Source organism: Melanerpes formicivorus, unplaced genomic scaffold (assembly GCF_026170545.1).
Source record: "Melanerpes formicivorus ecotype bairdi unplaced genomic scaffold, bMelFor1.0.p_v2 SCAF_34, whole genome shotgun sequence".
In the NCBI taxonomy this organism is placed as follows: Eukaryota; Metazoa; Chordata; class Aves; order Piciformes; family Picidae; genus Melanerpes; species Melanerpes formicivorus.
The window spans coordinates 7,378,785-7,512,299 of record NW_027142386.1 but is presented as its reverse complement, the minus strand read 5'-3'; the positions used below and the strand labels follow the sequence as shown (position 1 = coordinate 7,512,299).

At 61.7% G+C, this 133,515-nt stretch overlaps 6 protein-coding genes across 13 annotated transcripts; 1 reads left to right on the top strand and 5 right to left on the bottom strand.

The window, feature by feature from the left end:
• Nucleotides 1-23,259: 23,259 nt before the first annotated feature.
• Nucleotides 23,260-30,731, bottom strand: IDO2 (indoleamine 2,3-dioxygenase 2). Its single transcript, XM_068156763.1, has 10 exons — nucleotides 30,517-30,731; nucleotides 29,744-29,839; nucleotides 28,855-28,974; nucleotides 28,529-28,647; nucleotides 28,173-28,187; nucleotides 27,525-27,624; nucleotides 27,215-27,332; nucleotides 26,799-26,850; nucleotides 24,794-24,942; nucleotides 23,260-24,198 (listed from the first exon to the last, which is right to left on the bottom strand). The coding sequence occupies exons 1-10, from the start codon at nucleotides 30,616-30,618 to the stop codon at nucleotides 23,828-23,830; spliced, it is 1,242 nt and encodes a 413-aa protein (XP_068012864.1). The 5' UTR covers nucleotides 30,619-30,731; the 3' UTR covers nucleotides 23,260-23,827.
• Nucleotides 30,732-32,133: 1,402 nt separating this feature from the next.
• Nucleotides 32,134-44,435, bottom strand: LOC137450029 (disintegrin and metalloproteinase domain-containing protein 32-like). The gene is made up of 20 exons (XM_068156161.1): nucleotides 44,424-44,435; nucleotides 42,863-42,955; nucleotides 42,212-42,273; nucleotides 41,530-41,608; nucleotides 41,333-41,409; nucleotides 41,044-41,236; nucleotides 40,627-40,692; nucleotides 40,312-40,383; nucleotides 39,326-39,492; nucleotides 38,623-38,704; nucleotides 38,337-38,473; nucleotides 35,474-35,657; nucleotides 34,861-34,950; nucleotides 34,245-34,443; nucleotides 33,929-34,037; nucleotides 33,468-33,651; nucleotides 32,815-32,895; nucleotides 32,601-32,712; nucleotides 32,358-32,490; nucleotides 32,134-32,221 (listed from the first exon to the last, which is right to left on the bottom strand). The coding sequence occupies exons 1-20, from the start codon at nucleotides 44,433-44,435 to the stop codon at nucleotides 32,134-32,136; spliced, it is 2,220 nt and encodes a 739-aa protein (XP_068012262.1).
• Nucleotides 42,833-74,014, bottom strand: ADAM9 (ADAM metallopeptidase domain 9). The gene is made up of 22 exons (XM_068156762.1): nucleotides 73,867-74,014; nucleotides 67,368-67,465; nucleotides 65,602-65,666; nucleotides 64,472-64,550; nucleotides 63,458-63,534; nucleotides 62,552-62,741; nucleotides 61,604-61,669; nucleotides 61,166-61,237; nucleotides 60,190-60,359; nucleotides 57,555-57,636; nucleotides 56,645-56,778; nucleotides 54,901-55,072; nucleotides 54,703-54,795; nucleotides 54,023-54,218; nucleotides 52,710-52,815; nucleotides 52,264-52,447; nucleotides 50,917-50,997; nucleotides 50,357-50,462; nucleotides 47,917-48,055; nucleotides 47,089-47,191; nucleotides 46,114-46,304; nucleotides 42,833-45,265 (listed from the first exon to the last, which is right to left on the bottom strand). Exons 1-22 carry the CDS (start codon nucleotides 73,967-73,969, stop codon nucleotides 45,151-45,153), a joined length of 2,622 nt encoding a protein of 873 aa, XP_068012863.1. The 5' UTR covers nucleotides 73,970-74,014; the 3' UTR covers nucleotides 42,833-45,150.
• A 4,197-nt stretch (nucleotides 74,015-78,211) lies between these two features.
• On the top strand, nucleotides 78,212-79,724 carry TM2D2 (TM2 domain containing 2). Its single transcript, XM_068156189.1, has 4 exons — nucleotides 78,212-78,439; nucleotides 78,518-78,605; nucleotides 78,720-78,835; nucleotides 78,988-79,724. Exons 1-4 carry the CDS (start codon nucleotides 78,234-78,236, stop codon nucleotides 79,199-79,201), a joined length of 624 nt encoding a protein of 207 aa, XP_068012290.1. The 5' UTR covers nucleotides 78,212-78,233; the 3' UTR covers nucleotides 79,202-79,724.
• Nucleotides 79,725-81,580: 1,856 nt separating this feature from the next.
• PLEKHA2 (pleckstrin homology domain containing A2) lies at nucleotides 81,581-102,486 on the bottom strand. 5 transcript variants are annotated; one of them, XM_068156758.1, is made up of 12 exons: nucleotides 102,439-102,486; nucleotides 97,002-97,165; nucleotides 96,380-96,436; nucleotides 92,379-92,427; nucleotides 91,374-91,471; nucleotides 89,536-89,682; nucleotides 86,872-87,018; nucleotides 86,684-86,752; nucleotides 86,463-86,533; nucleotides 85,639-85,702; nucleotides 84,722-84,799; nucleotides 81,581-84,330 (listed from the first exon to the last, which is right to left on the bottom strand). In XM_068156758.1, exons 2-12 carry the CDS (start codon nucleotides 97,140-97,142, stop codon nucleotides 84,007-84,009), a joined length of 1,245 nt encoding a protein of 414 aa, XP_068012859.1. In that variant the 5' UTR covers nucleotides 97,143-97,165; nucleotides 102,439-102,486; the 3' UTR covers nucleotides 81,581-84,006. The 5 variants fall into 5 exon arrangements, with proteins under 5 accessions (XP_068012859.1, XP_068012860.1, XP_068012857.1 ...); XM_068156759.1 differs by lacking the exon at nucleotides 102,439-102,486 and adding an exon at nucleotides 101,474-101,573; XM_068156756.1 differs by lacking the exon at nucleotides 102,439-102,486 and adding an exon at nucleotides 101,275-101,355.
• A 4,006-nt stretch (nucleotides 102,487-106,492) lies between these two features.
• TACC1 (transforming acidic coiled-coil containing protein 1) lies at nucleotides 106,493-133,140 on the bottom strand. Of its 4 annotated transcripts, XM_068156755.1 has the most exons (14): nucleotides 127,520-127,744; nucleotides 126,601-126,716; nucleotides 119,756-120,824; nucleotides 118,282-118,317; nucleotides 116,608-116,668; nucleotides 115,873-116,071; nucleotides 115,260-115,318; nucleotides 112,878-113,006; nucleotides 112,619-112,695; nucleotides 112,243-112,286; nucleotides 111,977-112,137; nucleotides 111,385-111,491; nucleotides 110,230-110,350; nucleotides 106,493-109,395 (listed from the first exon to the last, which is right to left on the bottom strand). In XM_068156755.1, the coding sequence occupies exons 1-14, from the start codon at nucleotides 127,657-127,659 to the stop codon at nucleotides 109,327-109,329; spliced, it is 2,388 nt and encodes a 795-aa protein (XP_068012856.1). In that variant the 5' UTR covers nucleotides 127,660-127,744; the 3' UTR covers nucleotides 106,493-109,326. The 4 variants fall into 4 exon arrangements, with proteins under 4 accessions (XP_068012856.1, XP_068012854.1, XP_068012853.1 ...); XM_068156753.1 differs by lacking the exons at nucleotides 118,282-118,317; nucleotides 127,520-127,744 and adding an exon at nucleotides 133,046-133,140; XM_068156752.1 differs by lacking the exon at nucleotides 118,282-118,317.
• Nucleotides 133,141-133,515: the final 375 nt, after the last annotated feature.

The following is a 133,515-nucleotide window of genomic DNA, read 5'->3' as shown; positions in this document are numbered from 1 at the left end:
GAACACCTGCCATGACCTCCTGTCTGCAGGGAAGGAGCCCTGCTTTTGCTGCCCCCGGTTGCAAGCGCGGGCCGCGCCTCGCTCCCCGCCGCAGGCTGGCACGGCTCGGCGGGCGCTCGGAGCTGCTGCAGGTATTTGCAGAGCCACGGGCTGGGGGGAATAAATTAGCAATATTTGTGGAAGACACAGAGCTCAGAAAAGGATCTGCCATGGAAACCGAGGCTCAGGCTGATGCTTTAGGAGGAAGACATCAGGGAGCTGCCAAGATGAAGCATGCCTTTGCTTGTGAGCTCATCCTGCACCCAGCAGTAACAAATGGCTTTGCCCCTTCAAGCTTCTCTGCCCACTTTGTATAAATTTAGTTGCACTCAGCTCTGCCTGAGAGCTGGAGCAGGGCTCATCTGCCTTTTCCCAGGCATTTTGCTTTAGATCACTCTTTTAATGCCTCCTTCCCAGCAATCCCTCAGAACAATTATTCATGGCTTGGACTGGAGCAAAACTTCAGAGGAGAAGTTGATTTCTGTCGTGGCTCTCCTGCTGTTATTGGTTAATTGCTTGGGGAAACACAAATGCTGTGTCCCACCCACCACTGGCAGCATTCATTTCTATCCAGCACATCCCAGCCTGCACTCTGCTTCTCACCATGGGATGGAATCAGAGCCTCCAGCTGCAGGGACTCTGCTCTTGGGGGGACAGGCCCAGTTCTGGGGTGTGGGGACCCTTCTGAGGCACCTGCTAGTGCTGCTTGCTGAGCACCCCACAGGCAGAGAAGCATGGAATGGCTTGGGTTGGAAGGGACCTGTAAAGAGCAGGGACATCTGCAGCTAGAGCAGGCTGCTCAGGGCCCCAAACAACCTGACCTGGAATGGTTCCAACATCTCAACCCAGGTTGTGGCCACTAAAGTTTCGGAGATGAAGCACTTAGGATTTGTTCTAAGCTAAACCAAGCCTCTTGGCATCAGAGCAAACAGTCCCCAGAGGGAAGGACTGGGGAAGATGGAGGAAAGGACTGGGGAGGGATGGAGGGGAGGACTGGGGAGGGATGGAGGGAAGAGCTGGGGAAGGATGGAGGGAAGGATTGGGGAGGCATGGAGGGAAGAGCTGGGGAAGGATGGAGGGAAGGATTGGGGAGGCATGGAGGGAAGAGCTGGGGAAGATGGAGGGAAGGATTGGGGAGGGATGGAGAGAAAGACTGGGGAGGGCTGGAGGGAAGGGCTGGGGAAGGATGGAGGGAAGGATTGGGGAGGCATGGAGGGAAGAGCTGGGGAAGATGGAGGGAAGGACTGGGGAGGGATGGAGAGAAAGACTGGTGAGGGCTGCAGGGAAGGGCTGGGGAGAGCTGGTGACTGGGCAGCCAGGACTGTGTTCTGCTGACAAGGCCAAGCCTGTTTAAACAGACTCAGAGGCATCTCTGGCTGAGTGGATCCCACCTGCCCTCTTGTAGGGGAGAGGCAAGTGAAGCAGGGAAGAGGGGGAAGCCCCCAGCCCTGAGAGCAGGAGGTGGAGGGGAGGCCAGGCTGCCTTCCACAGCAGGGGCGGCTGGAGGAGCTGCTTGTCCTGCGAACCCTGGCCGGGAAGGCGGTCGGCATTTGTGTAGCCATCCAAAAGCTCTCCAAAGAAGGTCATCTGGGATGCCTTTGCATTTTGCTGGGGCATGTTTTGCATAGCTTTCCTTTCACTAGCCTGCCTCAGCCTGCAAGCCTTGGAGCTCCCCTTGGCGCTGGGAGAAGCAGCGGTGGCCCAGGAGAGCATCAGTGCTGCAGAGACCTTCCAGCCAGATGGGAAGTACTCAGCGACTGGGACTTGGGAAGGGCACCCAGCAGGCTTTGGAGCAGGAGAGGAAAGTTAAATGGTTGCCTTAAGTGTGCATGTATATGTGTGTGTGTGTGTGTGTGCTTTGTCTTGAGCTTGTTCAGTGGAACAACTAAGAATGGGGAATGTCCAGGAGCCTGAGGGCCTCTTCCCAGCCTTTCCCTCCCTACGTGGGCTTGACCTCTGGCTCACTCACAGCCTCTGAGTCTCCATCTGGAGCATCCCTGCCCTTCTCTGGTGCCAAAAACACACAAAGAATGCTGCTCCTTGAGTTTGCTCTTTGCTGGGAACTGTATCCAAGGTGGAGTGCTGTGCAGCAGGCACAGCTGCAGGGTGGCTGGAAGGTCAAAGAGGAACCAGCTCATCGCTCCTGCTGGGATCCACATTCCTGGGCAGCTGCCAGACACCCAGGTCGTGCCCTGCCTCTCCAACCTGCCCCCAGCCTCTTTCCCTGGAGCACAGGCTCCACCTGGGCTCTTCTGTTTGGGTGGTGGTTTTGGGGGGGTGCTGGGGTGGTGGTTTCCTCAGCAGAGCACCTGGGAGCACTTGTCCCAGGCCTCACGGCAGGATGTGGTGCCCTTTGCCTGCGAAGCACGAGAGCCTGGCTCGGCCATGTGTGGTTCCCTGGGACTTGTCCTGTGCTCCCCAGCTCAGCTCTGCAGTGCAGGGGGAAGTGTTTGCTCTGCTGCACCTCGGTTACTGGGAAGGCATTTCTCAGACAGCCCTGCTCCCAGCTTCTTGCCTGCTCCTGGCTTTCAGGCAAAGCCAGCAAATTCCAACTGGAAAGTCTTTAATGGGGGAGGGAAGCACTGAGTCTGTTCAGTGCTTTTCTTTATCCTGCCTGTGAAAGCTAAATTAGAGAACAGAGCCACAGAATTCCTTGGGTTGGAAAAGGCCTCTAAAAGCATCCAGTCCAACCAGCAACCCAACCCCACCATGGCCACCAAACCATGGCCCCAAGTGCCATGGCCACAGGTTTCTTGAACCCGTCCAGGCATGGGGACTCCACCACCTCCCTGGGCAGCCTCTGCCAGTCCCTGACCACTCTGGCAGCAAAGAATTTTTTCCCAACATCCAACCCTACCTACCCTGGCATAATTTCAGGTCTTTTCTCTCCTTCTGTCACCTGATCCTAAGTAAAAGAGACCAACCCCCACCTCACTCCCACCTCCTTTCAGGGAGCTGTAGAGAGCAATGAGGTTTCCCTTCTGCCTCCTCTCTTCCAGAGTAAACCACCTCCAGTTCCCTCAGCTGCTCCTCCCCAGCCCTGTTCTCCAGACCCTTCCCCAGCTTCATCACCTTTCTCTAGACCTGCTCCAGCACAGGACTCCTGTCCCCACTCAGGCTCCACATCCCCAGCCCCTGTGAGCAGAACCATCTGGCGCAGAGGTGACCATGTGCTCAGCTCAGCTTTGCTCGCCCTGGGGCTGCTCCCAGAGGGTTCTGCCTGTTAGAAGTGCCAGAAGTTTGTGTTTCTGTTCTGTTTCTCACTGGGCATGATTTACTCCCTGTGACTGGCTATCCATTATGGCCTGCCCTGCATTATTAGCTCGGTGATCACACAGTTAGCAGAGAATTTATGGGAAGTGAGGAGCCATCCGTTATCAGGAGCACCATGGATTTACTCTTATATGGTCTCCCTGCATAGAGCCCTGCTGGGCTCCTGCTCACAGCCAGCCAGCTCCAGAGGCTTCCTGGGGCTAGTGCTGCAAAGCTCCAAGGCCACAGCTCCTCTCCTTCAAGCCACTCCAAGCTGCACCCATGGTGTCCCCGAGCAGGGATGGACCTGCCCGCAGGGACAGGTCAAGGTTCTGCTCTCCCTCTGCACCCCAACACCTTCCACCAACTCCTGCTGAGCCCCCATGGGAATTTGTTATTTAGGTTGGAGAGGAGGAAACATTTCTGTGCTGCAGGAGTGGTCAGGGACTGGCACAGGCTGCCCAGGGAGGTGATGGAGTCCCCATGCCTGGAGGTGGTCAGGAAACCGGTGGCCATGGCACCCGGGGCCCTGGTTTGGTGCCCATGGTGGGGCTGGGTTGCTGCTTGGACTGGAGGATCCCAGAAGGCTTTCCCAACTCAAACACTTCCCTAATTCTGCTGCTGAGGCTTCCCAAGCTGCCTTGCTGAGGGAAACCCAAAGCCTGGTGCTCCCCACTTGCAGTGAGAGATAGTGCCTGGGGAGGCTGGTGGCAGGGTGCCAGCCGGAGCACGCAGAGCAGCCAGTGCCAAGCTGGCAGCAGAGCAGCTGTGAGCTGTGTCTGGCAGGGGTGTGACAGCTGGCAGATGATGCCCTCAGAGCATGTGGGCAGCGCAGCAGTGAGCTGGTTTGCTGGGACCCAGCTGGTCACTGGAGAGGACTGGGGTGACCCCACAGCCAGGCTGAGGTGGGTGCCATGTGCCAGCATCCTGAGCTGGCACCTAACCCTCGGGACTGCAGAGCAGCTCACCACGTCCTGCTGTGCCCATGGGAGGCAGGGAAAGTATCTTCATGTCCTGACTTCAGCATCTTCCCCTGGGGTCAGCCAGACCGGGCACGGCAATGAAAGTTTAGACTTCCAAGCACGAACAGCCTCTTTCTTTCCCTGCTGAGCTTCCTGTTTGATCTTCCGGAAGGTCCCCGAGTACCCCTGGCTGGAGAAGGGTGAGGGCAGAGCTGTCTCCAGCTGTCAGACAGCTCATTGTCTGCTGCCGAGGGGACGGGCTCACGGGAAATCCTGCCCTGGGGCTGGGGCGCGGGGCTGGCTCGGGTCATTGTCACAGCCCAGCCCACGGGCGACAGGACCAGACACACGTGCTCCAGTGCCCCCCTCGGCAGCCCTCTAATCTCTGCCGAGCTGCTTCCTCCGCTGCAGAAGGGCTGGCAGACAGGATGTGTGCCTTTGTGCTGCTGCAGCTTCGGGGGGTCGGCCGTGCCCCCCAGCGCTCCTGGAGACACAGCGGCTCCAGCCCGGGGCTGGGTAGGGGCCAGCACCAGCACAGCATCCCTGCACCAGTACAGCATCCCTGCTGGTACCAGTACAGCATCCCTGCACCAGTACAGCATCCCCGCACCAGTACAGCATCCCTGCACCAGCACAGCATTCCTGCTGGTACCAGTACAGCATCCCTGCTGGTACCAGCACAGCATCCCTGCACCAGTACAGCATCCCCGCACCAGTACAGCATCCCTGCACCAGCACAGCATCCCTGCTGGTACCAGTACAGCATCCCTGCACCAGTACAGCATCCCTGCACCAGTACAGCATCCCTGCTGGTACCACTACAGCATCCCCACACCAGTACAGCATCCCTGCACCAGTACAGCATCCCTGCACCAGTACAGCATCCCTGCTGGTACCACTACAGCATCCCCACACCAGTACAGCATCCCTGCACCAGTACAGCATCCCTGCACCAGTACAGCATCCCTGCTGGTACCACTACAGCATCCCCACACCAGTACAGCATCCCTGCACCAGTACAGCATCCCCACACCAGTACAGCATTCCTGCTGGTACCAGTACAGCATCCCCACACCAGTACAGCATCCCTGCTGGTACCAGTACAGCATCCCCGCACCAGTACAGCATCCCTGCTGGTACCAGCACAGCATCCCTGCACCAGTACAGCATCCCTGCACCAGTACAGCATCCCTGCTGGTTCCAGTACAGCATCCCTGCACCAGTACAGCATCCCTGCACCAGTACAGCATCCCTGCTGGTACCAGTACAGCATCCCTGCACCAGTACAGCATCCCTGCACCAGTACAGCATCCCTGCTGGTACCAGTACAGCATCCCTGCACCAGTACAGCATCCCTGCACCAGCACATCATCCCTGCACCAGTACAGCATCCCCACACCAGTACAGCATCCCTGCTGGTACCAGTACAGCATCCCTGCACCAGTGCAGCATCCCAGCTGGTTCTAGTACAGCATCCCTACTGGTACAGCATCCCTGCACCAGCACAGCATCCCTGCACCAGCACAGCATCCCTGCACCAGTACAGCATCCCTGCACCAGTACAGCATCCCTGCTGGTACCAGTACAGCATCCTCGCACCAGTACAGCATCCCTGCTGGTACCAGTACAGCATCCTCACACCAGCACAGCATCCCTGCTGGTACAGCATCCCTGCACCAGTACAGCATCCTCGCACCAGTACAGCATCCCTGCTGGTACCAGTACAGCATCCCCACACCAGTACAGCATCCCCACACCAGTACAGCATCCCTGCACCAGTACAGCATCCCTGCTGGTACCAGTACAGCATCCTCGCACCAGTACAGCATCCCTGCTGGTACCAGTACAGCATCCCCACACCAGTACAGCATCCCCACACCAGTACAGCATCCCTGCACCAGTACAGCATCCCTGCTGGTACCAGTACAGCATCCCTGCACCAGCACAGCATCCCTGCACCAGTACAGCATCCCTGCTGGTATCAGTACAGCATCCCTGCTGGTACCAGTACAGCATCCCTGCTGGTACAGCATCCCTTGTGGTGTTCAGGTCACCTGTGGCCATGGCAGTTGTGGCAATTTTTTAGTGGCTGTGGTGGTGGTGGCTTGGTGGTGCTGGACTGGAAGGTCTCTTCCAACCCAAAGAGTTCTGTGGTCCTGGTGAAGATGTCCAGGCAACTCCACTCCTGTGTGCTCAGCCTGGAATCTGCTTTTGAGCTGCATCTGCTGCTTTGAGTCATCAGCTGGGCAGCAGTAAGGCTCTTTGCCAGCTCAGGGACATGGGCAGTGAGCAGTCCCTCACACCTCCGAGGCGCAGTGCTAGAGAAGCAGTTTCCTATCACCACTGCCATCACCAGGGTGGCTCTGCAGCCTCAGGCCCTGCAGGGCTCTGCCTGCACCCTGCCTGAACTCTGCCCACAGCAGTGGTGGCCAAGCTGCAGGGGCTGGTGGCTGCCTACAGCTTTTTGGGGGTGGGTTTGGCATGCTGAGGTCCTGCTGCTGCTTGTCCCAGGGGCTGGCCATGCCCCTGCTGTCTGGGGGCCAGGCATGGTTTTGGGACCTGTGCAGTCACCAGATCCAGGCTCAGGCTGCCCCCAGAGCCTCTGTGGCAGGGAGCTGAGCTCCTGGCAGAGGCTGCTGGCCCCAGCCAGCCGTGGTGGCAGCACAGACGTCAGCTCCCCTCCCAGCAGCAATCTGGGGCTGTAAAGCCTATCTCTGGGGCACAGGTGGGGCACAGGCTGGGCACAGGCTGGCGTCAGCTGTCCCAGCTGAGCTCTGTGCCAGACAGAGCTGGGGCTAGGAAGACCTCACCACCACCAAAGCACAGAGCACAGCAGGACATGGACCTGTTCCAGGCTTCCTGAGCATCAGCCCACTGAGAGCTCTGCTCTCAGACCTGCTCCTGCTTATCTCCTGCGGTGAAGCCTCCTGGATGTTGCCCAGCCCCCAGGCTGCCCTGAGCCAAGTGCCCGATGCCTTGTTTACAAGGAAACCTTCTCTTGTCCTCCACATCTGCCCTTGAGTCCCTGCAGAGCTCAGCACTGCTTTATGGCTCTCTGAGCTGGGTTGTTGAGCCAGGCAGAGCCAGGCAGTCCCAACCAAACAGAACCAGCACAGAGCTGCAGGTTCATTAGACATCAGAAGCTCCACCTGACATCAGGAGCTCCATCTAGACATGAGGAGGAGCTCGTTAGGGGTGCTGGAGGCCTGGAGCAGGCTGACCACAGAGAGGTGGTGGAGTCTCCATCTCTGCAGACATTCCAGCCCCACCTGGATGTGTTGCTCTGTGACCTTCCCTAGGTGCCCCTGCTCTGGCAGGGGTTGGACTCGATGATCTCCAGAGGTCCCTTCCAACCTCTACCATTCTGTGATTCTGTGACTGGGCTTCATGTGGGAGGGGAGGGAGAGGGGCAGGAGGTGATGCTGGTGGCTGTGCCTAGGGATGGGGACAAGGGGGGGCTCTGCTCTGAATCCTCCTCAGTGTCTGCAGTGCTCCAAGCTGCTCATTTTTGCTCCCCAAAAGCATGAAGGAGCAAGAGCTGAGCAGAGAAGGATGGGAGGGTGGAGCAGATCCTGCCCCTGTGGTGGGCAGAGAAGAGGCAACTGCAACCCTACAATCATAGAACTGCTTTGGTTGGAAAAGGCCTCCAAGCTCATCCAGCCCAACCAGCAGCTCAAGCCCACCATGGCCACCAAAGCATGGCCCCAGGTGCCCTGTCCCCAGGGCTCTGGAGCGTGTGGATGGTGACTCAAGGTTTGGATGCCGTCACGGCTGGGGGTGGTCACCCCTGCTGCTTCAGTCACAAGTTGCTGCTGGGATGGTGGCCAACACTTGGTCAGCTTCGTGCAGGAGGGGCTGGAGGAGCTGGTGATGCATCAGAGGCCCTGTGCAGGCTGTGCTGACGTGGGGCATGAACACAGCTCTGCCACCTTGCCCCTGGGTAAACAGCCTCCGGCTGACGTCAGCCCAACCTGGCCACCGAGCTGGGCTGCAGGAGCCTGGGCCTGGCAGAGAGCTGACTCAGCTCTGACCACCATGAGCTCCACAGGAGGAGCATTTCCCAGAGCTGTTTAGGCTAATCTTAACAGAGGAAGTAAACAAAATCCAGCAGAAATCTGACCCCAAAGCCCTGCCCTTCCCCAGGCACTGCAGCAGCTCCAGGGAAGAGAGGAGCTTCTGGAGAGGGCTTTGGCCAGGGGCCTGTAGGGACAGGGTGGGAGCAATGGCTCTGAGCTGGGAGAGGGGAGACTGAGACTGGAGATGGGGAAGAAATTTAGTGTGAGGGTGGGGAGGCACTGGCTCAGGTTGCCCAGGGGCGCTGTGGCTGCCTCCTCCCTGGAGTGTTCAAGGCCAGGCTGGATGAGGCCTTGAGCAGCCTGGGCTGGGGGGAGGTGTCCCTGCCCATGGCAGGGGGCTGGGACTGGATGAGCTTTGAGGTCTTCTCCAACCCAACCCATTCTGTGCTTCGATGATCTGGATGCACAGAGGGGATGGTGCCTGCCCCCCTGGCAGGCAGGGCTGCACCCACAAGCCTGGGGGAGGCCAGGAGGGATGGGATGGGATGGGAAGGGAAGGGATGGGAAGGGAAGGGAAGGGAAGGGAAGGGAAGGGAAGGGAAGGGAAGGGAAGGGAAGGGAAGGGAAGGGAAGGGAAGGGAAGGGAAGGGAAGGGAAGGGAAGGGAAGGGAAGGGAAGGGAAGGGAAGGGAAGGGAAGGGAAGGGAAGGGAAGGGAAGGGAAGGGAAGGGAAGGGAAGGGAAGGGAAGGGAAGGGAAGGGATGGAGCTGCCCTAGGGAGGGAGGGATGCTCAGTGGGGTGACCAATGTCCCTTGCCCTCATGCCACCATCCAGCCCCTGAGCTGCCTCCCAGGTGCTGTGTCTGGCCAGCATGGGGGCAATCCCCAGCTTTTGTTCAGGCAATTAGTTGGGTACAAAACCTCTGCCTGGCTTTGCTGGCAGGCCCTGGCCATGCACAGCCCTGCCCCAGCTTGCCTGTCTGCTCCTGGGGCTCCCTGCTGCCCTGGGGCTCCTCATGGAAAGAGTTTCCTCAGGGATGTCTTCTGCTCCCCAGGGGCCAGGGGGGTTCCTCTCTGTTGGGGGAATGTCTTTGATCAGTAGAAATGAAAGGAGGGAAATATTTTTCATTCGTGGCAGGATAAAAATGGCTGAGGCCAGGCATGATTGATTGATTGATTGATTGATTGATTGATTGATGAGAGAAAACTCCGAGCAGCCCCAGTGCGGCTTGGGAGGCTTCCTGCTGCTCTTGCCTGCAGTAACCAGAGAGCAGATTTAGCAGCAGAGCCCAGCAGGAGCCAGCCTCTCACTGCAGTTGTAGCACTGCCTCCACTGCTTCCCCTTCGGGGGATGCCTTTGTTTTTATCACAGAACTGTTTGGGTTGGGAAAGGCCTCCAAGAGCTTCCAGCCCAGCATCAGCCCAGCCCCACCATGGCCACCAAGCCCAGCCCCACCATGGCCACCAAGCCCAGCCCCACCATGGCCACCAAGCCCTGCCCCAGGTGCCAAGGCCACACCTCGCTTGAACCCCTCCAGGCATGGGCACTCCACCACCTCCCTGGGCAGCCTCTGCCAGCCCCTAAGCACTCCTGCAGCAAAGAGATTTTTCTTCCCCTCCAACCTAAGCCTTGCCTGGCACAGTTTCAGGCCATTTGCTCACCTGATGCAGGGGAGCAGAGCCCAACCCCCACCTGGCCCCAGCCCCCTCTCAGGGAGCTGTAGAGAGCAAGGAGGTCTCCCTCAGCCTTTCCTTCCCCAGGCTCAACACCCCCAGCTCCTCAGCTGCTCCTCCCCAGCCCTCTTCTCCAGACCCTTCCCCAGCTCTGTTGCCCTTCCCCAGCCCCTCAGTGGCCTTCTTGCATGAGAGGCCCCAAACTGACCCCAGGATTCGAGCATGGCACAGGTGTGCCTAGAAGAAAAGGTCTGCAGGAGTGGGGGTCTGCCCCCCCCAGCATCACCCCCTCGATTCTGAACATGAGAGCCCAGCAGAGCCACAGGAAGAGGCAGGCCAGAGGAAGGGGCTGCTGATCTGTCGCAAATGCTGGTGTCAGACACTGCAGACAGCACCAGCTGGGCGAGAGACATCCTCTTGGTGTTTATCCATGCAAATAGCAGCCATGGTTTATGTATTGGGAGCCTCATCCCTCATCATAATGCACTTGCTGCCTGGTGTTTATTATTCAGATTGCTGTAGCACATTGTCATAAAGCAGGAACCTGCTGTGTTCCTCTGCAAGTGAACACAGAAGGCAACCCCAGCCCCAGACAGCTCCTGCTCCCAGCCTGGCGGCTCTACCACCTCCCCTCTTGGCTGCTCTGCCAGCCCAGGAGCTGCTCTGGCTGTGGGTGCAAGGCCAGCAGAGCCAAGCAGGCTGGCAGGGGGAACATGCCAGGACAGGGAACCCCCAGCTGCCCTTCCCCAGGGTGCACAGGGACCCCATCTGCTCCCTTCATCCCTTTGAGGGTGTCCAGAGTGGGGAATTGAAGCCATTGCTGCTGGGTTGAGGGCTGGGCTGGATGCTCTTGAAGGTCAATTCCAATCAAATAGATCCTGGGGCTCTGTGGCTCTGTGACTCTGTGACTCTGTGGCTCTGTGGTTCTGTGGCTCTGTGACTCTGTGGTTCTGTGGTTCTGTGGCTCTGTGGCTCTGTGACTCTGTGGTTCTGTGGCTCTGTGACTCTGTGACTCTGTGGTTCTGTGGCTCTGTGACTCTGTGACTCTGTGGTTCTGTGGCTCTGTGACTCTGTGGTTCTGTGGCTCTGTGACTCTGTGACTCTGTGGTTCTGTGGCTCTGTGACTCTGTGGTTCTGTGGCTCTGTGACTCTGTGACTCTGTGGTTCTGTGGCTCTGTGACTCTGTGGCTCTGTGGTTCTGTGGTTCTGTGGCTCTGTGGTTCTGTGACTCTGTGACTCTGTGGCTCTGTGACTCTGTGACTCTGTGGTTCTGTGGTTCTGTGGCTCTGTGGTTCTGTGGCTCTGTGGCTCTGTGTCTCTCTGGCTCTGTGGCTCTGTGGTTCTGTGGTTCTGTGGCTCTGTGGCTCTGTGGTTCTGTGGCTCTGTGGCTCTGTGGTTCTGTGGCTCTGTGGCTCTGTGTCTCTGTGTCTCTCTGGCTCTGTGGTTCTGTGGTTCTGTGGTTCTGTGGCTCTGTGGCTCTGTGGTTCTGTGGTTGTGTGGTTCTGTGTCTCTCTGGCTCTGTGGCTCTGTGGTTCTGTGGTTCTGTGGCTCTGTGGCTCTGTGGTTCTGTGGCTCTGTGGCTCTGTGGTTCTGTGGCTCTGTGGCTCTGTGTCTCTGTGTCTCTCTGGCTCTGTGGTTCTGTGGTTCTGTGGTTCTGTGGCTCTGTGGCTCTGTGGCTCTCTGGCTCTGTGGCTCTGTGGCTCTGTGGCTCTGTGGTTCTGTGGCTCTCTGGCTCTCTGGCTCTGTGGCTCTGTGGCTCTGTGGTTCTGTGGCTCTCTGGCTCTCTGGCTCTCTGTTCTGTGGTTCTGTGGCTCTGTGACTCTCTGGCTCTCTGTTCTGTGGTTCTGTGGCTCTGTGGCTCTCTGGTTCTGTGGCTCTGTGGTTCTGTGGTTCTGTGGCTCTGTGGCTCTGTGGCTCTCTGGTTCTGTGGCTCTGTGGCTCTGTGGCTCTGTGGCTCTCTGGCTCTGTGGTTCTGTGGCTCTCTGGCTCTGTGGCTCTCTGGTTCTGTGGCTCTGTGGCTCTCTGTTCTGTGGCTCTGTGGCTCTGTGGCTCTCTGGTTCTGTGGCTCTGTGGCTCTGTGGCTCTGTGGTTCTGTGGCTCTGTGGCTCTCTGGCTCTGTGGTTCTGTGGCTCTCTGGCTCTGTGGCTCTCTGGCTCTGTGGTTCTGTGGCTCTCTGGCTCTGTGGCTCTCTGGCTCTGTGGCTCTGTGACTCTGTGCCTCTGTGCCTCTGTAGTTCTGTGCCTCTCTGGTTCTGTGTCTCTGTGGCTCTGTGGTTCTGTGGCTCTGTGGTTCTGTGGCTCTGTGACTGTGACTCTGTGGTTCTGTGGCTCTGTGTCTCTGTGTCTCTGTGGCTCTCTGGCTCTGTGACTCTGTGGTTCTGTGGCTCTGTGGCTCTGTGGCTCTCTGGCTCTGTGGCTCTGTGGCTCTGTGGCTCTGTGGTTCTGTGGCTCTGTGGCTCTGTGGTTCTGTGGTTCTGTGGCTCTGTGGTTCTATGGCTCTGTGGTTCTGTGGCTCTGTGGCTCTGCGGCTCTGTGGTTCTGTGGTTCTGTGGCTCTGTGGTTCTATGGCTCTCTGGCTCTGTGACTCTGTGGTTCTGTGGCTCTGTGGCTCTGTGGCTCTCTGGCTCTGTGGCTCTGTGGCTCTGTGGCTCTGTGGTTCTGTGGCTCTGTGGCTCTGTGGTTCTGTGGTTCTGTGGTTCTATGGCTCTGTGGTTCTGTGGCTCTGTGGCTCTGCGGCTCTGTGGTTCTGTGGTTCTGTGGCTCTGTGGTTCTGTGGCTCTGTGGCTCTGTGGTTCTGTGGTTCTGTGGCTCTGTGGTTCTGTGGTTCTGTGGCTCTGTGGTTCTGTGGTTCTGTGGCTCTGTGGCTCTGTGGCTCTGTGGTTCTGTGGCTCTGTGGCTCTGTGGCTCTGTGACTCTGTGGTTCTGTGGTTCTGTGGCTCTGTGGCTCTGTGGCTCTGTGCCTCTCTGGTTCTGTGGCTCTGTGGTTCTGTGACTCTGTGGTTCTGTGACTCTGTGACTCGTTGGTTCTGTGGCTCTGTGGCTCTGTGGTTCTGTGACTCTGTGGCTCTGTGACTCTGTGGTTCTGTGGCTCTGTGGCTCTGTGGCTCTGTGGTTCTGTGGCTCTGTGGCTCTGTGGCTCTGTGCCTCTCTGGCTCTGTGTCTCTGTGACTCTGTGCCTCTCTGGTTCTGTGACTCTCTGGCTCTGTGCCTCTCTCGCTCTGTGCCTCTCTGGCTCTGTGTCTCTGTGTCTTTGTGCCTCTCTGGTTCTGTGCCTCTCTCGCTCTGTGCCTCTCTGGCTCTGTGGCTCTGTGACTCTGTGGTTCTGTGGCTCTGTGGTTCTGTGGTTCTGTGGCTCTGTGGCTCTGTGGTTCTGTGGTTCTGTGGCTCTGTGGTTCTGTGGCTCTGAGACGCCAGAGCTGCTGGCAGAGCTGGGCACAGGGCTGCTGCACTGCTCCTGCAGGCTCTGGGATGTTCACAAACCTAAAAGCAGGTCAGAGACCTTTGTCAGGACCTGCCTTTGGCTTGTTTACAAACTGCTTGCCCCATCAAAGCTGCTTTTATCTTCATGTTTTGGTCTCTTGTTCCCTTCTATTGCCAAGCAGCACCAGCAGAGCCAGGGTCGATGAACGCTGGCTCTGCATCAGGGCTGGGGAGAAAGCCCTTGGAATGGTAGAGACTGGAAGGGACCTCTGGAGACCATCCAGTCCAAGCCCCCTGCTGGAGCAGAATCACCCAGGGCAGGTCACAAAGCAACATATCCAGGAGGGGGTTGAAAGTCTCTGGAGAAAGCCTCCACAGCCTCCCTGGGTGGCCTGTTCCCAGGCTCAGCACCCTCACACCAGAGAAGTTTCTCCTGTTGAGGTAAAGCCTCCTGGGCTCCAGTTTGTGTGGGTTTGTGTCACAGGACACCACTGAGCAGAGCCTGGCCCCTTCTTCCTGGCACCCACCCTGCAGAGATCTACAAACACTAACAGGATCTCTCCTCCAGAGCAGCAGGCAGTGCTCACAGTCCCAAGGGGTTTCCTCCCCAGAGGTCCCTCTGGGTGTCCCCCCCAGCTGGCTGGTGATGGAGAGTGGGAATGCAGCCTGCATGGCTGGAGGGGAGCAGGGCAGGAGAGGGATCCTTGTGCCTGGTCTAAACCGGTTCTAAATGTGATCAAAAGCTAAAGCACAGGAAAGCCCCAGGGCCCGACTGGAGGTCACAGAGGGAGCAGAAACAAACCCATCCCTTCCCTGCCAGAGGGGCTGGTGGGGCTGGGGGGCAGGTCCCAGGGACACCTGGAGAAAGAGAATTGCCGGTAGGACAGGATGATGCAAGCTGCAGAGCCGAGACAATGCTGGCAGCACATCAGTGGCTGCCTCGGGGCTCCGCGTCCGGAGTGTCCCCAGCCCCGCGGTGCCGGCGGCCAAGGCCAGCCCAGCCCCGTGCTGCCCAGCCCTGCGGTGATGACTTTCCAGGCTGCCCCTGCCTCCCCTGCTGGCTGTCCCTCAGCAGCTCCCTTCTCCTCCTGTGCTGTCAGGAGCGCTTTTTTGTCCTGCCTGAGCCATGTCCTTTGGTCCTGTCTGGGCTGCTGCCCCTCCTGCCAAGGCACAGCTGAAGCCCTCTGCCCATCTTGTGCCTCTGCCAGCTCGAGTGCCAGAGGGACAGGGTGCTCTGGGCATGCACCCAAGGCACCAGCAGGTCTTGGGCAAATGGCAGCACTGGCAAGGAAGTGTCTGCAGTTCTGTCCTCACTGTAGAGAGCAATGAGGTCTCCCTCAGCCTCCTCCAGCTCCCTCAGCTGCTCCTCACCAGCTCTGTCCTCCAGACCCTTCCTGAGGTTTGTTGCCTTTCTCTGGAGCTGCTCCAGCTCCTCAATGTCCTTCCTGGAGTGAGGTGCCCAGAACTGACCCCAGCACTCGAGGTGTGGCCTCACCAGCGCCCAGCACAGGGACACCATCACTTCTCTGAGCAATCCTGGCACAAACCTGAGCAATCTTGGCACAGAGCAGAGCACGTGGGGAGCAGCAGCCACGCTTCAGGCTGGAGCAGGCAATGGCTGGGATGGGACCTGCAGGGCTCTGACAGCAGCCAGGGCATCCTGAGATGGGGCTTCAGACCTCCTGGGCACTTAAGGAAGGTTGATTATGAAACATTTTATAGCTTCTGAGGAGCTCATAAGGCAGCCAGGCCCTGGGTAATGGGGGGATTTTAATTAGCTGGCTATTGATGGACATAATAAGTGTGCAGCAAACCACAAAGGGAAACCTGTGGCTGGAGGGGAGAGGGAGATCGATCTGCAGGCAGCATGTTAAATAACCGGAATCGTTCAGAGGCTCCGCTGGCCCTGCTGCCAGGAGCACAGCCAAGTATGATAAACAGGGTCGGGGCTGGGAAGTGTCTGGAATCCAAATGTTTGTGTTCTTGTTCGATTTCAAATATTCAGGAGGACAAAAGCAGCAGCAGGAGCCGCAGCAGCAGCAGGAGCCGCAGCAGCAGGAGCCGCAGGAGAGGGGAGGCAGCAGCAGGAGCCGCAGCAGCAGGAGCCGCAGCAGAGCGCTCGGCCGTGTCTGCCCCGGGGCCCGGGGGAGCAGCGCCGGCAGCCCAGCGCCGGCGAGCAGCCGGCACTGCCCTCAGGCATCTCGGGAACTTTTGCACGGTGGTGGAAGGTGACCCGGGTGAGACTCAGGCCAGAGGAGCCGGGAACCAGAGGCTGAAGCAGTCGAGGAGCAGGACGGAAAGTCTGAGCAAGCGGCGTGGGTGGGACGGAGGCCGCGGGCTGGGCACGGCCCCGGCAGCAGGGCGCGGGCAGGGCGGGCTGGGGACCACACCAGGGAACAGGCAGGGTGACAGGGGTGGGGTGCTGGGTGCTGCTGGGGACCGGCAGCCAGGGCACCTTCCCTGGGTGCTGCTGTGAGCTGCAGCTGAGAGCTGGGAACGCTTCTGTGCGCAGACATCCCCCAGGTGCTGAGTGTGGCTGCAGCAGGAGGGCAGGGGCTGAGCTGGGTCTGGGGGTAGCCTCCAGCCCCTGCAGAGCAGGAGGGGGATTTTGTGACAAGGTACAAAAGAGGCTTGCCTGGGCTGCAGAGGAGAGAGAGGTGGCTCTTGGGCAGGTCTTTGTGGGGATGCCTCAGGAGCCAAGGGCAGCCCACGGAGCTCCTCTGAGGTTTGATGGCATCTAAAGTGTCCCGGGGTAGGGTCTCCTTCCCAGGGGGCTTCCTTCTGTATCACATGGCTCAGAGCCACGGATTCGATAGTGAAAATAGTAACAAAAGGGGTTGAGGAGGGGTGAGGAGGGGTTGAGGAGGGGTTGAGGAGGTGGAACCCCCAGAGCCGGGCTGGGAGTGCCGCGGCCAGGCGGCTCCCGAGCTGCAGACGGCAATGGAAAGCTGCAGCCATCAGAGCTGCGGGGCAGGGCCTCTGTTTGCAGTGATAAGAGAGTTTTACCTGAGGGTGGTGCTAGTCCGGGGCTGGAGATGCTGGGCCACTTGTGGCTGAGGGCTGTGACATCACTCCCGGGTGTGCATCAGCTCCCAGCTGCCCCAGGAGATGCTGCTGGCTTCAGGGAGATGCTGAAAACTCCTGCTCAGGAAGGAGCTGAGCTCTGCTGCAGGTGTCCCTGCTCAGGAAGGAGCTGAGCTCTGCTGCAGGTGTCCCTGCTCAGGAAGGAGCTGAGCTCTGCTGCAGGTGTCCCTGCTGAGGAGGGAGCTGAGCTCTGCTGCAGGTGTCCCTGCTGAGGAAGGAGCTGAGCTCTGCTGCAGGTGTCCCTGCTCAGGAAGGAGCTGAGCTCTGCTGCAGGTGTCCCTGCTCAGGAAGGAGCTGAGCTCTGCTGCAGGTGTCTGGGTGTCCCTGCACAGGAAGGAGCTGAGCTCTGCTGCAGGTGTCCCTGCTCAGGAAGGAGCTGAGCTCTGCTGCAGGTGTCCCTGCACAGGAAGGAGCTGAGCTCTGCTGCAGGTGTCCCTGCTCAGGAAGGAGCTGAGCTCTGCTGCAGGTGTCCCTGCTCAGGAAGGAGCTGAGCTCTGCTGCAGGTGTCCCCTGCTCAGAAGGAGCTGAGCTCTGCTGCAGGTGTCCCTGCTCAGGAAGGAGCTGAGCTCTGCTGCAGGTGTCCCCTGCTCAGGAAGGAGCTGAGCTCTGCTGCAGCTGTCCCTGCTGAGGAAGGAGCTGAGCTCTGCTGCAGGTGTCCCTGCTCAGGAAGGAGCTGAGCTCTGCTGCAGGTGTCCCTGCACAGGAAGGAGCTGAGCTCTGCTGCAGGTGTCCCTGCTCAGGAAGGAGCTGAGCTCTGCTGCAGGTGTCCCTGCTCAGGAAGGAGCTGAGCTCTGCTGCAGGTGTCCCCTGCTCAGAAGGAGCTGAGCTCTGCTGCAGGTGTCCCTGCTCAGGAAGGAGCTGAGCTCTGCTGCAGGTGTCCCTGCTGAGGAAGGAGCTGAGCTCTGCTGCAGGTGTCCCTGCTCAGGAAGGAGCTGAGCTCTGCTGCAGGTGTCCCTGCTGAGGAAGGAGCTGAGCTCTGCTGCAGGTGTCCCTGCTCAGGAAGGAGCTGAGCTCTGCTGCAGGTGTCCCTGCTGAGGATGGAGCTGAGCTCTGCTGCAGGTGTCCCCTGCTGAGGAAGGAGCTGAGCTCTGCTGCAGGTGTCCCTGCTCAGGAAGGAGCTGAGCTCTGCTGCAGGTGTCCCTGCTCAGGAAGGAGCTGAGCTCTGCTGCAGGTGTCCCTGCTGAGGATGGAGCTGAGCTCTGCTGCAGGTGTCCCCTGCTGAGGAAGGAGCTGAGCTCTGCTGCAGGTGTCCCTGCTCAGGAAGGAGCTGAGCTCTGCTGCAGGTGTCCCTGCTGAGGAAGGAGCTGAGCTCTGCTGCAGGTGTCCCTGCTCAGGAAGGAGCTGAGCTCTGCTGCAGGTGTCCCTGCTCAGGAAGGAGCTGAGCTCTGCTGCAGGTGTCCCTGCTGAGGATGGAGCTGAGCTCTGCTGCAGGTGTCCCCTGCTGAGGAAGGAGCTGAGCTCTGCTGCAGGTGTCCCCTGCTGAGGAAGGAGCTGAGCTCTGCTGCAGGTGTCCCCTGCTGAGGAAGGAGCTGAGCTCTGCTGCAGGTGTCCCTGCTCAGGAAGGAGCTGAGCTCTGCTGCAGGTGTCCCTGCTCAGGAAGGAGCTGAGCTCTGCTGCAGGTGTCCCCTGCTCAGGAAGGAGCTGAGCTCTGCTGCAGGTGTCCCTGCTCAGGAAGGAGCTGAGCTCTGCTGCAGGTGTCCCTGCTGAGGAAGGAGCTGAGCTCTGCTGCAGGTGTCTGGCTGTCCCTGCTCAGGAAGGAGCTGAGCTCTGCTGCAGGTGTCCCCTGCTGAGGAAGGAGCTGAGCTCTGCTGCAGGTGTCCCCTCTCAGGAAGGAGCTGAGCTCTGCTGCAGGTGTCCCCTGCTCAGGCAGGAGCTGAGCTCTGCTGCAGGTGTCCCTGCTCAGGAAGGAGCTGAGCTCTGCTGCAGGTGTCCCTGCTGAGGAAGGAGCTGAGCTCTGCTGCAGGTGTCCCTGCTCAGGAAGGAGCTGAGCTCTGCTGCAGGTGTCCCTGCTCAGGAAGGAGCTGAGCTTTGCTGCAGGTGTCCCCTGCTCAGGAAGGAGCTGAGCTCTGCTGCAGGTGTCCCCTGCACAGGAAGGAGCTGAGCTCTGCTGCAGGTGTCCCCTGCACAGGAAGGAGCTGAGCTCTGCTGCAGGTGTCCCTGCTCAGGAAGGAGCTGAGCTCTGCTGCAGGTGTCCCTGCTGAGGAAGGAGCTGAGCTCTGCTGCAGGTGTCCCTGCTGAGGAAGGAGCTGAGCTCTGCTGCAGGTGTCTCTGCTCAGGAAGGAGCTGAGCTCTGCTGCAGGTGTCCCCTGCTGAGGAAGGAGCTGAGCTCTGCTGCAGGTGTCCCTGCTGAGGAAGGAGCTGAGCTGTGGTCTGGTTGTGCCAGGCAGGGACTGGCAGTGCCTGTGGCACAGCAATCTTTCAGCAGTTCCTTTGCACTTCAGTCTCAGCCTGGCTGGCAGAAGGGCTGTGCCACCCCACGTCTGTCCTACAGAGCCTTCCAGAATGAATCCTCCAGCACAGAGCAGGACCTGTGGCGCTGAGTGGCTGTGGGCAGAACTTGCAGCACGGCTCCTGATGGCAGCACCCAAGAGCACTGCCAGGCCCTGTGCTGTTCTCAGCCAGGTTGAGGCACTTTTAGGTGCAGGCATCAATTATTTACCTGCAAGGTGCTGCCAGCTGAGAGCTGCCATGCCTGCCTCCTGTCAGCAGCAGAGAGCAGAGCTTTGGAAACAGAGAGAAATCAAAGCTGCTGCGAGGCAGCTGTCCCAGCCTGCCAGCACAGGAGATGGGGAGGGGCTGAGCACCACCAGGCCTCATGGTCTGGGTGCTGGGAGTGTGCCAGCAGCCTCCCTGAAGCCGAATTGAAAGGAGCTGGAGCTGCTTCATGTCTGAGCCACTCCCAGAGCGTTTGGTAAGAGGGACCTCAGGCGTGGGGAGCTCTCACTGTGCTGTGCCAGCCTGGCAGTGCCATGGGCTGCTTGCTTCTGTGCAGCCTTTGGGGCACCTCCTTCATCCCCTGAAAGCTCTGTGCTGAAGGGCTGTGTGCCCACCAATGCAGGGTTGTGTGCCCATCAGTGCAGGGCTGTGTGCCCACCAATGCAGAGGTGTGTGCCCACCAATGCAGAGGTGTGTGCCCATCAGTGCAGGGCTGTGTGCCCACCAATGCAGAGGTGTGTGCCCATCAGTGCAGGGCTGTGTGCCCACCAATGCAGAGGTGTGTGCCCACCAATGCAGAGGTGTGTGCCCATCAGTGCAGGGCTGTGTGCCCACCAATGCAGAGGTGTGTGCCCACCAATGCAGAGGTGTGTGCCCATCAGTGCAGGGCTGTGTGCCCACCAATGCAGAGGTGTGTGCCCATCAATGCAGGGCTGTGTGCCCATCAATGCAGGGCTGTGTGCCCACCAAAGCAGGGCTGTGTGCCCATCAGTGCAGGGCTGTGTGCCCACCAATGCAGGGCTGTGGGCCCATCAATGCAGAGCTGTGTGCCCACCAAAGCAGGGCTGTGTGCCCATCAGTGCAGGGCTGTGTGCCCACCAATGCAGGGCTGTGTGCCCACCAAAGCAGGGCTGTGTGCCCATCAGTGCAGGGCTGTGTGCCCACCAATGCAGGGCTGTGTGCCCACCAAAGCAGGGCTGTGTGCCCATCAATGCAGGGCTGTGTGCCCACCAAGGCAGGGCTGTGTGCCCACCAAAGCAGGGCTGTGTGCCCATCAGTGCAGAGCTGTGTGCCCACCAAGGCAGGGTTGTGTGCCCACCAAGGCAGAGCTGTGTGCCCACCAAGGCAGGGCTGTGTGCCCACCAAAGCAGGGCTGTGTGCCCATCAATGCAGGGCTGTGTGCCCACCAATGCAGAGGTGTGTGCCCATCAATGCAGGGCTGTGTGCCCATCAGTGCAGGGCTGTGTGCCCACCAAAGCAGGGCTGTGTGCCCACCAAGGCAGAGCTGTGTGCCCACCAAAGCAGGGCTGTGTGCCCGTCAGTGCAGGGCTGTGTGCCCACCAAAGCAGGGCTGTGTGCCCATCAATGCAGTGCTGTGTGCCCGCCAAAGCAGGGCTGTGTGCCCACCAATGCAGAGCTGTGTGCCCACCAATGCAGGGGTTTTGTGCCCACCAATGCAGGGTTGTGTGCCTATCAGTGCAGGGCTGTGTGCCCACCAAGGCAGGGCTGTGTGCCCACCAATGCAGTGTTGTGTGCCCATCAAAGCAGGGTTGTGTGCCCACCAAGGCAGGGTTGTGTACCCACCAATGCAGAGCTGTGTGCCCATCAGTGCAGGGTTGTGTGCCCACCAAAGCAGGGCTGTGTGCCCATCAATGCAGGGCTGTGTGCCCACCAAGGCAGGGCACCTCTTGGCTCTCCAGAGCCCTCCAGCATCTCTTCTGCTTTCCCAGGTCCCCTTTTCTCTCCTGCAGCATCAATCCATCCTTCCCTGGGAATGGTCAGTCTGGAGCAGAGGAGGCTGAGGGAGACCTCCTTGCTCTCTACAGCTCCCTGAGAGGAGGCTGGAGCCAGGTGGGGGCTCAGGGGATAGAAGGGGAGGAAATGGCCTGAGATTGTGCCAGGGGAGGCTTAGTTTGGACGGTGGGAAAAATGTCTTTGCTGCAGGAGTGGTCAGGGACTGGCAGAGGCTGCCCAGGGAGGTGGTGGAGTCCCCATGCCGGGAGGTGTCCAAGGAACCTGTGGCCATGGCACTTGGGGCCGTGGTTTGGTGGCTGTGGTGGTGCTGGGCTGATGATCTGGATGACCTTGGAAGCCTTTTCCACCCCAAACTGTTCCATGAGTCTATGATTCTGCTGGCCTGAGGCAGGGGCAGAGGCTGTGGGGAAAGGAGCCTGGGGCTTCAGGAGGGCTTGCAGCAGGAACAGAGCCCTGCTGGGGCCCTTTTACCCCTTCCTAGCACCAGCATCACTCCTGATCGCAATGCACAGGGAGTGCCCACTGCAGTGCCAGCCTGCACCAGCTCCCTGCCAGTCCTGGTGGTGTTTTCCCTCTAGCTGAACTGTTTGGGTTGGGTTGGGGTTGGGTTGGGTTTTTTTTTCCCCCTCTCTCTGTTTTGCTGCTTTCCTGAAATGGTCTGAAATGTGTCAGAGCAAGAGGACCACCAGAAGGAAATCTTCCCTGCATCAAACAGGCAGCAGCTGCTCAGAAATGAAGCTGGAGTGGAAGGAGGGCTGCCAGGCAGAGATTTAAAGGTGCTGACACCTTCCCCGAGGTTGTTTACTGAAGGCAGCTCCTCCCAAGCCCCAGTTTTGAGAAGCTGCCTTTCAAAAGAGGGCAGAGCATAAAACTTAGCAAGGAGCTTGAATAATTCAAGCTGCTGTGTGCTGAGGGCTCTCTGGTTGGTGCTGTCGTTGTGGCCCTTATGGGAAGGCAGCCTCGTTTCAAAGGACCTTGACTCTCTCTGATGGTGCAGGAGAGGTGGCACTGCCAGAGCTATTTTTGCACCCAGCCACTGATTGGGTGTGAAACCTGTCTCGGGTGGCAGTGCCAGCAAAACACCCAGCCATATGGCCTGCTTTCCCTCAAGATGCTGACTCCCAGGGATTTGGGGGTGCTCTGGCTGTGAAAGGGCATCTTGGGGCACCTGGCTCTTGGCACAAAGCTCTGCCCACCCACCCTGGCACGGTGGGGGTGAGAAGAGCTCAGTGCTACAGCCCCAGGCCGGGGAGTGACGCCAGGGAGCAGGCAGCAGCCCTGGCAGCTGTGATGAGCTGCAGGGAGGGTTCCTTGCTGCCCTTGCTTCATCTGCTGCGGTGTCTGGGTTGTAGGAACTTTTGTGTTACCTCCTGGGCTGAGCCCAGCACTAGGCTGGGTGTTGACCTGCTGCAGATAGCTGGTGAGGACCATGGCTTGGTCTGAGCTGATGTTTTCCCTTGCTCGTCCCTCAAGCAAACTCTCTCTCCACGTTCCCTGCCCCAGCAGGGAGCTGCTCCTCCAGCCTGAAGAAAGTGAAGCCTGGGCATGCCCCAGCGCTGCAGCTCTGCCCCTGGCACACAGCCTGAAGTTGTGCCAGGAGAGGCTTGGGCTGGAAGGGAGGGAAGATTTCTGTGCTGCAGGAGTGGTCAGGGCCTGGCAGAGGCTGCCCAGGGAGGTGGTGGAGTCCCCATGCCTGGAGGTGTTCAAGAAACCTGTGGCCCCCTCCCCAATTCCCCTGCTGCCCCCTCCCCAATCCCCCTGCTGCCCCCTCCTCAATCCCCCTGCTGCCCCCTCCGCAATCCCCCTGCTGCCCCCTCCCCAATTCCCCTGCTGCCCCCTCCCCAATCCCCCTGCTGCCCCCTCCCCAATCCCCCTGCTGCCCCCTCCTCAATTCCCCTGCTGCCCCCTCCTCAATTCCCCTGCTGCCCCCTCCCCAATCCCCCTGCTGCCCCCTCCTCAATCCCCCTGCTGCCCCCTCCTCAATTCCCCTGCTGCCCCCTCCGCAATCCCCCTGCTGCCCCCTCCCCAATTCCCCTGCTGCCCCCTCCCCAATCCCCCTGCTGCCCCCTCCTCAATTCCCCTGCTGCCCCCTCCTCAATTCCCCTGCTGCCCCCTCCGCAATCCCCCTGCTGCCCCCTCCCCAATTCCCCTGCTGCCCCCTCCCCAATCCCCCTGCTGCCCCCTCCCCAATTCCCCTGCTGCCCCCTCCCCAATCCCCCTGCTGCCCCCTCCTCAATCCCCCTGCTGCCCCCTCCCCAATCCCCCTGCTGCCCCCCTCCTCAATCCCCCTGCTGCCAGGGAGAGGCAAAGGAGCCAAAAGCAGGTTTCTGTCGCCACCTCGTGGTGGGGACGCGCAGTGCTGTCGCGATAGGCCGCCCGGGGACAGAGCGGGGCTGGATTTGAGAACCGTGGTTTTATTTGTCCCTGGAAGCCCAATCGTGGAACCCGGACCGCGCCCGCAGCCCCCGCGGCACAGCCCCGACCCCGGGAGGTGCGGGCAGCAAGCTGATGGGCACGGGGAGCAAGGCAGGGGCGGGCACGGGGAGCAAGGCAGGGGCGGGCACGGGGAGCAAGGCAGGGGCGGGCACGGCTCTGCCTGGCACCGTGCGGGGGTGCTGCCCCCATACAGCTTCTGTGGAAGGATGCTGTGCTCCTCCTGGTGCCAGAGGAGGATGCTGGGCCAAGGTGCTGTGCCCCTCCTGGTGGCACAAAAGGATGCCATGCTTGTTCCGGTGCTGTGCCCAGCCTGGTGCCACGGAAGGGTGCTGCCCACCGTGTGCCCTTTGGGGGTTGGCTGCAGCAGTGCCCTCCTCTCTCTGGCCCAGAGCACATTCCCTGCGTCCCAGCTGCGCACCAGCAGGAAGGGTGCTGCTGGGGGGTGGCTGGGCTGCGGCAGGGGCCCTGCAGGCACACACTGGAGCCCTTTGGTCTCCTGCACCCCCTGAGCAGTCCCTTGCAGCCCCTCTGGGCAGGTCAGGCCGGGATCAGCCCTTCCCTGGTGCTGTCCCTGATGCTCTTCAGGAAGAGGAAGATGTGGGAGCCGCCGGTGCCTTTGGCCTGCAGCGCCGATGGAGGCTTCCCCAGGGAGGGGCCAGCCCTGGCCCCCAGCTCTGCCTGCCTGGCCCTGGCTCGGGCTGCAGCCAGGGTGACGTACTTGGTGACAATGGTGATGTGGTAGGACCTGAAGTCCACCAGGGCCGAGACGCAGCGGTTGAAGGCTGCGCGGAGCCGCGGGGAGCCCGAGCGCAGCAGCAGCTGCCTGAGGGAGGGCCCGCGCCGGATCTCCTCCACGAAGGCTCTGTGGGCTGGGGGCATGTAGTCCCTCATCCTGTGCAGGAAGGCAGCTGCAAGACACCAGCAAAGCAGAAAGGAGCGGTGGGCAGCGGCTCAACGCAGCCTGAGGGGCTCAGAGAGAGGCTGGCCTGGAGCCCTGGTGCTGGGGTGCTCCACAGGGACCTTGGGCTGGTGCCCAGAGACCCTGCAGCCTCCTGGCCTCCACTGCCTCCAGTTCATTGAGAAAGAAGCCCCAGAGCAGGTCAGGGCTTCCTTAGGGTCAGCTAAAGCCCAGGCAGGCAGGGCTGGGCCCCTGCTGGCGGTTGCAAGTTTGGGGTCGTTTGGGGTTGCTTTGTTGGTTTTGCTTTTGGAGTGACTTTGCCAATTTCTGCTGCCTGCCTTCTGCTGTGGGCAGGACTCACCCAGAGCTCAGTGCATGGAGGAGCCAAACCAGGCAGGATCAGCCCTCGAGCTGTGGCCTCCCCAGTGCCCAGCCCAGGGGCACCATCCCTGCCCTGCTCCTGCTGCCCACACCCTTGCTGACCCAGCCCAGGCTGCTGTGGCCTTCTTGGCCACCCGGGCACAGAGTGGCTCACGTTCAGCCACCGTCAGGCAGCACCCCCAGGACCTCCTGTGCCAGGCAGCTTCCCCCAGAGCGTGACTCACAGCTCTGCTGGCTGTGGTGGATGCCCAGCAGCTCGTCGAAGGCGTGCAGGACGCTGCTCTGGGCCGCGCTCCCGCCCGAGTACTCCATGGGCTCCTCGGCTACTCCTTCGTAGATCAGCCCGTCCGGCATGGCAGGGTTGTCCTTCCAGCTGAGGGGACACACAGGGTCAGGCAGGGAGGGAGGACAGGGGGGGATGTGGGAAGAGACCCTGTGCTGGCTGAAACCTTTGCAAGCCTCCCTGACCTGGCCCATGGATCTCCTCCTCCTGGCTCAGCCTTGTCAGCTCTCCTCAGACAGGAGATAACCTTGGGAGTCAAACCCTGTGCCCAGGTCTGTGCCCAGGTCTGTGCCCAGGTCTGTGCCAAGGCTGTGGGTGTAGGGAGGAATCATAAAATTACAGCATGGTTTGGGTTGGAAGGGACCTTAAAGACCACACCCCTTAAAGTTCCAGCCCCTGCCATGGGCAGGGACACCTCCCCCCAGCCCAGGGACACCTCACCCCAGCCCAGGCTGCTCAAGGCTGCTCAAGGCTGCTCCAGGGAGGGGGCAGCCACAGCCTCCCTGGGCAACCTGTGCCAGTGGCTCCCAGCCCTCACTCTAAAGAATTTCCTCCTCCTCTTCAGTCTCAGTCTCCCCTCTCCCAGCTCAAAGCCATCACCTCTTGGCCTCTCACTCCCAGCCCTTGCCACAAGTCCCTCCCCAGCTTTCTTGCACCTTGGGTTTTCCCCTGTTCTCCTTCCTCTCTGGCTGATGTCTCCAGAGGAGGCACAGCACAGCCTGCCTCTAGGTGCCTCAGCAGAGGACAAGCCTGGGAGGTGCTCTCCTCAAGCTGCTCATCCTCAGCCAGCCCAGGGCTGGGGCAGCTGCGGGGCCCTCCCTGTGCACTTAGCTCCCTCCCCAGCGCCCAGCTCCGTGCTCTGCCTGTGCAAAAAAGGACAAATGCTGGCACACAGATGGGGAGAGGAGGCAGAGCCTCAGAGAGATAAATGTGCCTGGCATAAAAATATCTCTTGACCTTCTGAAGAATGCAGCATTTGATGGGGCTTTGGGGGCTGGCTGCTGAGGCTGTGGGGCTGCTGGAGCAGATTCTGCACGAGCTGCAGAGAAAATAGATCCAAGAGCACAGCCCAGAGTATTTTTAGCTCTCCCAGGGATGTATTTATAGTAACCTTTACTAGTGGGAAGCTCTTGTAAGTGGAAGGGAATTTAAGAGGCAATGTTTTTCCAGGCTGATGACCATCAAGACAAGGTCAGTGTGGATAAAAAATAAGCAAAAGGAGAGAAAGCAAAGCAGGATTCATGGAGCCTTTTGATTTAGGAATGCTGAGACATGCTGAAGAGAAACAGAAATAGATCCTCCTGAGAAGGCCTGGAGCAGAGCAGGAGGGATGCTCACAGCCCCACGGGGAGCTGAGGCGCAGCAGAGCTCAGTGCTGGGCTCTGGTGGCCGTGGTTCTGCCTCGCCCAGGAGAGCTTTTCAGCCTTTGAGGGGGGATTGAGTGTTTTAATGAATGGGATTGGAGTGGAGGAGCAGCAGGGGGGTTGCTGTGGATGTTTCCTGACCGTGCAAGGGTAGGAGGCCCTCTTGCAGCTTTGTGCATGCAGTGTGCAAGGAGGAATTCATCTTCTGAAATCCAACTTCTGCTGTCAAAGCTGCTGGGGCCAAGAGCAGGAATGATTGATTGCTGCACAGCCATGGCTGTTGCAGTGCAGAGCCTGTGCCAGGCTGAGCTGAAGTGCAGGAGGGAGAGCAGGGGGGTGGGAGGCAGACCCCAGCCCTCTGCCATGCTCCTTGCCCTGCAGCTCTGGCACAGCGCTGGGACCTCGCTTCCTCCAGAGGGACAGGACTGTGCCACCCTTGGGGCCACCACTGCTGGACATGGTGCTGGCTCCTTCCCCACCCCAAGGACACAATTCCCTCTCTGGGCTGCCCCTTCCCAGCTCAGGCCCTGCTCCCAGGAGCCGCTGGCAGGTTGGCTTTGGAGGGCAGTGTGCTGCACTCACCCCGAGAGGAAGATGCGGATCACGGCGTAGAACACTGCTGGATCCACGTGGTCTAGGAGGAAGGCAGAGCAGAGCTGTGACTGCAGCTCCCTCTCCCTGGCACTCCCCATGTGCCACTGCCCCCTGACCCAGCCAAGGGACCTGAATCCCTGCAGGAGGGATCAGGGTGTTGGCTTCCCCCACTGGGCACCGCTGTGAGCAGCACGGCTGGAGGGCACCCCCTGGCACATGTGGGTGCCCAGGCCCCACGGCATCACCCTGGGAGCGCTGAGCTTCCTCTGAGCTGCTCCTGCCTCCTCCCTCTGCATCACTCCAGGGATGCTCTGTGGGCCCAGGGAAGCACTCTGGCACTCCTGCAGCCGGCGTGCTGAGGGGGGCAGCGCGGCAGGGCCCCCGAGCTGCCCTGCGGCTCTTACCGTGCATCCGCTTCAAGGCCTGGCTCATGCCCCCGATGGCCTCTGCCAGCTGCTGCAGGGCTCTGTGCAGGCTCTCCTCATCCTGCTGCAGGATGGCATGGCTGGCCTGGACGATGGCCTGCCAGAGGAGAAGAGAGGATGGAGAGTTGAGGAGGTGAGGATGCCTGTGCCCAGCGGCTCTGCCGGCTGTGCCAGCCGTGTCTCTCCCCCAGCCTGTGAGCAAGCAGGCAGGTGATGATAGACCTTGTGGGTGCACACCTGTGGGTGCTTCCAGGGCAAGCAAAGAGCTGCAGGGCAAGGCAATGCCTACCTTAATGCCAGGCACAGCTGCCTTCTCCACCAGGAAGGTGACCAGGATGAAGCCCCGCAGGCTCTCCCCTCCAGGCAGCGAGATGATGGGGTCCAGGTTGCTGCAGGGACAAGCAGCTGAGGGCTGGGGCTGCCAGGGGGCTTGCTTGGCATTCCCCCCACACCCCAGCACCCAGCCCCAGGAGCTCTTCACAAGGAGAGTGGTGGAACACTGGGACAGGTTGCCCAGTTTGGTGGGGGGGGTCCCATCCCTGGAGCCATTCAAGAGCAGCCTTGCTCTAGCTGGAGGTGTCCCTGATGGCTGCAGGGGCAGTGGGCAAGCTGCCCTTGGAGGGTCCCTTCCTGCCTGATGCAATCTGTGAGCAAGGGGAGAGAGGCTGCTCTGAGTCTGAGGCACCCTCAAAACCCTGCCCATGCACTTGTTGGGCCAGGCTGGCCTGGACTAGAGCAAGGCCATGGCTCAGCCCCGGGTTCAGCACCTTGCTGCTGTTGCAGTGGCATTTGTGTGCCAAGGGCTGAGCTGCTGCTGCTGTGCTCATGCAGCAGGAGAGGAGGCTCAGCCTAAGCAGAGCCCTGCAGTGCTGAGTGCTAAGCCAAGGCAAACAAAAGCAGTGCTGCTAGGAAATAAATCAGCAGCTGAAATACTTACTCCATTTCCAGAGGCCTGAGGGCGTTTCAGTTATGGCCAGCAAGAGAAGGAGAGAGAAAGGGAGATGTTAAAAGTTGTCTGAGCAGCTGAGCTTGCTTGGATTGCTCCTGGGGCAGTGTCAGCCCCCGGGGGGATGCACCCAGAGGGGCTCAGCCCCAGGAAGCATCACTCCCCCCTGCCCAGCACGACCCTCCCCCAGACCTCCTCCCCAGGGATGGCTTCAAGGACCCCAGGAGTGCTTTGGGAACCGTTTGTCCTCGCTGGGCAGTGCAGGGCAGGGCAGGGCAGGGCAGGGCAGGGCAGGGCAGGGGCTGCCCAGGCTCACTGCTGCTGCCCCTCCCCCGCCTGTCCCTTACCCGCTGGGGTTCCTCCTCCTCCAGTTGGCCAGCACGAAGTCAGCATGGCTGAGGATGGGGGGCAGCCCGAGGCTCTGGGACACCTCCCAGAAGGGCACAGCAAGGTTTCGGGGCAGGACCTGCAGGGCACAGAGCACAGCAGACGATGGGGACGGTGCCAGGCTGCCGAAAGGGGCCCAGCTGTGGGCACCCAAGCAGGCAGGAGGGGCCAGGCTCCTGCTCCAGCCTCAGGCAAGAGGCTTTGCTCCCATGGGCAGAGTCCCAGAGGAGCTGCACCAGCCCCCAGACCCCAGGGAGCAGATGAACCTGCCCCATGTTGCTTTTACCTTCACAGTGCCCTCCTCTCCCTCCTGCCAGAGGTAGCCCATGGTGATGAAGCTCAGCACCAGGTGTGCCAAGTGCAGCTCCTCCTGCCCTCTGAGCTGCTGGGTGCTCAGCTGCGGCATCTGCCAGGGAGACCCTTGGGAGCAAGGGGCACCACGGGCAATGCCAAGGGGCCCCTGCACTGGGGGCTGCCCCACCAGCCAGGACAGACCCTCCCTGTGCCTCTGCTGCCCTTGCCAGGACCCTCCCAACCCCCTCCCACTCTGTGATTCCTTGCATGTCACAGCAGCTGATCCCTGTGTGCTGGAGGGGCTGAGCTGAAGGGGCTCCTGGAGTGCCCAGGCTCCTTGGCATGGGGCATGGCTGGGTCCCTGTGTGCTGGAGGGGCTGAGCTGAGGGGGCTCCTGGAGTGCCCAGGCTCCTTGGCATGGGGCATGGCTGGGTCCCTGTGTGCTGGAGGGGCTGAGCTGAGGGGGCTCCTGGAGTGCCCAGGCTCCTTGGCATGGGGCATGGCTGGCATCAGCCAAGCCTCTTGTGCCATCGGCTCACAGGATGCATTGGCTTGGAGAGGACCCTCAGAGGTCACCTTGTCCAACCCCCCTGCAGGCAGCAGGGACATCTCCAACCAGAGCAGGGTGCTGAGGACCCCATCGAGCTTGGGCTGGTGTCCCCTGTCGCCACCTGCTGCTCTCTGGGCTCCAGCCCTGCGCTGTGCTCATGGCTCTGCTCTGGAGCTGTCGCTGCAGACCTTGGGGCTTTGCTCCTGCTTGGAATTAGTCCTGGCTGGGAGTCCTCGCTGAGGACTTGGCTCTGCTGCAGCTTTGCAGCCCCTGCTGTGTCAGCCCAAGGCTTGAGAGAGCTGCAGAGGCTGCTGAGACCCCCGGGGGGTACCTGGTGAACTCGGGAGCGGAGCTGGCGGCTGGCGATCAGCTGGGGCAGGTCCTGGGCAACCTCCATCCAGGGAGCATAGGCTGCTGGCAGCTCTGTCTTGGGGAGAGGTGAGAGGCAGAGGCTCAATGCAGGGGCTGGCTGCTCACAGTGCCACAAGGCTGTGGATCTCCTCCCACGCTGCTCCCCGAGCAGAGCTCAGGACTGAGGCAGGAGCAGAGGTGTGCAGGGTTCAAATCTGGTGCCAGCAGAGCTGGCCGTGGGGCTGGACAAGGGCCAGCCCAGGGAGGGCTGTGCCAGACCTTGCCCAAGGCTTTTCTGGGGCTGTGGGGAGGGGAGAAGCTTCCAGCAGCCCAGGCTGCCAGCCTCCAGCCAGCCTTGCAGGAGACAGCTAATGGTTCGTGTCCCCCCCGTGCAATCCCGGGCTGCAGGATGGCAAATGAATGGAGGAGAAGCAAGGATCTGCCTGTCCCTGAGCAGCGAGAGCCTGCACAGGAGATCTGCAGCCTGGCTGCTCTCTCCCTGAACTCCCCAAGCCCCAGCAAAGCCAAGGCCGGCCTGGGGACTGCAGACCTCCTGCTGCCCCCTCCCTGCCGTGTGCTGCGGGCAGCTTAAGCCCCCTGAAAGGAAGCCGAAGGAGCAGGGCTGCCTCCCTCACTGCTCCCCACGGCCTGCCCTGGCTGCTCTTCGATGCAGCCCCCCTCAGGAGGCTGCTCACCAGCCCCTCTGTTTCTGCCTCCTGTGGCTCGCCCCGGCGGCGGCGCAGTGTCTCCTACCAGAGGGTGGGGAAGAAGGAAGCCGAACTCCTCGGAGAGCTGGAACCTGCTCAGCTCCAGAGGCAGGGAGCTCTGCTCCGGGCCATCAGCACCGGGCTCCATCACTGGGTGCCGGCTGCAGGGCTGGGACAGCTCCGCGGTGGTCCTGCCCTGCTCCTGCCGGGTGCTGAGCCGGCGCCGCTGCCCCGCGCCGGGAGCCGGGAGCCGGACCTTGTCCTGGGGAGCCAGGGACTGGCTGGAGGGCCAAGCAAACACGGGTAAAGGTTGCTGATAAGGCCTCGTTGTGGAGCAAACATTGCCTGTGGGCATCCACCTAGGGAGAAGGCTCAGGGAAGCTCCCTCGCTCCCCCCAGGACCTCCCCTTGGAGCTGCAGGGATGCTCCAGGCTCCCACGGGAGGCTGCAGCCAAGGGGCCATGGGGTGGGTGGCATGGCAGCTCAGGGGTGCTGGGGCTGCAGCTGGGCTTCCCCGGCAGCCTGGCAGTGCCAAATCCATGCCCTGTCTGCTGTGCTTGCTCTGCAGGCACTGTGCAAGAGCAGGGAACTGTCCACATCTGGATGCAGCTGCAGAGCCTGGGCACAGCGTGGGCCCCGGGCACCCCGTGGGCCCCACACACAGCATGGACCTACAGCCACGGGCACCAGGTAGGGCCCAGGGCAGCTGGGGGCTGGTGGCTCTGGGAGCTGCCCACAGCTCCCATCAGACTGTGTGGGAGCACCCCCCCCGGTGCCAGGGGGCATCAAGTTGCACCAGGGGAGGTGCAGGTTGGACATGAAGAGCAATTTCTTCCCCTTGAGGGCTGCCAAGGCCTGGCCCAGGTGCCCAGGGCAGTGGTGGAGTGCCCAGCCCAGCCCAGCCCCGGGGGTCCTCCCCATCCAGCAGGGGCTGGGCAGGGAGCAACAAGCAGAGCCAGGGGAGAGGATTCCTGGGGGTAATCAGCACAGGGTTGGAGATGCCATGGGGGCAGGTCTGGGGGCACTGCCGTGGGGGGGCAAGTCTGGGGGGGGCAGGTCTGGGGGCACTGCTGTGGGGGGCAGGTCTGTGGGGGGCAGGTCTGGGGGCACTGCTGTGGGGGGCAGGTCTGTGGGGGGCAGGTCTGGGGGCACTGCTGTGGGGGGCAGGTCTGGGGGGGGGTAGGTCTGGGGGCACTGCTGGGGGGGCAGGTCTGGGGGCACTGCCATGAGGGGTAGGTCTGGGGGCACTGCTGGGGGGGCAGGTCTGGGGGCACTGCCATGAGGGGTAGGTCTGGGGGCACTGCTGGGGGGGCAGGTCTGGGGGCACTGCCATGAGGGGTAGGTCTGGGGGCACTGCTGGGGGGGCAGGTCTGGGGGCACTGCCATGAGGGGTAGGTCTGGGGGCACTGCTGTGGGGGAGCAGGTCTGGGGGCACTGCCGGGGGGGCAGGTCTGGGGGCACTGCTGGGGGGGGGCAGGTCTGGGGGCACTGCTGGGGGGCAGGTCTGGGGGCACTGCTGGGGGGCAGGTCTGGGGGCTCTGCAGTCCACGTGTGTGCTCCCTCGCTGGGGCAGGGGTGGAGGGCAGGGGCTGAGGTGGTTGTGCTGTGTCCCTGCCACCCCCCAGACAGAGGCACAGCCCCCTGGCTCCAAGCAGCAGCTTTATTAGCAGGCAGGCCGCGGCCCCAGCCCTGGCTCCAGCCCCCGGCCGGGGTCCGTCCCTGGGTGCTTTGTGTCCCTCCTGGCCGCAGGGCTGCAGAGACAGAGCAGTGCCTCAGCCCCAGGCATCACCTCACGCCCCCTCGGGGACCCGCCCACCCCTCCCAAGGGAACAGCACGTCCCCATCCCACACCCTCCGGCCCCCACTGGGGACCCCCACCCCACTGACCCCTCTGTGCCTGGGGGCTTCTGCCTGCAGCAGTGGTAGAGGCCGAAGGTGATGGCGATGGCGAGGAAGAGGAAGGTGCCCAGCAGGGCTGAGATCACCTTAGCGTCCTTCAGCATTTGCAGCAGGGGGAGGCCTGGCAGGGGACAGCTCGGTGGGCAGGGGCACGGCACAGCCACCCAAGGGGGTCCCGCGGGTGGGACCCCAGCCCGGCGCCTGTGCCCCCCCCCTGCTGCAGGCACTGACCACCGGCTGCCTCCTGGCCGCCGCCGCTGCCCCGCAGCCTGGAGTCCCTCCGCTGGCAGTTGGGGGGCTGCCAGCCAGGCTGGCAGTGGCACTGCCCCCTGTTGTTGCACACCTGGACAGCCCAGGGGTGGGGGGGGGGGAAGTTTGCAGTGAATTCCTGCAGCGGGACCCCCCCTGCCCTGCCCTGGGCAGCCCCCCCCCCGCCGTGACTCACGCCGTGGCCGTGGCACTGCACTGCGCTGGCACAGTCCTGCCCCAGGGCCGCCAGAGGCTGGCAAGTGCTGTTGATGCAGAGCTAGGAGAAACCAGCACAGCTCCAGCTCAGCCTGCACCACGGCAGCACTCAGCCCACCCAGCTGCTGTCCCCACAGCAGTGACATTCCACCCCCTGCCCCCCAGGGGGCTTTGAAAAGGGGGCAGTGAGCAGCGTGGGGCTGAGGGGTGTCCAGCGGTGCCAGCTGAGCCAAGCCTCTGCTGTTGGCTTCTGTGTAAATGCCATGGCCACTCCTGCTCCAAGGAGCAAGGGCTTCTGCAGCCTGGTCAATGTCCACCAGGAGCATGGGCCCAGGCTTGGGTCAGGGGTGCCCAGGGACAGGACAGGCACAGAGGAGAACATCACAAGTTCTTCTGAGCATGAGGAGGCACTCCTTGAATTGAAGGGTGATGGAGGCCTGGGGCAGACTGCCCAGGGAGGTGGTGGAGTCTCTGCAGACCTTCCAGCCCCGCCTGGATGTGTCCCTGTGTGCCCCTCTCCGGGTGCCCCTGCAGGGGGGTTGGACTCAACGGTCTCCGGAGGTCCCTTCCACCCCCTGCACCATTCTGTGATTTCTGCCTGGCAGATGGGATGAGCAGCAAAGGTTTCCTCACCTTTCCAGAGCCACACTTCGTGCCTGGAGGGACCAGCAGGGGATCTCTCTGTGCTGATGTGTTCAGGTAGTGCAGGGAGACGCAGAGGTGGTGCCGCACTCGGGCGTACACCACGGCAGCAGCCTCCGAGGCGTAGGGGACGTTGGAGGGATAGGTGCAGACCAGCTTCCCACACCTGAGATCCCTGCAGAAACAGTGTCCATGGGGTGCAGAGCACACAGAGACACAAACACAGCGTGGTAGGGGTTGGAAGGGACCTCTGGTCCCAGTTTGTGTCCACTGCCTCTCATCCTACCACAGGACATCACCGGACAGAGCCTGGCCCCTTCTTGCCCCCCACCCTCCAGACATCTGTGACTGTGCTCAGATCTCCTCTCAGGCTGCCCCTCTCCAGACTGAACAGCCCCAGGGCTCTCAGCCTCTCCTCCTAAGGCAGAGAACTGCCCTGGCCCAGAGCATACCTCCAGGCACAGGACTGATAACCCCTTCTGGGGTGGAATCCACAGTGCCCAAACCTGTCCTTCTGGCTGTTGAGCTCCTCGTAGCAGGCCATGGGAGCATTCCTGGACTCTGCATGCAAAGTTCAAGATCATCCCATGGGCAGGGACATCTCCCACCAGCCCAGGCTGCTCGTCCAGCCTGGCCTTGAACACCTCCATGGAAGGGGCATCCACAGCCTCCCTGGGCAGCCTGTGCCAGTGTCTCACCAGTGTGAGCATTGGCTCTGCTGCAGCCACCTCCTGGCAGCAGCCCTGCAGCCAGAGCAGCCTCTGTTACCTCTCCCATAGAGCTTCTGGCACTGCAGCTCTGGAGACTGGCAGTGTCCCTTGTAGCAGTAGCCGGTGCCACCTCCACAGCTGTGCCCATCCTGCAGGTAGAGGTCAGGGGGGCAGGAGGCGGAGGAGCCGCTGCAGACCTCGGGCAGGTCACAGTCTGGGTCGGCAGCCGGGCGGCAGGGGGAGTTCTGCTGCAGGAACTGCGGGAGGAGGAGGCAGGGAGGAGCCTTCCCTCCATCCTCCCACACCCACCAGCACTGCCCGCCCCCCCGCCGCCTCACAGAGCCACAGGACGGCTCAGGTTGGAAGGGACCTCAGAATCACCTCCCCCAACCTCCCCCCTGCCATGGGCAAGGACACCTCCCACAGCCCAGGCTGCTCATCCAGCCTGGCCTTGGACACCTCCAGGGAGGAGGCAGCCACAGCCTCCCTGGGCAGCCTCCAGCATCTCTCCACACTGCTCCTGAGAGACCTGGGGAGCTGAGCTGGAAAGCTCTAGCCCTGGAACCACTCTGATTAGACTGAGCTAAGTTGGTCTCCATCCTTCAGCATGAGAACAGAGCCTTTCTCCAAGACTAAATTAATGAGCTTGTGGTAATTAGAGAGAGGTTCCTCACCTGGCAGTCACTGCAGCAGGGCCCAGAGGAACATTTCACTCCTGGCTTGAAGCGGCAGGACCTAGTACAGCATTTATCCTTTGAGCAGGCCTGGGGACACAGCAAAGCCACATTAACTGGCCTTTCCTTTCTTCCCTCCAAGGGTTTGGTTACTTCCAGAGGTTGCCCTCTTCCTCCTTCTCCCCCAGAAGCTACGCCTGGGGCAATATCTAGCAGAAGGAAGTGGGCAAAGCTGGCGTCAGATTGATGCTGGCACAGAAACCATCTAAAACCCAACGCTGACTCATCTCGGGCTGGCCTCTGCTGCAGCTGGCCCCTCAGAATCACAGCAGGTCTTTGCTTGGCAGAGACCTCACAGCTCATCCAGCCTGTCCTTCAACCCAGCACTGAAAGGTCACCACGAAACCATGGCCCTGAGCACCAGGTCCCCGTGGGGCTTCAGCACCCCCAGGGACGGTGACTCCAGCACTGCCCTGGGCAGCCTCTTCAATGCTTGAGAACCCTTCCAGTGAGGAAATGTTTCCTAAGGAGCCTCAAGGGCTTCCCTCTGCTTCCTTATTCCAAAGACACCAACAGGACTGCCCCTGCCCAGCCCCAAGCCCCACACTGTCACCTCCCCAGCGCCGCAGTCGCACTGCTCCCCGGGCTCCACCTCGCCGTTGCCACATTTGGCTGTGCCCAAGGAGGGTCTTCTCCACGTGCCAGTGTGGAACAGGCAGCTGCTCCTCTCCTGCTTCAGGAAGGTCTCAAAGTCCTTGATGCTGCAGTTGCTGAAGGCTTTTGTCCCACCTGTGAAGCTGGAAGCAGGCAGTCAGCCCTCGATGCTGCCGCTGGGTGCAGGTCAGGAACCTGCCCAGGTGCTGGCAGGAGCACTCTGGTCCCCTGGGGGTCTTTGAGGCCCTTGGGTGAGCCTGCTCCTAGGACTGGCAGAGCCAGAGAAAAGCTTTGGCTGGAGAAGACCTTTAAGATCCTCCAGTCCAACCATTCTCTGACTCTGCCAAGGCTGGGGCTAAGCCATGTTCCTCAGCACCATGTCGCTGCAGCTTTGAAACCCCCCCAGGGGTGGGGATTCAGTCACCCCCCTGGGCCAGGCCTTGAGGGAAGAAATTGTTCCTTGGGTCCAACCTAAGCCATTTCCGACTCTCCTGTTGCTTCTTCCTGCTGAGAGGAGACCAACCCCCCCTGGCTCCAGCCTCCCTCCATCCCGGGGTGTGCAGTGAGCCAGATGGTCTCCCCTCAGCCTCCTTTGGTTATGAATGGAGGCTGAGGAGCATCAGGAAAGGTTTGGCAAAGGTCTCTTTGCTGCAGACTGAGCACTGCAGCACTGACTGTACTGCAGACCAAGCACTGCAGCACTGACTGCACTGCACACCGAGCACTGCAGCACTGATTGCACTGCAGACCAAGCACTGCAGCACTGACTGCACTGCAGCACTGACTGTGCTGCACACCGAGCCCTGCAGCACTGACTGCACTGCAGACCAAGCACTGCAGCACTGACTGCACTGCAGACCGAGCACCGCAGCACCGACCGCGCTGCACACCGACCACGCTGCACACCGAGCACTGCAGCACCAACTGCACTGCACACCGAGCACTGCACACCGACCGCGCTGCACACCGAGCACTGCACACCGAGCACTGCACACCGACCGCGCTGCACACTGAGCACTGCACACCGACCGCGCTGCACACCGAGCACTGCACACCGAGCACTGCACACCAACCGCACTGCACACCGAGCACTGCACACCGACCGCGCTGCACACCGAGCACTGCAGCACCAACCGCACTGCACACCGAGCACTGCACACCGACCGCGCTGCACACCGAGCACTGCAGCACCAACCGCACTGCACACCGAGCACTGCACACCGACCGCGCTGCACACCGAGCACTGCACACCAACCGCGCTGCACACCGACCGCGCTGCACACCGAGCACTGCAGCACCAACCGCACTGCACACCGAGCACTGCACACCGACCGCGCTGCACACCGAGCACTGCAGCACCAACCGCACTGCACACCGACCGCGCTGCACACCGAGCACTGCACACCGAGCACTGCACACCGAGCACTGCACACCGAGCACTGCACACCGACCGCGCTGCACACCGAGCACTGCACACCGAGCACTGCACACCGACCGCGCTGCACACCGAGCACTGCACACCGAGCACTGCACACCGACCGCGCTGCACACCGAGCACTGCACACCGACCGCGCTGCACACCGAGCACTGCAGCACCAACCACACTGCACACCGAGCACTGCACACCGAGCACTGCACACCGAGCACTGCACACCGACCGCGCTGCACACCGAGCACTGCACACCGAGCACTGCACACCGACCGCGCTGCACACCGAGCACTGCACACCGAGCACTGCACACCAACCGCGCTGCACACCGAGCACTGCACACCGAGCACTGCACACCAACCGCGCTGCACACCGAGCACTGCACACCGAGCACTGCACACCAACCGCGCTGCACACCGAGCACTGCAGCACCAACCGCACTGCACACCGAGCACTGCACACCGACCGCGCTGCACACCGAGCACTGCACACCGAGCACTGCACACCGAGCACTGCACACCAACCGCACTGCACACCGAGCACTGCACACCGACCGCTGCACACCGAGCACTGCACACCAACCGCACTGCACACCGAGCACTGCACACCAACCGCACTGCACACCGAGCACTGCACACCGACCGCGCTGCACACCGAGCACTGCAGCACCAACCGCACTGCACACCGAGCACTGCACACCGACCGCGCTGCACACCGAGCACTGCAGCACCAACCGCACTGCACACCGAGCACTGCACACCGAGCACTGCACACCGACCGCGCTGCACACCGAGCACTGCACACTGAGCACTGCACACCGAGCACTGCACACCAACCGCACTGCACACCGAGCACTGCAGCACCAACCGCGCTGCACACCGAGCACTGCACACCGACCGCGCTGCACACCGAGCACTGCACACCGACCGCACTGCACACCGAGCACTGCACACCGAGCACTGCACACTGACCGCACTGCACACTGGCCGCACTGCACGTCAAGCACTGCAGCACCAACCGCACTGCACACCGAGCACCGCGGCACCAACCACGCTGCACTTTGGCTGCTTGAAGGAGGAACAAAAGCAGATAGCTGTGGTTTGGTGCCACTTTTGCAACAGAATGGCATTCATTGAGGATGCCCCTGAGGAGAAGACCTCCCCCCTCCCCAGGGAGAACCCCTTCCCATGATGAGCCCACCTCCCCCTGATGAGCTGACCCCCCCCAGTCACCACAGTGTCACCACCGTGGCACTGTGCACACTCAGCCAGGCTGTGGGTGGCAGGTGGCTGTCTGGGCACTGGCTGTGGCCACAGGACAGGCCCTGCTCTTCCCCAGCGTGTCCTGCCCACCCACCCACCTCAGCCTTCCCTGGCCCAGCTGCCCCACTCACAGAGCCATCCTGTCCATGATGCAGTTGGTGGTGCGGCACTGGCAGCTGCGGGCAGTGTCGTACCTCATGCCCAGGCTGTGTGCCAGCAGCTGGGTCACAAGGATAGAGAAGGACTCCAGGGTCATGAAACTTTGGTACTGGAGAGAGCAGAGAAGAAAGCAGTGCCATGCAGAGGTCCCAGGTGAATAACCCAGCTCCAGCCAAGGATGCTCCACCCATGCTTGCTGCTGCCCATTGAGCTCCAGGGCACTGGGCTGGCAGGGGAAAGGGACAGCTGGCACCGTACCACAGCCACTGCTCCAGCACCATCTCTCTCACAGACTGCCCCCTGCATGGTTGCTCCCATCATGGCTCTTTGGGCCTTGTACCTGGAACATGGAGGGGTGGCCATGGGGGCACTGTGGGCACCTGGGGAGTCCTGGCTCTGTCCAGCCTGAGTCCCCCTTGGTCCCTCCTGCTGTCCCCTCCCTGGCCCAGGGAATCAAAGAGTGAATCACAGAACAGCAGGGGCTGGAAGGGACCTCTGGAGGTAGAGGCCAAGCCCCCTGCCAGAGCAGGGTCACCCAGGGCAGGTCACACAGGAACACATACAGGTGAGACTGGAAAGCCTCCAGAGACTCCACAGCCTCTCTGGGCAGCCTTCTCCAGGCCTCCAGCAGCCTCACACCACAGAAGTTTCTCCTCATGTTGAGGTAGAACCTCCTGGGTTCTAGAATCTTTCCAGAGGAGCCAGGACTGAGCTTAGGACATCAGCAACAATTCCTCCCAGCAAGGGCTGCCAGGCCCTGGCACGGGCTGCCCAGGGAGCTGGTGGAGTCCCCACGCCTGGAGGGGTTTCAGAGCCGTGGGGATGTGGCTCAGTGGCAGGATTGGGAGCTCCAGGTGAGTGGTTGGACTTGGGGATCTCCAAGCTCTCTTCCAACCTCAACAGCTCCCTGTCTGTGCTCTCCACCAGCTGCCCCTGCAGGAGGGAGCAGAGCTCCACTCACAGCAGCAGCAGAGCCAAATCCTTCTCCTGATGAGCACGGTGCAGCCTCTTCCACTTTGTGAAGCTTGTCTGCAGCTCAGTAGCCTCCAATGCTGTGGAGATTTTGTTCTCCTGTGTCCACACCTCCAGGGAGGACAGAAGGATGATGACATTGAGAGGCTGAAACATCTGGAAGAGGAACAGAGGAGCTCCTGCTCACACATCTTCCTTGGCAGCAGGACTACAGCTCCAGACACAATCAGTCCCAGGGCAGCTCCCTACTCCTCTCAGTCACTGCAGGCCATCTGCAGGGCAGAGGCAACAAACCTCCAAGAGCAGGGAGACACCAAGAGGCAGGATGTCAGAAGCTCATCACCTCCCAGGAGGGTTTCAGGGGTCCTGTGAATCATTTGGCATTACCCAAGGGGATTGTGACAGCACCAGGTGAAAACCAGGGTGGACTTGGTGACCTTGGAGGTCTTCTCCACCCAAAACAATTTTGTGACTCTAAGGGCAGGACTAGAGGCTGCTTCTAAGCACCTGAGTTCAGGACTCACCTCAAGCAGCAAAGCACAGCCCCAGCACAGTGCTGCTGCAGCTTCAGGAGCCTGGTTTCACAGCACAAACCTTTCATGTGGCCACTGCAGCCCTCCCCCACCTCTGGCTGCATCTGGACCAGGCTGCTGAGAAGCTCAGAGCTCCTGCCAGGCCATGCCCAGGGCTCACAGCCAAGAGCTGCAGCTCCAACCACAACCTCCTCCAACACCCAAAAGCAGCCAGGAGATGGGAGGCCACTACCAGTGGCAACTCACACTGGGATCTTACTACAACACAAACCAGGCTGCCAGCTTGGAAGGGACCCCAGGGATCCTCAGCTCCAACCTTCCCAGGTCACAGCAGAGCTGCAGGGAGCTGGGCCCAGCACCCTGGCAAGCTGAGGCTGCAAAGTGCCCAGAGGAGAGGACTCCACTGCTTCCCTGGGAGGTGACTGCAGTGTCCAGAACTCACACTGTTGACCAGATTGAAGGCCTGGATTATCTTCTGTGCAGCAGTGTTGGTGTTTGCCCCCATGTAGGTGTACTGCAAAACAACCCAAGAGCAGGCAGGGAGTCACCCAGGAGGGATCAGAGGGTGGGACACAGAGGAATCATTGACCCAGACCCAGCCTGGGAGCTGAGGATGTTCTTCCTCCCTTACAAAGCCCTCAGCACCTGGAACTGTGCAAAGCCCACCCCAGGGCCCTACCAAAGCTGGGCACTGGCCTCGTCCTCTGCTCACAGGAGTCAGCCAGCCCCAAGGGGAAGCTGACTGCCATGGACTTACCAGAGCCTTGTCCACCACCACGGAGACTCTGAGGGTCTTGGGGGATTGAGCTGCACCTGGTAAGGGCTGGAAAAGGAAAATGGTGCCCAGGGTGTTTCTGTGCTCCACACTCACCCTGCTGCTCAGCTGTGCTGTTCAAGAGGCCATCCAACAGCTCCAGTGCTGTCTCCAGAGCAGCACAAGGTAGCAGCTGTTCCAGCTGGGCCATTTCTGCCTCTAGTAGAAGCTGCTCTACCCCTGGAACTGCCTCTCCCTGGGCACTGGATGAGTAATGATCCAGCTGACACCCCCACCCCCAGCAGCACCTCTCCTGTCCCCCCCAGCAGCCTCTGTCTGCCCAGCCAAAGCTTCCTGCAGGACCAGAGCCCTCCTCGTGATGGGGACCCCAGCACCCCAAAAGAGCAGGCAGCCACTCACTTCCTTATCTCCAGGTGCTTGGGATGCCATCTCCTCCACCTCCACCCCCACTGCCTCTCTCTCAGGGGGGCTGCTGGCCAGGAGGGTCCCTGCTGTGTCCTGGGTGCTCACTGGGTACACAAAGTGCTTGAAGCCAGCAGAGTAAGCCAGGGGCTCGATCCCATAGCTGATGTTGTCAAACTGCAGCAGGCCCCTGCCAAGGTGACAGCACCAGGCACATCCCCCCAGGAGCTGGCTCCTGGGACACCCCCAGGCTGCCCTGTGGGAGTGCCACACTACCAGCACTAACCTGAGCCCTGAGCAGGTGCTGAGGGTCACAGCTGAGCTGGGGAAGCCCTCGATGTAGCCCTGGTAGTGGCAGTCCCCCTGTGCCGTGGCAGAGGGCAGGAGATGGCTCCAGGGCCCTCAGCTGCCGCCCAGGGAGCTGCACTGCAGGCACCACACAGCAGCTCTGCACTGCCAACCCCCACAGCTCCCCAGGGTTACCTTGATCTGGACTGCATCAGGGTGCAGAGGTCCCTCCTGCTCAGAGACATAAAGCCTGAAGTCCTCAGACAACAAGGCCCTGCAAAGGCAGGAGCAAAGGGCAGCACTCAAACCAGGGCTCTCAGCCCATTCCCTGGGCCTGGCCTGGCCCCTGCAGCCTGTGCTCTCACACTGGCAGTGCCAGGGCTTCTGGCAGCTCCACACCCTGCTGCCATCTGGGCTCTTGGCCATGAACATCCCTCAGACCCTCCTCCAGCCTTCTGCCTCCCCTTGGCCCTTTGGAACCGATGCACTCAGCTCTGGTGAGATCCCACCTGGGGCACTGCCTCCAGTTCTGCAGCCCCCAACACAAGGACATGGAGCTGATGGAGAGGGTCCAGGGGAAGCCAGGAGAATGCTCAGAGGGCTGGAGCCACCTCCTCTGTGGGGACAGGCTGGGAAGCTGGGGCTGTTCAGCCTGGAGAAAGCTCCAAGGCAGACCTCAGAGCAGCCTTCCAGCATCTGAAGGGGCTCCAGGAGAGCTGGGGAGGGACTTTGGACAAAGACTGGGAGTGACAGAGTGAGGAACAATGGCTTTGAGGTGGGGGAGAGGAGATTGAGAGTGGAGAGGAGGAAAAAATTGTTGCCAGAACCCATGGCCCAGCAGCCAGCAGCAAGAGAAGCAGGGCCTGGGTCAACTTACTGCTGCTGGAGGTGAATGGTGAAGAGCCTCCCCTCGATGGTGAGGACATAGGACACTGAGTCCTGGCACGTGTGGGAAAGCAGAGAAAGGCACAGTCAGGGACAGCAGCTCCAGAAAGGTCACCCCAAGGGCAAGCACAGGAGGCAAGCAGAGGAGCTCAGCACTGCCCCAAGGAGCAGGTACAGCCCTGGCTGGCTGCCAGCATCGCTGCCACAGCTGCCAGCACCTCTGTACCTCCCCTGCAGCTGGACACCAGGGTCCCCTCCGCACCCACCCCCAGCAGGGACCTGCCTGCTGCGCTGCCTCCGCCCCGCCGGGCACCGGCACCGTGAGCTGGGCCAGCACTGCAGAGTCTGGAGGGGAAGAGAGAGCCAAGGGGTGCTGAGCCCAGCCCCCCAGCACTGTGGGGAGGCCCAGCTCAGATCCACCTAGCAGCAGCAGGAGCAGCAGGAGCAGCAGCACCTGACGCAGCTCCATCCTGCCCGGTACGAGTCGAGTTCCACCCTGCCTGGCAACGCCTGCCCGGCGACGGTTCCACCCTGCCCAGCCCCGGCCCCAGCCCCAGCCCCGGCCCCGGCCCCAGCCCGCTCAGGAAGCAGAGGCAGAGGCAGCCTGTACAAAACTGGCATCTTTTATTGCTCTGTTTCTTACAAAGGGGGTGGGGAAGAGCCCTTTCGGCAGCCCCGGCGGGGCCGCAGCGCTGCGCGGGGGGCGCGGAGCCCTCACCGCCACGGCCAGCCCGGCCTGGGGACGGGGGCAACGCACACTTGAGAACCAGAACTGACAGGAAAACCCCAAAATAAACACAAAGGAAGGTCAGTAGTAGTCTTCAGGCCTGAGCAGGTGGGAAGCTGGAGCTGCCCCCTCGCTGCAGCGCCTCTCACAGCTCGCTGCCTTCGCCGCCCTCCCGCTCCCCAGGCACAACGCACTCTGCTCGGCGCTGCGGGAAGGCACCAGCCCAGCACAGGTTTGGTTCGGGCATCCAGCCTCAGAACCAGCTCAGGACAGTTCTCTCTGTCTCTTTTGGATGACTCCATCCCTTGGGGTCCCTCCTCTCTGTGCCCACCCCCCGGAGCAGGCTGGAGGCTGAGCCAGGCTCTCCGCCCCTCCGCTGCTGGCTGCAGCCCCAGAACGAGGACACAACCAGGAAGTGATTATCCTGCAGCAAGGAGACCTCCACACACTGCTCCTGGGGACACTCCAGCTGCTGCCTCACAGATGCAATAGTGTTACACATCTAAGTTCAGGGCAAACCACAGGAGTTCAAGTCTTGGATTACTGCAGAGGCAAACACTACACAGAGCTATCTGATAGATGTATATACAGAAGGGGGAGGGGGCTTGGCAAGGTGAGAGGGGGAGCTGACAGGCTGAGCTGGCTCTCAGTGGCTGGCACAGAGTGGAAAAGCCAAGCACTCTTCTCAGGGCTTCACTATGAGCAGGTTTGTGCAACAGGTTTCTCTGCTGGGGCCCAGCAGCACCCAGGTCCTGCACCACAGCCCCAGGGGCTCCTGGGCTCCCCTCAGCCAGCACAGCAAATGCTGAAGGCTCCTCCCCAGGAAGGCTTTCAGAGCCCAGCAGGGCCAGCGGGGCAGAAGCAGGCTGGCAGCAGCTCAAGGGCTGCATGAGTCAGACTGGGTCCTGCCTGCAGTGCCCAGAGCTCAGCTGCCTGGGGCAGGGATGGTTTCTTGCTTCCAGTGCTGTGCAGGGGCTGCTGCCCAGGCTCTGCAGAGTCACTGAAGCACCTGTTTGGAAGAGACCTTTCAGATCAAGTCCAACCATCAGCCCAGCACTGCCAGGTCACCTCCAAACCCTGGCCCTCAGCACCACATCTCCACAGCTTTGAAACCCCTCCAAGGCTGGGGACTCCACCACTGCCCTGGGCAGCCTGGGCCAGGCCTTGGCAACCCTTTTGGGGAAGAAATTGTTCCTCAGCTCCAACCTAAACCTCCTCTGGGGCAACTTGAGGCTGTTTCCCCTCATTCTGTCACTTGTTCCTTGACCAACCCCCCCCCTGGCTCCAGCCTCCTCTCAGGGAGTTGTAGAGAGCAGTGAGGTCTCCCTCAGCCTCCAGGCAGAGCTCAGCATTCCCACTCTCTTTTCAAGCCCAAAGGCCACTTCCTCCTCACCTCCCCCCCAGAGCTGACTCAAATGAAACCCTAGCAGCAGCCCAGTGGTTAAAAAGCAGAAGCAGAGGCCCTGTCCTTTCGTACCTTTACCCTCATGGCCCACTCAGGGGGTTAGTGGCAGTTAGTAGAGAGTCTGCTTCAGCAGCTCACAATGGTTAATGTCCAACCATCTAGCTGAGCGCTCAGGGGGCACAGCTTAGTGTCAGTCAGCATCAGAGCAGGGATCTAAGTGCACTGTTAGACATCAACACAAAGATACACATGCAGACACATGTTCACATCAGCTTGGCCTTCCCCTGGGAAGGCACCACCAGTGCCTCACTTCACTTTGCCCCTCCTGTGGGAATGGGGAACAGCTTCCAGTCCATGCCAAAACCAACCCCCCAGAGGCCAGGGTCCCTTGTTGGGACAAAGAGCAGAAGGGTTCCCTCAGCTCTTCACTTGGAAAGGTGACACCAAAAATCAGAGCAACTTCACCCCTGGGGCTCTTCACAGACATGAGGAAACCAAAAGCAACTCTCCAGGTGCTGAGCTTCAGAGCTGTGCTGGGCACAGCCCTGCTGCAGCTGGCAGGGCCCCAGCAGGGGCAGATGTGGCAGGGGCTGGGTGCTTGCAGGTCCTGTAGCTTTGGTAGAGGTATTTAGTTTCAAGTTCTGCACTCCTCCTTGGGGCTGCTCACTTGCCTCACCCCAGCAAGGTGTCCTGGGATCACCACGTGAGGAAGAAGAGGAGGAGGAGCAGGAGGAGGGCTGCTGCTGCTGTGTCTCCATGAGCAGCTCAGCTCATGCCAAGGCCCCAGAGAAGCCAGAAGCTATTTGGGAGGCAAAGGTGCAGGTCGAGAGGGGAAGTACTGTCCCTGAGGTAAGCCCTTCTGCTGGGCTGGGGGAGGTCCCTGAGGAGCACATCTCTGCTGTGGAGGGGGTGGCCTGCAAGAGAAGAGCAGCAGCTGCTGTCAGCCCAGGGGACAGCACCCCCTGACAGCTCCCTGCCCCTTCCTGCTGGCCTGGCACTGCCCTCAGCCCCAGCTGCCACACCAGCTGCAGGCTCACCGCCAGCAGGCCATGGACAGACTCAGCTTGCCCCCACCTGAAAGCCCCAGGAGTACACACAACCTGCCCCACACAGAGCACACTCAGGGAAGTGTTTGGCTTGGAAAAGGCCTCTGAGGTCACCCAGTCCAAGCTTCAGCCCAACACCACCACACCATGGCCCCCAGGGGCTACAGGCAGGAGAAGCTTCCTCTGGCTGCAGGCAGCTGCAGGGAACAGAGGCCTGGCATGCTCTGGGGTGGAAGGGAGCCCCAAAGCTCATCCAGACCAACCCCACTGCACTCACCAGGGACATCCTCCACTGGCCCAGAGCCTTGCTGAGCCTCACCTTCAACATCTCCAGGCATGGGGCCTCAACTACTTCCTTGGACAACCTGCTGCAGTGTTCCAGCAGCCTCCTCACATCCAACCCCAGTCTGCTCTGCTCTCATTTCAAACCACTGGCCCTGGTCCTGGTCCTGCAGGCCTTTGGGAACAGTCCCCCTGCAGCCTTCTTGTAGCTCCTTCAGGTGCTGCCAGGCTGCTCTGAGGTCTGCCTGCAGCCTTCTCTTCCCCAGGCTGCACCCCCCCAGCTCCCTCAGCCTGGCCCCACAGCAGAGGTGCTCTAAGCCCTCTGATCCCCTTCATGGGGATGAAGGAACCCTGCAGCTCCCAGGGCTGGGGGCAGTGCCCACAGCTCTGCCCCAGCACAGCTGCCAACAGCTGTTTGCAAGAACTCAGCCAACCTGGTGGGCAGCTTCTGTGGCTGTGGTGCCTGGTAGGGTGGGGCTGGGTAGTAAGGCTGGTGGTAAGCCTGCTGGGGAGGCTGCTGCTGGTGATGGTAAGCCTGCTGGGGAGGCTGCTGGTGGTGGTAAGCCTGCTGGGGAGGCTGGGTGGCTGGGTAAGATGGCACAGGGTAGGAGTTTGGTTCCATAGCCTAGGAAGAAAGCACAATGAGAATGTTCCCTGACTGCCCTGAGGGAGTCAGCAGCACAGATTTGGTTGGGCTGGAACCAGCCTCTGAGATCATCAGGTCCAAGCACCACTCCCACACCACCATGGACACCAACCCATGGCCCCAGGTGCCATGGCCACAGGTTTCTGGACCTCCACAGCCCCCCTGGGCAGCCTGTGCAGGCTCTCCCCACCCTCACTCTCAAGAATTTCTTCCTCCTCTCCAGTCTCAGTTTTCCCTCTCCCAGCTCCCAGCCCCTGCTCCTCACCCTGTCCCTCCCAGCCCCTGGCAAATGTCAGAGCTGCTCTCTCCCTCTGAGCAGCTCAGCAGCAGGAAGCAAGAGCAGCCTGAAAACTACCTGTGGGGAAAGCAAACCCAGCAAGGGCTGATCCCAGGCAGTGTCTGATGGGTTGCAAGTGGTGTGCAGAGGAGTGAGGCAGCTGCCAAGGGCTGGTCCCCTCCTGGGCTGGGGCAGGGGGTCCAGAGCAAGGGAAAGGGGCAGCAAAGCAGGAGAGCTGCTTGCCAGGCCAAGCACAGCCTGAGGAAAAGCTTCAGCAGCAGGAAGCTGAGGAGCTCCAGACACAGCCTGTGGGAGAGAATTCTTCTCTCTGCCTCAGAGCAAGGAGCAAACCAGCTGGGTGGAAGTGAAAAGCTAAGAGGAACAGCAGAGCTTTGATTAAGGCAAATGAAACCTCCACAAACTGCCTTCAGCTGTTAGTCAGAGCCACAAAGAGCAGCCAGGGTGAGGCCAGGTGGCTGTTCCTACCATGGGAACACCTCTTGGAGCATAAGGCATGGCCTGGGAGAAGCCTCTGTGCTGGTAGTCTCTGGAGTCAGTTTCTGTCCGTGGAGCTGGGGACTGAAGTGACCTGAAATTCACAGCAGCACAGAGGGGTTTGGCTTGGAAGAGACCTCTGAGAGCCACCCTGCCCCAGCCCCTGCAGGCAGCAGGGCCAGCTCCAGCCACAGCAGGCTGCCCAGGGCCACTGCAAGGCTGACCCTCAGTGGCTCCAGGGAGGGAGCCTCAAGCACAGCCCTGGGCAGCCTGTGCCAGTGTTCCACCAGCCTGTGCCAGTCTCTCCCCAGCCTCCCTGTGCAGAACTTCCTCCTGGTGTCCAACCTGGCTCTGCCCTGCTCCAGTTCCACACCACTGCCTCTCATCCTATCCCCACAGCCCCTTCTGCACAGTCCCTCCCCAGCTCTCCTGGAGCCCTTCAGGTACTGGCAGGCTGCTCCAAGGTCTCCCTGGCGCCTTCTCTTCTCCAGGCTGAACAGCCCCAACTCCCCCAGCCTGTGCCCACAGGGAGGTTCTGCAGCCCCTGCTCACCTTGGTGGCCTCCTCTGGGCCAGCAGCTCCCTGTGCCTCTCGTGCTGGGGTCCCTGCCCACCCCCACCAACAAACAGCGAGGAGGAAGCTCCCCCTCAGGGCAGGCTGACTTCAGCAACTCTGCCACTGCCTGGGGCACAGCACCTGTGCCAGCACTTGCCTGGCATCTTGGGCCTGGCCTATCCTCCAGGGCTTGTGCAAACAACTGAATTGTCTGAGGTGCTTGGAAAGGGCAGAGGAGAGGGGGCAGGAGCAGAGGGGACTCACGAGTGGCAGCGCGCCTTCAGCCTCCTCCAGCACCGCTTCAGCCTCTCCCTCCTGGCAAAGGCCAGGCCAGCAGCCAGCAGCAGGGGCAGCACCAGGAAGAAAAACACCAGCAGCCCATCCCTCAGGGAGGTGTCCTTGTCTGAGGGGACAATGGGAGGAGGAGAGCAGCGTTACAGGGCGGCCCCAGCTGGCTGGACAGGCTCTGCAGCTGCTGCCCTTCTCCCCCAGAGGGAAGAGCAGCTGGGGAGGCTGCAAGAGGGAGGCCCAAATGCAGCCTGATGCTCTCTTCACAGGGGTGCTCTGCTCCAGGGTGAAAGAACTGAAGGTGCCAGCATGCCCTGGGCTCTGCCAGCATGCCCTGGGCTCTGCCAGCACATTGCACTGCTGGATCAATATCTCACTTCTCTTCCACTGTATTACTGTGAAGATCTCATGAGCTCAGCTGCAAGAGAGGAAAACAGAGCTGCTGCCCTCTGCTCTGATCCTCAATCTCCCTCTCTGTGGATGCACAGAATGGGTTGGGTGGGAAGGGATCTCAAAGGTCACTCAGCCACAACCCCCTGGCCATGGGCAGGGACTCCTTTCACCAAGCCAGGATGCTCAAGGCCCCATCCAGCCCTGCACACCTCCAGGGAGGAGAATTCCACAGCCTCCCTGGGCAGCCTGTGCCAGAGCCTCAGCACCCTCCTGCTGCAGAACTTCTTCCTCAGCTCCACTCTAACACTGCTCTGCCTCAGCTTCAAACCATTCCCCCTAGGCCTGGCTCCAGACCCCCTCAGGGAAGATTCCTCTGCAGCCTTCCTGCAGGATCCCCTCAGCTACTGGCAGGCAGCTCTGAGGTCCCCCTGGAGTATTCTCCAGGCTGAACACCCCTGAACCTTGTGACAAACAGCCTTGCAGCTCACAGGAGGCACCACACCAACCCCCTCTGCCCTTGCACAAGGCCCTCTCCACATTACAGCTTGGATTTGGCTTCCTCTTTCATCCTGAGGCTGAGGAGTGAGCTTAGAGCCTCCTTCTGTCTGCCTTCACGAGGCACAGACTCTGCTGCCCTGCCCCAGGCACCACCTGCCCACCCTTCCCAGTGAGCACAGCCAGAGCTACCTTCCAACACCACCCTGTCAGGTCAGCAGAGCACCTCCTCAGGCCAGACCCTGGCCTAGGGCCCTTCCTGCAGGAAAAATGATGTGAGAAGCCCCAGACAGCAACAAGAGAGCCACAAACCTCTGCACCTCCCAGAGCCTCTCCCACACTGCCAGTGGCTTGGGTCAGGAACTACTTTTGTCTTTGCTACCCAATGGAGCAGGCTCTCTGCTCTCAACTGATCAACAGCTTAGTGCAGGAGTGAGCTGCCCCAGCCCACCCTGGCCAGGGCTTAGCCCTGCCTGCCCCTGGCTTAGCCCTGCCTGCCCCTGGAGGGCAGCTCCTCAGCTCTGCCACCACTGCCAGCAGCAGCAGGTCCATGTGGAAGAGCAGATTCACATCCCTGGCTCTGAGCTCCCATCCTCAGGCAAATGTCATGGCTTGGTCTGGATCTGAGAAGGGAAGGGGCTGCAGTTCCCAGGCCAAGGGGATTCTGGGTCCAAGGTGGCAGCCAGCCCAGTCTCTGCAGAGACCCCCAGCAGCCCCAAAGAGAGGAGGCACAACACTGCCTGAGCCAAACCCTCCTCCAGAGCTGTTGGTGAAGAGCCAACCAGCAGCCCCTCAGCCACCACCCATCAGCTGCTCCAGAGCCACCAGGCAGCCTGCACCCAGCCCAGCAGCCCCTTCCCCAGCAGCCCCTTCCCCTGCAGTCCCTTCCCCAGCAGCCCCTTCCCCAGCAGCCCCTGCCCCTGCAGTCCCTTCCCCTGCAGCCCCTTCCCCTGCAGTCCCTGCCCCAGCAGCCCCTGCCCCAGCAGCCCCTGCCCCTGCAGCCCCTTCCCCTGCAGCCCCTGCCCCTGCAGTCCCTTCCCCTGCAGTCCCTTCCCCTGCAGCCCCTTCCCCTGCAGCCCCTGCCCCTGCAGTCCCTTCCCCAGCAGCCCCTGCCCCAGGCAGCCCCTTCCCCTGCAGCCCCTTCCCCAGGCAGCCCCTTCCCCTGCAGCCCCTGCCCCTGCAGCCCCTTCCCCTGCAGCCCCTTCCCCTGCAGCCCCTTCCCCTGCAGCCCCTTACCCTACAGCCCCTTCCCCAGCAGCCCCTGCCCCGGCAGCCCCTGCCCCGGCAGCCCCTTCCCCGGCAGCCCCTGCCCCTGCAGCCCCTGCCCCTGCAGCCCCTTCCCCTACAGCCCCTTCCCCTACAGCCCCTTCCCCAGCAGCCCCTTCCCCGGCAGCCCCTTCCCCAGCAGCCCCTGCCCCTGCAGCCCCTGCCCCTGCAGCCCCTGCCCCAGCAGCCCCTTACCCTACAGCCCCTGCCCCTGCAGCCCCTGCCCCTGCAGCCCCAGCCTGCAGAGGCTTCAGCTACTTGCCATTGTAGGGAGGTCCACTGTCCACACTGCCCCCATAGCCTTTCCTGTCACAGTAGGGAGGGGCCCAGCCTGCTTCACAGTGGCAGTTCCTGTTGCTGTTGCACACCTGGAGTGAGCACAAGCATCCCAGGAAGGGCAGTGAGCACCTGCAGGTTCCACGTCAGCCACAGAAGGGCTTGGGTTGGGTTGGGTTGGGGTTGGAAGGGACCTTGAGCATCATCCAGCTCCAGCCTCCCCCCAGCCCAGGCTGCTCAAGGCCTCATCCAGCCTGGCCCTGAACACCCCCAGGGATGGGACAGCCACAGCCTCCCAGGCCAGCCTGTGCCAGGCTCTCCCCAGCCTCACTGCAAACAACTTCTTCCTCCTCTCCAGTCTCAGTCTGCCCTCCTCAGCTTGCATGGCCCCAGGTGCCTTGGCCCCCAGGGTCCTGGAGCCCCTCCAGGGATGGGGACTGCAGCAGCTCCCTGGGCAGCCTGTGCCAGGGCAGCCTGTGCCAGGGCAGCCTGTGCCAGTGCCTGAGCCCTGCTGCAGCAGGGGAGCTGCTCCCCTGCCCTACTCACCCCGTGGCCGTGGCACTGCTTCTGCACGTCGCAGTCGTAGTTGAGCACAGAGGCACTCACACACTGGAAGTGTCTGCAGATCTGGGGGGCAGGGGCAAAGGGGTGGAGCAGGACAGCACCCACTGAGCCTCCCCCTCCCCTCCCCCTCCCCACAGCTGCCCACTGGGCTCTGCAGCCCCTCTGTGCTGAGCGCTGCCAAGCCCCAACCCATCAGCCCTGCAGGAGGCCCCGGAGCAGAGGCCTGAGCTGGCCCTGGGAGCATTCTGCTTCCAGCAGGGAGCAGCAGCTGGGGGGGAGGGCCGGGGGGGGCAGGCACAGGGAGGGTGCAGGGCACAGGGAGGGCTGGGGGGGAGGGGTGCAGGGCAGAGGGGGGGCTGGGGGGGGTGCTGGGCATAGGGAGGGCTGGGGGGGAGGGGTGCAGGGCACAGGGCGGGTGCAGGGCACAGGGAGGGCCGGGGGAGAGGGGTGCAGGGCAGAGGGAGGGCTGGGGGGGATGCAGGGCATGGGGAGGGCCAAGGGGGAGGGGTGCAGGGCAGAAGGGGGGTGCAGGGCATAGGGAGGGCCAGGGGTAGGGGTGCAGGGCAGAGGGAGGGCTGGGGTTAGGGGTGCAGGGCAGAGGGAGGGCTGGGGGGGATGCAGGGCAGAGGGAGGACCAAGGGGGAGGGGTGCAGGGCAGAGGGGGGGTGCAGGGCATAGGGAGGGCCAGGGGTAGGGGTGCAGGGCAGAGGGGGGGTGCAGGGCATAAGGAGGGCCGGGGGGGAGGGGTGCAGGGCACAGGGGGGGTGCAGGGCACAGGGAGGGCTGGGGGGGAGGGGTGCAGGGCACAGGGGGGGCTGGAGGGGGTGCTGGGCATAGGGAGGGCCAGGGGGAGGGGTGCAGGGCACATGGGGTGTGCAGGGCACGGGGCAGGCCGGGGGGGTGCAGGGCACAGGGAGGGCCGGGGGCGGGGGTGTGCAGGGCACAGAGGGGGTGCAGAGCACATCCTCTGCTGGTGCTGAGCTCCCAGGCTCTCCAGCTGAGCTGGATTTTAACTGAGGGCTCCCTTCAAGCCATTTGTGTGCCCCTGGCTCCTCCTGCTCCTTGAGCACAGCAGATCCTGGCTCTCCAACTCCCTACCCCAGCTGCTCCCTCTCTACCTGAAGCCTCAGTGCCTCTTTCATGCCCTTGGCACTGCAGCCCCAGGCAGTGTGGGGGAACCCAAGAGGCTCAGCTCTGCATGAAGTGGCCTCCAAACTCCCCCCCCCCCATAATTAATGGCCACAAATATGCAGCTGAGAAGTGGATCCCCCCCTCCCAGACCCCTCCAACTCCTGGCCCCAAGCAGTCCCCCTCTCCCTGCCCCCTTACCTTCCCATTGCCACACTTGGTGCCTTCATTCACCATCCCAGGGTCTGGAACATCAGAGCCCAGCTGGAAATCCACCCCCCAGCAGGTGGTGTTCCCGATGGGAGTCAGGATGATGGCAGGTTTGATGCCAAACACGGGCATGGCCTTCACATTCTCACACTGCAGCTTCCCACACATTGCATTCCTGCAGCACACACAGAGGGGGGGGGGGGGGTTGGGGGGGCACTGCAGTGCCAGCTCCAGGAGCCTCTCACACCTCAGCTGGAGGGGAGGGAGTGAAAGGCTGGACCCAACACCAACCCCCAGCTGACTCTTTAAGCTGGAGTTGTGAAGCTGTTCTGAGCACTTCAAGCCCCACACTGAGGCTTTGCCTCAGTGTGGGGCTTGAAGTGCTCAGAACAGCTTCAGAATTGCTCTCCCCACTGCCCTGGGCTCACTCAACTCACCAGCTGGAGCACTTCTTGTAGTCATGCCCATGGAAGCCACAGTTGCCAAATCTGTCACCTTTGGAATTCACCTCAGCAAAGCAAATGTTGGGAGCTGCTTTGGCCTCTGCAAGGCAGACAGGGGGAGAAAAGTCAAGGAGGGGGGAACAGAAAGATCTCTGCCCACCACACCTCCTCCAGCCACAGCAATCATCCTGGCAGCTCCCAGCCAGCACAGAGGGCTCAGGAGCTCCAGCACAGAATGGGTTGGGTTAGAAGGAACCTTCAAAGATCATCCAGCTCCAACCCTCCCACCACCACCACCCTGCCATGGGCAGGGACATCTCCCCACCAGCCCAGCTTTGCTCAAGGCCTCATCCAGCCTGGCCTTCAACACCTCCAGGGTGCTCCACAGCCTCCCTGGGCAGCCTGTGGCAGTGTCTCCCTACCCTCACACTGTCACTGACTCTTCCTCATCTCCAGTGTCAATCTCTCCTCTTCCAGCTCAAAGCCATTCCCTGCTCCAAAGGCCCTGCCCAGCTCTCCTGCAGCCTCCTCAGGTACTGGAAAGCTGCTAACAGCTTGAAAAGGTCTTTAGGATCACCAAGGGCAAGACAACAAAGAGCTGAAAGTGTCAGCACTGCAAGGTTCCAGGTTGCAAAAGAGGCAGAGAAGAGGTCCCTGAGCACTGGGTCAGTTCTGCCCTTGGCTGTCTCCTCCTGGCTTCCTTCCAGCCCTGTCTCCTCCTGGCTTCTTTCCAGCCCTGTCTCCTGGATGTCCCTGCTGTAAGGGGAGTGAGCAGTGCAGGATTAACTCCTGCTTCAATCACCAGCCCAGCATCAAACACAGCACAGGAGGAGTCACAGAATCGATAACAAAAAAGACCTCAGAGATCATCAAGTCCAAGCTGTCACCCAGCACCTCCTGACAGCTAACCCATGGCTCTGAGTGCCACAGCCCAGCCCTTTCTGAACCCCTCCAGTGATGGGGACTCCACCACCTCCCTGGGCAGCACATCCCAGTGCCCAATCTCTCTTTCTGTGTAGAACTTCTTCCTAACCTCCAGCCTAAACCTCCCCTGGCACAGCTTGAGACTGTGTCCTCTTGTTCTGGTGCTGGGTGCCTGGGAGAAGAGCCCAACCCCCACCTGGCTCCAACCTCCCTGCAGGGAGCTGCAGAGAGCCAGCAGGCCTCCCCTGAGCCTCCTCCTGCCCAGGCTAAGCAACCCCAGCCAGGGCCTAGGCAGCACAGCTCAGCTCTGCTCCGGAGGGGCAGCCCCCGGCTGGGAGCGCCCCGGCAGCCCGGCGCGGCCCCGGCACGGCGCTCGGCCTTACTGGAGCCGAAGATGTGCTGGCACTGGGCGTCGTGGTGCTGGCAGAGGCCGTTGTAGCAGTAGGCCTGCTGGTGGTGGCAGGGGTGCCCGTTCTGCACGCTGGCATCGGGCTGGCAGAAGGGGGAGCTGCCGTTGCAGTACTCGGGCAGGTCGCACTCGCCGCTGCGCGCCCGGCACTCCGTGCCGCCGGGCAGGAGCTGCGGAGGGCAGGGAAACCACATCAGCAGGGAGGAGACCCCAGCCTGCCCCTGGCACACCACCAGGGAGCTGCTGGGGCTGGAGCAGGCCTCCAGGCTCACCCAGTCCAACCAGCAGCCCAACCCCACCGTGGACACCAAACCCTGGCCCCAGGTGCCACGGCCAGAAGCTTCCTGAACCCCTCCAGGCATGGGGACTCCACCACCTCCCTGGGCAGCCTCTGCCAGGCCCTGACTGCTCTGGCAGCAAAGAAAATTTCCCTCATCCCCAAGCTAAGCCTCCCCAGGCACAATTTCAGGCCATTCCCTCTCTTCTATCACCTCATCCTAGGGAGCAGAGCCCAACCCCCCCCAGCTCCAGCCTCCCTTCAGGGAGCTGTAGAGAGCAATGAGGTCTCCCTCAGCCTCCTCCAGAGTACACCTCAGGTGGGTGCTGGGCACACAGGATGATGCCCTCCCATGGCTCTCCTGCTGAGCCTCTTACCCTGCAGTTCCTGCAGCAGTCGCCGTAAGCACATTCGGCTCCGGGGCGGAGCCTGCACGTCCCTGGCTCACAGCAGGAATCACGCTCACACTCCTGGGAAGAGAGAAGCTCTGAGTGACAAGAAGCCCACCCCTGCAGCCCCCTGCCCAGCCAGGGCCACAGCAGGCCAGCCTGTGACACACACACACACACACACACCTTGGGTGAGCCACAGTCACACTCCTCCCCGGCGTCCACCAGCCCGTTCCCGCAGTAGGGGACGCTGTAGGTCTCATCAGGCCTGGGCATGTTGAGCAGGCAGCTCCCACCTTTGTTGAGAGTCAGCTTCTCAAAGTCCTCTGCACTGCAGCTGCTGAAGTTCATTGATCCTCTGCAACAGAGACCATGGAGCTTGTCTTTACACTGAGCCACCCCACAGGCACCCCCTCGGTTTGCACCCCTCTGCTTTCCCCACCAGCTGCAGGGGGGAAGTACTCAGAGGGGTGAGGGGTTTGGAGAGCAGATCCTGTGAGGAGAGGCTGAGGAGAGCACAGCCCTGTGAGGAGAGACTGAGGGAGTTGGGATGGTTTAGCCTGAAGAGCAGGAGGCTGAGGAGAGACCCCAGTGCTCCCTACAGCTGGTGGCTGCAGAGACAGGAGGTAGACATGAGGCTGGAAATTAGCAACAGCACAGGAGGAACTGGCCCCAAGCTGCTGCAGGGCAGGGTTAGATTGCAGGTGAGGAAACATTTCTGCGCTGCCAGAGTGGTCAGGGGGTGGCACAGGCTGCCCAGGGAGGTGGTGGAGTCCCCATGCCTGGAGGTGCTGAAGAAGGAGCAGATAGGATAGAATAGAATAGAATAGACCAGAATAGAATAGACCAGGTTGGAAGAGACCTTCAAGATCGTCGTGTCCAACCCATCAACCAATCCAACACCACCTAATCAACTGAACCATGGCACCAAGCACCCCATCAAGTCTCCTCCTGAACACCTCCAATGATGGTAACTCCACCACCTTCCTGGGCAGCCCATTCCAAAGGGCAATCTCTCTCTCTGTGTAGAACTTCTTCCTAACATCCAGCCTAAACCTCCCCTGGCACAGCTTGAGACTGTGTCCTCTTGTTCTGGTGCTGGGTGCCTGGGAGAAGAGACCAACCTTTGCCTGGCTACAACCTCCCTTCAGGTAGTTGTAGAGAGCAAGAAGGTCTCCCCTGAGCCTCCTCTTCTCCAGGCTAAGCAACCCCAGCTCCCTCAGCCTCTCCTCACAGGGCTGTGCTCCAGACCCCTCCCCAGCTTTGTTGCCCTTCTCTGGACACCTTCCAGCAGCTCAACCTCCTTCCTAAACTGAGGAGCCCAGAACTGGACACAGGACTCAAGGTGTGGCCTGGGGCCACAGAGTTGTTAGGTGGAAGGTTGGACTTGGTGAGCTCTGAGATGTTTTCCCACCTTAATGATTCTGGGGTTCTAGGAAGAGAAGGAAGCAGCCTGTGGAAGCTAAGCCCTGAGGAGCCCTGAGCCCAGCCCCAGGGAGCCCTGAGCCCAGCCCTGGGGAGCCCTCAGCCCAGCCCTGGGGAGCCCTCAGCCCAGCCCCGGGGAGCCCTCAGCCCAGCCCTCAGCCCAGCCCTCAGCCCAGCCCCGGGGAGCCCTCAGCCCAGCCCTGAGCCCAGCCCTGGGCCCAGCCCCAGGGAGCTCTGAGCCCAGCCCTGGGCCCAGCCCCGGGAAGCTCTGAGCCCAGCCCTGGGGAGCCCTCAGCCCAGCCCCGGGCAGCCCTGAGCCCAGCCCCGGGGAGCCCTCAGCCCAGCCCTGAGCCCAGCCCCGGGGAGCCCTCAGCCCAGCCCTGGAGAGCTCTGAGCCCAGCCCTGGGCAGCCCTGAGCCCAGCCCTGGGGAGCCCCTAGTTCAGCCCCCAGCCCAGCCCCAGGGAGCCCCCAGGCCTGCCCCCAGGCCCTGCCGTGAGCACTCACGAGGTGCCGGAGCTCATGATGCAGCTGGCGGCGCCGCAGTGGCAGGGCCGCTCGTCGTCGTGGTTCATGCCCAGGTTGTGGCCCAGCTCGTGAGCCATGATCGATGCAAACATCTGGATGCTGATCCTGCCAAACTGCACAGACCAGGCCAGAAGTCAGCAGGCAGCTCTGTCCTGAGGGAGCTGCTGCCCAGCCCTCTTCCCTCACCCCGGCTCTGCGTTAGCAGGACCTGCAGACCAACTGTGGCTGCTTCCCAACCCTCTGCCTGCCCCTTGTTCAGCAGCAAGAGCCTGCAGCACCCTCCCTGGGGGTGTCCAAGGCCAGGCTGGATGAGGCCTTGAGCAACCTGGGCTGGTGGGAGGTGTCCCTGCCCATGGCCATCAGTCAGGAACTGGATGATCTTTAAGGCCCTTTGCCCATCCAGGGGTTCCATGACCACGCTGGGACACTGCCTGACCCCCTCAGCTCTCCACACCAGCCCAAACCTCCTGAAACACAAACTCCAGGCCTTCTGTCACCAGTGCAGGAGCACAAGGTGACTGGGAGTGGCTCATGAGCACTCTGAGCTCACACAAGGAGGGCACTCAACCAGCACTGCCCCAGGAGTTCACAACTGAGCAAGGCAGGCAGACACCAGAGCACAGAGCCACAGCTCCCACATGCTCCTAATCCTGTCCCCTTCTCACCAGTGCTGCACCCTGAGGAGGAGGAGGCTGAGCAGATGATGCAGGCTACAGAGAAGCTGTGCTGCAGGTATCACAGAAGTACCAGAGATGGTTGAGGGCCACATAAAAGCCTCCACTAAGCCACCTCAGGCTTCTTATTAAAGAATCTGCCCTCCCAAGAAGGCTTCTGGAGGGCAAAACCTCTGATCTTGGTCACATTCACAGCGTGAGTGAAGCTCTCTCACCACATTGATGCCTCCTGCATGGCTCTTGGAGCACACTGTCCCAACATAGGCCATCCCAGCTGTGCCACCAAACCCCTTCTTCCTGCAGGCAAGGGCAGAGAGAGGAAGGACAATCAGCCTGGGGGCACAGAGACACAGTCCAGCTGCTGCTTCTGCTGGTGGGACACAGGACACTGCCCCTGCAGCTGTCCAGTACTGGCTATGAAGGGCAGTGCCAGGAGCTGCCAGGTCAGCTTTACCCTTCTGCTCACAGCTCTTTGCTCAGTTAAGAGTTTGCAGAGCCTCTCCCACACCTTCCAACAAGGCCAGGCTGGGCAGAGGGCCTTGAGCAAGCTGCTCTAGTGGGAGGTGTCCCTGCCCATGGCAGGGGGTTGGAACTGGATGAGCTTTAAGGTCCCTTCCAACCCAACCCATCCTATGAACCTGTGGCAGAAGGGCCTTGGTGGCCTGGGTTGACAGCTGGAGTCCTTTCCAGGATCCTCTGAGCCTCTCTCAATCTGAGGAGCTCCTGGGTCCACCCTTGAGCCCATTTTGTCTCCACTGGCTGCTGGCTGCCTTTGCCCTGCTGCCCAGTGCAGAGATTTCTTCCCTTGTCAGCTTCCTCCCATTGCTCTTGGCTTCTACAGAGCCCTCACAGCTCAGGCACTCAGCACCACACTTCACTTTCAAGGGCTTGAGAAGGTTTTTCAGCCATTTCACTCCCATCACCTGGACACTGATGGAAGGCAAGGGAGCAACCACTCTGCCAGGGGCAGCTGGGCTGTGACCCTCATTCCAGCCCATTCCCTGTTCCCTGCCTTGGGCAGTGACTTCCCAAGGGCTGTGCTGTCTGCAGGAGAGGGAAGTGTCCAGGGACACATGTCCTGGAAGGAGGGCAGGGATGACAGCTCAGGAGGCTGCCTGCCAGCTTAAGGACACAGGGCAACACTAATGCCACATCTCAAGAGCTCAACCTGTGCAGCTGGCTCCTGCATTCCAACTGCAGGATCACTTTTCCCCCATTCCAAAGCCATGCCCTGCAGCAGGCAGGGAGTTCAAGTGGGAAAGGCCCTGGAGGGCTTAAACCCAACCAGATGACCCTGGCAAGGAGCCATCCATCAGTTGGGAAAAAGGATTCTCTCCCATTTGGTTCCTTTCCTGTCCCACGTGCCCTGCAAGGCTTTACGCTGTGCTGGGGGCAGCCCCCGCGGTGCATGCAGTCCCCGTGCCGCGGTGCATGCAGCCCCCGTGCCGCGGTGCATGCAGCCCCCGTGCCGCGGTGCATGCAGTCCCTGTGCCGTGGTGCATGCAGCCCCCGTGCCGCGGTGCATGCAGTCCCTGTGCCGCGGTGCATGCAGTCCCTGTGCCGCGGTGCATGCAGTCCCTGTGCCGTGGTGCATGCAGCCCCCGTGTCGCATGCAGTCCCTGTGCCGTGGTGCATGCAGCCCCCGTGCCGCGGTGCATGCAGTCCCTGTGCCGCGGTGCATGCAGCCCCCGCGGTGCATGCAGTCCCTGTGCCGTGGTGCATGCAGTCCCTGTGCCGTGGTGCATGCAGCCCCCGCGGTGCATGCAGCCCCTGTGCCGTGGTGCATGCAGCCCCCGTGCCGCGGTGCATGCAGCCCCCGTGCCGCGGTGCATGCAGCCCCTGTGCCGTGGTGCATGCAGTCCCTGTGCCGTGGTGCATGCAGTCCCTGTGCCGTGGTGCATGCAGCCCCTGTGCCGTGGTGCATGCAGTCCCCGTGGTGCATGCAGCCCCCATGCCATGGTGCATGCAGCCCCTGTAGTGCATGCAGCCCCCGTGCCATGGTGCATGCAGTCCCCAAGCCGTGGTGCATGCAGCCCCTGTGGTGCATGCAGCCCCCACGCCATGGTGCATGCAGCCCCCATGCCATGGTGCATGCAGCCCCTGTGGTGCATGCAGTCCCCATGCCATGGTGCATGCAGCCCCTGTGGTGCATGCAGCCCCCGTGCCGTGGTGCATGCAGCCCCTGTGGTGCATGCAGCCCCTGTGGTGCATGCAGCCCCCGTGCCATGGTGCACGCAGCCCCCGTGTTGCACGCAGCCCCCGTGCATGCACTTTGCATTCAGGTAGCCCTGACAGAGGAGCTGCCTGCAGTCTCCACGTCACGGTGCATGAAGTTCCCATGTTGCATGCAGTCTGCATGTTGTGTTGCATGCAGTTTCCACTCAGATAACCCTGATGAAGGACTTGTATGGAGTTCCCACGGTGTGTTACACCAAGCTGCCTTGCTTTGCCTTGCCTTCCCTTCCCCATCAGGACTCTCTGAGTGGAGCCTTCCCCCAGCACACCACAAGCACTGCAGGGCAGGTGGCAGAGCAAACCCAAGCCCTCAAATCTTCTTTGTCAAGAGAGCAGCAAGGGCCCCGAGCCGGAAGTGTGACAGAGACCCTCCCAAAGCTGCCGAGGTCGGCAGCAGGCAGCGGCAGCTCCGGGCTCCCCACGGGCAGCAGGGCAGCCAGGCTGGGAGCTGAGGCGCTGAGGAGGGCAGGGAGGGTGCTGAGGACGGCAGGGCAGGGGCTGAGGACGGTAGGGCAGGGCAGGCGCTGAGGGGGGCAGGGCAGGGCAGGCGCTGAGGGGGGCAGGGCAGGGCACTGAGGAGGGCAGGGCGGGCGCTGAGGAGGGCAGGGCACTCACAGGACGAGCTGGGCGCTGTCGTGCCGCCGGCGCAGCACCAGGTTCCTCTCGCGCCACTGGACGAAGTTGGCCAAGACGTCGCCGGCCGCCCCCGCGGTGCTGATGCTGTTCTCCAGCTTCCAGATCTCCAGCCCCACCAGCACGATGCGGATGTTCAGCGCCAGGTACATCTGGGAGGCACAGCCAGGGAGAGCGGCGTCGGAAGGCACGGCCGCACACCGCGTCCCTCCGAGGCCATCCTGCCCGAGCCCTGCAGCGGCAGGGCCAGCTCCAGCCACAGCAGGCTGCCCGGGGCCACAGCAGGCTGCCCGGGGCCACGGCAGGCTGCCCGGGGCCACAGCAAGGCTGAGCTTGAGTGGCTCCGGGGATGGGGCCTCAACCACAGCCCTGGGCAGCCTGCTCCAGTCTCTCACCAGCCTCCCTATGCAGAACTTCCTCCTGGTGTCCAACCTAACCCTGCCCTGCTCCAGTTTCAAGCCATTGCTCCTCATCCTCTCACTCCAAGCCCTTCTATACAGCCCCTCCCCAGCCTTCCCCCAGGCGCCCTTCAGATACTGGAAGGCTGCTCTAAGGTCTCCCTGGAGCCTTCTCTTCTCCAGCCTCATCTCTCCCAGCCTGTCCCTATAGGGGAGGTGCTCCAGCCCTCTGCTCATCTTTGTGGCCTCCTCTGGACCCTCTCCCATTCTCGAGTCTGATGACCTGCAGGTGAGTTTGGAGCTGGAGAAGCTTTCACAGCAATGCACTGGCCAAAGCCCAGCCAGCAACTCCTGCACCGCTCTGCAGCCCTGCTCCTCGGGCACGACTCCAGCAGGCAGCAACACAACAGCCAAGGAAGAGCTTTGGCTCCTGGCTTGCTCAAAACCTTCATCTCACTCTCATCAAAGCAGTGTCAGCAGAGGGGAGGTGGAGCTTCCCGGGGTGGAAGTTGAGCCAAGTGCCCAGAGCTGCAGGGTGCTGCAGGGTAGCTTTGACTTACACTGTCCAGGAAGTTTGCCAGCTGCACCATGTGCTCTCTTACTTCTGTTTCACTCTTCCCAAAGTCTTCAAACTGCAAGACAAAGAAACTCAGTCATGGAAAAGATGAAGACAAGAGCTAGGAAAAAGGGAGGAAAAGCCCAAACTGTAAAACCAGGAACATGAGAACTGCTCTGGGCTGCCTCCAGGCCTCCTGTCAAGGAGATGCTGCTCAAGGGGGTTGCACCACCAGCCCAAGATGTTTTCCTCAGATGCTTACTCTGCCTCTCTGATAGTTGACTCTCCCCATGGAAAGCACTGCACAGAAGGTGTTTGCTCACTTGCAGGCTGGCAGATTAGCACAGCCTTGGCTGAAGCCTTTCAACCAGTCATGAAGACCCAAGGACTTTCCAAGCCACCCCCTGGGGAGAAAGAAAGGAAAGCAACACCCAGTCCTCACCTTCTCTTTGTCCACCACTATGAACAGCTCCACATATCTTGTTTGGTGTAGGACTGCCCTCTTCCTCTGCAGAAAACAGCAAAGCATTTTAGCCAACTTCAGTTTGCATTCGAGGGTAAACAAAGAAGCTCCAAGACACTGTCAGATTTCACTTGATCCAAGGCATGGCTTGGGACACACCCCAGGAACACCCTGCCAAGATGACAGGAAGCCAAAAGCAAGACTCCCACAGAAGGATGACTTCCCTGTGGTTCACACTCAAATTCAGCTGCACAGAGCCTTCTCCATGGCACAGCACTGTGCCCTTCTGCCCATGAAGGCCCATGGGCTGCATGAGGAATTGTGGCCAGCAGGTTCTCCTCCTTTACTCTACCCCAGTAAGACCACATCTGGAGTACTGTGCCCAGTCCTGGGTTCCCCAGTTCAAAAGGGACAGGGATATGCAGGAGAGAGTCCAACAGAGGCTATGAGGATGATGAAGGGCCTGGAACATCTGTCTGAGGAGGAAAGGGAGAGCCCTGGGGCTGCTTAGTCTGGAGAAGAGAAGGCTGAGAGGAGGTCTTAGTGATGGTTACAAACATCTGAAGGGTGGAGAGCAAGAAGAAGAGGCCAGGCTCTCTGTGGTGGTGTCCTGTGACAGGACAAGGGGCAAGGAGCCTCTCCAGTGAGTGCTCCTGCCTTCAGAAGCTCTGCCCATGATCATCCCTGGCTGCCTCAGATGCTCCTGGGGGTCCCTGGTTCCGTGGCCCCAGCTCACCGCCCTCGCCGCGGCGCGCAGAAGCAGGAGGGAAGTGCAGCTGCTCCCTGGGGGCAGCTGAGGTCTGCAGCAGCACAGGAAGCCCTCTGAATCCCAAAGCTTTGAGGTATGTGTTAAGCCCCAGGGAAGCTGATAAGCTGCTTCCAGCCCTCCCAAAATGCACGGTGGGGAGAGAAGAGTGGAGCACTCACCCGCAGCAGCTGGGTCATGCTGGGGTGGTGACTCCCCTCTGCATGGTCCTTTGCCTGCTCTCCAGTGGCCACTCCACAGGTGCTGGGCTCCTGCCTGACGTCCTCCAGTCGATACAAGATGTGTTCAGAGCCAGCAGAGGAACCCATGGGCTCAATGCCATAGGTGGTGTTCCCTATGGTCACCAAGCCCCTAAGATGGGGGAGAGTGTGTGAGGAACTCTTGCCTTAAGCCCAGAGGGAGGTCACCCAGATTTGTACAGCAGAGAAAGGAGCAATTCTTCTTGGCTAACCAAAGGCATGGCTCCCTCTCACTCCCTGCAGCATGATGTGCCTCATGTCAAGCCTCAGCACAGCTGCTCCCAGGGCAGGGCCTCCCCAAGCACACTACATTGTTGAAGGAGTCTGCACTGCCCAAAAGCTCAGCCCCAGGCCTTGAGCAGAAATGCCTCAGGTCAGCTCCTGCTGCCACTGTGGTGCCTGACACGGCACTGCCAAAAAACCCCAAGCCTCCAAGGACAAGGAAATTAGCTGAAAGCAGGGAAAACTGCCCAGCAAAGTGCATGTGCAGAAGCCTGAGGGGCAAAAAGTGCAGCCTGGGCTTTGACTCTTCTTGTTGACACCACGTGCTGCTCCCTGGAGTGAGCATCCATCCAAGGCAGAGAAGCAGCCAAAGCTTGTGTCAGAGAACAGCTTCACCCTGCTGACAAACTGCAGCTTGCTTAATGCCACTGCAAGTGGCTCTGAGCTGTGTGAATAAAGGCACCACAGACAGGCTGCAGCCTGGCCCTGGCCCATCCCTCCCTGCCTGGCTGAGCAGCAGTTAAACATCAGAGCAGGAGTTTTGTTTCAGGCTCAGCAAGCTGTGACTCAGGTGACAAAGGGAACACAAAGGAGGAGTTGTGCTACCTGAGCCCTGAGCAGGTGCTGACAGCAACCACAGAATCCAGGCTCCCCTCCACATATCCCTGGTAGTGGCAGTGATCCTGGGTGGGAGAACAAGGGCAGGTTACACACACACCTCCCACAGGTGTTGCACACCCACTGGGAGCTCTGGCTGGCTGCACCTCCACCCTGAGAGCCACAGAACCACAGAATGCACTGGGTTGGAAGGGACCTTTAAAGGTCATCTACTGCACCCCACTGCAGTAAGCAGGAAGCCACTGGCACAGGTTGCCAAGGAGGCTGTGGCTGACCCCTCCCTGGAGGTGTTCCAGGCCAGGCTGGATGAGGCCTTGAGCAGCCTGGGCTGGGGGGAGGTGTCCCAGCCCATGGCAGGGGGGTTGGAACTGGACAAGTTTAAAGGTCCCTTCCAACCCAATCCATTCTGTGAGCCAGTAACTGCATTTCTTGACGGTGAGCCACCCAGCTCTGAAGCTCTGTCCTCCACCCTGCCTCAAATATTCTGAGGACAGCCCCTCCCTACTGATCTGGGCCAAATCACCACACTCAGTCTGCTAGAAAACAGCCCTGCAAGGCTGACTCTCACATGTCCTCTCCCTGGCAGGGACATGACAGGCACCTGCCACAGCAGCCAGAGTGTGGCCAGCAGGAGCAGGCAGTTGGTGGAGTCCCCATGCCTGGAGCTGTTCAAGAACCCTGTGGCCATGGCACCTGGGGCCATGGTGGTGCTGAGTTGCTGGTTGGCCTGGATGATCTTAGAGACCTTTTCCAACCCAAACAGCTGCATGATTCTGTGCCTCTGTACCTGACAAACAACAGAGCATTTCTTTCCCAGAGAGAAGCAGCTTTTAATCACCTCCAGCCAAGCAAACACAGGCCTGTGACAAGCTTCAAACTCAAGGCTCCTCAGCAGCAGGAGTGCAGAGGTCTAACAGTGCTGTCATGTCCTGACTCCCTCATCCTGCAGGGATTCAGAGCTCAAGGCACCTTTAGTAAGGGATGAGAAGAAAGAAATCCTACCTGGACATCTGGATAGTCAGATTGCAACTTCCCCTCCTCGCTGTAGGTATAAACAGTGAAATCTTTGGGCAGCAGTTCTCTGCACAGGAGGGGAGAAGGAAGACAATGGCAAATCACTCCCTGCCTGTGGCACAGGGCAGATCCTAAAGCCTCATCAATATGTCAGTTGGATAAGGAAGCATCCCCAAGGAAATCCCCTCCAAATTAAGAGAGGAGCTGTGCTTTCCCCCAGCACAGTCCAAGAGATCACAAGTGTGGAACTGGCAGTCTCCTGACCCCAAGCCCCTGCCCCTGGCTAAGTGAAGCAAGCCTCACACCTCTCTCAGCTGTGCTGAAGCTTTGCTGCCATGCAGAATAAAGCATGACACAAAGAAGAGAGGCAGCACTCAGCCCTGCTGCACCTGACCTCTCCTCCCCACTTGGGGAAGGAAGCCTCCCACGGCCCAGCCTGCTGCCCCCGGGGCACAGCCCCTGCCACACAGGAGCTGCCTTCCCACGCTGCTGAGGGGCAGGCCTTGCCAAGAGGCAGCTGGAGATCCCCAGGGGCTTGTCCATTCCACTGCTTCTGCCTCCTGTCTGTCAGGAGGGCACTTGGGAGAAGCAACAGCCTGAGGAGTGGTAACTTGCTGCTGCTGCAAGCAGCTCCTTCAAAATGAAGCTCAAGGCAGACAACTCCTGTTTTGTCTGGCACTTATGGCTGTCAAGGCCTGGGATATGAAGTCAGCTTCCTCATTTATTAAGTGTTCCTCTGCCACTGAGACAGGAAAAAAACCCCAACAAAACAATAAACAAACCCCTGAAGAAAGCAAAACTGTTTGCTTGCAGTGCAGCTGAGTTTGTTGACCTTCAGCTGTGAGCGGAGAGAGTTATCTCTGCCATGCCCCAGATCCCCCTGAGCAACCTGCTGCTTCCTTCTTTTGAGGGGATCACCAGGGCTGGCTGCAGCACTTCAGCTTCCTGGCTGCTGGCCAGGCCCCAGGGACTCAGGCCCCAGGGACTCAATCCCCTTCTGCAGAGCCAGCAGGGAGCCACACTCCTCCCAAAGCCTCGAGAGCCTCAGCTCTCCCTGCCAGCTCCTGATTTGGCCAGGAGGAGCAGGATTTGATTACAGAAGGCAGTTCAGCACTCACTTGTTCTTCTGCAGGTGGATGGTGTACTCCTTCCCCTCTACCTTGATGGCATAGGACACCTGGTCCTGCAGACAAAAAATGATTGCATTTGACTCCTCTTAATGGAAAAAACCTCCTCTGGAATCACAGAATGGCCTAGGCTGGGAGGGATCCCAGAGATCAGCTACAGCGACCTCCCAGGGACACCTCCCAGCTACCCTTGGTTGCTCAAGGCTTCATCCAACCTGGCCTTGAACACCCCCAGGGAGAAGCCATCCACAGCCTCCCTGGGCAGCCTACTCCAGAGCCTCAGCACCCTCCTGCTGAAGAACTTCTTCCTCAGCTCCACTCTAACCCTGCTCTGCCTCAGCTTCCAACCATTCCCCCTTGGCCTGGCTCAGACACCCTCAGGAAAAGTCCCTCTGCAGCCTTCCTGCAGGATCCCTTCAGCTATTGCAAGGCAGTTCTGAGGTCCCCCTGGAGCCTTCTCTTCCCCAGGCTGAACACCCCCAGCTCCCTCAGCCTGCTCCCAGGGCAGAGCTGCTCCAGCCCTGCCACACAAGAACACATCCCCAGGAGTTCAGCCCTGTGTGACCTCAGCACTGGGAGCACTGCTGTCACCTCCTGCAACTGGGGACCAGTTGTGCTCTGAGCCTTTCCAGATACAGCTCCAGCTGCTGGAGATGCAGCTGACAGCCACAGCACCTCCAAGAGGGATGCAGAATGCTCTCAGCCTGAGCTGCCTCTCCCAGCTGTTTCTCGCTGGTGGCTCAGTGCTGGCCCCAGCAGCAGCGGCTCCCAGGACACTGAGCCCAGGAGGCCTCACAGGGAGACACTGGCCACAGCCATCAGGATTTGCTCTGGTTCCTGCCACAGCAGAGCCAGGGACTGCCATGTCCACACACTGAGCTGATAACCTTTCCTTTCCCTGGCTTGCTGCTTGCAGCAGAGCAGCAACAGCCACACGTGGCTGAGCCTGAAGCCTATTTTAGAACTGCCCCTACCTCTGGAGCCTGGCATCTGCTCCTGAGGGACTGGGGAGAGGCACATGAAGGAAGCTGCTTCAAAACAGCTCTGTGGTTTTCCTACTCCTTGTGGCTGAGCCTTCCAGAGAATAAAAACCTCTCTCAGTTACTGGAAGAGAGCAATGCAGTTTCACTGCTGAACACTCTCAGTGAGCCACCACCTCCAAGGGCTACACTCTGCAATGAGAGTCCTCAGGTCCTGTGGGGAGGAGCTGAATGGCCTAAGCTCTATGCTCAGTGCTCCAGCAGGAGCTGGGAGAGTGCCAGGCATTCCTGTTACTCTTAAATCCTGCCAGTGCTGGGAAGATTTGTGACTAAAGCCAGCAGGTCTGACCCAAGTCCTTTGAAAGGTGCAGTCTTTAGTTAGGAGGCTGCAGCAGAGAAGCTGGGAAGTGCTGCTGGAGGTTGTGTCATCTGCCCCCCTGCTCAAAGCAGGACCAGCTGCAGAGCTGGCTCAGGCTGCTCAGGGCCTCCTCCAGCCAGACTTTGAGCATGTTCCAGGCTGATGATTCCACCACCTCTCCATCTCTCACTCCAGTGCTCAACAACCCTCAGCATGCAACTTTCACACCTGGGTCACAAATGCACTCTGGCAGCTTGAGCCTCTGGAGCAGGGAGGGCTTTACCATCCCTCAGCTCAAGGTGGATGGACAGGTTCTCGTTTGTTCCTAGAGGAGAGAGACCTGTGTTTTGTGAGGGTCAGGTCAGGTCTGGGTGGCCCTCAGCAGGAAGCAGCTCCTAAACTGAAGGCATTGTAAGCACCTGTGCTGAGGAGACGTTGGAGGCCTCTCGCCGCTCCCTCCCCAGCCTCTGAGGGACGACAACTTCATAGGAAGACAACTCAGAAACCTCCTGGAAACCTGGGGAGCAGAACAGAAACAGTGGGGAAGGAGCAAAGCAATCCGAAGGGTAAGGCTCAGGGAGGAAAGGGCTGTCTCAAGACAAGCCCCCTCAGCAGGAAGGAGGCAGCCCAGGACTCCAGCTCAGGTCTCCAGTTCATCCCTGGGCTGCTTGCTGCAGGTCTGCAGCACAGCACAGGGCAGGGTCCTCACCACACACTCACAGGAGACAACACAGCACCAAGGAACCAGAGGCATTTACAGACCTGGAACCCAAAGAGAACAAGCCAGGGGTCCTGAGCACACAGGAGGGGCACAGAGCAGGTCTCAGAGCCAAGCACACTTGGATTGCTTTTGCAAAGGGCCAAACATCACACACACAGCACAGGGGGGCAGGGGGTGGAAGGGACCTCTGGAGATGGTGGAGTCCAAACCCCTGCCACAGCAGGGTCATCCAGGACAGGTCACACAGGCTCTCAGCCAGACCTCCAGGTGGTTACAACTGACAGCTTCAAGCTCCAAGTGCTGTCTTCCAAGCACCTCTCTGCTACACCACCACCAGCCTTCAGCAGCAGGAATGGGAGCACTTCCCAAAGCAGGTCAGCACAGAGCTTGCTCAAGGACACAGAGGCAGTGCCAGGAGCAGGTGTCCTGCACAGCAAAGCTGCAGAACCATAGCAGCTCCTGTCCCACCTCTGTGGCTGAGCCTCCAGGGGCTCCAGCAGTCCTGTGCTTCCCAGCAGCAGAGCAGAGCTCAGGCCCTCGCCCTGCTCCCCGCAGCCAAACCTCTGACACAAGGCTGCTGCTGCTCAGGAAGGTTCTTAGAGAGCTCTTAAGGACCTCAGAAAAGCAAGGGGGGTGAAACAAAACTCCTGCCACAAAGCAGCCTCTCTGCAGATCACTTCCTAAATGCTTTGCATGAGCAACATCAGAGAGAGCCTCTGCAGCAGAGAGAAACCTGCAGGCCAAGCTTCCCTCCCAGGGCATCAGACTAGTGCCAGCCACAGCTCCCCAACAACACCACACTGCACATGGACCTGCCCTGCCCCTGCCCCAGCCACTGCCTGCCTCTGCTGCCTCAGGAGCTGCTCCCCTGGCAAGCAGGAGGTTGCTCACCCAGGACTGCAGGATTAAGAGCAACGGTTTGGCTAGCTCATGGCAATGGAATTGGTGAGCTCATCAGAGGAGCCTCAGCTTCCTGACTGCAAGGCAGGGGGAAGAGAGCAGCCAGCCTCCTGGCACTGGGAGCCTCCAGCCAGCCTCCTGGCACTGGGAGCCTCCAGAGAGCAGCCAGCCTCCTGGCACTGGGAGCCTCCAGAGAGCAGCCAGCCTCCTGGCACTGGGAGCCTCCAGCCAGCCTCCTGGCACTGGGAGCCTCCAGAGAGCAGCCAGCCTCCTGGCACTGGGAGCCTCCTGCCAGCCTCCTGGCACTGGAAGCCTCCTGCCAGCCTCCTGGCACTGGGAATCTCCAGAGAGCAGCCAGCCTCCTGGCACTGGGAGCCTCCAGCCAGCCTCCTGGCACTGGGAGCCTCCAGCCAGCCGGGACACTGTGACACTGTGACACCGGGACAGGCCTCCAGCGGCTGCCTGAGGACACGCTCCAGCAGCAGAGGGCAGGGGTAAGCTCGGCAGTGCTTGGAACGCAGAGGGCCCCCCGGCAGCCGCCTGCAGGCTGAGCAGAGGGCAGTGAATCATCAGCAACGCCGGGAGGGACTTCTGGGAAGAGCTGGGACTCTGAGAGGCTTCCTCAGAGCAACGGCACCAGAGGACAAGAACTTTCAGCAGGTGCCCTCCAGCAGTTCTCCCTCTGCTTTCTGCTCTCCTTCCCTCCCTTCACCACCCCCCAGCCCAGGAAGTGATTTCAGGTACGAGCCTTTGTTCTTCCCTTCCTCGTGGCACCCCCTGGCTCCTGCTCAGGTGGCTCTCAACCAGCACCCCTGGGTCCTTTTCCACATCCCACCAGCAGCCCCACCAGGACAGCAGCTTCTGTCCAGCAGGAGCATCCATGGCAGCAACCCTCCCTCTGCAGCCAGCCTGTTCCCAGCCTGCCTGCCAGCACAGGGCAGCCACCGCTGGCCACCCTCAGGGCGCACCAGCCCAGCCCAGGGGGAGCCAATGAAAGGCACAAGGCAAGCAGAAACCCTGCCCCTCATCATCCTCCCACCTTCCAACAAGGGGACAGCCTCTGCCCTGCCAAGGAACACAAATCCTGAGAGATGCTCAGAGGGCTGAAGAACCTCCCCTGTGGGGACAGGCTGGGAGAGCTGGGGCTGTTCAGCCTGGGAGACCTCGGAGCAGCCTTCCAGCACCTCAAGGGGCTCCAGGAGAGCTGGGCAGGGACTCTGGACAAAAGCTGGGAGTGGCAGGGTGAGGGACAATGGCTTTGAGCTGGGAGAGGGCAGATTGAGACTGGAGATGAGGAAGAAATTCTTGCCAGTGAGGCTGGGGAGACTCTGGCACAGGCTGCCCAGGGAGGCTGTGGCTGCCTCCTGCCTGGGGGTGTTCAAGGCCAGGCTGGATGAGGCTGGTGGGAGGTGTCTTTAAGGTCCCTTCCAACCCAGACCAGCTCTCCTGGAGCCCCTCCAGGTGATGGAAGGCTGCTATGAGGTCTCCCTGGAGCCTTCACTTCCCCATGCTGAGCATGCTGCCTGTGGTCCATCCCTGGGCTGACCCCAGCTGAAGCATCTCCAAAGAGAGGGAAAAAACAACCACCAAGCCAACCCAAGTGCATCTGCTAGGTTTATCTTGTCTCATTACAGCCTGCCATTAATTGCCAGGCACATAGGAAGGTGGCACATAGGAAGAGGTGAGTCACCTTCCCCTCCCCACCCCAGGTCCACAGGAGGAATTTCATGGCATGTGGGAGCCTGAAAGCCATCAGGAGGCTGCAGCTCTCCAGACACTGAGGTAAGCTCTCAGCCTGCTTGCTGCTGGCAGGTGAGGTCTGTGCTCAGCAGAAGCCAAGCTGCAGCTCCTGTTTCCCCAGAGCCTGACAGGCCTGCAGGTTTGTTTAACACTCAAGCAGGGTGAAAGACACCTCTCTGAGCGGCTTCCTGGGGTGCTGGGCACCACTGAGGGTGCTGAGCTGCTCTCCAGAGACCTTGCCCAGCAAAGCCTTACCTCCCTCCTGCTGAAATCCTGACCTATGCTGTAAGTGTTTCCTGTCTAGACTCTCACTACTGCTCCTGCCCATTCTAAAGCCACAAGAGAGCAGCTGCTCTGGTCCCCCCAGAAGGAATCCCTCTCCCCTGGCACTCTCTAAGCAGCCAGAACCTCAGAACCTTCTTACAAGGAGAGACAGAGCCAAGCCACACTGTGCTCTGCTGCAGGGCACCTAACCTGCCCAGCACACCCTTCCTCCTGGCTCAGTGGCCCTGGAGCCACAGAATCACAGAGTTGTTTGGGTTGGAAAAGGCCTCCAAGACCACCCAGTCCAACCAACAGCCCAACCCCACCAGGGCCATGAAACCATAGCCACAGGGGCCATGGCCACACATTTCTTGACCACCTCCAGGCATGGGGACTCCACCACCCCCCTGGGCAGCCTGTGCCAATCCCTGGCAGCAAAGACATCTTTCCTCATCTCCAACCTAAGCCTCCCCTGGCACAATCTGAGGCCATTTCCTCTCCTATCACCTGACACTAGGGAGAAGAGACCAACCCCCTGCACCCCTGGCAGCCCTGCCCATGGGAAGCAGCTCTTCACACACAGCCCACTCCTTCCTCCCCTCACAGCTGTGGGGATGTCAGCTTGCCTCACCCAGGGGAGGTTCATGGGAAAGCTTCTCCTTGGAGATGTCTCTGCCTCTGCACTGCCCACCAAAGGAGGCCAGGCAAGAGAAGCTCCATCACAGACCTCTCAATGGAGCTGAGCAAATAAACTTCCCATTTTAATCTGAGCTTGAGAAATGAGACTGCCCCAGACCTGCACAGCCACAGAAGTCAACTTTCCAACTTCCTTTCTGGGGAAACAAAGCTCTCCAAGAGGCAGCGTCGGGGCCCCTGAAATTCCTTTCCTCTTCTCACTCTTCACATGGAGGAAATAACCACAAAAGCCTCTTTGCTGCATGATTGTCCCAGATCTGGGGAAACAGGGCTGATGCTAGTGCTGGGCTTTTCAGGAGCTCACCAAACACAGCATCTCCCCAGGAACTCAAACCCGAGCGGTTGGTGGAGTCCCCATCCCCGGAGGTGGTCAAGCAAGGTGTGGCCATGGCACCTGGGGCCATGGCTTGGTGGCCATGGTGGGGTTGGGCTGCTGGTTGGACTGGATGAGTTCTTTTCCAACCCAAAGAACTCTGTGATGCTGCAAAACTGAGAGTGGTGACTTGCTTCTCCCTTCTCCTTCACACCCACAGCCAAGACGCAGGAGGCTCATGGCAGATGCGGCATCGCTAGCTGGGACAAAGGCTTCAGGAGGCAGGGAGCAAGAGCAGCTGGAGTCACTCAGGAACCTGCATGTCCTCCTGCCCATGGGTAGCAACTAAAACATCCCTCCTCAAAACACCACCCACTGCCCTGCAAGCACAAACAGCCACAGTGCTGGAGAGGCACCACCGAAGGCTTCGCTCCTGGACACGCTGGCACCACAGCCTCCAGCACCAGGATGCCTCCAGCACCAGGAGCCAAAGCCACCTTCCACAGCTGGGCTCCTGTCCAGCACGCAGCTCACACCCACCAGGAGCAGCACAGCAAGTGAGAGGCAGGAGACTGGCAGCACAGCATCCCTCAGGGAGAGATCCTCACCCAAGAGCACTGCTGCCCAGCAGGAAGCATCCACAGTGGTTTGAGGAAAGGCTCCTCCAGGAGGCAGCCCTGGCTGTGCGTTAAGGACAAGCACAGGAGCGTCACAGGGCACCTGGCCCGTGGGCAGGAGGTAAACAACAGCAGAGAGGACATTTCTGCCCCTCAGGCACACAGCACACCAGTCAGCAGCATGCAGCCCATTAGCAGAAGGGTTCCAGCTCCTGCACAGCTTGCTAAGAGCCCACAGAGAGCACGGTGCCCGCTGGCTGCCCTGTGCAAGGGCACTGTGCTGTGCCCCAGCCTCATCCTCCTGAGGGTGAGCTCTGCCAGTGCCCTGGCACCGCGGTGGCTGAGGCCACCCAAACCGTGCCCTGCGTGCATCCCTGGAGGTGCAGAGGGCACGATGTGGGTGTCCTGCCACCTCAGCACAGCAACACAGCATCCCCTGGGCACTCCAGTGCCAGGGCTGTGCCCAGGACCTGCTCACACCCACAGTTTTGGGAGAAGCTGCCCACTCCAGCACAGGCTTCAGAGGCTCTCCTGTTCCTGGACTGTCAGCTGATAAGATCTGGGCAGCAGAGTGCCCGGCCTGGCACAGGAGGGCTGGGGCAAGCCACAGGGTTCCCAGGCACCCACAGACTCCAGCAGGTGTGCGGGGACACCCCCAGCCCCGCGGCTGCTCCAGTTCCAGGGTTCAGACTGCGGTCCTGCTGTCCTCTCGACCCCTCTGACGAGCAGCAGAGCCGGTCCCGCCCCGGGCCCAGGCTGTGTCACCGCCCGCAGCACCCTGCCCCACACCCCCGCGGCACCGGGGGGATCCCCCTGCCCGCACGGCCCCGCACCAGGGAGGGAGGGGGGAGAATCCCCCTGCCCGCACAGCCCCGCACCGGGGGGGATCCCCCTGTCCGCACAGCCCCGCACCAGGGAGGGAGAGGGGAGAATCCCCCTGCCCGCACGGCCCCGCACCGGGGGGGATCCCCCTGCCCGCACGGCCCCGCACCGGGGGGGATCCCCCTGCCCGCACAGTCCCGCACCGGGGGGGGAGAGGGGAGAATCCCCCTGCCCGCACAGTCCCGCACCGGGGGGGGAGAGGGGAGAATCCCCCTGCCCGCACGGCCCCGCACCGGGGAGAATCCCCCTGCCCGCACAGCCCCGCACCGGGGGGGGAGAGGGGAGAATCCCCCTGCCCGCACAGCCCCGCACCGGGGAGAATCCCCCTGCCCGCACAGCCCCGCACCGGGGGGGGGATCCCCCTGCCCGCACGGCCCCGCACCGGGGGGGGGATCCCCCTGCCCGCACGGCCCCGCACCGGGGGGGGAGAGGGGAGAATCCCCCTGCCCGCACGGTCCCGCACCGGAGCCGGCCGGGGGCAGCCGGGCAGGGCCCCAAGCGCTCAGCAAAGGGAACCGGGGCCGGGGGGAAGCTTCCACTCCACCTGCAGCCCTGGGGGCCAGGCCGGGCCCTGACAGCGCCGAGCCCAGCGAATGGGCTGCGAAACCTCCTCGGGCGACAAGGAGAGGCCGGGGCCGGGGGGGGCAGGGGCGGCGGGGCCGGGGGGCAGGGGCGGCGGGGCCGGGGGGCAGGGGCGGCGGGGCCGGGGGGCAGGGGCGGCGGGGCCGGGGCCGTGCTCGGGGGGGCAGGGGCGGCGGGGCCGGGGCCGGGGCCGTGGCACTCACCCGCGCGGAGCGGCTGCCCGGGCACGGCCAGCAGCAGGCAGAGGCAGAAGCAGCTGCGGGCAGCCCGGGCCCAGGCCCAGTCCATGGCGGTCGCCGTCCGCATCGCCCCTCCCGGCTGGGGCGCTGGGTCCGGCCGGCGGCCCGCGGCCTTATGGGGCCGGCCGGGGCCTGCGCTGCGCCGCCCCGGGGCGGGGCTGTGCCGCTCCGCCCGCAGCACCGCGGGGCCGACACCGGCCCCGGCCCCGGCACGGCCGCCCCGCAGCGCACCCGGGCAGGGCAGCGCGGAGCGGCCCCGGGGCACCGAGCCGAGCCGGCTGCGGTACCAGGCTCAGCCGCGGCGTCGGGGAGAGCCCTGGCGCCACCCTCTCCGTGCCAGGGGCTGCGAGGAACCGAGGGGCAGGGGCTCGGAGCTAAACGGTCTTTCGAGCTACCTTCCACCCCGAGCCATTCGGTGATGCTGTGGCTCCCAGAGCTTTCCGAGGGGAAAATGAACAACCAAAGACATCCCGAGAGCGACGCCCGCAGAACACAGCAGGGGCTGAAAGCAGCTGGCGTCAGCACAGCCCTCAGACCACCCCTCTGACCCCCCGAAGGGAGGCCGCAGCCTGGAGGGGGTTGGTCTCTTCTCCCAGGCACCCAGCACCAGAACAAGAGGACACAGTCTCAGGCTGTGCCAGGGGGAATTTTAGGCCTGACCTTTATGGGAAGTTCTTCCCATAAAGAGAGATTGGCATTGGAATGGGCTGCCCAGGGAGGTGGTGGGGTCACTGTTCCTGGAGGTGCTTAAGGAAAGCCTGGATGAGGCACTCGGTGCCATGGTCTGGTTGATTAGACAGGGCTGGCTGGTCGGTTGGACTTGATGGTCTTGGAGGTCTCTTCCAACCTGGCTGATTCTGTGATTCTCTGTGGACCTTTCCCTCCCAAACCAGTCCTGACCAACCAGAAGCACAGCTGCAGCTCGGCACTCCGCCTCGCCACCCCAGCAGCACACCGGTGAGTAAGAGGAAATCCCTCCAGAGTGACCCACTGCCACGGGCTGAACCCTCCGTGGGTTCCTCTGCCCTGACTCTGGCCGTTCAGCACCCACTAAACAGCCTCCCTGGGACTTCCAGAGCACCTTCCTCTGGGAGAGGCACAAACAGGCTGTGACACATCGGCCGCATTCCGGAGCGGGCGGTGAGACAGCCTCACGCTGCTGCTGCTGAGCAGCAGCCTACAAGAGCCCAGACAAATCACCTCCCAAGCTCACAACAGCCCTGGAGACTGCTTGCTGTTAAAGTGAGGATGTCTGAATTCTTTTGAAGGCTTAAAGCAGCAGCAGTGATGCTCTCTGAGACAGAGCAGGCAGAAACAGGAAACGGCTCCAAGAAGTTAGCTTACCAAGGGGGAAAAAAACAGTACACAAATGGAAAGCAAATCTGTGTGCTGGCCACCTCCTCCCCACGGGGCACTGGGAGCCAGGCCAGGCAGCACAGCAGCCCTGCAAGCCTTGCTGCTGAGCCAGAGAGATGCAAAGGCAAGGCAGCATCCGGCAGGGTAACAGAGCTTACGAGATAGGTGCTGCAGAGGAGCTCACTGGCAGCCTGGGGAGGGGAAGGCAATTTGGTGTTCTTCAAGCAAAAGCCTTCCCACAGCCTTTGACAGAGAAGGGGCCTGGTGGTCTCTTGCTGGTGGCTGAAGGTGGCCTTCTTTCCTCAGCAGCAGAGTGAGAGGACAGTGCAAGACACAACCAAGTAAGTGGAACCTTTGCATCTGCCCTGCAGTGCTAAGAACAGCCCAGGCCAAGGGGGTTTGGTCACTGCCAGTCCCCTCTGGAGGCTTTACCAGGTTTTTAGACTGGGATTTAGTCTGGTTTCCAAAGGGAGCAAGGCTGATGCACCAGACAAGCAGCAGCACTGTATCAGGGGGTAAGTCTTGTACATGGGCTACCTGTGGAGGCTTGGTGAGCTGGAGGACAGTGGTTTAGTAACCCACTGGAGCTGACAGTGAGGGCAAAGGGAGAGGAGGCAGAGTGAATCCCCTAACAACATCTCCTCTCTCAATATCTTCACAGCTCTTTATAGCAAAGCTGCAGAATCAGCAAGAAAAGAAGTTGCTCAGCACCCCTCGTGCTGGGGCTGGCTGCTGCTCTCCCTTTCCCTGTGAGTGCAGGAGAGGTCTCTGCCAGACTGAGCCATGCAAGGGCTCCAACGAGCAGCAGCAGTTTGAAAGAGCAGAGTCAGACGTGTCACGTTCTGCCTGCTGGCTCCACATCCTCTCCACGCACCACGTGTGGTGTTTGCCTGTAAATAGGGCAGGCAAGGGATCCGGGATGCAGTCAGGACTTCACTGACATCACCAGCAGCAGTCCAGCTGGCTCAGGACGGCAGCTCGTTAAGGCTGCAGCAGTTAATGCTGGCCGCTGGGCACCCGGGGACACTAATGGCCCTTTCCCAAACACATTCTCAGGCAATTACAGGTTTTGCCCAGCTCGCAGCTGCAGCCAGGGAATGCCACAGACCTGCCTCACACCGTGCCTGGCATCTCCAATCTAGCGGCCTCAGGACACCGCAGGGGGGAATAGCAGAGGTAGGAGAAAATGAGACAGAAGAACACTGATGGAAACAGGCAGCAGCATGCCCAGATGTAGAGGGCTGATAGCAGGATTCCAGCCTCCAGCCCTCTACCCTCATTCAACTGAGTGCTCAGTCACTCAGTCAGTCACTGAGTCCTGCCCACCGAGGGAGCAGGGGCAGCTCTGTACAGCTCCCCGAGGGCAATAGGGAAGAGCCAAGGCTAGGCAACGGGGGTCCCTGCTGCCACTCAGTACCAGGGGCAGGGCAGTTACAGTAAAAACATTCTCTTGCTTGACTCCCCAGGCAGGATAAGTTTCTCCTCTAGGCAGAGACTTGGTCTAGGCACCTCCTGAACTCCCTTCCCTTTTAATAGGAAGTTTGCTCAAGGGGTCAAGTCCTATTTATTTCAAAACACTTCCTGAGTGACATTTCGGAGACCTCAAGGGAACAGAGATGGTTTCACCCTCTCCTGGCACTCAGCCTCCCTCCAGCCTGTGACCTGCTGCTGCCCTGGCTGGTATTTCCTTGCTGCTGCCTCTCACATCCAACAGCATTCCCAGCCCCTCTGGGCACGATCTTGACCGCAGCAATAAACGTGACACAGCCTGGAATACCAGTCCCCAAAGCACAACTCATTTACACCCGTTCCAAAGGTGTTTTACACTGCCAGAATGGAGTAAAAGAGACACTCGATGTGATCTTTGCCTTCCTTAGTGCCCCAGACGAAATCCCATCACCCAGCCCACACACTGTGTAAGCTTTAAGCTATTTCTGAAGCTGCTTGGAGGCCTCTTAATCATTACTAAAGGGTTTAATGAGGCAGCTGGTCACACATCCACCAAACCGATTCCTGCTGAGGGCAGAGGAAATCCAACCACGACACAGCTCTCCAGGCTGACCACCAGCGACCAGGCTGAAGTCCCAGCTCGCTCGGGACGGCGGTGTCCCTCCACCAGGCACAGAGGGACTTCCAGCCCAGCCCCAGGGGCGCTGCTGGCCCTAACCCTCGCTCCAACGGGGAGGAGCAGCTCCCTGTGCCTGCCGGAGGCTGCTGGGCTGCTGCCTCGGTGCACAGCCGACGCTCGGAGAGCTGGAGGAGAATAGAGCTGGAGTCTGTGGCGCCCCGGCCAGCCGGGAAGCCTCTCCCTGCCGCTGCCGCTGCCTCAGCCGAGCTCTCCGCTCGTTACCATGCACCGCTCCAACGCACGGGAGCGCAGCCCGCTGCTAACGAGACCACGCGCCTGGGGAACGCGGAGTGCTTCCACCTGCACGGAGCGGCCCCCGAGCACCGAGGCGGTCACCACCAGACACCCAGAGGCAGCCAGAGAGAGGTGCCGCGGCCGCCCTCCACCGGCAGCCGGCGCGGCCCGACCGGGCAGCGGACCGCGCCCCACCATACGGCGGGAAGCCGCACGGCTCCCACCAGACCCTAGCAACTCACGCCGAGCGAGGCGGCGCGTCCCAAGCCCCACCGGCACCGGAGACGAGCGCGGGAGCGCAGCTGCCGCTCACAGCCTGGCAAGGACTGAGCAGGGGCAGCAGCCACCCTCCGCGGAAACGCGCCCAGCGCTCCTGGCCCGCCCCTAGTCCTCGCCCATTGGCTGGCAGGCATCCCACACAGCCAATCATTTCCTTGCCTGATGTACACTTCCGCCTCACTCTTGGCACCACAACCCCGCAGCGTCTTCCGCCTTCGCTGATTGGTTGAGGCGGCCGTTCCCCGCCCCCCGCAGGGAAAGGGTGGGCGCCCATTGGTTGACGGCGGCGCAGCGGCCGGGGCGGGCGCGGCGTCTCCTAGCAGCGGCCGCCGCCATGGCGCCGCGGCGCGGCGGGCCGGTGGGGTACGCGCTGCTGTGCGGTCAGGCCGTGCTGCTGCTGGGCAACTTGCTGCTGCTGCATGGCGCTTCCCGAGGCCTCCCCAACAACGGCAGCGAGCCCGAAGGACCCGCGCCGGGCTCGCCCGCCGCCGCCTGGGCCTACACCGACCCGCAGGCGCCTCTCGTCCTCTGCACCTACCTGTGAGCACCGGGCCCAGGGAGCAGGGAGGCGGAGCGGCCGCCTCGCCCTTCCCTCACCGCTCCCCTCCTTCCCCGCAGCCCCGATGAGTTCGTGGAGTGCGAGGAGCCGGTGGACCACGGCGGGAACGCCACGGCGCAGCAGGAGCTGGGCCACGGCTGCGTGAAGGTGAGGGAGGGGCGGGCGGGAAGGAGCGGCTCGGCCGGGCCGGGCCGGGCCGGGCTGGCTCGCCGGGGGCCTCCGTGCCCAGCCTGCGGCTGAGCGCGGCCGCGCTGCCCGCAGTTCGGCGGCCAGGCCTACGGCGAGGTGGATCACACGCGGGTGCAGTGCCGGGCGCTGGACGGCATCGAGTGCGCCGAGCCGCGGAGCTTCCTGCGGGGCAGCCGGCCCTGCGTCAAGTAGGATGCGTTCTCCCCTCCTCACCCGGCCCCTGCAGCGCTCCCGGCCCCCGCCGGAGGGCGCCCCGCTGCAAGGAACGGGCCGGGGCCGGCGGGGCTGGCGGGGGCGGCCCCCTGCCCGCAGCCCCTCCTGAGCGGCGCTCCCCTTGCAGGTACACCGGACACTACTTCATAACCACTCTGCTCTACTCGTTTTTCCTGGGGTGCTTTGGAGTGGATCGGTTCTGCCTGGGCCACACCGGGACGGCCGTGGGGAAGTTGCTGACGCTGGGGGGCCTGGGCATCTGGTGGTTCGTGGACCTGATTCTTCTCATCACCGGGGGGCTGATGCCCAGCGACGGCAGCAACTGGTGCACCGTGTACTGACCCGGGGGGGCCCTGCAGAAGGCCTCCAGCACGGACAGGCTCTGCCCAGCAGGGCCTGGGACTCCCACAGCTGAAGGTGCAGAACCCTCATCCCTCTCAATTCAGCTGTACCAACACCAGACTCTAAACTGTTCCTTATCCCTTTGGCTTATTTAAAGCAATCTGGATTCGTGCCACCCCCACCCCCCCAGGAGGTGGCAGTTGAAGAAGTCAGACCTTGCAAACAAGGTGGTCAAATAAAGCCTGAGGCAGCTGACTCCACAGCCCTTTGGAGTTAGCAGAGCAGAGGCAGGCACCCCGGGGTGCAGCCCCTGCTGTGGGGGGTTGTGCTGAGAGGCTTTGCAAAGCTTTAAGGTCAGGGAACCCACCACAGCCTTGGAGGGCCTCTGGCAGAGGGCTGGGCTCCAACTCTGCATTGGCTGCGGGGGTAGAGCTGGGAGGGATCCTGTGGAGCCCCTGGCTGCCTCCTCTGGCAGGGGGGAAGCCACAGTGCAGCAAATAAAGTTACTCTTCAGGTGTCTGAGAGCAGCACTGGGGTCTGTTGGTGTCACTCTTGTGCCCTGCTCATGTTGCACAGACAAGTGCAGGGCACTCAAGCTCTCCCCAGCACACAGGTCAAAGGGACTCATGTCTCCTGCCCCCTGCCCTGCATCACACCTCAGGCTGTTTTCCAGACACCTCCACCATGCAGTCCTGGCAGCAGCTGCCACTGGCCAGCAGGACAAAGGAGGTGATGCTCCCTCTCTACTCAGCTCTGGGGAGACCCCACTTGGAGTGTTGCATCCAGCTCTGGGGCCCTCCCCAGCTCTCCTGGAGCCCCCTTCAGGTACTGGAGGGCTGCTCTAAGGTGTCCCCAGAGCCTTCTCCAGGCTGAACAGCCCTGACTCTCTCAGCTTGTCACCCCAGGAGAGGTTCTCCAGCCCCCTGATTATCTTTGTGGCCTCCTCTGGACCCTCCCCAACAGTTCCAGGTCCTTTTTCTGTTGGGGGCTCCAGAGCTGGACACAGTGGGAAATGAGTGGGGGCTTCCAGCCACCTTACATCCAAAAGAGGAAGCCCCAGCAGCTGCAGCCTGAAAACTTACTGAGCTGAATAAGAATGGGAAAAGGAAGCTGCAGAGAGTCAGAGCCAGGCACAAAGTCCCTGCCTGCAAAACCCTGCTCAGGTCTGACACAAACCACAGCAAAGATCCCCTCTGCTCCCCCATGGCTCTGCAGGACCCTCCTGCCCTTCACATTTCAATCATTTGGCTGATTTCTGCCTCTTCACTTCCACTTCTGCCTTCCCTGGAGCTGCAGCAGGCTCCAGCTGAGCTGGGAGTTCTGCCTGTTCCAGTCTGGGTTTGTGGTTTGTTGCAACAGCTCTCTGGGGACCTGGCTTTGTATCCCATTTAGGTCACGAGGAAGCTGGAGCTGGCAGCTTCCAGCAGGGCTCAGGGCAGCAGGGTGGGGGGAGGCTTCATCATGGAACTACCACATTCCTCAGAGCAGGGGAACAACAGGGCTGAAAAGCCCACAGGGGTGGGAAAATGATGCAGTGAGCCAGAAGGAGAGGGAGAGATAAATACTAACCCTGTGTGCAAAAGCCTCTCCTCATTAGCTGCTCCCCAGGGCCTCAGCCCAGCAGCTGCCAGCTAGCAGCAGGACCTCGCATTCCTTCCATGGATGAGGCTGTCATGGCCTGTGCTGAGGGGCACCAGGGGGCTGGGCCCACAGCTTTCCTCCTGCCTGTGGATCCAGGCAGGCAGGCAGACAGAGCAGTGATGCCCCTGCCACCACCACAGGCTCACCCCCAGCCCCAGGGGTCTGCACAGATGCCCAGGAGAAGCCACTCCTCCCTGGGCAGTGTGACCCTAGCAAAGTGTTCCTCCAGGAGGGTTCTGGGACACTCACCCAGGGCAGGGCTGCAGAGGAGCAGTGGCTGGAGCTGCCTGGACAGCAGCAGCAGTAAAATTCAGCCTGCAGCCAGGGCTGGGAGGACACAGCCCCTGGGGAGGGACAGCTTCTGCCTGCCTGCATGTTCCTCACCAAGCACACCCTGGGAGCAAGGGCTGCTTCCTGCCAGCTCAGCCTCTGCCTCCTGTCTTCCAGCAGTGACAGACAAGATCCAAAACCTCCCAAGCCCTTAGCCCTTTGCCTTCCCCTCCGTGCTTCTCCCCCCTGAGGCTTGGGGGGGGAGGGCCATGGGGCACTGGGGGGCTGCAGGGGTCTCCAGCTCTAAGTTGTGGCTCAAGAGAGACCAAGTAAGACTGCAGCAGCTGCCTGCAGCAGCCCTCAAGCTCCCCCAGCTCCCTTGGCAGTGCTGTGCCCTGTTCCCCCACCCCTAGGGGGATGCTGCTCAGGCCCAGCAGCGACCATTGCCCAAAAGACAGAGCCTGGGAAAGCCACGGGGATGTCCTCCTTTATTTGAGACCAGAGGGAGCAGAGAGGTTCCAGCTGCAGGCAGCACGCAGCCAGGGCTGGCAGGTGGGAAACCCACCCCAGAGCAACACTGACCCGAGGAGCACTTGGGAGCCACAGGCAGGGCTGAGAGCGCTGGGGCCTTGCCCTAGCAAGGAGCAAACCCCTCCCTCACGCCCCCCTCCCCCCTGCAGGTCCCCAGACCCACACAGGTCCCCGGGGCAGCTGGAACGCTGCCAGCACAGCTTCCTGCTCCCAAGGGAGCGGTGCCGGGGCTGCGGGAGGGCCGGGAGCAGGGAGCAGCTCCATGCAGGGCTGGCTGCATCTGCCTGGGCCCCGGGGAGGGGAGGAGAATTCCTCCCCCCAGCACCTCCAGCAGCACCAGAGGGGTCTGGAGGCCAGCCCAGCTCTGCACACTTGTCTCAGCCTCACGTTCAGCCCTGGTGCTGTCCCGGGGATGCAGGAGGGTGGGAATGAGGACAGGAATGTTGCAATCCAGCTGGAGCCACTGCGAGTTTCTCCTCCTGGATAATTAACCCTAGTTGTGCAACAGAGCTTCTGCTTTACCATCCCAGGCCTGAGGAAACTTTGCAATCATCAAGCAACAAAGCCTTTGGTCCTCCCCTGGTTCTGAAGCCTTGCACAGGGTAACCACAGCCCCTCTGCATTTGATGTGCTGCAGAAATGAGGTCAGAGCACCGTCACCAGGTGCTGGACAGGCTCAGCCAAACTGCTCACACAGCCGAGGCACTGTGGGAGGAGCTCGGCAGCCACTCAGCCTGAGCCCAAACCTGATCAGCTCAAAGCCAAGGGCACAGAAAGCAAAAGGGAGAAGCAAAGAGGAACTGCTGCTCTGGGCTCCTGCAGTTAAATAACAAATAGGGACCCTTGCCCTGCACCTTCTGCACCAGTTCCTGCTCATTCCCTTCAGCACCCTCCACACAGCCCTCTCTACACAGCCCTCTCTGAGCCACTTACCCCCAAGCCTGGGGGCCACCTCCCCTGGGCTGCACTGAGGCTGCAGGAGCAGCTCCTCAGAGCCAGGGAGGTGCAGTTGTGTAAAGCTCAATCAGTGCTCAGAGCTCGGCTGAGCTCCACTGGATCCTGGGCTGAGCTGGAGCACAGCTGCCACACAGCTGGAGGCCTGGAAAGGGCAGGGCCAAAGCAGCTGTGTTTTGCTGCTGGGGAGCACACTGAGCTGATTCTGCAGAGCAGAGGAAATGGAATGCCAGAAAAAAAGGGGGGTGGGGGAAACAGGAGAAAGAAGGGAAGCAGCTGGATGCCAGGGGGGCTTCACTTGCTCTTGTTCCAGCTGAACAGTTCCACCCCATCCTGTGCCGCTGTCCATGGGGCATGGGCACTGCCCTGGCCAATGCTCCTCACTTGGGCACCCCAGGTCTGGGCAAGAGCCCTCAAAGGGAGGGTGAAGCAGCAGCTGGCCCTGGCTGCAGGCTCAAAGGCTGGCAGCAGGCACAGAGGGCAGGGAGCTGCGTCCTCACTCGGTACCCAGGGCTGGCACACACTGGGGGGTGAAGATCCCAAGCAGGGAGCCCCGGGGTTCTCTATTTGCTTTTTATCACACCTCCTGCAGGAGCTGATCTGGAAGAGTTCACCTTGCTCCAGCAGCTTCTGCTCACTTCCATTCCAGGGCAGGCAGCAGTGAGGTTCCTGGAGCAGTCTTCCCAGTGCCACTCAACACTCTGCTTTCACTGCTTTCTGCCACAAGCTCTTTGCCACCTGGGCACAGCTTCCTGGAGCACAAATCCAGCACCATCCTGGAGGGTCCACCTGTCCCCAGGAGCCACCATCACCCCTGCCCAGGCAGTACTGAGAAACCTTCTGGAGGGGCTGAGCAGGGCCCCTGCCAGGGATGGGGCTCAACAGGGCTAAAAAGACCATCAGAAGCCAACAGATGCCTTGATGCAGAGCTGCTCCCCCAGGGGAAAGTCACCAGACAGGAAGGTGCAGAGGTGCAGCACGTCCCTTGTGCAGGCAGCTGGTGGCTGGCATCTCCCTGGCTCTGCCCAGGAGGGCTGAGCAGCATGGAAGGGGAGGAAAATGTTTTTGCAAAGAGGAGAAGGCCACAGTGCCCTTGGCGCCTCCAGGACACCCTGCAGCTCCCCCCGGGCTCGGCTCAGGGGCAAACGAGGCAGAGGCAGAGGATGCTCCTTCCCCAGCCGAGCTGGGGACAGCTCCCACGGCACGGAGCCCAGGCAGCAGCAGGCAGGACCCTGGCACACAAGTCCAGCTGCATCCCGCATGGGAGCGCTGGAGGGGAAGGGCAACTTCCCCCCCAGGCTGAGCTTGACCCGAGCCGGGGCCCAGGGCTGAGCACCCTGCAGCCTCCCGGCAGGAGCCCCGGCAGCCAGGGAGCCGGCGGGCGGAGCGGGGGGCGCCGGCTGCCCGCTCAGACGTCCGAGGTCCTGATGCTGTCATCGTCCAGGTCGAAGGCAAAAGGCTTCTCCTTGAGCTGCTGCGGCTCCGACCTGTGCCGCTGGCGCCCGCCCGGCCGGGCCGGGGCCGGCAGGAAGGCAGAGTCCCTCAGCGCCGGCATCGCCTCCTGCCCCGGCTGCCTGCCCTCTGCCTGGGGCACCGGCGTCCAGGGCTGCCAGGCGGAGCTGGGGGCAGCTCTGCACGATCCCCTCCGCTCCTCCGGCGCCTGCCGCTGCTGCGCCGGGGCCGCGGCGCCGCCGCTCCTCGCCAGGGAGCTGCACCTCATGAAGGACATCTCCTGCGTGGACAGACACGGGCTGAGCGCCGCTGGGGCTGGGGCATGAGGGGCAGCGCTTCAGAGAGCTCTGGGGACCTGGCCCAGGCCCTCTCCACACCCTGGGAGAAAGCAAAGCAGCCCCAGGCGAAGTGAAAACCCAAACCGAAGAGCCCTTGGCCAGGGGTCAGGCTCTGGCTCATGCCACGGAGCAGAGCAGGCTTCAGGCAGGTCCAGCCCGATGCCTCAAGCCCACTTTGCCATCTGCTTCAAGCAAACTTTCCCCATGAGTGCCAAAGACACCATGAGAGGGCAGGGCCCTCCCCCTGGCATGGGCTGCCCCTCCAGCAACCCCTTGGCCATCGGCACCACCTCCATTTGACAGCAGATATGAAGCCCAAAGGATGTGACCTACCCTGGGACGGGTTCTGAGGGCCTGCACTGCCCCTGTGATGACCTGGATCCAGCTGTGCATCTCCTCAGGGCTGTCTGCCTGCAAAGCACACCAGCACCAGTGAGGCTTTGCCTCCTGTGAGCCCCCAGTGCCCGGCACAGCCAGGGCATGGCTGCGGCTGGGCTGCCAGCTTCCCAGGATGCTTCCTGCTGATCCATGCTGCAGCTCCCTGCCTGCCCCCAGCAGGGCCTTGGGAAGCCACTCTGCACATTGCTGCATTTTTACATCAAGAATGCAAGCAGAAAGAATTGCTGGGGTGGAACCAACCCTGCTCCTACAGCAGCCCAGGGTCTGCAGCCTGCCATGAGCCTGCCTGGGGCTGAGCTGTCTGGGCAGCAGGATCTAGGGGGTTTTGCCCTTGCAGATGTGCACCCAGGGCACCTCACACTGCACTGACTGCTCTGTGGGTCCTCACAAGTGCTGACAGCATCATGCACAGCATCCCCTACTGCCTTCCCCTGCCCAGCTCAACCAGCAACAGGGAGACCAACTTAGAGTCACTGAGTTGTTTGGGCTGGGAAAGGTCTCTCAGCTCATCCAGCCCAGCCCCCTCATGGCCACCAAACCAGTGCCATGCCCACAGGCTTCTTGAACACCTCCAGGGGTGGGGACCCCACCACCAACTTAAGGTCCCTCTCCAGTGTGTGAGAGCTCTGGGGTGGGGGGGGTGCAGCCCCAGCCCCCTGTGCTCATCAGCTCACCCTGTGCCCCTGCTCTGCTTTTTCCTGCTCACACAAATAGCTGCTTTTATAAATAAGCCCAAGGGGAGAAGTGAAACCACCTCAGCAGCTCTGCCTGGCCACAGACCCAGCTGCTGGTGCCTGCTGGGGAGAGCTGACCCTGCTGCCCAGCTCAGCAACTGCTCTCAGCTGCCTCACCTGGATGTAGAAGGTCCTGGAGCTGGTTATGATTTCAAAGAGGTTGTCTCGCATCAGGAGGTCCCTAGGAGCAGTGACAAGGAGGAGGTCACAGCCCAGCAGTGCTCATGGCTGGCAAGATGTCACTCTGTGTCTGTCCTCATCCCTAGAGCCTGCTGGGGGCTTCCAACACATGCTGCAGGCAAACCTGGGATCCCATTGGGATTTGGAGAAGACTCCAGCTCCACACAGACCTTCAGCTCTGCACACAGCCCCCGGGGCAGGCAAAGCCCTGCCCCTTCCCAGACCCCCACTCCACCTCAACCCTGAGCTGGCTATCACTTCAGGACAAACAGCTCAGAGCTGTATCAATAAATCCTCCATTCCCTTTAGCTGAAGAGCTTTGCCTCCTCAGCTCCTTCTCCCTTGCAAGCTTTCAAGTCACTTTGATTTTATCAGTGCTGGCTGCCATAAACGGTTCCCAGGACACTCTGCAGCTGCCTGCACGTTTAAGGCCAACACCTCCAGCAGCTCTGGGAACAGCTCTCTCCTTGCACCATGCCAAGCTGGTTACTGTGCCCCACACTCCCTAATCTGTGGAGATAAGGAGCTGCAGGAGCAGCCTGCCCAGCAGAGATGGCTATCAGCACCATGAGAAGGGAGGGTGGACAACATCCTGCAGCCAGCCCCGCTGCCCTGACTGCCCCACGGGGCTGGGACAGAAAAGCAAGGGGCAGCAGCTGCTCTTTGAGTCCTTCCAGGCTCCCTGAGGAGGCAGCTGAGTCCCCTTCCTGCCCTCCTCTGGGAGCTGCTCCAGGGCAGGGAAACAGGGATGGGAGCATTACCCAGACTTGACCAGGCACTCGTGGGTCTTGCACACATCCTTCAGCAGGATCGACCGCAGGGGCTCCTTGTCCTGTGGGGACCAAAGGGGCAGCGCTGGGCAGCTGGGGGAGGGGGCAGCACCGGGCCCCTAGAGCCCCCAGCGCTGGCACAGCGGCCCCAGACCTCTGCCTGGGAGCAGCTGGTGCCAGGCAGGGGCAGGGAGGTGCTGGGGGCCCCTCACCTGCTCACACTTGTAGTAACTGATGGAGAACTCATCCAGGACGAAGTACCTGCGCTTCCAGCTCTTCCTCTGGGAAGCAGAGAGGGAACCGCTTGGGGCTGCACCCAGAGCGTCCCTGCGGCCCCCCTGCGCCCCCCCCCCCGCCGGGTGCCCCCCACTGCCCCTGCCACAGGGACCCCAGCACTCACCACGTTGCCCTGCTTCACGCAGTAGCCACTCTTGAGCACGGGTGGCCCCGCAGGCGGCTTGGTGGCCGAGGTGGGGATGTAGCTCTGGGAGCGCCGCAGCAGGGGGTGGGCAGCAGCATCGCTGCACTCCCCCCCGGGCCCCCCGTTCTGCAACCAGAGAGCACAGGGTCATGGGGAGCCAGCAGGGAGCAGGAGGATTCCCTGCTGGCAGGCAGGAGCAGCTGAGGGCCCTGGGGGTGTTCAGTCTGCAGAGGAGGAGGCTGAGGGAGACCTCAGTGCTCTCTGCAGCTCCCCGAGAGGAGGCTGGAGCCAGGGGGGGGTTGGGCTCTGCTCCCTAGTCTCAGGTGAGAGGAGGAGAGGAAATGGCCTGAAACTGTGCCAGGGGAGGCTGAGGTTGGAGATTAGGAACAATTTCTTTGCAGGAGTGCTCAGGGACTGGCACAGGCTGCCCAGGGAGTCCCCATGCCTGGAGGTGTTCAGGAAACCTGTGGCCATGGCACCTGGGGCCAGGGTTTGGTGGCCATGGTGGTGCTGGGCTGATGCTGGACCGGATGAGCTGAGAGGCCAAGATCTCCCCAGAGGACTGATGGTTGGGGTGCAGCCAGGCAAAGCATGCTTGCCCCGGCCCCAGGCTGCCTCTCCAAGAGCACAGCACTCCCAGATGGGCACAGACAGGGTGCACACGTGGCTCTGCACCCAGCCCCTGGCTCGTCCCAAGTACTTCCCACTGCATCCCAAGGGCCGAATCCTGCCCCAGTGCCAGCATCACCCCCCCTGTGCCGCCCCATCCTGGGCAGCAGCCTCCCTTCCCCCTCAGCAGCGCAGAGGATGGTTGGGAGCCAAAACATCTGCACTCATCTCCTTCCCCCATCCCTCCAACCCCTTCCTCCAGCTCTGTGCTGAGGTTTGAGAATTGCCATGGCAGCCAGGGTGGCTCTGGCCACCACCACCCTTATATGGCACTGGCACCGCTGCGACTGCCGCTGTGGTTAACCAGCGGCCTCCAGCACCTTCAGCAGGCTGCTCTGCCTGCTCCAGGACAGAGGAGCAGCTCTTGAGCTGGCCCCAAACTGCCACCCTGCACCTCCAGGGCACAGCCAGGAAGGGGAAGCCACCAGATCCCCTCTGCTGGGCTGCACCAGCTCTGCTGGGCATGTGGGAGATGCCCGGGGCTGGCATGCTGCTGCAAGAGGCAAGGTCACAGCAGGAGCTGGGGGATGCTGCTGGCCAGTCCTGGCTGCAGGTGGAGCCTGGGGCTCCCCTCTGGTCCCAGCAGAGCCAGGAAACCACAGACACACCCAGGAAGCTGCAGGGGAGGAAAAGCCATTGCACAGGGGGCAAGCTGCAAGAGCACAGAGGAGATTCCAGCAGCTGGTGCAGCACCTCTGAAACCCCCCAGGGAAAGAAAGACACCAGGCAAAGGCTGAGGATGCAGCTGGTGTCTGGGGAAGTGGTGTCTGGGGGGGGGAAGGAGCCAGAGTCAAGAGCTGGGAATAAAGAGCAGCTTTAACTCAGTCACAGGGCTGGCTGCTGCCACTTGCTGGCACCCAGGGAGCCTTGGCTGCCCTGGGCACAGGGTGGGGAGGCACAGCCTGCCCTGCCCCAGCCCACACTCTGGACCATCAGCAGCATCCCTCAGGAACTGGCACCAGGAAGGGATGGCTGGAGCCCAAGCAAGCCCCTGGCCAGGGCAGTGTCACCCCCTGCCAGCAGCCCCTGCTGCACTGATCTCATTCCCTGCTCTATCTTTAGTGCTGCCACTGATAAGAGCTGAAGTGAGACCCAGAGCAGGGCCAGCACCAGAAGCTGGCAGACACCAAGAGCCAGGTGTGTGCCAGCCTCATGCCAAGGGGGTGCAGAGCCACAGAGTGGGGCCAGCCAGGCTCTGCCCCAAGCACCTCAATGGCTGGAAGGGATCCTCCAAGGGCATCTTGTCCAGAGCCCCTGCAGGCAGCAGGGCCAGCTCCAGCCAGAGCAGGCTGCCCAGGGACACAGCCAGGCTCCGGGGATGGAGCCCCCACCACCTCCCTGGGCAGCCTGTGCCAGTCTCTCCCCAGCCTCCCTGTGCAGAACTGCCTCCTGGTGTCCAACCTGGCTCTGCCCTGCTCCACTTCCACACCACTGCCTCTCATCCTATCCCCACAGTCCCTCCCCAGCTCTCCTGGAGCCCTTCAGATACGGAAATGCAGCTCTGAGGTCTCCCTGCAGCCTTCTCCAGGCTGAGCAGCTCCAACTCTCCCAACCTGTGCCCAGCCCTCTGCTCATCTTTGTGGCCCCCTCTGGCCCCCCTCCAGCAGCTCCAGGTCTTTCTTGTGCTATGCCTGGACCCAGGACAGGCAGTGGGGTAGTGCAGGCTGGCCAGGAAGGTGAGGGGAATTCATGTCCTCCTCCTCCTCACTCCCACTCATCTCATCACACTTCAGAGCAGACAAAGGAGAGGTGCTGCAGGGTGCTAAGTGCAGCTATTTATACAGCCTGAGTGGGAAGGGTTTGCAGGCACCAAGCTGCTTTCCAGAAATGAAAAGTGCAGCTCAGCCTCCTCACAGCCCAAAGCAGCAAGAGCCTCCAGCCCCCTGCCCTGGACCCCAGCCTGCCCCCAGGAGCTCTGCTGCTCCAGGCCTGGGCCAGAGGGCAGCAGGTGGTGCAGGGCTCCTGCCAGCTCACCTGGTTGATGGAGATGGGGGTGTGCACCACCACCCCTCCTATGATCTCTGTTTTGTAGGCCACTTGGGGCTTCCTCTCCTGGGCCTGGGGCACCACTGGAGGCTTCACTATCTCTGTGGCTGGTGGGATGCTGCCACCCTTTGGGACCTACAGGAGAAGGAAAGGGGAGAAGGGCACAGGCATGACCTTGCCAGGCAGCCCCAGGCCAGCATTAGGTCTCTGTCCTCCCAGCCTCAAGGCAGCTTTGTTGCCCTTCTCTGGCCACTCTCCAGCTCCTCAAAGGCCTTCTTGGAGTGGGGGCACAAAACTGAACACAGCACTCCAGCTGTGGCCTCACCAGTGCCAAGCACAGGGGGACAATCACATCCCTGCTCCTGCTGGCCACACCATTGCTGATCCAAGCCAGGATGCCATTGGCCTTCTGGGCCACCTGGGCACACTGCTGGCCCCTGTCCAGCTGCCATCAGTCAACAGCCCAGGGATGGAGCTGCAGCCCTGCAGGCAGCAGTGCAATGGGGCAAGAGCCCAGGCTGCCACCAGCTCCTGCCTCCTGGTGCAGAAGTGAGCAGAGTCCCTTGGCACAGCCACAGCAGCCAGCTGCACATCTCCCACCCTCAGCCCCTGAGGTCCTCAGCGTGCAGGGTGAGGAAACACAGGAACTGATTTGCCAAGAGCAGAAGAGAGGTCTCTGTGAGAAGCAGAAGCTGAACCTGGATCTCTGCACCAGGGGCAACAACCCCAACCCCAGTCCCCAGCTGCTCCCCAGCAGCTGCTGTCCAGGCAGCTCAGGGGGTGAGGAGCTCTCCCCCCAGCAACCAAGCAGCAGGGCAGCAGCACAGGGCCCAGCACAGCCCTGCTGGCACTGCTCACTGGGGCTACACAGAAGCCTGCAGAGCTCCTGCCCCTCTCCCTGGGACCCTCCCCCAGCAGAGGGCAGGGGAGGAAGCTGCCCTATAAGCCCCCCCAGGAGGGCTGGCACAGAGGTGCTGCCAGCTGAGCACCGGGCTGGGTTCCGCTCGGCTGCGTGAGAGCGGCAGAGTGGCACAGCCCCCACGGCTGGCAGCAGTGGGCAGCGGAGCAGCACAGGCTCCAGAGTTGCCAGGTCAGTGCCCATCAGCTCACGCTTCTGTGAGCACAACAGCCAGAGCAGGGGGCGCTGGCAGGGAAGCATCTCCCCAGCCAGGCAGAGCAGAGCCCACCCTGCCGTGGGGCACGGCGCCGGGCACCGGCTGTGCCCCCCAGGAGCCCCGGGGTGCCAGGGAGGAGAATGCAGGGAATGAGTGAAGGACAAGACAGGCTTTGAGAGCTGCTGCCAGCAGGGAGAGCAGGGGAGAGTCCCCAGAGCAGGCAGGGACCACAGGGTGCTGGAGTTGCTTGGGCTGCAAAAGCCTCGCAGGACCACACAGCCCCAGCCCCAGCCCAGCACCCCCAGGGCCACCAGACCATGGCCCCAGTGCCACAGCCACACCTCTCTTGAACACCTCCAGGGATGGGGCACCCACAGCCCCCTGGGCAGCCTGTGCCAGTGGCTCCCCCGCTCTCTCTCAAGAGCTTCTTCCCCATCTCCAGTCTCAGTCTCCTCTCTCCCAGCTCAAGGCTGTTCCCCATCGCCCTGTGCCTCCCAGCCCTTGCCAAAAGTCCCTCCCCAGCTCCCCTGGAAGGCTGCTCCCTGGAGCCTTCTCTTCCCCAGGCTGAACAGCCCCAGCTCCCTCAGCCTGTCCCCACAGGGCAGGTGGCTCCAGCCCTCCAGAGGGGAAGAGCAGCTCTGCCAGGCCCTGCTTGAGCAGCCAGCAGGGCAGGAGGCCTGGCAGCAGCAGGGGGAGCTCGGGGCAGCCTACCGTGATCTTGCTGGCTCGGTTCAGAGCCTCCACCCAGTCCTGCAGGTCCTGCTGGTCGCTGGCTTGCAGGAAGTAGCGCTGAGAGAGGGCATTGATCACTGCCAGAGGAGGGACCCCAGTCAGGACTGCACATCAGTGCAGCAAAGCAAACAACCAACCCCCAAGACAGCATCTCCCAAGCCCCAGTCCCAGCACCCTCTGCAGACCTGGGCCCCCCAGCCCCCCTGGCACAGAGCAGCAGCTGAGGGGTGTGCAGGGGACGTGGCAGCTGGATGCAGCCTCACACCAGAGCCTAGGGAGGGCAGGGCTGAGGGCTTGACCCAAGGCTGTGGCATGGTCCAAAGCAGGACTTAATTCAGGGCTGAAGTTTACCCCTTGCACAGGGCACCCAAGGGCCCCCTTGGGACCTTCAGAGCTCAGCACTTTGGGCTTTGACTCCCCCCAAGCCTTGCTGTGGAGCCCTGCGTGGGGATGCTCCAAGTGCTCTGTCCTTGGGATCCATCCCCTGAACTCTGAGCATTGCCAAGGCAACATCATGGCCTTGGGACTTGCTTGTGCTGTCCCTCCTGCTGCTCCCAACCCCAGCTCCTGGCTCTCACAGGAGAGGTCAGGAGGAGGGCAGCTGAGGTGGGGAGGAACTGGGTACAAAATGCAGACTGCCCTTCCCTGGGCCCCCAAGAGGGCCAGGAGCTCATGGGGGCACAACACCCAATTGCACTGCAGGGGGCAGTGAAATGGATCCCGGAGCTCAGCAAAGCAGGAGACAGCCACAGAGCAGTCCCACAGGGGCCTGCCTGCCCCACCAGGCTCTGCCCACAGGGCCAGGGCCACCCCCGGGCCAGGGCCACCCCCGGGCCAGGGCTCCCCAAGGGCCAGGGCTCCCCAAGGGCCAGGGCCACCCCAGGGCCAGGGCTCCCCAAGGGCCAGGGCCACCCCAGGGCCAGGGCCACCCCAGGGCCAGGACTCCCCCAGGGCCAGGGCCCCTGCCTGGCTCCCCTCACTCACCAAAGCAGAAGGGAGTTTTTGGCTTCTGTTTGGGGGTGGCGATGCTCACCTGCAACAGAGCAAGGGAGGGGCCATGAGAGGGGACAGCACCTGCTGGTGGCACACACAGAGCTGGCACTGCCCATCCACATGCCCCTGTTGGAGGGGAAGCTGTGCTGATGGGCAGCATGGTCCTGGCAGCACTGGCACGTCAGTGCTGGGCTGACTGGCACCTCCAGCAGCAGAGAGGCTGTGCTGATGGGCAGGGTGGCACTCAGGGTGCTGAGCTGACTGGGCACCTCCAGCAGCAGAGAGGCTGTGCTGATGGGCAGGGTGGCACTCAGGGTGCTGAGCTGACTGGGCACCTCCAGCAGCAGAGAGGCTGTGCTGATGGGCAGGGTGGCACTCAGGGTGCTGAGCTGACTGGGCACCTCCAGCAGCAGAGAGGCTGTGCTGATGGGCAGGGTGGCACTCAGGGTGCTGAGCTGACTGGGCACCTCCAGCAGCAGAGAGGCTGTGCTGATGGGCAGGGTGGCACTCAGGGTGCTGAGCTGACTGGGCACCTCCAGCAGCAGAGAGGCTGTGCTGATGGGCAGGGTGGCACTCAGGGTGCTGAGCTGACTGGGCACCTCCAGCAGCAGAGATGCTGGGCTGATGGGCAGGGTGGCACTCAGGGTGCTGAGCTAACTGGGCACCTCCAGCAGCAGAGATGTTGGGCTGATGGGCAGGGTGGCACTCAGGGTGCTGAGCTAACTGGGCACCTCCAGCAGCAGAGATGCTGTGCTGATGGGCAGGATGGCACTCAGGGTGCTGAGCTGACTGGGCACCTCCAGCAGCAGAGATGCTGGGCTGATGGGCAGGGTGGCACTCAGGGTGCTGAGCTAACTGGGCACCTCCAGCAGCAGAGATGCTGTGCTGATGGGCAGGATGGCACTCAGGGTGCTGAGCTGACTGGGCACCTCCAGCAGCAGAGATGCTGGGCTGATGGGCAGGGTGGCACTCAGGGTGCTGAGCTGACTGGGCACCTCCAGCAGCAGAGAGGCTGTGCTGATGGGCAGGGTGGCACTCAGGGTGCTGAGCTGACTGGGCACCTCCAGCAGCAGAGAGGCTGTGCTGATGGGCAGGGTGGCACTCAGGGTGCTGAGCTGACTGGGCACCTCCAGCAGCAGAGAGGCTGTGCTGATGGGCAGGGTGGCACTCAGGGTGCTGAGCTGACTGGGCACCTCCAGCAGCAGAGAGGCTGTGCTGATGGGCAGGGTGGCACTCAGGGTGCTGAGCTGACTGGGCACCTCCAGCAGCAGAGAGGCTGTGCTGATGGGCAGGGTGGCACTCAGGGTGCTGAGCTGACTGGGCACCTCCAGCAGCAGAGATGCTGGGCTGATGGGCAGGGTGGCACTCAGGGTGCTGAGCTAACTGGGCACCTCCAGCAGCAGAGATGTTGGGCTGATGGGCAGGGTGGCACTCAGGGTGCTGAGCTAACTGGGCACCTCCAGCAGCAGAGATGTTGGGCTGATGGGCAGGGTGGCACTCAGGGTGCTGAGCTAACTGGGCACCTCCAGCAGCAGAGATGCTGTGCTGATGGGCAGGATGGCACTCAGGGTGCTGAGCTGACTGGGCACCTCCAGCAGCAGAGATGCTGGGCTGATGGGCAGGGTGGCACTCAGGGTGCTGAGCTAACTGGGCACCTCCAGCAGCAGAGATGCTGTGCTGATGGGCAGGATGGCACTCAGGGTGCTGAGCTGACTGGGCACCTCCAGCAGCAGAGATGCTGGGCTGATGGGCAGGGTGGCACTCAGGGTGCTGAGCTAACTGGGCACCTCCAGCAGCAGAGATGCTGGGCTGATGGGCAGGTGCTGGCAGATCAGGTGCTGGGCTGGCTGGGGGGTGCTGGCATAGCCTGTGCCCACAAGGCCAACACAGCACAGCCTGAGCCCAGGGGCTGGCTCGCGTGGGCACCGGGCGGGCACCACATGCAGCACCAAGCGCCTGGTCCCAGGGGAAGGGCAGCCCAGAGATGGAGCTTTCATCTCCTGCTGTGCCCCCTGGCACTGGCTGCCCTGCAAAGCAAAGAATGGGAAGCTTTCAGCGGGCTGGCAGCGAGGAGCTGCTGCTGGGCTCACACAGTTGCTCTGGTCGGCAGTCAGGGCAGCAGGGGCAGCAGCAGAGGCTGCTCCCTGCCGAGCTCACACAGTTGCTCTGGTCGGCAGTCAGGGCAGCAGGGGCAGCGGCAGAGGCTGCTCCCTGCCGAGCTCACACAGTTGCTCTGGTCGGCAGTCAGGGCAGCAGGGGCAGCAGCAGAGGCTGCTCCCTGCCGAGCTCACACAGTTGCTCTGGTCGGCAGTCAGGGCAGCGGCAGAGGCTGCTCCCTGCCGAGCTCACACAGTTGCTGTGGTCGGCAGTCAGGGCAGCAGGGGCAGCGGCAGAGGCTGCTCCCGGCCGAGCTCACACAGTTGCTGTGGTCGGCAGTCAGGGCAGTGGCAGAGGCTGCTCCCTGCCGAGCTCACACAGTTGCTCTGGTCGGCAGTCAGGGCAGCGGCAGAGGCTGCTCCCTGCCGAGCTCACACAGTTGCTCTGGGCGGCAGTCAGGGCAGCGGCAGAGGCTGCTCCCGGCCGGGCTCACACAGTTGCTCTGGTCGGCAGTCAGGGCAGCAGGGGCAGCAGCAGAGGCTGCTCCCGGCCGGGCTCACACAGTTGCTCTGGTCGGCAGTCAGGGCAGCAGGGGCAGCGGCAGAGGCTGCTCCCGGCCGGGCTCACACAGTTGCTCTGGTCGGCAGTCAGGGCAGCAGGGGCAGCGGCAGAGGCTGCTCCCTGCCGAGCTCACACAGTTGCTCTGGTCGGCAGTCAGGGCAGCGGCAGAGGCTGCTCCCTGCCGAGCTCACACAGTTGCTCTGGTCGGCAGTCAGGGCAGCAGGGGCAGCGGCAGAGGCTGCTCCCTGCCGAGCAGGAATCCTGCAGAGCAGAGGGAGGCTCCCCGGGGCTCCAGGCACATCACTCCTGGGGGATTTATTCTGACAGGCTCCCTCCCCCAGAGCCAGCCTCTAATGCCTGAGCTCTGTTTGCTCAAGCAGAGCTCTGGGCTTTGGGGGTGTATTCACTACTGGCACAACTCAGCCCTGCAGCCTGTGCCCAAACCCCAGCCTGCAGCAGCTCCCAGTCCGAGCAGGACCTACAGAATGCAGGCTGAGGCTCCCCTCTGAAATGGGGAAGGTTCAGCCTCCTGAGGTTGCTTCATCTGTGCTTAATTTATAAGCCCTGATTCAGCAGGAACAGAGATCTGCCCAGCTCTCCATCCTGCTCCAGCTGGGAGCTGAGCCCAGCGGGGCAGCTGGAGCCCCCATGTCCCAGCACAGCTGAGGGGCAGCTCCTGGCACAGGGATGGTGCCAGCTCCTCTGTGCCACAGCTCCACACGTCCCAGGCTCCTGCCCTGCCACTGCTCACTTAGTGCCCTGCTTCTGCTGCCCCATGGAGGCCAACTGATGCCATCAAGACACACAAAGGACTGAGCCCCCAGGACTCATCCTTCAGGGCAATGCCCTCCAAGCACTCCCAAATCCAATCCAAGAGGGACTTTGGGACTCCATCTCCTCATCTTTGTGGGGTCTGATAAGCCCCCTCAGGGGAACCCTCACAGAAGACACCACACCAGGGTGCCAAAGCAAGGGGCACCATGGCATGAGCACAAGCCCCAGCTCAGGCTGGCACTGTGCTGGTTGCCAGCTCCACGTCCAGCTCACACCACCACCGTGCTCCTGGCCCTGCTCAGCCCCAGCTGCCCCAAGTCCTTCCTCATGGCTGAGCAGTTCCTCTTCCTCCTGTGCTCACAGCCTGCCCTGGTTCACGCTGAGGGGATGATCCCTCCTTCCCACAGACCCACGCAGGCTGCTGTCCCAGGGAAGCCATCACAGGCTCAGGCAGGACCATGACCTCAGGCAGGTCCAGGTGAGTCACTGCCTGCCCCAGGAAAACCACAGAGATGGGGACAGGGAGCACTCATTTTCCCTCCACCCCACCCCAGCATTACCTTGGAGATGTAGGTCAGCTGCAGAGATCCCACAGCGCCTGCACCGATGGCCAGGTTCTGCAACAGGCCAGGAGCAAGTCAGGGACAGGGACAGCACCAGGAGGGGAGCCAAGCTGCCAGCAGTGCCAGCAGGTCAGGCAACAGCACCCACAGCCAAGCTGCCAGCCTCAGCTGCTGCCCTTCTCTGTGCATCCACTTCACCTGGCACCCCAACAAGCAGCTGGCACCAGCCACGCTGAGCTGCACCCCAGCACCGACTCCTCCCCAGTCCCAGCCCAGACCTCCCCAGTGCCACTCACTGCCCTGTGCAGCAGCACCACAGCTACACAACAGGCTCCAGCTCCCACCCCACAGCCCCTAGAGCCTAAATTGGTGCCCACACCAGCCAGGAGGCTGCGGGCAGGCAGCTGGGCACTTCCTCTTCCACCCAAGCAAAGAAGAAGCTGCTGCAGGATGCTGGCACCCCCAGATGCTCTGCTCAGCCATGGTCACCCTCAGCCATGGCAGCCCCCTAGGGACAGCCCTGGCGGCAGAGCCCTCCCCCGGGGCAGCCCAGAGACTGACAACCAACCTCCATGGCCGTGGCCAGCATGCAGCTGGCAGGCAGGTGGGAGGCACCTACCTGAGGGTTGTCCATGTACCAGAGCAGGCAGTTGGCCTGGGTGTCCAGGATGAAGTAGCGCCGCAGGAACTTGCCGCAGGTCTCATTCTCCTCGATGTCCAGGAAGCCACAGATGCGGTTCTGGCGGTCCAGGTACGGCATGCCGGGCTCCTGCGGGCATCACCCTGCAGAGGAGGCACGGGCAGGCAGGCATGGGTGCTCCTGGCTGCCAGGGAGCTGCTCCTGGCTGCCCCAGGGAGCTGCTCCTGCACCCACAGCCATGCCGAGCCCCGGGTGCCGGCCGTGCCGGGATCCAGCTCAGCCTGCGCCTGAGCTCCCCGGGAGGGAGAGGGAAGGGATGACCTGCCAGGGCTGCTCCAAGCAAGCACTGAGCTGAAAACTCAGGCACCTCATAGCACCTTCCTCCCCACAGAGGTGCCCATCGCTCCCCAGCCCCACCAGCCACCAGCCCCAGCACGGTCAGGGGGCCCAGGAGCTGTGAATGCCCACAGCAGGCCCCAAGCAGGGGCTGGGGCTTTGCTCCTCATCCACCACATCCCACACCTGAGCAACCTCCAGATCCAACCTTCTGACCTGCCCAAAGCCCCTGATGCCTCTCCCCAGCCCATGGCAAAAGCCAAACCGCCACTGCTGCGTGTTCCCAGCACACCTCGGCGACAAGGAGGGTGCCAGTGTGCCAGCCCCGGGCGCAGGCAGGAGCAGGGCAGGTCAGACCAGCAGGCAGGACCAAAATAGCTCAGCAGGGAACTGCAGGGCTTTGGAAACTCCATCCCCACCACCACACACTGCTGAACAAAAGCTTCCCGGCCCAGCGCCGAGGCCGCTGCAGGCACAGGGCAGCACCAGGATGTCCCTCAGAATCAGTCTGTCACTGCCTGCACTCCAAACTGCCCCCACAGCAGGGGCCCTGCCCCTCTGGGGAGCCCAGCGGCGTGGGGCAGCCCCACGGCACAGCTTGGCCAGGGCAAGAAGGCAGAGCAGCCCCAGAGGGATCTGAGGAGAGACTCCAGGTCCCTGGGAACTAATCCCGGAGCAGGCTGCGAGCTGCAGAGAGCCTGAGCACACTCCCAGGAAATGGGAAACAATCTGCAACTCCAGCAGAAAATCTCTGCAGCCAGGATGCCAACTCAGCAGGGAAAACAATGACCCAGCCCCGCGGGGCCCAGCGTGGCACCGGCTCTGCCACGGGCATCGACCCTCCCCAGAGATGCCCCCCAGGCCTGTGGGAGCTGGGGATCACCTCTGAGCTCACCTCGGCCATGGGAGCTGTGGAGGAGCTGGAACAGCAACCTCCTGGGCAGCCACCTCTGCAGGAGCTGGAGAAACTCCCTGCCCAGCTGGCACAGCATGAGCATGGCACTCTGAGCAGCCAGGCTGGAGAGCATGGCAGCCACAGTGTGCCCAACTGGGCTTTGTCCCCCATGGGCACAGGACACGGTGGACCTCCAGCACTGCTCCCAGTCAGACTGCAGAGGCAGCAGCCACTGAGTCAGCAGGAGTGGGTGCTCAGTGCCACCACTCGAATCTGCGGGTGCCTGGTTCCACCATTGGAATTTATCGGTGCCCGGTGCCACTACTTTCCTCTGGCAGCAGCTCCCTCCCACCCTGCACAGCAGAGCTGGCTGCAGAGCCACGGGGAGGGGAGCTCCTCAGCACCCCTGCAAGGGGGCTGATGGGCTCTGCACCACCGCTTCCAGCCCTGTGGCAGCAGCAAAAGCAGCACCCGGAGCTGTGGGTGGGCAGGGGACAGCCCTGAGCCGGGCAGAGGCAGGGGGCAGGGAGGGAAGCAGGAGGACAGGAGCTGTACCTGGGGTGGGAGAGGGGTGGCTGCAGGTGGCAGAAGAGGAGGCTGCAGAGCCACAGGAGCTGAAGCAGAAAAAAGGAAATACTATTTTGAAGCTGAAGAGCTGCAGCAGAGTGGGGCCCTGGGAGGCAAAGGTTGTGCAAGAGCTGTGGCGCAGCTGCGGAGGTAGAGGTGGCACCAAAGGAGGCAACCTGCTGGCAGGACCTCAGGTTCATCAGCAGCCTCTCAGAGATGGCTATCAGGGCTCTGCTAGGAGGGAGCTGCTCTGCTCCAGCAGAGGAGTTGGTTTAGAGCAACACCTCTGCCCCTGCTGCCAGGCTTCTGTGGGCACCCCATGCGCTGCTGCTCGTTGTTTGTGGTGGGGGAAGCACACAGAAAGCAGGTTCCTGAGGGCCTTCAGCCATGCAACAGCTTCAGAGCAGGCTGCAGAAGTTATCTCTGCCTCCTCCTGCTAATAGAAGTCGAAAGGCTTCTCCTTACAACAGGGAAGATCTGAGGTGTGCCACAGGCAGGGCAGGGATCAGCGCTCAGGGCTGCGGTGCCAGAGCCATGGACACCTCCGGGGGCTCCCTGCGTCCCCCCTGCCAGCCTCAGGCACTGTGGCTCAGCTGAAAGCCAACCACTGAGCTCCAACTCCTCTGTGTGAGCTGACCTCAGACTGCACTTGGATCTGCAAAATCCTTTGGGAAGAGGAAGCTTCAGCTGCTCCAGAGCCACCCTGCAGACCCTGATGCCAGCCCCTCGCATCCCACTGCCCACAGGGCACTGCCTCTCTCCTTCCAGCCCCTGAGAGCTGAACTTTTCCATACGGAAAGGATAAAAACAGAACCACAGAACTGTTTGGGTTGGAAAAGGCCTCTAAGCTCATCAAGTCCAACTGTCAAACCAGCTCCAAGGCATCAGTATTTCTGTGCAGGAACACAGACCCAGCCTCAGCAGGACAGCAAGAGAGCTGTCACAGAACTCAGCATCCTCTCAAAGCAGGATGAGGCCCTGGTGGCCTCACAGCACAGAGCTGCTCCAGAGCCTCAGAGGACATCCCTTATGGAAACAGGATGGACATCAACCATGTTGGCAGTGGGCACACCTGACCCGTGGCAACCTGCCCCTTCTGAGCAGCACATCAGGCCCTCAGCACCAGATCCTGCTCATGCATTGTGCCATTTCCTGGTGGAGCACAGCAGAGAGTTCCAGGACTTTTTCCTACCTCTGCTGCACCTCACTTCCCAGCTTTGCCAGGGTCCCCATACCCCACCAAGCATGACAACCACTTTCTGGCTCAGTTTATGAGCTTACAACAGCAACCAGGCTGCAGAAGCCCTCCTGAGGTCACTGCTGGCTCCAAGGCCTCATGTGCAGCCACACAGACTTTCCAGGAAGAACCTCCAGGACACCACTGCTCCATCCCCCCCTCCCCTGCTGCCTGTGCCCTGCTCCCAGCACTGCCACCACCATGGCAGCACAGAAAGCCAAGGCAAGGGGAGAGATGATGTTCAGAGCATGCCAGCAGAATCATTTGGAATGGACCTTAAAGATCCTCCAGTGCCAACCCCCCTGCCACAGGCAGGGACACTTTGATCAGGCTGCTCAAGGCTCAGAAGCATCTCCTTAGCACCACGTCATGGCCCACTGCACCTAAAAGCAGCCACAGCATCCTCCTCCTCCTCCCCCACACCTCTGACCGAGCTGCCCCAGGGCCAGTTGGGCTGCAGGTCGACCCCCCCTGGTTTCACAATGCCCAGGCTGCGATGCCCACAGCCCCCACGCAGCCCCAGGGTGACCTCGGCCACACAGGACGAAGGCTTTGAGCCACAGAGGGTGCAGCACCACTTCCTTTCACCTGTCCTTGCAAAGTGAGTTACCAGAACTGGAAACTGCCAACCCCCTCCTGGCAGAGCCCAGCGGCCAGCTCCTGCCACTTGCCTTGGTGGAATACGGAACCTGTTGGACCTGGGGCTGGGAGCAGGAGGATTCACTTCATCCCACCGCAGATCAGTCCGGGGACAGCCAGGGAGCAGTCGGACGAGCTGCCGATCCCAGATCCTCCCAGCACATTCGCTCCCGCTCCACGGACTCCCGTGGGAAACCCCAACTCTCCCACCAGGACCCCGTTTTCCCCACGCCACGGGGCCATCCCTGCAGGAGCGACCCCTGCTCCCTCCTGCTCCTCCCCCCCCCCCCCCCCAATCCCCGCAAGCACCGACGTGCAGGAGCCGCTCGCTCCGCCGCAACCTCCCCTCCCACGCTGAGACTCGGGTGGCAGCTGCCGAGCATCCCCAGCTTCGGCCCCATCCCTGCACCCACGGAGCAGCCCCACGGAGCTGCCGCTCCAGCCTCGCAGCCGTCCCCCCTGCCCGCTTCCCCGGGGTGGGGGCTGCAGGGTATCCCCCTACGGTGTGCCCGGAGGATGGGATCGGGACAGCGGGGGCTCCCCACGGCTCCGCGCACACGCGTGGCCCCAGCACTCACCCCGCCGCGTCCCTGGGCTGCTGGCCCCGCGCATGGGCCGGGCGGCCGAGGAGGTGTGCCCCAGCCTCCGCTTTTTTCCGGGTTAATTACCGCCTCCCATTAGCAAACCCGGCCCCGGATGTGAGTGCGGGGGCGGCTCCGTGGGGCTGTGGGTGTCCCTCTGTCCCTCTGTCCCTCTGTCCGTCCCTTCCCCGCGCACCTGCAGCGGCAGCGCCTCGGTCCGCGCCCCCGGGCAGCCGCCGTGGGGGTCCCGCTGCGCAGTGGGGTGGGAGCTAAGCCGGCTCCTGGTACCCAGCCTGAGCTTGGCACCCTCGCTGCGGGGTGGGAGCGCCCCTCGGACAGCCCCTGCCCAGCCCTGGGGTCGGGAGCTTCCTGGCGAATCCCACCATCGCTTCTCCCTAGCCTTTTGCTCCAGAAGTTGGTTTATTCCCCAGATTCCCGCTGAGCACTGAGGGATTTTTGCTCCGTGCTTGTTCAGGAGTTTGGCACCACGGCATAAGCGCAGCCCCGTGGCTGCTCTCCTCACCCTGGCCAGCCCACGGCGGCCCCATGCCAGCGGAGCAGCTTCCCTCCCTGATCCCATCCCTCCAAGGTTTCCCCGCGGGGGGACAGAGTGCAGCCCCACGCCCAAACCACATCATCTGTGATGACCTCAGGAGCAAAGCAGAGAGAGCTGTCCCCGGAGCTCCTGGCAGCGCTGCTGGGGAGCCCCAGCAGGACACCACAGCTCCAAGCGTGCTGGGGGCTGGCAGGACCCTGGCTGCCCCTTTTGACAGAGCAGGATGCGGCACTCCCCATCGTGTGCCCGTTGAGGCAAGGGTCATCCCCCAGGGCAGCTGGAGCCTTGCTCCTGGCACTGCCCATCTGCCCCCCTGCACAAACCCTGAGCCCAGCCTCACCCAGCTGCAAGCACCACCGGAGCCAGGGGCTGCAAATGCCAAGCACCTCCTGAAAGTGCTGAAAGGGAACCAGACTCTGAGGCATGAAAAGTCCTCAGAGGTGGAACACAGGCCACAGCGACTGGGCTGAGCTTAGAATTAAATAGAAACAGCAAAGAAGGAAAGAAAGGCAGCAGAGAGGTTGGAAAAGAGCCTGGAAGCAGGGCTGGCCACGCTGCTGGGGGAGGACAGGGCCATGTCCAAGCTCTGGGTGGTGGACACTCACCTGCCTGCTGCAGAACTTGCCCTCTGAGCAGGCTCAGCACAGACAGGGAGCAGCGCACAGAGTGAGATGCAGCTGCAACAGCAGAGCAGATCCAGAGCTGGGATCCCAGCACAGCCTCACCCACACCCCTCACCCATCCCACTTGTGTCTTCCCCACGCCCCTGCTCCATCCACTGCCTCCCTCCCTGCATTTCCTGCTGGAGCTCTCCGCCCTTGCCCTGCTAACTGCTGTCCTTTCCCCCCTCCCCATCCCCGGAGCTGTGCAGAGACTAAGCTGTTCCATGGAGCATTTTTGCACCGGGCATCTCTGGCAGACCTTGTGACCTGCAGCAGAGCCTGGCTCCGAGGCAGCTCTGCCTGCTCTGGGCACAGTCACACGGCAGCAGGTCACACCACTGCCCTTCCTTTATTCCCAGAGCCTTTTGGTCTCACCAGGCTGCTGGTGGCTTTCTTGGCCACCTGGGCACACCCTGGCTCGTGTTCAGCCGCTGTGAACCAGCCCCCCAGGTCCTTTTCTGCTGGGTATTCCCCAGCCCCTCTGCCCCCAGCCTGCAGCCTTTGTGGGCTCGTTGAGACCCAAGGGCAGGGCCATCCTCCAGCACTCCCTGAGGTCTCAGTTTCAGTAGCATCCTGCAGCAAGGAGCTCCAGGGCTGGACCCCAGCATGTTGGATTATTTCTTTTCTCTGTTCAGATTTGCTCTTTTCAGTTTCAGGACCTGTTCTCTTTTTTTCTCCTGCTGTCACTAAGGGAAACTCCCAGCAGCTTGCTTTGCCTCCAGGGCTTTCAGGCAGCACTTTGCTGCCCTGCAGTCACATTCCCACTGTCCTCTCCACACTCCTGGCCATCCTTCTCTCTCCTCCCTTCATCATTCCCCTTTCCTTCCTCCCCACTCTTGTTTGCTCACCTGGCTCTGGGTCCCAGCAGTTCCCCCAGGGTCTGCCTGGCAAAGCCCATCCTGGATGAGCTCCCATTCCCATGGGGAACACTGGGAAGCCAGATGAGTTTCATAGAAGCATTTGGGTTGGAGACCTTTCAGGCCATCCAGTCCAGCCCTTAACCCAGCACTGCCTGGGCACCACCAAACCGTGGCCCTCAGCACCACACCTCCACAGCTTTGAAACCACTCCAGGGATGGGGACTCCACCACTGCCCTGGGCAGCCTGGGCCAGGCTTTAGCTGTTTTGGGGAAGAAACCCCCTTGGGTCAGTTCAGAGCACCCAGGTTCTGGTTTCCCTGTAAATAAGAGGCAGCAGCTGTGCAAGGTTCTCAATGGCAGCATTTATTGGATGGGGGCTCAGCTTCTCCTTGCTCAGCAGAGGTGGCTGGGTGCAAGCAAACCCCTGTCCCTAGGCTACTGCAGCAAGCAGCTATGCCAGGCTGGCTGCCCCAAGCCCGGGACCCTCAGAGCCAGCTCAGCAGCAGGTTTCCGGCCAGGACGGCAGCCAGCAGACCGGGGAGGTGCCGTGGCAGGACCCCCGCACCGCTCCGGGCTCCCCGCGGGGCCGCGTTGCAGTCGTCACTGAAGCAGCACTGCAGGGTGGCTGCACCGGAGCCGCTGCGCCGAGCCTGGTCACAGAAGGACTTGTAGGAGCACGACTTAATGACGCTGTCTGCAAGCAAAGGGACAGGCAGCGTGGCGATCAGCACGGAGCCGAGCGGCGGTGGGGACAAGAAGCAGCTCTGCCCCAGCAGCTTCTCTGCTTCTCCTCACCCTCTGCTACCCCAGCTCCTCCGGTCTTCCCTATCCCCTCTGCTTGCACCCCAGCCCCTCTCGTCCCTGCTGGGTCCTCTGCTTCCACCCCAGCCCCTCTCGTCCCTGATGGGTCCTCTGCTTCCACCCCAGCCCCTCTCGTCCCTGCTGGGTCCTCTGCTTCCACCCCAGCCCCTCTCGTCCCTGATGGGTCCTCTGCTTCCACCCCAGCCCCTCTCGTCCCTTATGGGTCCTCTGCTTCCACCTCAGCCCCTCTCGTCCCTGCTGGGTCCTCTGCTTCCACCCCAGCCCTTCTCGTCCCTGCTGGGTCCTCTGCTTCCACCCCAGCCCTTCTCGTCCCTGCTGGGTCCTCTGCTTCCACCCCAGCCCCTCTCGTCCCTGCTGGGTCCTCTGCTTCCACCCCAGCCCCTCCAGCCCCAGGGCCTCACTGGGTGCAGTGATGGTGGCGCAGGCGTCGGCGTACTGGGGGCAGCTGTGGGAGCCCTGCTTGTTGCAGTCGTTCTCGTTGGATGCGACACACCTGTGGCATTTCAGTGCTTTACCTGCACGGAGACGGAGAGGAGGAGGAGTGAGAGAGGCAGCAGCACAGCATTCCAGAGCCCTGAGTGCCGTTTCAGTGCGTGGGGCTCCTGCTCCTGCCGGGCTCTGGTGGGGATGTTGGGCTAAGTGCTGTGCCTGCTGCGGTGGACGAGCAGAGCCCTCTCGTGGCAAGTGGGACCTGGCTCCTGGTCCTCAGCGTGGGGCTTGCCTCCTGCCAGAGCTTCATGGTGTGGGAAAGGAGAGAAAGCAACGGCTGGGGGAAACTGAGCTTTCATGGGGCCAGTAAAGCCCTGCCCTTAACCCCCTCTGGCCCTGCCTTCCCCACGGGGGTCACTTGTGTCCTGCTTCTCCTTCGTGGTTCTTTGCAGCATGGCACAGCCTTTCATTTGCCATTAGCTAAAAACAGTCCAAAGTTCATCTTCCCTGGGTCAGAGATACCAAACCCATCCCGACCTGACCACACCTCACAGTGCTGCTGAGCAGCACAACCGCCTCCTGCCTTCCCAGGCAGCTTTTTGTGGCTCTGCATTTGAGGAACCAAGTCTGAGCTGGGACCCCCCTGCCCCGGTGCTGCCAGGCTGCTCCTCTTTGGCTGGGCTCTGTCCTTGGCTCTGTCAGGGGTGGAGACCAGGAGGCTCCGTGGTCACAGCTGGCACTTGTGCCTTGTGCAAGCAGCAGAGAGAAGATGAGGGACAGACCCTCCCCTGGGTGAGCACAGAGCCACTGTCTGCAGGGATGGGAGCAGTGATGGGCAGGGGCACAAGAGGGACAGGTGGAGGGATGGGGCCAGCAAGCAGAGGAGCAGCTACAGTGACTGCCATGAGCCACAGGACACTTACTTTCTCCAGCCAGGGATGTGACGATGGCCAGGGCCAGCAGGGTCTGCAGGGTGGTCATTCTCAGCAGTGTGCAGCACAGGGCTGTAGCCTCTGTTTTGTCCCAAGGTCTTACAGCTAATCTGCTTGGGTGATTGGCTCAGCAGCTGGGGATCACACACTGCAGCCCCTGGCTAATGCCATCTTAGCTGGGGAGGACAGGATGCAGCTCCCCAAGGGCATGGGAGTGGGTCTGGTGCTGGTGGACAGAGCTGCCCCTGCTTGCTGGGTTGGGCTCTGCTCCACATCCTGCCACTGCCTGCTTTGGGACTCCCTCCAAGCTCCCACCTCTCCAGACATGGAACCTTGTGTGGCTGTCAAGGCCTTGTCCAGGCCCATCTGCTCCATCCAGAGGACATCCAACACTCAACTTTCTTGCTGTAGGCAGAAGTCAGGTTGGGGGAAAACCCTCTAAAGTTTCCAACTCAGCAAAAGAGAGGCAAGAGAAGGGCTGAAAACTTGCATGGGACTGGGAGCTGGCAGAGCCATCCCTGCCCTCACCTTCTCCCAGCCCTCAGCTGGGCAGGTCTCCATCCTCACCCAGAGATTTACCTGAGTCCATGAGAGCTGAGCTCAGCACAAGGATTAAGCCAGGCTCCCACTGGCCACAGTCTTCCTGCTGCTCTCAGCTCTTCCTGCTGCCCAAGCTCCCTGATTCAGAAGAACCTTGCTGGGACCATCCAGCAGTGTGATGAAACCACAGCCCCAAGTGCCATGGCCACAGGTTGTCTGAGGCCCTCCAGGGGTGGGGACTCCACCACCTCCCTGGGCAGCCTCTGCCAGTCCCTGACCACTCCTGCAGCAAAGAGATTTTTCCTCCCCTCCCACCTAGCCCTGCCCAGGCCTTTTCCTCCCCTTTTACCACATCCATCACTAAACCCAGCTCCTCCAGAAGTCCTTTGCCAGCCTCTCAGGCACCCAGCAGCCTTTCAAGAGTGATAAACACAATTTTTATTCAGGCAATGAAACATGGAGAGGGAAAAAAATATATTAGTAATCATTATAATAATCTCATTTGTGTGAGTATAACTCTTACAAATATTTACCTGACATATAAAAGGGCAACTCTTGGACATATAAAACCGATGGGGGGGTGGCAGTTACATGGCACAAAGCAACCAATGCAGAGAAGGTTCCTGCCTGGGGGTGAGAGGGATGACGCTGAGGGGGCTGGGGGGATGGGTGGAAGCAATTGGCAGTCAGAATGGTCACTCCTTGGCACCGCATCGTGGACAGGGATCTGCTGGAGGATGCACACCTGGGGACGCAAACACTACGGGCAGGCTCCCGGCGCTGCCGTGGGAACTCCACCGCCAGGAGGAGAACGCAGCCAGGCTGCCAGCCCCAGGCGTGAGCGCCCCTGGAGCCTCCCTCTGCCGGCTGCACGTCTCGGCCGGAGCCTTGGTGTCCTCACCAGGCCTGCAGGGAACTGTGTGCCCTGCCCATGCTGCCAGCCCCGTGCCAGGGGGGTGCAGGTGCCAGCATCGTGCCGTGGCAGCCTTGCCAAGCGGCAGCTCCCGGGCTGAGCCTCTGGTGGCTCTGGAGAGCAAGAGTCCTGCCCCGCGGCAGCCCCAAACACAGCCCCCAGCCCCAGAGCCAGCAGAGCTCTGTTCCTGTCTCTATAACCATATTATAGTCAAGAAATCATTCCGTAGGAATCTTCTTTGCCCAGCCTGGGAGTGCATGCGGGCAGGCAGAGGAGGGCAGCAGCGCCGGGGGGAGAGGCAGCCACGGCGGCAGCGGGAGAGGCCGGGGAGGGCGCTGCCAGGGGGGATTATTGCCACGGAGCTGCTCTCTGCAGCCAGCCAGGCTGTCCCAGCAGCTCCTCTTCGCTGAAGGGAAGGCTGCAGCGCTGATGGCAGGCTGAGGGGCTTGGGGAGGGGCTGAGGGGCTTGGGGAGCTGCCGAGGGCTGAAATCAAAGCCTCTGCCGTTTCCTGCCCCTTGTGGGGCCAGAACGCCCCTGAAGAGGAACCAACCTCAGAGAGGGCAGGCTCCCAGTGAGCCCAGAGCCTGGTGCTCTGCTCTTCAGATGACCGAAGCTGGCCTGGGCCAAGCGCAGAGACCAAAGCTCATCCCTTCAGGGGGCTGGGGGGATCTGTGCTCCTCCCCCCGGGACCTGCGCTCCGCCCCCACCCCGGGACCTGCCTTCGGTGCTTCAGTTCCATCAGCCCTGGTGCTGGGAGCTCAGCTGCTGCTCGGGCAGCAAACCTGGGGTCAAACCAGAAACCCAAACCGAGCTCCTTCTGAGCTCTGAGGGCTTTGTGCTCCCTTCGTTTTCCCCAAGGGCTGCAAAGAGAAGACCTCAGCTCCCTACCACTCCTCTGGGTCTTGAGGGGTTTCATTTACCCATACAGACCCTCAGCAGCAGGTCCAAAGGAGCTGCACCTTCTGGGGGTCACTCCCTGCTCCCTGCTGAGGCCCAGCAGCTGGAGCCAGGGAAGGTGACTGCCATCCAGGCAGGAATGCTGTGGTGGAGGAGGAGGAGGACCCTGGAGAAGAGCAGAGGGGGGCTGGGGTCTGCAAAACCCCAAAGGCTGGTGAAATGCAGGGAAGGGGACTCAGCTCTGGCGGGCTGGGGCTGGGCTCTGGCCTCCCCAAACAGCCTTTGTAGATCAGCTGACAGGGACTCCTCTGCCAGCCCACTAGAGGCATGTGTGAGGAGGACAAAAGAACAAAAAGAGGGGAAAAAAGGCTTTTGCTTTCTGTCAGGAGGATTGTTCTGCACACAGCCACAGGTGCCCAGCTCGGAGTGGTGCCAGCCATCAGCTGCCCCCCCCCCAGAACGTTCAGGGGGCTGGCTGGGGGGGCACAGCAAACAGGCTCTGTGTGCTCTGCAGCAGGCTGCCAGCATCTCTGCCAGCTCCAGTGCAGAATAAATTCTCTCTCTACATCCTGTAGCTAATAAAATCTCTCTCAGGGGTAGGGCTGTGGGTTAAGCAGAAGTGGCACTGCAAGCTGGGCACAGGGGGTTAGAAAATAGAAGGAAAAGAGATCAATTCTCTTACAAAGAAAAAAAAAAAGGTAGCAGCAAAAAAAGGTTTTTGTGAAAGTCTTGGGAGGGCTGGGGGGGAGGGGAGGTGAGGGGCAGCCCACCCTGCAACACCTCCCCTGCTCTGACCCTTCACAGCCTCCCCTCCAGCAGAGACAGCAGAGAATCCTCCCCCCCCTGCAGCTACTGCCCAGTCCCAGCCCTCTGCAGGGCAGGAGGCTCCTGCACCACCCCCAGGGGGCAGTGCCCGTGGCACACCCATCCCCTGCCCCACACCAAACCCACGGCACCCCCACGGTGCCACTCACCAGGCAAGGCTGCCTCATGCCACAGCCTTACCAGCAGGGCACACACAGCACTGGCACAGGGGTCACAGGGGTGGTATCCCCCCCAGAGCCTCCCAAAGGCAGCCTCAGGAACTCTGCTGGAGCTTGGTGTGCCCACAGCTGAGAGCTGGCACCTGTGCAGAGGGATGGCACAGCAGCCACTGGCTGCACACCCCGGGAGGGGGGCGCAGGCCCCGGGAGGGGGGCGCAGGCCCCAGGAGGGGGGCGCAGGCCCAGCCTGACCACAGGGAGCCCAGCCCAGGGGCCCTAGGGGAGCAGGCATGGGGTCAAGGTGGCACAGGGGCCGTGGGGTCCAGCAGCCAAGCGGAGCAGGCGGCTGGGGGTGGGTGCTGCTCTGCTGGGGGTCCTGGGGGGATAAGGCAAAGTGCTCGACGTGAGGAGAGAAGCAGCCAAGTGCAGAGTGCTGGAGGAGGGGTGGTGAGGCTCAGTCTGCCTTCCCCAGCTTGGCAATCAGCTCATCACAGATCTTGGTCAGCTCCTCGATCTCCTGGTTCTGGAAGAGAAGCAGAGCTTGAGGACAGCCCCCCCCGGGGTGGGGGATACCACCCAGGCCATGCCAGACCCTGCACCTGCCCCGCTGAAAGCTGCTCTGGCATCACCCAGGGGCTGTGAGGGCTCAGCCCTCCTCATCCTCACCAGACCCCAGTGCTGCACAGAGCCCCACTGCAGCCCACCAGGCTCTGCCCACGCTGCAAGGCAGCCCTGAACCTGCTGCCACCACCCTGCCTGTGGCCATGGCTGGGCCTGGGCAGAGCTTCCAGCTCCTTCCTGGCATTAGGATGTGGCCAAATATTTGAACAACAAACAGCAAGCAAAAAAACTACCCAAAGCCCCCAAAACCTGGAGGGTACCTCCAGCACCAAGGGCATGCCCAGGGTGGCACAGTGGCAATAAACTTTGGGCATAGGAAGTTCCACCTAAACATGAGGAGAAACTCCTTTGCTGTGAGGGTGGCAGAGCCCTGGAGCAGGCTGCCCAGGGAGGTGGAGGAGTCTCCTCCTTGTTTTCCAGGAGGATGGGGCCAGGCTTTGTGCAGTGGTGCCCAGGGACAGGACAAGGGGCAACAGGCACAGAACTTCAGAAGTTCCAGCTGAGCACAAGGAAGAACTTCTTGAGGTCCAGGCTGCTGCAGCCCTGGGGCAGGCTGCCCAGGGAGCTGCAGAGTCTCCTCTGGAGACTTTCCAGCCCCACCTGGATGTGTTCCTGTGTGACCTGCCCTGGGTGACCCTGCTTTGGCCAGGGGGGTTGGACTGGATGATCTCCAGAGGGCCCTCCCCAGCCCTAACACTCAGTGCAATGCAGAGCAAGCAGCCAGGGCAGCAGCTACCTTCTGCTGGAGAGCTCTCTCCAGGGACTCGACCTTCATCTGCTCCTTGCGCAGCCCTGCGTGCAGCGCCGCGCTCTCCGCCTTGGCCTTGGTGCGCACCTGGGCGATCTCCTCGTTGGCTCTGCGGCAGGGTGGGAGACAAGGGGGCAGTGGTCACCTCTGGGTGCAGCCCCCACAGCATCGTTAGACCCCACATGTGTTAGACCCCGCAGCATCGGCAGGGCTTGGCTCCTCCCGCTCGCCTGGAAGGCCTCAGCTCTCCACATCCCTGCCTGGAAACTGCTGTCTGAGAGGGAAGCTAAGGCAGCTCCTCACACACCTGCCTGCCACGGCTTGCTGCTGAGCCCTCAGTGGCTGCACAGCCCCTTCACACCCCACAGCCAGAAGCCTTCTGAAACGTGGGGACTTGTCAAGAGACTGAGGTGAGCCGAGAGGGGATTCTGCCTCCCTGCTCTGCTGAGACCTCACCAGCAGCACTGAGCCCAGCTCTGCGTCCCCCAGCACAAGGACCTGCTGGAACTGGTCCAGAGGAGGCCATGAAGATGAGCCAAGGGCTGGAGCACCTCTGCTGTGGGCACAGGCTGGGAGAGTTGGGGCTGTTCAGCCTGGAGAAGAGATCTTAGAGCTGCATTTCAGTGTCTGGAGGAGACCTGCAGGCAGGCTGGGGAGGGACTGCTCAGAAGGGGCTGTGGGGATAGGATGAGAGGCAGTGGTTTGAAACTGGAGCAGGGCAGAGTTAGGTTGGACATCAGGAGGAAGTTCTGCACAGGGAGGCTGGGGAGAGACTGGCACAGGCTGGTGGAACACTGGCACAGGCTGGTGGTGGAGGTCCCATCCCTGGAGACATTCAAGGTCAGACTTGACAGAGCTCTGAGCAATGTCTCTAGTTGGAGATGTCCCTGCTGACCCCAGGGGATGTTGGACAAGATGACCTTTGAAGGTCCCTTCCTGTATTCTGTGACTCTAACTGGACTGAGAACCTCACCCTCTATCCTCAGCAGACACCAGAGAACCCATCCAGGGCTTTGTGCTGGCTGCCTGGCAGCCATTTAAAGTCCCTTGTCCAGGGCAGCTTTGCACATCCACAACCCTTCCAGCCTCAGGGGAGCCTGAGGAAGCTCTTCAAGCCCCCAGCAGCCTCCTGCATGACCTTACTTGTCTAATTTTTCTTCTGCATGGACTTTGAGGGCCTGGTACCGCTGCTCCTCCTGCTTGACCCGGGTCAGGTAATCCTGAGCACACTTCTTCAGGGCCTCCTCGTTCTGAAAAACCAAACAAGCAGCAGATCCATCTGCCCTGGGCCTGAGCACAGAGATGCTGCTCTGCTGGGGTGGCAGTCCTGCTCCCAGTGTGAAAGGAAAAGGCTTTAAACAGAACCAGCAGCTGCCTGATGCTGGAGGCCCTGCCCCAGCCTGGCAGCTTGGGCAGGGCTGGGTGGATGCAGGCAGGGCTCCTCGGGTGCTTTGCTGTGGGACCTGCTCTTGCCTTGGCTGCAGCTCCATGCAGAGCAGCTGGCATCAGCAGGGCAGTGCTGGGGAAGAGCAGGGAGCAGATCCAGAGAGCTGTGCTCCCTGCACTGCCTTCCCCCAGCGTTTGAAAGGCTCTGTGCTCACTCAGCAGGCATTGGGCAGCCCCCAGGCAGCTCTGCAGGGGACAGGAGAGCCACAGAGCTGCAGCGTGGGACAAGGTGGGGACCATGCAGCACAGGGCCAGGGCTGGGGGAGAAGGAGGAACCCAAGGTAAGGACCTTCTTGAAGCCTTCTAGGACACCCTTCAGGTTTTCATATCTCCTGAAGAGGTCTGACAGGGACCTCTCCACCGAGTTCAGGTCTGCCAGAGCCTGGTCCTTCTCCATGGTGAGCTGCTGCAGGTTCTTCTGAGAGGTCATATTTGTCCTCTGCTCGTCCTCTGGGGTGGAGAACAAGCAGCAGGGACACAGTCAGTGGCTGAGCAGGGCTGGCTGCAGCGGCCCCCTCCCTGCCCCACGCACCCAGCCGGGGGCCAGCACCTCACCTATCATCTGGGCAATGGTCTTCTCGTACTCAGCCACGATTTTCCTAGAAGAGAGGGGAAAAGAGCAGGTAAGAGGCAGCAGTGTTGTGCAGCTGCACCTACAGCTGCCCCAGGGTCCTGCTGCCCCCTCCCCGTGCCCAAAGGCAGCCCAAGCAGCAGCCTGTCCATGACCACCACCACAGTGCGACCCCCTGCAGCTGCTGCCAGCACAGCTGATGGGGCTTTATTCCTGCCCCAAAGAAGCCACCAGGCTGAAGGCAGCACGGCACAAAGTCCAGCCCGATGGTGCTGAACCGTTTCACATCGTCCCTGCGCAGCCCCTCCGGGGGGAGCAGGCAGAGCACAGCGCAGGCAGCAGGCAGGAGAAGGCTCTCACCTCATCTCCAGGACTTCCTGGCGGCTCTCTTCGTATTTCCTCTTCCACTCATTTGCTTCAATCTCCTTGGTGATGATCTAGGCAGCAGCAGACACAGCACCCTTGGGATGTGATCTGGGTGGACAACCCCCATGCCCCCCCCGGCCCCCACCTCTGAAGCCAGAGCAGAGCTGCCCCTGCTCCTCTCTGCAGCCAGGAAGGGCTCCAGAGAAGGGGCTGGCAGGATGGGGGACACCCAGGGTGGGGAGGTGCTCATTACCTCCTCTCTGATGAGTGTCAGCACTGCTGTCTTCTCGGACTCACTGAGGCAGATGCTGTCCAGGGGACTCTCGCTCCTGCTGGTGATGGCCACAGGGGATTTGTCCATGGAACACAGCCCTGGATTGCCCTGGGAGGGAATGGCCCAGCTGGGATGCTGCTTGGGTTTTCTTTCCACCCCTCTCCCCCTCTTTGGGGGCTTCTCCCCATTTTATCAGCTCCTGCTCAGGCACAGAACCTCCCTCCCCACACAGAGTGACAGCCCAGAGCCCACACAGGGATTTTTGTGTCCTTTCTGCCCAGTGCCTTGCTGGGAGCTGAGGCTGTGCTGCAGGACAGCCCCTGGGGCTTGGCATCCCAAAGGGGTGACTCCCCCTGGCTGAAGGGGGAGAGCATAGTATCATAGTATCAGTCAGGGTTGGAAGGGACCACAAGGATCATCCAGTTCCAACCCCCCTGCCATGGGCAGGGACACCCCACACTAGGGGGCACACAGGGCTCTGCACACAGCTCTGAGCAGGGCCCTGCACACAGCTGCTGTCCCTTCACTGGCCCAGAGGTTGGTTCAAAAACCTCTCAGGGCTGGAGGGTCTCTGCTGACTGTGAGCCACAGCTTGGAGGGGGGGTGCTCTGGGGGTCTGGACTGTCCCCATCTCCTCCCAGTCTTGCTGCCAGCAGCTGCAGGGACATGTGCTGGGTGTTGCTGATCACCCCCAAAGCACAAGGGAGCAGTGGGGGGAGCAGGTCTCACCCCCTGCAGAGCAGGGGTCCAGCTGAACCTACTCTGGGGTTGCCCCCAGCCACCCTGAGGGACAGCCCTGCTCACCCCACGGTGCTCCAGCCCTCCAGAAGAGCTCCAAAAGCTCACACAAGGCTCCCAGCACCTCCTACGGGGTCCGAGGTGGTTGCACCCCCACTGCCCTCCGCCCCCAGAGCCCAGCTCCTTCGCTCCAGTGCTGCAGGGACCGATCCGGAGGGGGGAGAGCTGCGGCCCCATCCCTTCCCTCGGAGGGGAGGTCCTGCAGCCTGGATGACCTCCAGAGGAGCATTCCTGCAGAGGCAGGCTGGCAGCACCGCCCGCCCCTGCTCTCCTCAGCCCGAAGAGCCAGCCCCGCGCAGCCATCTCCTTGGGAACGGCTGCAGGGCCATAAATAGAGAAGGGCTCTGGCGGAGGCAGGGCTGCCGCTGCTTGCGCTGGCTTTGGGAGACCAGAGCTCTCAAACTCTTCCCTCCTTCCCCTCCCCTCCTCCTTCTCCTCCTCTGCTTGGCTGCCGCTCAGGCTCTCACGGCTCTGCTGCCCACGGCAGCGGGCAGGCAGTGGCTGGTGCCCCCCCGGGTGCTGGTGTGGCTCTGGGCAGCCTCACCCTGGGGAGGTTCAACCCTGTGTGGTTTGGCAGCAGCCTCCCACAGCACCTCCCAAAAGCAGAGGAGCAGCTGAACACCTGCAGTACCCCAACCACTGCCCTCCCCATGGCAAACCTCCACCCCCCACCCCCCAGGCTGTGTTTTGGGGGTGGCCACAGTGCTGTGCCCATGCAGAGTGCTGTGCCCGTGCTGTGCCCAGCCCCACACCACAGGGTCACTTTGCCTGGCAGCCCTGTGGGGCTCAGCACAGTTAAAGCTGGCTGCAGAAGCTGATTGTGCTGATGGTGCTAATCTCACTGTCCTCTGCTTGCCACCTCCACCAGCTCTGGACAGGGGGGGCTAAGCTGGCACGGGATCTTCCCTGCAGCAGAGGGATCTTGGGGTCACTCAGGGCACTTTGGGGGGTGCCCCTGTGCCACTGCTGGGGTGCCAAGGTGACTGCTGGCTGCAGAGCCAGGGTTGGTTTGCTCATCTCTGCTGCCAGCTGCCCTCCTGAGTGCAGCATTGGAGGAACCCTCGAGGGGGGCACAGGCACCACCCTGCACTCCCCCAGGAGAGGCACAGCCCCTGCCCTGCAGCCTGTCCTCCCCTCTCCTCTGCTCTGTCCTTCAGCCACTTCCAAATGCAGCTCCTGCTGCCCTCCCACAGCTGCAGCCCTGCTCCAGGCCAGCATCTCCCTGCCACCCCCGGGCAGCAGCAGCACCCACCCAGGTGGCACCATCCCCAGCCAGGCTGCTCCTGGCCTGCTGGGAGAGCTCCACCACCTCCACCCTGCCCTCTGTGGCCTTTCCAAGCATTTTATCTCCCAACAAGGCTCATTTCAGAGCACTTCTGGGGTCTGCATCTGCTGCAGCTTCCCCCCCAGCCCTCTGCCTGGTGGAGCAGGTGGGAGCTGCAGTGCAGCAGGATCAGCCCTCCTGCAGCCCCCAGGCCATGCTGAAGCGCACGGGCACAGCCAGCCCGGTGCCAGCCCGGTGCCACCCCGCAGGTGAGGGGCAGGGAAGCGAGGGGCACTCACGGGGAAGATGCCAGGCCCCTCCTTTTCCATCATCTGCTTGGAGATCTCCTTCTCAAAGCCTAAGGACAAAGAAATGCAACCTCTGAGCCGCCTGGGAACCAGGCCCTGCTGGCACAGGCAGACTTGCTGGCATGCAGAGGGGCACCCTTGAGCCTCCACACCCCCTGAGTTTCCCCTCCCCAAAGGCTTCTTTGCCCCCAGGTCCTGCCTGTACAGGGAGGACACATCCTGCACCCTGCAGCCTCTCCTGCATCCCTGGAGTGGAAATCCAACACTCCCCTCTGCTGGCAGTTCACCCTGTGCCCAGGTCGCTGCAGCTGCCACCCGTGCCAGCCGTCCCTGAGGAAGAGGAGGGGTGAGGATGCAAAGAACATCCTGCTGGCACAGGCAGGGTGCAGCCCTGAGGGGGAAGCACTGAGGGCCACGGTTCAGTGGTGACCTGGCAGTGTTTGGACTCAGGGATCTGCAAGGTCTCCTTCCAGCCAAAGCAGCTCCAGGATCCTAGGAAGCTGTGCTTGCCTCCACAGCACCAAACCCCTGCCAGGGGCTGTGGAGGTGGCAGGGGGACACCGAGAGCACAGCCCTGGAGCCCGTGGGGGGGGCTGCTCCTCACCTGCCTCCGAGCTGCTCTTCACTGCTGGCTCAGGAACATTGGAGCATTCAAAGTACTCCAGCTCCTCCTCTGGCTCTCCCTTCTTCTCCAGCCCAGCTGGTTTCTGCATGGAGGTGGTGGAGGCCAACTTCTCCTCGTCGGTGGCACGGCCGTCCCGGTTTGTGAGGGCTGGGATGTCCGGGAGCAGGGCTCCTTCCTCCTGCAGGACCAAACCATGCACTTAGCAGGACTGAGCTGCTCCATGGGCAGCAGGCAGCAGGGGAGGAGGCTTTGCATCCACCACCAAGCTGCTCCTCTGCAGGTTTGGCTGAAGGACACACATGGTGCCAGGGAGAGGAGAGAGGAACAAGCAAACATCTACTGGAGGAGGTTGCAGTGGGGGTTGGGCTCTGCTCCCCAGGATCAGGTGATAGGAGAGGGAATGGCCTGGAATTATGCCAGGGGAGAGTTAGGTTGGAGGTGAGGGAAAAATTTCTTTGCTGCCAGAGTGGTCAAGGATTGGCACAGGCTGCCCAGGTGGAGTCCCCATCCCTGGAGGTGCTCCTGAAACCTGTGGCCATGGCCCCTGGGGCCAGGGTTTGGTGGCCATGGTGGGGTTGGGTTGAAGGTTGGACTGGATGAGCTCAGAGGCCTTCTCCAACCCAAAGAATTCTGTGCCAGCTCAGAGCTCTCCAAGCATCCCCATCCCACATCCCTGTGCCCAGCCAGCAGCTCCTGGGGCAGGATCCTACCTACCTGGGCACAAACATCCAGCACCAGCGACTGCGTCTCGTAGGGCTTCACCTTGCAGCCACTCCTGCAGAGGAGAGAGAGAAGGCAGTGGGATGAGGCCTGGGCTGGCATGGGCAGCGTGGGGAGGGGGCAGGGACACGTGCCAGACAGCCCAAGCAAGGGGAGGCAGCCCCAGTGCCAGCATTGCGCTCGCCAGGCGGGGAGGGAGGAGGCAGAGCAAGGTCTGGAAGGGGCAGAAGGAACAAGCAAACAAACCACACAACTACAGAGCACTCAGGTTTGTCTTGGAGGAGTTTATTCCTGTTGGAGGTGAGGATCAGAAACAGGATCCCGAGGTGCTGCTGGTGAGAGAGGGCATCCCCGAGGGGCTGGCAAGGATGGATGCTGCACCCTCGCCCTGCCTGTTTGGCGTGGAGCATCCTGAGGGCTGAGAGCCCCTTGGTTCTCTGCAGCAGGGACTGTTTCCAGCCTGTCCCAGGCCCTGGCCCTGCAGCTGGAGGTTTCCCTGGGGCATCTCTGCAGGATCCAGGTGTGTCCTGTGTGAGCTGGAGCCGTGCTAGAGCTCTGCTTTGCTTGCAGGAGGGCCCCAGAGCCACCTGCTGTGCCTTGAGCGCTTCCTCTGCCAGATGCAAATGTCCCGAGGAGAGGAACCTCATGAGCAGGAGAAGTTGAGCTCAGGTTGGTCTTGCAGGTGGTCCCCGTGGCTGGATGCCCTTCAGTGAGGCAGCTCTTCCTAGCACTTTGTCCTGTGTTCCTCAGAAGATGCCATCCTGGAGCCTGCCTGCACAGGACTGCAGGGGCAGCCACGTCCTGACACAGCAACCTGCACCCTGCAGCAGCCCGAGGCAGCAGAGGGACTGTCCCATGCCACGGCTGGCACAGCCTCTGAGGGCATCATTGAAGAGGTGATGTGCATCACAGCACTCCTCTGGCACACAAAGGAGAGCCCAAGCTCTCCCCCTGCATCTCACCACCCTCTTGCTCGACCTTCAGCCCTCTGCCAGGTCCAGACCCCTCAGAAGGCAGAGACTGGCTGAGCTGATCCCCCCAGGACCTCACAGAGCAGCTCTACCATCCCAGCTGTGGGCACAGGAGGGGTGCTTCAGGGCAGAGCCCCAGGCAAATCAGCTCTGGCAGCCAGCAAAGAGAGCCCTGTTTGGAGCTGTCTTGTGAGGGCAAAGCTCCCTGGGACTATCCAACACATCCTGGAGCAGGAGGAGAGGGTCCCTGACTCCCACACCTCCCAGGTGGTGCTTTCCACCCTTCCCCTCTACAGCAGCTGCCTCCCTGGTGGGGGCACAAGACATCCTCATCCTCAGGACTGAAATCTGCCTCTGCAGGGACCTGGATGCACCAACACCTGCTGCCCCCCCAGGAGCTGAGGCACTGCTGCTGGGCACTGGGACATCACCAAAAGGCACTGAGGGTGGGCATGCAGTGGGAGCCAGCACGGGCACAGGGCTTGGCTTCTCCTCTCCTCCCTCACCCCCAGGCACTGGCCAGGCTCAGCTGCCCTGAGGAACCATCCCCAGAGCTGCAGGACACAAACCAGGCAGCAGAGAGCAGGAGTCAAAGGGCAAGAAGGAGCTTGCATGCCATGGAGACAGCACACACCAGAGAGAGAGGACAAAAACCAGCACAGGGAGAGAAGGAGGAAATAGAGAAGAGAGTACTTACAACAGAAAACAGAGAAATTTCACTTGCTCAGTGGTCCTGAGGCACCAAAGCATGGACAGGGAGAGAGGGACAGACAGATGGAGAGAAGAAGAGTGTGTGAAAGGCCCTGGAGATCAGCCCTCACCTGGAGCAGCACAGCAGCTGCCTGGCTCTCTTCTGGGGAGGAGCACACCCAGAGGGGGTTTTCTGAGCCTGCATTTGCTGCCCACAGCAGGGGGGGGTCACCCCGAAGCAGGGGGGGAGTGTGAGGACCAGGAGCATCCTGTGCTGCTCGGGGGGATGGAGCTGCATCATCCCCAGCTGGGTGCCCTCCCTGCCAGCTCCTGCTGGCACAGGTGGCAATGCCAGCTCTCCCAGAGCCACATGGGCTCTCTGCAAGGGATTTCTAAGAGGTAAAAACATCCAGCACACCCTGACTGCTGCTCCCTGGGTCCTGTCTCTGCGACAAGCCTCTGGCTGGCTTCCCACCGCCGGCACAGCAAAGGCCTCTTTGGGTTGGTACTGACAGATCAGCTCCTAAAATTTCTCCCTGTGCAGCTCATCTCTTGCTCTTGCTTTCAGCTGGTTCCAATTACCCACAAATTACAGTGGAAGGACCCAAAATTGGCTGGGCAATTATTCCCTTGTGCAGCATCCCCTCACCCACCCAGCGTCCCTGGGGAGGGAGGATGGGGAGAAGCCAAGCCCAGCTCAGCGCTGCCCAGCCACGAGCTGGAGAGCACACAGCAGGTGGAACCCCGAGGAAGCAGCAGTGGTCAGCTGTGAAGCCTGCTCCCAGAGGACAGCAATGCTGCCTGCATTCCTAGAAGGCACCAGGAAACCACCATCCGCACAGGGGGGGCTGAGCAGCGCAGCTCCAGGAACGGAAAATCCACTTCAGGAGGGACAACGAACTCCACACCGCCCTGTGCAGGGGCAGCAGCCAAACCTGCTCCTTCAACCTCTGCTCCCTTCCCCTCCAGCAAAGGGAAATTCAGTGGCAGCTCACAAAATGCCCCAGCAGCACCTGGGGAGCCAGATGCCCCCCACAAGCTCCACGAGATCCTCATCTGGGCTTGGCAAACCCTCAGGTTCCAGCCTCCAGCACAGACTTGCTCTGACTCCACGACCTCACAGCACCAGCACCCTGAGCCCACGAGCTGCAGCCCCAGGAGGGGTTTCCAAAGAGATGATTCTGGGATGCAGGCCCACATCCAGCCCTTCCTGCTCTGTCTGGGGTCTGGGACACCAGCACTGCTCTGGGGACATCTGTCCCTCTCCTCTCAGCTCTTCCTGAGCAACTGGGGTGCCAGCAGGGCGAGGGGAGCTGCCCCAGCAAGGTGTGGATAAAACCAGGCAGCAGCAGGACCTGAGGTGCACCTTGATGCTTGGCTCAGGAGCATCACCACCACCACCACCACCATCATCATCACCAGGGCTCTGCCCACAGACAGGGGAGCAGGGAGGGCTGCCAGCTGCCCACACCAGCACTCACGTTATCAGACGTGACTTGGGCTTCTTCGGGGAGTCTCTGCCCTCCCCCAGCTCCTCCTGCACCTCCAGGGTCTGAGACTCCAGGATCTCGTTCAGGTTGTTGTCGGCAGCGGGGCAGGAGTCAGCGCTGGCGAGGCTCTTGGTGGGCTTAAACGGATCCACGGAGTCGAAGTTATCGGGGTCAAACTGGTACGAGCCCCTGGGGAGGGCCGGTGAGTTCTGCAGCGTCGAGCTGCCAGCAGAGGCGTTGAGACCTGGGCTGTCCCGGAGCGCAGGACCCGGCCGCGGGGAGCCCCGGGGAGGGGGCGAGTCCGTGGGAGCCCTCCCTGCGTCCTCGGCCGATTTCTTGGGGGACTCTCGGTGCCGCTTCGGCGTCAGCTTGCTGGCCGGGATCCTGCTGCCCTTCCTGGGCGTAGCTCTCCTGGCCTCGGCGCTCTCGCCGCTCTCTGAGCAATCCCCCTCGGCTCTGGGGACCTGTTCCTTGGGCTCCGGGTCCGCCCCCAGCCCATCGGCGCTGCCCCCGGGCCGGGGGAGGCGGCGTGGGGATGCCGGGGGGGAGCTCTGCAGCCGGCAGCTCCCTGCCACAAAGGGGTTCACGCTCTCGGGGTCCAACTGGTCGGATGCTTGGGACGCTGGGGTCTCCTCTGTGCTTTCTTCTGTTTTCCTCCCCAGCGAAGGGGATTTTCCGTTCCCGAGCTGGCCCTGGCTGGGCAAACCTTCCCGTGCTAGGGCATCAGCCTGCGGCTCCACCAGCCCCGGCCCGGCGCCCGCTGCCTCCTCTCCTGGCATGACCTGCTCCGGGGCGGCTCTGCCTGCATGGGGCACCAGGGCTGGCTCCGCGGTGGGCACGGCGGCACAGGCAGTGCCAGCCCCGCTCCCCGGCACAGCCGGAGCCTGGCTTCCAGCCTGTGGCTGTGTCAGGGACCAGCCTTCGGGGGCGGTGTCCCCTTTGGAATCCGAGCTGGCCTCAGGGGCTCCGATCTCCAGCCGAGCCCCATCTTTGGGGTGCTTCCCAGGAGAGCTGTCCTGGTGGGCATCCCCTACCGGCAGGTCCCCATGGCCACTGTGCTCTGAAAAGACAAAAGGAGATGGTGAGACCCCTGCCTGCCATGCACCCCCCACCCCCAGAGCGGCTCCTCTCCCCTCCTCAGAGCTGCTCCAGGGTCAGACTGTACAGCAGTGGGGTGGGAGGGGGGCACAGCAGAGCGATGAGACCCTCAGAACGTGGAGGGAAGGAGCTGCCAGCAGCAGCAGATCTCTGCTGCACGTTTGTGCCAGGCTCACCATGCTGCCAGCAAAGTTTCCTAATCACAGATCCTGGTCCATGGCTTAATCACTATTACTCCAATCCCTTCCCCTAAATCCCTTTACTCTTTAATCTTTTCTCTGCTGTCAAGGGATGGGGAAGCTCCTTATCTACTGAGGCATCCTGAAAGCTACACCCACCCAGCACCAGCAGCCAGGCACAAGGGGAGAGCACCCAGAGCCACCTCTGCCCAGCTCATCTGCACCTCTTCTCCCCTCTCTCCACCAGGGATGACCACACAGACTCCTGAGATAAGGCAGAATGGGATCCTGGGGTGCCCAGCACCCATCAGGGAGTGCAGACAACCTACAGGTCTTGCTGGCACCTTTCTGGGGAGACACAGCCCAGCCAGGTCCTCCAAGGGCAGGACAAACCCAGTGCTCACCCAAGGACTGAACTGGTTTGAAAAGCTGGCTGGTGGATGCAGGAACCTGCCTGTGCCCTCCACTGCCACCACCCTGCCCTGGCACACCGCTGACAGCCACAGGGGTGGGGGTCCTGCCACAGGGGTGGGGGTCCTGCTGAGTGTGGCCTTGTTCTGCAGGGAGGAGCTTTAGCTGGGGGATGCCAAGGACAACATCCTGCAGCCCCACACCCCCCAGCAGAGCCTCCTGGGGAGGCTGCTCCTACACAGGGCATAGTATCATAGTATCAGTCAGGGTTGGAAGGGACCACAAGGATCATCTAGTTCCAACCCCCCTGCCATGGGCAGGGACACCCCACACTAGATCAGCCTGGCCAGAGCCTCATCCAGCCAGGGCTTAAACACCTCCAGGGCTGGGGCCTTGACCACCTCCCTGGACAACCCATTCCAGGGCTTCACCACTCTCATGGGGAAGAACTTCCTCCTCACCTCCAGCCTGAATCTCCCCACCTCCAGCTTCATTCCATTCTCCCTAGTCCTGTCACTACCTGAGATCCTGAGCAGTCCCTCCCCAGCCTTCCTGTAGGCCCCTTCAGATCCTGGAAGGCCACATTTAGGTCACTGGTCACAATTAGGCATCTGCAACCAGCTCCTGTCTGCTGGTGGCCGAGCGAGCCCCAGGCTGGCAGCAGCAAATATCTGGTCCCAGGGCTAAGCCAGGACACAGAGCCAGCAGCCCTGAGTCAGCTGATGGCTCGTGGTTTGCATAGTTGATCTCCAGGATGCAAAAAGCCATGGAAATGAATCATAGGGGGCTGCCTGCTCCCTGAGACTGCACAAAACCCTTCCCCTGCCTGCAAAAAAGGGAAGAAAGCTCTCCCTCCACACAGCCCTTGTCTTGCTGCCCCAGAAAACACAGCAGTAAACACAGATCCAGGGGAGGGGAACTTGGAGTGCAGCCAGAGAACACTCAGAGGCAGCTCCTGCCAGACCTCTCCATCATGAGGAGAAGCTCCTCAGCAGACCCCGAAGAAAACTTCCCTGACACTTGCAGCACTGCTCAGCTGCCTGCAAGCTCAGCGAGACAGCCCAGCAGAGAGGAGCAGACTTCAAAGCCAGGGCAAAAGGCAACTTCCAAATGCATTTCACATTCCCACTGGAAGGTTTCACTGCTGCTGTTCTCACAGACACAAAGCCCATCCTGCTTTCCAGCCCAAGCCATGAGTAATTCCCTCTGGAACAAGCAGCAGCCAGCACGCAAACCACTTCTGCTGGCTGTGGATGTCTGCAGGGCAGGGAGAGGGCAGGGCTGCTGCCTCTGACCATGCCTCAGAACAACCTTTTCTTCTCAAAACTCAGAAGCAGCTCTCCCCACTGGGTGACTCACTCCTTGGCTTGCACCTGAGACAGCTCAGCTGCTCCACAGCCCCTGCCTGCAGCACGTGGGGAGCTGGAACGGACTGGGAGCCAGAGGGTGCAGGTGAGGCCTTGAGCAACCTGGGCTGGTGCAAGGTGTCCCTGCCCCTGGCAGGGGGGTTGGAACTGGGTGAGCTTTAAGGTCCCTTCCAATCCAGACCATTTCATGATTCTATGCAGGACAGCTCAGGAGCTCTCCTGTGATTTTGGCCATCTGCTGAAGTGACCCCTGACAAACTCAGGGGGTGGGTATGGATCCCTTGTGCCAGTTCACAGCCATGCTCAGTGTCTGAAGCAACAGGAGATGAAGGGGCAGCCAGGAGCCTGCCCACCTCCACCACAAGAACCCCATCCAAGCCCTCCCTGAGTGCTCACTCGATGCTCCTGAGTCCTGATTTCCAGCCCAGCTTGGGCTGAGCTGCTCAACCCCACCCCAGGGACCACAGCCTTAGGGACTGAGGCCACCCTGGGACAGGCTCACATTGGCACCAAGCTCTCTCCACACAGAAGACAAAGGCAGGCAGAGCTATGAGGTCAATTAGTTCTCCAGAGAGTGCTGCCAGGCTGAAGTTTGATGGTTTGTGGGGCACAGCCCTTGGCACAAGGACATGCTGGGCCCATGGGTGCCCCCCACAGGGATGCAGCCCCAGCCCCTCCAGCCTGCAGCTCAGTAAAGCAGTCCTGCAGGTGATGGCATCCCAGGCAAACCCACCCCACCAGGGTCCTCCTGCCTAAGCCAGGGCTTGGGGGTGGCACAGCCTGGCCCAAACCCCTCCAACCCCAGCTGGGCTCCGCACTTCCTCCCCCCACGCATTTCCTCTGCCTCTAACACAGCCTCCCAGCAGCTCCCAGCCAGCTGGGCCTTGTGTTCCTGCAGGAACAATTGCACAGGATGCAGAAAGCCCTGACCCCGAGGCCTCTCTGCGTGGGGAGAGCCAAGGTCTGCACACCAGCAGCAGCCCCCACAGCTGCCTGGCTCCGCTGGGTACCAGCATCCTGATAACCTCAGTGCAGCACTGCCTGCTCCCCAGGGAGCCCTGCTCCAGCCTGGCAAGCTGCATGCAGCTCTCCCAGTTCCTCCAGAGCCTCTGCATGCATCTCCCTCCCGCAGCCACCCCCGAGCAGTCACGTTGGAGAAGCTGCCACGCCGGCTCAGCTCACCCTGCCCCAGCTCACCCTGCCCCTGCCAAGGAAAGCAGCCTGCAGACACAGCCAGCTGCCTCGCCAGGGTCTCACAGCTCCAACCCTTCTTTTGGGCCTAAACCATGCTGGATACCCCTCAGGACCCCAGGAGAAGGCAGTATGTGTCCCCCCCATGCCAACCCACAGCATGCAGCTTTCCCCCCACAGCTCTTCTCACATCCCAGCAGCATCCCCAAAGGTGACCCTGAGCTCTCCTGTTTCCCCTCTGGCACTGTGCCCTGCAGATGAGGACATTTGAGTCCCAGTGTGGAAATGGACATTGCCAGCATGCTCAGTGACTCCAGGACCCATCCCAAGCACAGATGCAGCACTCTGGATCCCTGAGAGCAGCAGTGGTACTGAGCACAGAGCACAGACCTACTGCTGGCCCACGTGGAGGGGACACTGGGAAGTGAAAATGGAGGTTTTGCTCCCCCTGAAGAAAAACACACAGCCAGGACAGGCTGGCAGCACAGCAACAGGCACTGTGTGCACCCTAATCCTTCCTCTTGCCTGAAATTAAACACAGCCCCCCCCCCCCCCCCCCCAGCAGCTGAGCACTTTCCTCCCCACCACCCCAAGCTGCCTCGGCTGAATCAGGAAAACTTGGCAGCAGCAGCGGCAGCGCTGCGCAGGCTCCGCTCCCCTCTCATCCCACAGCCAGCGACTGAGCAAAGCAGCAAAGGATCCTCCACACTCCCCCCCCGGTGCCAAACAGCACCACAGCCACTGAGAACAACCCCTCCAGTATCCGGAGCCCGCCTGCCTTTTGTGCGCAGCCCGAGGCAGGCAGCTCTGCCTTGCCCTGCTGGCTGGCACAGGATGTCTGGCCGGTGAGACTCAGCTGGGGGCTCGGCTAACAGCTCCTTTCCTCTTTTGGCTTTCAGCTTTTGTGTCACAGCCGTTGGGCTATTTTTAAACCCATTCTGTTAAGGAGCGGCAAAGGATGCCGCTGGGAACACACCGGGAAGCGGTGGCCTGAGACAGGGTAAGAGAAGGCAAAGCTGAGGAGCCTGCTCCCGGCGCTGCCACTTCCATGTCTGCTGCTTTCTGCTCATCGCCTGCTGCAGAATGTCTCCTGCTGGCAGAGAGCTCGAGCAGGAATGGGACAGAACTACAGCCCCCAGCCTCTGAGGCAGCAAGGGGAGAAGTGTCTGAGTGATCCTGAATAGGCACAGAGCCCAGCTCCAGCCCCCTCCCCAGGGTGATGGGACCAGATGGATTATTGTCCCCAAGGGCAGGGTTTAATGCAGCCAGAATCACAGAATGCATGGGGCTGGAAGGGACCCTCGGAGGTCATCCTGTCCAGCTCCCTGCAGTCAGCAGGGACACCTCCCACCAGAGCAGGCTGCTCTAGGCAGGTCACCCAGCAGAGCAGGCAAGTCCCAGCTCCTGGCTCACAAGTTTCCTAACCCTATTTATTCCCAAGTAAGGGTAAGACTGCAGCTGTAAGACAGCCTTCCAGCCACTGAACAGCCAGCCTCACAGTCAGCTTCCCCACACAGCACATCCAGCCCAGGGAGATGCCATGCTGGCCTGTGTGCCCACCTATGTGCCAGCCACAAGGCTGGGCTGGTGAGCTGCCCCAAGAGCACACAGTGCTGGCAGCAGCTCTGCCAGTACCAGACAGCTTGGTTGTTCCAGCAGCCTTTACGCACAGATGCCTCCCAGTCGTGGCATTGCTCCACACTGCTGCTCCTGAGCTGCAGCCAGACCAAAGGGCCCCTGCTGCTGCAAGGGTGAGGGGGCTCAAGGTATAGGTCACCTCAGGCAGGGTCATCTAACACCCCAGGGTGCACACCACAAACTCACAGCTGCACCCAGGAGATCCCTTCCTCCCCTCCATCCTTTCAGAGACAGCAGAGAGCTGCAGCTGGAGCCAGGGGAGGGCAGGGATGGAGCTGGGTGCAGTGGCACAGCAGGTCTGGCTCTGCTCTCCACCAGCCAGAGAGGAAAAACAGCTTCTGCTGCAGCTCATCCCCTCGGCCACACAACACTGTGGGCTTTGTGCACAGAGCCCTGGCAGCAGCCAGCTCCCTCTGTGTGAGCCATGGGCCAGCGGTGTGGGGGGCAGCTCCCGCCAGCCAGCAGCCTGCTCTGCTCTGCCCTGCAGGGGAAGTGGCAGAGGGCAGAGTTTAACTGACAAAATGCTTCAACCACATCCTCAGCTCCTCCCCAGAGATCCATCAGAGATTCACAGAACCCAGCACAGCCTCTGCAGCTCCCTCGCCCCCTCCCAGCCCTGGGCCAGCAGGAAGGTGCCACCAGTGCTGGTCAAACAGCACAACAATCCCTCTGCACTGTGTAGGCAGGAGCCAAGGGGGGCCAAACTGACTCTCGAATCAACTCTCCTGAGCCTCCAGCCCCCTCAGATTGACTCTCCAGGCCCCTCAATGAATCAGCTTTTCACTCCAGCGAGGGAATGGCCTCTGCAGAGCGCTGCCCTTGGAACCATCCAGGCCATTAACCACCAAAACCGTGGCAGGCATTATTCACAAGCAGCAGCTTCTCCTCCTTGACCCCACCCTGACTGTCTGCACCTGCAGCTGAGAGCAGAAGGTGCAGGCTGGCTGCTTACCTTTGGTGCCAGCCTCGGGCTCCAGCGATCCTGGCAGCGGCTCACAGAACTCCTTTATGGGCGAGCAGGTCGGCGTTTGTGCTTCTGGGGTCTCAAAGTTACCTTCCGAGTCCGAGCTGCCGAGGAGGGGGAAAAGAATGAGGCATTACCACTTCCCAGGTGAGCTCTGAGCTCCTCCACACTGCCCACACCTCCTGCCAGGCCAGCTCCTGGCCGGCCCTGGGCATCCTGCGGCAGCAGGGACACACTGGTGAAGGGAAAAGGGAGAGCAGGTGAAACATCATCCCTGGAGCAGGCTGCCCAGAGAGGTGGTGGAGTCTCCTTCTCTGGAGGCTTTCAAAACCTGGATGCATTCCTGTGTGCCCTGCCCTGGCTGCCCCTGCTCCAGCAGGGGGGTCGGACTCGGTGACCTCCAGAGCTCCCTTCCAGCCCCTACCATCTTGTGATTCTAGGAGCACACACCCCCGCACCCCCCCCACCCCTCCGGGTCTGCTCCTGCCGGGTCCTTTCCCTGGCTGGCTGAGCATCCACCAGTGGCCTCCAAGGACGCAGCAACCCCACCGGCATCTCCCCACCCAGCTCCGGGGGGATGCTGCATGGGGAAGCTTGGGAAGCAAGCCCCGGCGCCCCTGCCGGGTGCCTGCCAGAGTCTTCCCAGCTCCAACCGGAGGGACGGCTCGTCTACAGCCTCTGCCCAGCCCCCCTTCCTAATAGGTTGCGGCCCCCCCGGGCAGCCAAGCTGATGCCAGGCAGCGAGCGGGCAGCCTCGCACGACATGCATGGGTGCGGGGGAAGAAGCCAAGGCGGGTGCGGGGCAGGGGGGCGATGCGGGGAAGGGGCAGGGGTAGGGGTGGAATGCGGGGAAGGGGCAGGGGTAGGGGTGGAATGCGGGGAAGGGGCCGTGGTGCGGGTCACTTGCCTGAAGCTCAGAGCCGTGCCCTCCGCCGCCGGATCCTCCCCGGTCCCACCGTCTTCCCCCTCGGGGCTGCCCCCGCCCCGCACCGCCGACCATGTCCACCGGGCCCATTGCACCGGCGAGAGCCAGGCGCTGAACGCCATCGGCCCCCGCTCTGCTCCGCTCCCCGCCGGGCTGACTGCGGCCGCGCCGCCGCCGCTCAAGGGCCTCCCCCCGGACCGTACTACTCGCGGCGGGGAGAGCTCCCGCCCCCGCCGCCCCCCGGCACCGCCCGCCCGGGAGGGACCGGCCCACGGAAAACCCTCCCCGCGCCCCGACCCTGGACCCGCTGCCCGCCCGCTCCCGTGGCTGGTCCCGGCGATGCTGGGACGGGGTGGGGCGTGGGGGTGGAGGATGCGGAGAGGGACGCGGAGCACCTCCCGGGCTGCTGTACTTCCCCCCCCCCCCCCCCCCCCCCCCCCCGCTTTCCTCCTTCCCACGCTGACTCTCAAATCTACCAATTTCTGCCCAAACTTGGGGTTATGGCCATCACCCCCAGTCCCGCACCCCCTGCCACCCCTCCTCCCCCACCCGGGATGCTGCACTGTCCCCCTCCTTTCCCCTGCCACAGGAGAGGGCAGGGGGCTGTGAAACCAGATCCCCCTCCCCGATTTATCCGACACGTCTCAGGGCTGCACCTGTGCTCTGACACAGCCAGGATCGGGGATTCCTTCCACCCTCACCCTGAGCTGCCCTTCCCAAGGGCAAGCGGCCCCCAGGGCAGGGGTGGGGGGAGGCTGCCTGGAGCCAGGCAAGTGGAACTGCTCGGAGGAGTCGGACAGGGAAACACCTGCCCCTTCCCTTCCCGGAGAAAGCAGCGATCCCAGCGCCCTGCCTGCTGCCGCATCCTGCCGTGCAGCACAGCTCCGCGCTCGCTAACCATTGTTGTTTAAAAATAACAGCCCGGGATCCCGGCCCGAGTCAGCGCTGCCATGCTGGCCTCCCCTGGGGATCACCCCCGAAACGAGGGCTCCCGAATTTGTTGCGCTCCCAGGAGCACGATGCTGCTGCTGCTGCTGAAATGCCACAGAGACCATCCAGGCTTTGGCATCGCCAGCCCTGGGCACCTGCAGCTCCCCAGAGCTCCAGGCTGGGCCGCCCGTTCCAGCAGCAGGTCGCAGGGGTGAGCTGGGCAGGGACAGACAACTGTCCCGCTGCAGAGCCGGCCCTGCCCGTTGCTGCCGGCCCTCAGTAGCTGCACCGAGTGCCACGTGGCAGCCCCAGACCGCAGCCCTGGCGCTGCCCTGTGAATCATCAGCCCTCGGAATGCCTGAGAAAGGGCAGAGAGGCCTCGGGCTCAGAAGGGACCTGTCCGGCTGGTCTGGCCACCTCTCCCATCGGCCTCCAGCAGAGGCTTCAAAGGGCTCATTCCTCCCCGCAGAGCATCTCAAATAACCTCCCTACAGGGATCCTTTCTTCCAAGCCTCCATCTGTCGGTGTCCTTACTGGGTAGATGTGGCATTGCTGCACACTTCCACTGCCTGGTCTCTCTCAGAGAAAGCCTCCTGACCCCGTTATGAGATTCCAAACTTCTCCATAGTCACCCCAGATGTGCTGCCCACAGCCCTGGGATAACACCTGGAGCACAGCACTCTGCTGCCCTCCACATCACCGGGGTCCAGGGGATGAGGGGCCCTGCAAACCTCCCTGCAAAGCCACACAGGGTCAGAGGGGACCAAGTGACACTCAGCAGAGCTCAGCCAAATCCAAGAGGCTGCAGCAAATGCAGAACCTCAACATCCTGTTGCCTGCATCTGCCGTGACAGGAACTGAGCCGCCCACTTCCCCCTTCAGAAGCGTCAGAGATGACTTCTGCAGATGAATTTTACATGAGGAGAGCTTCAGTCTGAGCCTCTCTGCAGCACCACTCGCTGCAGCCTCAGCTCCTCCTCCCTCTGCCCTGCCCAGCAAACCCCTGCTGGCCCAGGAGAGTGGCCAGAGTGAGGGCATCACGGTGTTGTGGGATGGCTGATGACTGCCTGGGTGCTGCCAGGGAGCACAGGAATGTGAGGGATGCAGGAGCAGTGCCTAGTGTGGGTACCAGTGCCTGGCATGGCTGCCAGAGCCTGGTGTGGGTACCGATGCCTGGTGTGGGTGCCAGCAGCAGGAGCAAGCAGAGCTGCACCAGCTGCAGAACAACGTGCAGAGTGGCTCCTACAGCCCCCCAGTGTGTTGGACGAAGGACCTGGGGCATGCAAGAAGAGCAAACCATCAGCATCTTCCCGTCCTGAAGGCTGCACACACACAGAGCGTGCCCACTGAGGAGCCCTCGCTCCCCACACATCAGCCAGAGGAATGGGATCAGCAGGATCGAACCTGGCACTGGCAAAGCTCCAAAGTCACAGGGCCCTGAGGCAAGAGCAAAGCAGAGCAGTGCAGGAGCAGAGCTCTTTAGATGAGCAATTAAGAAAATGCCTCGAGTGGCATTTTCCAGCTTGGCACCCAACCCAGCTTGGCAGCCACGCTGGCTGCAGACCAGACGCTGAGGAGATAACCTGGCTGTGCCACACCGGTGGCCCTGGCTGCCAAGCGCTGCCTGGCACAGTCGGCAGACTCCTCTGCAGAGCAGAGGACACGGAGCTGCTCAGAAAGGGCCCTGCCAGCAGCCTCACTAGAGGGCACTCCAGGATGGGATTTCCAAGGGCTGCAGAGCAGCTCCGGCACTTGGGGCCGCGGAGGGTCCGGGCTCTGCCTTGCCGCGGGGGTGACCCTGCAGGGCAGCTGCGTGGGCAACCTACAGGAGAACCCTGGCGCCGAGCCCGGGGCCGAGCCGATGCCCTCAGAGCAGCCCAAAGGATCCTCTGGCATCATCTCAGCTTCTTCCCTTCTACTCTGACCTAGCCAAACCACATCTGGACTGTTGGGTTCAGTTCTGGGCTCTCCAGTTCAAGAGGGACTGGGATATGCCAGGAGTCCAATGGAGGCTATGAGGATGATGATGAAGGGCCTGGAACATCTGTCTGAGGAGGAAAGGCTGAGAGCCCTGGGGCTGCTGAGCCTGGAGAACACTGAGAGGAGATCTAATTGAGGGTTACAGATACCTGAAGGCTTCAACAAGAAGGGGCCAGGCCCTCTTCAGTGGTGCTCTGTGGCAGGACAAGGGGCAATGGACACAAACTGGAACCCAGGAGGTTCCACCTCAGCATGTGGGGCTGCTGGAGCCCTAGAGCAGGCTGCCCAGAGAGGTTGTGGGGTCTCCTCTGGAGACTTTCAAGACCCACCTGGATGCATTCCTGTGTGACCTGCCCTGGGTGACCCTGCCTTGGCAGGGGGGTTGGACTGGATGCTCTCCAACCCTTACCATGCTGTGATTCCCACACTGCTCCAGCCTCATGGCTCCTCACCCCAGCCCTGCCCCTGCAGCACCACACCTGTGAATGAGGCCTGTGGCCAAGCAGCTTCACCTCTGGGGTTTTGCAGCCACTCAACCTTTTGCTGCTGTGGGGTGGAAAGCAGCACCTGGCCTGACCCAACCCCCCACTGGTGCTCTGGGGTACATTCCCCTCATGGTGCTGAGGCTGCAGCCAAGGGATGAGGCAGGACCCTGGGAGGGCAGATCCACCACAGCAACTTTCCCACGTTCCTTTTGGTTCTCCTGACCTTGGAGGAGCCACAGCTGAGATACAGATCACAGGGCCGAGGAGCACAGTGCCTAACACCCTGGGATTCAAGGCAGGCAGGACACAGTTTCCCCCTGCCTCAGCCTCTGCAGCTGCCAGCTGCCTGCCAGGGCAGCAGGAGCCTGGGTGTCACCTGCTGCAGCCATGCCCTGGAGCACCAAAGCGATGCCCTGTGTGGGGCAGCACACTGAGCAGCTCAGCTCCCCCTGGGGACCCTTCACAGCCCAGGATGTGACAGTTCCCATCCCTGCACATTCCATCAAAATAGCTCTACAGAAATAGAAGGGAAGGACACAACTGTCACACCACCAGCCAGATCCTCCCCCCCCCAGGCTCCAGCTGTCTTTCCCTCACCCCACTGCCACCAAATGACAAAAGATGCATTAAGAAGGAAGGAGGTGAACACGAAGCCCCTGCTGGTCCTGCATTCTGAAAGGGACAACCCCAGCCAGTGCTGCTCTCCTGGAGGCGAGCTCAAGGCAAAGCAATTCCACAGGAACAGGCTCAGGATGTGCAAGTCCCAGCCCCGTTTCCATGTTGATGCTGCCAGAGCACAAGCAGCTGCTGTCATCTGCAGCTCCTTCGCTCCCTGCTCAACTCTGCTTGCTAAAAATATCAGCACCACACAGTGGGAATGCTCCCAGCAGGTGCTGTCAGGCCTTGGCTCCACAATTTTAGCCAGGACTCAGGGATATTGGGCAATGCAGGCAGCACCCCTGCCCCACAGCCTGGCTGCTGGCAGGGATGGGGGCAGCTGAGGAGCAAGGCACAGGGAGCAGAGCAAAGGGGATGGTAAAAGGCAGGAGGGAGCAAAGCAAAGTTTGCTCAAGGTGGAGCAAACAGGTGGGAAGGAGAAGCTGCCAAGTCCAGCAGGGCAGAAAGGAGCAGCTCTAGCAGCCAGGATGATTTTTCCACCTGGGAACACCTTTGATTTATGTTTAGGTGACCATGGCAGGGAGAGAGAGGCGGGGCAGAGCACTCAGGAGGAGAGAGCACGGTTGTTTCCCTGCCCTGCACCCAGCCTTTGCAGACAGAGAGGTGTTTGTAAGCCTTCAGAAGAGCAGCAGTCTGGCTCCCTGAAGCCTGGCAAAGGCTCCAGAACAAACACAGCTGGGCACCAGGTCCCCATGGCCTGGCCACTGTCCCCAGGGTACAGCAGAGCACAAAGCAGTGTGGTTTGGTGAGGGAAGGAGCAGGAAAGCTGCCCAGCAGGGCTATCTCTGCATCACAGGCTGGCTGGCCTAAAGAAAACATTGCTGTGTTCCAGAAGTGTTTTGGTTGATTTACAGATAAGAAGCCTCTGGTTTCCCTTCCAGCAGCAGCTCCCCCAGCACTGAGCAGCTCCCCCCAGCCTCCATCCCTGCCACCAGCTCCCACCTCAGCACCTGCTTTGGGGCAGTGGTGGGGGCAGCTGAGGAGCAGGGCACAGGGAGCCTTGCTGTGGGACATGTGGGAGACAGAGCTGCCCCCCAGCTTCCCCCCTAGGAAAGCCCTGTGCACGGCAGCAGGGGCTGGGATGCAGCCTGCAGAGTCCAGCTGGATGGGGAAAGTAGGAGGAATGGGAGAGAGAGCAGAGGAAGAGGGAGGAGAGAAGGAGAAAAAGGAGTTGAAGAAGGAGAAAGGAAGGAGAAGGAGAAGTGGGAGAGGGGAAAGGAGAAAGAAGAAAAGAGGAGAGGAGGGGAAAGGAGAAGCAGAAGAGGGAGAAGGAGAGGGAGACGAACTTTTCCCCCTAGTTTAACCGCTCGGTGCTATTCCCTCCTCCCCCGCCGTGAGCCCCGGGCCAGCGCCGGTGCTGGGAAGAAGCCGGTGCCGGGGGCAGCCCCAGATCCCCCCCCCCCCGCCCCCCGCCCAGACCTCCCCCCTCACTCACCGGCTCTGAGGGGCCCCGGGTTCCCGCGACCCCCGGCTCCGCGCCGCCCCCATGGCCAGGGTCTGGGGTCTGCGGCCGCGCTGCCGCCGCGCTCCGCCGGTCCCGGCCCCGCCTCCACGGGGGGGTGGGTGGGAAGCAGGGCCCGGAACGGCCCCGGGAGGCTGCTCCACACCGCGGGGCAGAGCCGGGCCGAGGGATGCCCGGGATGCCAACCACAGCCCTCCCGGGGATGGCAGGGGGGCAGAGTCTGTGCAGGGCTGGGACAGGGACCCCGGTGCGGGGCAGGGACCCCGGTGCGGGGCAGGGACCCGTCGCAGGCAGCCGCCCAACGCTCTGCCCAGCTGGGCAGTCTGTAAGTGGGTGCTGAGGTGGGGGCTGGCACAGGGCAGGTGGGTGAGATGGCACCGTTGGGAAGGGGACCCTCGTCCCTTCCTGTCTGCTGCGGGACTTGCTCCTCAGTACCGCTGCGG

Bases quoted from the DNA above. Each gene is read 5' to 3' on its own strand.
- IDO2 (XM_068156763.1), bottom strand. From the start codon at position 30,618: ATGGAGCCCGGTGCTGATGGCCCGGAGCAGAGCTCCCTGCCTCTGGAG. The intron at 28,648-28,854 runs GTAAAAGCAACA...TGTGCCCTGCAG, and splicing joins GAGAGGAGGGCACTGTGAAG to GTCCTGCCCCGAAACCTTGC. The intron at 27,333-27,524 runs GTAGGCATTGCC...CTCCTCTGGCAG, and splicing joins CAGCTGTGCCTGGCATTAAG to GCCATCGTCCAGGCCAGCCA.
- LOC137450029 (XM_068156161.1), bottom strand. The intron at 41,410-41,529 runs GTAACCCTGGGG...GCCACGGCACAG, and splicing joins CTGATGCAGTCCAGATCAAG to GGGGACTGCCACTACCAGGG. The intron at 33,652-33,928 runs GTATGCTCTGGG...CTGTTTCTGCAG, and splicing joins TATCAGTCCTGTGCCTGGAG to GGATCTCAGGTGTGGGAAGC.
- ADAM9 (XM_068156762.1), bottom strand. From the start codon at position 73,969: ATGCGGACGGCGACCGCCATGGACTGGGCCTGGGCCCGGGCTGCCCGC. The intron at 67,466-73,866 runs GTGAGTGCCACG...TCTGCTCCCCAG, and splicing joins CGGGCAGCCGCTCCGCGCGG to GTTTCCAGGAGGTTTCTGAG. The intron at 60,360-61,165 runs GTAAGTCAAAGC...TGTGCCTCCCAG, and splicing joins TGGCAAACTTCCTGGACAGT to ATGTACCTGGCGCTGAACAT.
- TM2D2 (XM_068156189.1), top strand. From the start codon at position 78,234: ATGGCGCCGCGGCGCGGCGGGCCGGTGGGGTACGCGCTGCTGTGCGGT. The intron at 78,440-78,517 runs GTGAGCACCGGG...CCTTCCCCGCAG, and splicing joins CTCGTCCTCTGCACCTACCT to CCCCGATGAGTTCGTGGAGT. The intron at 78,836-78,987 runs GTAGGATGCGTT...CTCCCCTTGCAG, and splicing joins GGCAGCCGGCCCTGCGTCAA to GTACACCGGACACTACTTCA.
- PLEKHA2 (XM_068156758.1), bottom strand. From the start codon at position 97,142: ATGCCGTACCTGGACCGCCAGAACCGCATCTGTGGCTTCCTGGACATC. The intron at 86,534-86,683 runs GTGAGGGGCCCC...TGGTCCCCACAG, and splicing joins GTTACTACAAGTGTGAGCAG to GACAAGGAGCCCCTGCGGTC. The intron at 85,703-86,462 runs GTAATGCTCCCA...CACTGCTCCTAG, and splicing joins GAGTGCCTGGTCAAGTCTGG to GGACCTCCTGATGCGAGACA.
- TACC1 (XM_068156755.1), bottom strand. From the start codon at position 127,659: ATGGCGTTCAGCGCCTGGCTCTCGCCGGTGCAATGGGCCCGGTGGACA. The intron at 112,696-112,877 runs GTAATGAGCACC...GCTGCTGCCTAG, and splicing joins TGACACTCATCAGAGAGGAG to ATCATCACCAAGGAGATTGA. The intron at 112,287-112,618 runs GTGAGAGCCTTC...CCTCTCTTCTAG, and splicing joins CAGGAAGTCCTGGAGATGAG to GAAAATCGTGGCTGAGTACG.